This window comes from Pteronotus mesoamericanus, unplaced genomic scaffold (genome assembly GCF_021234165.1).
Source record: "Pteronotus mesoamericanus isolate MK-2021 breed Mesoamerican mustached bat unplaced genomic scaffold, CSHL_Meso_final contig_94, whole genome shotgun sequence".
Lineage (NCBI taxonomy): Eukaryota > Metazoa > Chordata > Mammalia > Chiroptera > Mormoopidae > Pteronotus > Pteronotus mesoamericanus.
The window spans coordinates 29,445,988-29,590,166 of NW_026555285.1; the positions used below are offsets into that span (position 1 = coordinate 29,445,988).

The window sequence follows — 144,179 nt, forward strand, 5'->3', positions numbered from 1 at the left end:
TTACTTGACATTCCTGTTCTAGGCAGCGGTAGTTGGAGGATTAAGTAACAATTCAGTTTCATTAGTTTAATTTAAATTTAAGACAGTTTAATCGTTGAGTGACAAAGTAATCTGATCACAAGAAAGAATCCTACTTCCTCTGGTTCTGTATGTCATCCTCCCCCTATGTTTTGAAAATAAGCACCTTTATATCTACGCTAAGCAAAAGCATTTCCCTGCTAAGTATAAAAGCACATTTTAAACAAAGGTGCTGCAGGTACTGGGATTCTGACCCATGAAACTGCTTCCCTTTGAGAAGGATAAATTCTCTCTTGTCACTGCAATGGTACAGACACCTGAAGATGTCCTCATGAGATGTGGTTTACCTGAATTGGAGGCCCTAATAAAGAGTTAGATTTCAAAATGAACATTTTGGATATTTACTTGTGGGGGTAAGAGAGGTAAGGCCGCAGCGTCACGGAAAGGAGGGGTGTCTGCAGAGAAAGCCGCTCCAGGGCGCGCACAGCCTTCCACAGCCCGCTGCCCAGGGTGCGCACTGGGCCGGCGGCTAACCAGGTTTACCTCCTGAATAAGGGATAGGTCTTAACACAAAGTTAATAAGTAAATTTAAGGTTTGGGGATAAAAGATATATATATATATATTCATTTTACAATTAAAATACATTAGAGCCTTGCTCTTTGAATAAAACATGGAAGAATTCAAAGTGAACCCATTATAAAACTGGATAATTAACTGAACATCTCTCTTTTTTGGCCTATTTCATTATTAGGGAAAGAATATCCAAAATCATTACAAAACCTGCATCAAACTCTAAGTAGAAGATGGTAATTTCATCTACTTATTACCCTGGCTAATACAAAGTATCAGTTAGATTTCTGATCTTGGTGCTATGTTTCTAAAGTACCAAAAAGGAGCACATTGTAGAATGTATTCATCTGTAGCATTTTTTTTTTTTTTTTGCTACTTAAAGCAACCTGTCATGAAATGTCTTTTTGAATTAAGCTACTGATGAATACCTGAGTGTGAGTTTGGGCCAGAATTTAAATATTATGACTAGAAAATACTGACAGAGAGCCTAAAAATAAATATTAAATAAAAATAAACAAAGTTGAAAAAATATCCCAAGCAGTTATAACACTTGATTGTTCCTGACCTTTGATTATTGGGTTTCCGATAAAAATTGTACACATCTATCATCTATATCAAACATCAATTATCTTTTTAAATTTTTTAAAATTACAGTTTATATACAATATTATTTTATATTAGTTTCAGGTATGTAACATAGTGGTTAGACAATCATATACTTCACGAAGTTTTCCCCCTGATATTTCTAGTACCCACCTGGAATTATATATAGTTATCACAATATTATTGACTATATTCCCTATGCTGTACTTTATATTCCCTTGACTATTCTGTAACTACCAAGGTGTACTTTTTAATCGCTCTACCTTTTTCACCGAGTCCCCTAATCCCTCTCCCTTCTAGCAATCATCAATCTGTCCTCTGTATCTATGAGTCTATTTCCGTTTTATTTGTTTATATTATTCTTTAAATTCCACATATAAGTGAAATCATGTGGTATTTATCTTTGACTGACTTATTTCACTTAGCCTAATACCTTCAAGGTCCACCCATTTTGTCACAAAGGCAAGATTTTATTCTCTGATGGTCGAGTAATATTCCATTGTATATATGTATATGTATCAAAGCTTTTCTTATCCACTCATCTGTTGATGGGCACTTGGGTTGCTTTCATATCTTGGCCACTGTAGATAATGCCGCAATGAACATAGGAGTGTTTATCTTCTTTCAAATGAGTGTTTTGTGTTTCTTGGGTATATACTCAGAAGTGGAATCACTGAGTCATAAGGCAGGTTTATTTTTTATTTTTTGAGGACCCTCCACACGGTTTTCCATAGTGGTTGTACCAGTTGGCATTCCCACCAATGGTGTATGAGGGTTCCCTTTTCTCCACATCTTATCCAACTCTTATTGTTTGTTGATTTATTGATGATAGCCATTCGGGGAGTTGTGAAGTTATATCTCATCGTGGTTTTAATTTGCATTTCTTTAATGATTTGTGGCATTTAGCCTCTTTTCATATGTCTATTGGCCATCTGTGTGTCCTCTTTGGGGAAGTGTTCATTCAGGCTCATATTTTAATTGGATGGTTTATTTTTATGATGTTGAGTTGTATGAGTTCTTTATAAATTTTAGATGTTAACCCTTTATCTAAACATCAACTGTATTTAAATACCACTAAATTTGGAATGAGTGAAATGTGAAGTTTTCAACATGCAGCTGAACTCATGAAATATTCTTGTAACACTTGCTGAATGACTCCATTAATTTGACTGAAGAACATTTAATACTCTGGAGAGAGTATACACCCCCAAATGGTACATTTCTAGAATTAAAAAAATGTTCTTCATTGCAAAACAAGCAGTTTCTTCTAGGAAGCAGTTTATTTCTGAACTAGAACACATTATTTATTGAACTCCATGTACTCTGTAACAAAAGGGATACTACACTTTAAAAAAAGACTTAAGTGTAATATAAACTCTTATTCCCTGTAAATCATAACTCAGAACAGTCTTTCCTTGAGGTGAATTTATGAAAAATAATAAAGGCTGAATTCCTTTAATGCCCATTAATTGCCATTAGCTTCAATAGGGAAAAATGTTTTTGCATCTCACCTCCCCCCCTAAAAAAAACACTTTTGCTAATTCAGCATTAGTTTTTATTCAGATGGAACACTTACTTCTATGGTTAACATGAGTTATCATAACACAACTTAATATGGCAGTCTCTCTTCATTAATGTGATTTAATCAATTAGTTTAACTTGATGGAACTACTCGCCTGCTCTACTTTAATCCTTTGGGAGCTACTAAGAAACTTATGCTTAGCCTATGCTTATAAACAAAACACATGTATGATACCCTGCCTTTGTGCAGTGACTCATATTGCAACATTTCTCAGATGAAATGGTAAAGACAACAATAAATCAATAAGCAATAGAAATGATGTCAGGTCCAGTGAAAAACTTGGCAGATAAAGAGGTCTGATACAATAATTCTTTGCGGCTCTAAATGAAAGCACTGGACACTGAGAAAACTTCCATCAACTCCACACTTGTGAAGATAGCCAAGTTCTAGTTTTGAGCTACTTTTATCTTTATGAGGTAAAGAAAATTCTAAAGGCTTCTCACCTAAATTCTTGTAGCCCAAAACATTGTACTGCATGACTATACTCAGCCAGGTGTGTTTATTTTTTTTTAAAGTTATGTTTTAGTTATACTGAGTGTTAATCTCCCTATTTTTCCAACTTAAGAAATCAGTTGTGTTTCTCTTTCACCTTAAAATCCTATGAAATACACCTTTGAATAATATTATTTAAAGAAAAAAACCTTAAGAAAACTAATGATTGGCAATTTGTGTTGTCTTTTCTAAATTATTATCATCATATATAATTTGGGGGAGAGGGGTGGGAAAACATCAGGCTCTAGATAGGCGTAAATTTCGATTCAAAATAATATCCACAACCCATTTCTTTTTCCAGTTACTGTGCTTTCTCCAATAAGCTTAAAAACCAAAATTTAAAAATAATTCTGTATTTATTGTTTTCAGCTTTCTTTTCATCCTCTACTCCAATGTGACTTTGTTCCTATCACACTATCAAAAATTACCATTAATATAACTAATGACTATTCACATCATTCTCTACTCCCAATTTCCTTCATTTCCAGCAGTTATCCCTACATTTCAGCTTTCCCTCCTCCTTGAAGTCCTCACGCTTTGCCTTCCAGAACACTATCCTCTTCTGATTTTCATCTTTCCATGCAGTCTGCTCCTTAATGGTCTCTTTAGCTGACACCTGCTTCTCCACCCAAATTTATAGGTACACAGCCTATACTTCTCTCCTGAAGATCTGACAATGTCCACTGTCTTTCTAATCTGCCACTTACCCCCCTCCCCATTTCTGTTCCATCAGTAAAAAGCTGATGTGCTCTCCTACCTGGACTATCCAGGCTTCCTTGTGGTCCCTCCACATCAGCTTTTACTTCCTTCCAATTCATTCTTCATATTGCTAGTACATCAGACTTTAAAATGTCAATCTGATTACACCACTCCTATTTTTAAAATCTTTCAGTGATGTTCCAGTGGACTTAAGAATTCCAAAATCCTGTCCCGGTCACGTGGCTTGGTTAGCTGAAATGTCATTTCATTCACTGAAGAGTTGCCAGTTCCGTTCCCAGTCAGAGCACATACCTATGTTTTGGGTTCCATCCCTGGTTGAGGCATGTATGGAAGACAACCAATCAACCAATGTTTCTCGTTCTCTCCCTTCCTCTCTCTAAAATCAATGGAAACATGTATTTGAGTGAGGATTAAAAAAAATCCAAAATCCTCAACATGACACACCAGATATTCCATGATATTGTGGCCTCTTCTTCCCCTTTTGATTTGTTATGTGCATCTTGTGCACTTGCTATTTTATATATGGTTTAAAACTCATAAAAATACAGTTCAGGAAATTATTATCTTTCAGGTAAAAAGAACATCATGTGTAAAATTTTTGTGGTAAGAGAACAATTTCATATAAGGAACTGACAATTAAGTGTCAGCTTTCAAGTTGTGAAGTACTTGATACTTGAGTGTAGACTCATTGTAAGGCTTGTGGATGAATGAAGCTTTCAGGTCACAAAGTATTGGAGTCACGGAAGATTATAGGCTGGGAGTATATGAAATATGCAGTATAATGGTTAAGTTTATGTGTCAATTTGCTTGGGCTATGGGGTACCCAGACATTTAGCCAAATATTATTCTGGGTGTGTCTGCAAGGGTATTTCTGGATGAGACTAACATTTAAATCAATAGACTGAATAAACTATTATTCACCCCAATGTGGATGGGCCTCATCCAGTCAATTGAAAGCCTAAATAGAAGAAAAAGGCTGAGTGAGACGGAATTCCTTCTGCTTCACTGCTTGAGCAAGGACATCAGTCTTTTTCTGTCCTTGGACTCAAACTAAAACATTGGTTTTTCTTGCATCTCGAGCCTGTCAGCTTTTAGATTGGAAATCACACCACAGATTCTCCTGCTTCTCAGGTCTTTGAACTTGGACTGTAGCAGCAGCATTGGCTGTTTGGGCTCCTTACCTTGTGAACTGCCAGTCTTGAAACTTCTCAACTTCAATAATCATGAGAGCCATTCCTTATAATCTCTTTCTTTCTCTCACTTTAGGTAATAAATGAATGAGGGAGGAGGGAAAGAGAGAGAGTGTCAGGCACCCCATAATGACATTTCAGTCAACAATAGACAACATATATAATGGTCCTATAAGATTGCAATGGAGCTAAAAAGTTCTTACTGCCTAGTGATCTTAGTCATCATAACTTCATAGCAAAATGTATCACATTATTGTAGTATTTAGTACAGTAATATGCAGTACTGGTGTATAGCCTGGGAGCAATAAGATATACCATATAGCTTAGGTGTATAATAAGCTATACTATCTACATTTGTGTAACTTTAGTATGTGATGTTCACACAAATCTCCTAATGACACATTTCTTAGAATATATCCCTGTCATTAATCAATGCATGACTGTATCTAGATATATCTTAAGCTTTACTGAAAATTATTCTTGCATCTTAAGATCTAATAAAATTTTCCTGCCTATGTTTTGGATTTGTTTGAGACCCATCACGTTTTCCTTCCTAATCTATCTAGATCTATCTATCTACCCACACTGTTCATTTTATATTCTGAAGAAGCCTGAATAATACAGATTTTGGTGTCAAGAAATGAGATGCTTCTGTCACAAATATCTAAACATGTGGAAACAACTTTGGAATGGGTAATGGTTAGAGACTCAAAGAGTTTTGAGGTTCATGCCAGTAACATAGATGTTAAGGGCTATTCTAGTTAAGTTCTCAGACAGGCATGAGGAACATGTTATTGGAAACTAACTATGGCAATCCTTGCTATAGAGTGGCAAAGAATTTAGCTTAACTGTATTCTAGTGATTTGTGGAAGGTAAAACTATCCGCTATGAAATTGGATATTTAGCTGAAGAGATTTCTAAGCATGGTGTTGAAGGAGCATCTTTGTTTCTCTTGATTGCTTATAATAAAATGCAAAAGTAAAGAGAGGAAATAAAGAAAAATGTTAAGCAAAAATAAAACATAATTTAAACATTTGAAAAATGCTTAGTCTGTCATTCTTACAAAAAAAATAAAAATAAGAAAGCTTGTTTTGAAGAGAACACTAAAGGTGTGGCTGAAAAGCCATTTGATAAAGAGATCATGGGTGTGACTCATGGACTTAAAAGCCATCCCAAGAGAAGCCAGAAATAGAGATGAGATTATGCCAACAAATACAATGCCAGCTTCTAAAGGGGACAAAGAAGGTGGGATGGAATGAAGGAAGGCTGTTGGACTCCTTGGATTTTATAGGACTGGACCACAGAGCTATTCAGCTGCAAGGGTATGTATTTTTCACGGAAAGGCCAGAGTGACCCTGAAGGCAATTCAGACTCCATTGGGGCTGGCACCCCCTCATAGGCCAAGGGGGCAAGGCTGTTTCCTCCCTGGTTCCAAGGGTGGGAGCTGAATGGGTGCAGTCACCCCTCAGAATAATGGGGGAAGGTTGCCGCACCCGCAGACCTGGAAAACGGAATATTAAACGAGAGAGGATTATTCTTGAGTCTTAAGATCTAATGGAATTTGCCTTTCTAGGTTTTGGACTTGCTTAGGACCCCTCACTCCTTCCTTCTGATTCCTCCCTTTTGGAATAGGAATGTCTGTCCTGGCCATGTCTCACCACTGTATTGGAAGCCCATGATTTGTCTGGTTTCATAGGTTCACATCTGGAGAGGAGTTTGCCTCCAGATGAATCATATCTCATCTGTATCTAATGTAGATGATATGTAGATAAGACTCAGAACTTTGGACTTTATTATAGTTTATGCTGGAATGAGTTAAGACTTTTGGGACTACTGGGATGAAGTGAATGCCTCTTCCATGCAGTAATGACAAGAATTTTAGGGGACCGGGGAGAAACGCCATAGACTGGAATTTGTCCTCCTAAAACCCATACCCAGAACTCTGAAGCCCCAATGGGACCGTATCTGGAGATAAGGCCTTTAGGAGGTAATTAAGTTTAAATGAGGTCCTGAGAATGGGGCCCTAATCCAATAGGACTGTGACCTTATATGAAGGTTTCTCCCTCTCTCTGCCATGTGAAGACACAATGGGAAGGCTGTCTGTAAACTAGAAAAATGTTCTTACCAGAACCCAGTCATGATGGCCCTCTGACCTCAGACTTCCAGCCTCTTGTACTGTCAGAAAATAAATTTCTGTTGGTTAAGCCATCCGTTCTGTGGCATTTTGTTATGACAGACAGAGCAGACTAAAACATGCAGGAAGTGGAGGCTGAACAGTACGGCGACAGTGCTCACACAGAGAAACCTGAGAGCTCTTGCTAGAAGAGCTTTGTTTTCTATTGGTTGTAAATAATAAACCAACAGTATTTTTTATTGTTTTATAATGCTTTCTTAATTTTTCCATAAATCCTTTTAGTGGTAGCAATGAACTCAAAAATGAGAGGGCATGTTTAACAAAAATTTAATACTGAATTTTTATTTCTCAAGATAGTAGATGATGAATGTGAAACTTGCAAGGACTGTTTGTTGACATTTACTGTTCGCTGTGATGGATGGCACAGAAGCAGCTACAGAAAGTGTGTTTACATATCAATCCGTGAAAAATGTCTTTTCATCTAAATCAAATTGCCTTTTATTCTAAATTAATAATGTTTCTTTTCATTCCACATTTTCTTGCACATATTTGAAACTTGAAGTGGTAGTGGTTAATGTATTGGCTTTATGATCAAAAGACCATCAGAGACAGTGAAATGATCCCAGGATAACACCAGGGTCATTAAATGCTTCAGACAGAAAATAAGTGAATTTCAATAATGGGTATTTTTTCATGCAATTTATGAAATCAAAGAAGGGCTTTTGGAAGTTCATTTTGCTGAAAGTGAAACATCTGCTATTATTGTAAATGTTGTTGTAAACTTGATTAAGTTCAAAATTGAACAGAAAATTATTTGTTTTGTGGCGATAATGTGAACACAGTACATGTGTGATAGAGCATAGCATTTTGGCAAAAACAATATTCTTACTAAATTAAGAAACTTATGGGGCAGAAATTTTCTTCTATCTGCCATGGTGTACGTATAAGTAATAATTACATTCAAACAAATAGAACCTATATATGTCACATTTTACAATATTGTTATATATACCCACAGAAAAACTGCAACGAAGCAGATGTTGCATTGATTAGAAAAAGCTTCAGTAGAGCTGTGCAAACTTTCTCGTTTTGCTGCGTAGTGTTGTTTGAATTTTAGAAACGCTTTTACCCCTGAAGAACTGCTTTGAAGTCAACCTGAGTGTCCTACAATGATAATAAACCTTTTGTAAATTAAATCAGCCTTCTAAATTTTGGCTGCATTTGTTCAAAATCAGTTGAATATGTAATTAAAGTGTTTAACCAAGGAGATGTCAAAAATTTTAGTTTTCAAACTTAGAAATTGCAGTTACTACAACTAATTACAGCCAGAAAAATACTGACATTTATCCTCATAGAAGCAATGATAATTGTTACAATAATTCTGTCAGTTGGTCCAAGTCAACTTGTAACTTTTTTTTTCTTCTAGGGTAGGATTGAGGATCAAGTGTAAAATCAAATATTGCATTAATTGCTGTATTATTACCTATTTCTGCATAACAACTTAAAAAGATTTATTTTTAAAAAATAGTGTTTCAAAAAACTATTTTATAGTTCCACCAATATAATAACATAAAATGAGCAATCAGATAAATTATTTTAATTGTTTTTTTGCCACTTTTTACCCTTAGGTGTCTCCCAGTTTTGACAATAACTTATATGATCACCTCAGTCTTAGCTTAAAAAGCTTTTCTTTCTAGAGTTCTTCCTTACCCCATCCCATAATCAATTAATTTCTCCCTTTACACTCTCCCCTTGTATCTTGAACTTTTCTTTACCTGACACTTACTTAACATTGCCTTCCCCTCTAAAATGTAATTTCCACAAAGGCAGGAATGTGTTTAAAATTAATAAATGGTTTAAAGGCTATACTAATTATAGCATTGTTTTAGTGTCTGATCATTTATTTAGCCATAACTATACTCCAGGAAACTGTAATAATAAAACATGAAAGTAAAGTTAGCCAATGAAAATGCTTGCTACAAACCCTTCAGTTAGTCATTTGTTCACTCAGCATGTGTTCGCCGAGCCCTTCTGCTGTGTGTCCGGGCCCTCCCGGAGGCTGGGGTTGCAGAGCCTTGGGGTGTGTGTACAGTTCTTTCTCAGGAAGCTTCCATTCAGGAGGAGGGCTAAAAATGAGGCAAACTAACAATTAGAAATAATAATTTCAGATTTTGATGAGTGGTACATACAATAAAAGATCTTAATGTGGTGTGTAGTTACTGGGAGTGTTGGTAAGAAAAGGCTTCTTTAGGCTGCTCTGAGCAGGTGGCATGTGAACCGAGACTGAGATGGCAAGGAGCCATCCTTTCCAAGAACACTGTGCGTAAAATAGAGAATAAAGAATCTGTTTTAGAAATGCCTGTATATTAGAATTACTAGAGATTAAGTCAGATTCAATCATGAGAAACATCCTCAATTTTCTCAAAGCGCATTTAATTTCCTTAAATGGAAAAATATTTCTCTAGATTATTGCTATTATTGTTATTATTACAGTACTATTACTTACCTTTATACAGTTACTATTGTCTGGTGAATACAAATGTAGTCAACTGATTTACTCACCATGCACTTTGTCAATTTAAGTCATCTGCGAGTGTTTAATGATATGTTAATGCATGCACCTAGTTGTGAATCAGCTCATAATAGAGCATGAATCATCACATTCTTGGTTCTGAGGGCTTGCAGATCTCCTTGCCTTTTCCCTTTAAGTCATTCTGATGTATTCAAACTGCTCAAGCAAATAAGATTCTGATATGAAAATACAGCCTTAACTCATTTAAGTCAGGTCATGTCCTTAAACTCATGCTTTTGACACATGTGTGCCTTACTAGTAGTGGACACATTACTTTATAAATCAACTCTGAGATGGACTTTTGCATCAGAATGAGCCAAAACTTGAATTTCAGAATGCTGAGTATGCACTTGGGTTTATAATTCTTGATTATGTCAATGTATTTGTCTATGAAGTCTGCACCATAAATAATCAAAATAAACTAAATATTTGGTTGCATTGGGTTGTGCATTAATTTTATTATTCCAAATTATCTGTTCTTTAATCTTTTCTAAATATTATATTTTCCCAAGTACATTTATATGTGGTTAATAGCACACATATTCCTGAAAAGTCTTGTGTAAATATACCTATTGTAAATAGAATTATTTTCTAAAAGCATAAAAAGAGCTTGAATTTTAAAGGAATCCTGAAAAAATCAATTTTCTAAGTTAAGAGGCTTTTTATCTAGTGACTTATCATTACTATTTCATCTATAGAAAGGTCAAATTTTCATGGACCAAGTTTTCTTGGAATACTTCTATAAACCTCCCATTCCTCATTCATAGATACCACTCTACTTTAAAAAACACTTTAATATCTACATATAATCTATAATCATGCAGACTATTTTAGAAATGATCAGAAATGATGACAAACAGATCCTATATCTACGTTATTCATGAAATGATGTCCACAATATTGCTTTTTGGTTTCTGGCCTTTCCTACCTGATTTTGTATCTGGATGGCCTCAGTGCTGTCTGCCAGGAAAGTATGTTATTCTTTCCTGGATTTTCACCAGCATTTTGTCACAATTTATACACTTCTTGAAGTTGAACTATAGTGTCTTAAGAGTATTATTTTGTTCACACTGTTTTTGGTCATAGAGCTTCCAACTGGACATAAAACAGATACTTCTTAACCGCACATAATAGCGCAAGGAGCATGGATTTTTAGATTCCAAAAGACCTATGTTTTAATAATGGCTCTGTTTCTTATAAACTGTGTGATCTTCAGCAGTTTATTTACATTCCCTGGACTCTGATCCCTCATCTGAAAGTCAGATAATGATAGCTCATAGCAATTTTGTGTTGATTAAAGGAATTAGGTAGTTACCATAATTGACATTAACAAGTGGTACTATTACTTGAGAGATTTTTAAACAACTCTTCATATATACGTGTGTGTATGTGCTTTTCTCCCAAAACATGGTTGCTCAACAAGATAAAAAATCAGATGAGGGAGCAATACACCAGAGTTTCAACCTTCAATTACCTATTACACATTTTTTCCTGACACTTAAAAAAAAGGTGCATTAAGATCAATATAATTTAAAAATGAGATAATCTTGGGGTGCATACTCCAAATCTTAAATACTTTAACATTCTCTCATCAATTACCAGGATTATTGAGACCCTTCATCTTTCTTGGACAATATCTTATAAGGGTAAAACAAGACATTTGTGGCTATCTTGCCTAAACATAACTTACTATAACCTCTTGCATTATGAGTTTATAAATGTCAAGATATTGCTGACAATTCCCTGTACAACATTTCACCACAAATATTTGTCTTACTTGTTGAGAGGCCAGTTAATATTTTCGTGTTGAAAGGAGTCCTTTAAGCATTTTAAAGTTATAAATCCTGCATAGTTTACTATTTTATAACTTATAAAATGAGGATAAAGGCAACTTTTTTGTTATCTGTCATTAATATCAAATAGAGAAGACTTTAAGACTAACATTACTAGAGATAAAGAGGGGTATTTTATAATGATAAAAGGATAAGTTCTTCACATTTGTAATAATCCCAAAATTTACATATAACTGTCAACATAGTCTCAAAATATATAAAACAAAAATAAATAACAAAAGAAAAATAAACAATCAAAATTATAGTGGAAAGTTTTAAGACCAGCTTCTTAGTAACTGAAAAACTTAAGGATATAGAAGATTTTAACTGCTCAATTAACAAGCTTTACCTAACTGGTGTAAATAGACTACTTCCCCCCAAATGGCAAAATACACATTTTTTAAATTATTAAAATGAATACATACCCCCTAAGTCTTAATAATTACAAAAGACTATAATATAACATTAGAAACCAGTAACAATAAGGAAATTTTTTAAATCCCAGTATTATGAAAAATTATAAATAAAATTTAAAGTCATAACAGGTGAATGTAGACATTAAAGTGAGAAATAGAAATAGTTTGTTGCTGAATGAAAATAAATTTAAAAATATAGATCAAAGAGGTATATTTCAAGAAAAGCACAACCAATGACAAATAATTCAAGAAAAAAACCCAAAATAACCTAAAACTATTAAAGAAAACTTTTTCTTTAGGAACTTTTGCAAAAAAAATTCTAAGTGAAAATTCTTTCACATTGAAATGTATTCTTTAAAATTGTTTGTTTTAAAGCCAAAGAGTTTGATATTTAATCCTTTAATTACAATCTGAAATATCAGATGTAAATAATCTTCTAGTTGTAATTGTCCAATAATTTATAAAAACACAAATGACTATAAAAGTTACAATTACATCTAGTACTAAATGATATTACTGACATAACATTTTATTTTCTTGATTTGTTCAGCTTTATAAAAATTTACTTAGTTATGGAACAATGATTTTATTAGTTAGAATATTAGTTAGTAGATCAGTGTGAAAGAAACCAATCAACCAAAGTTTAAATAGGTATATGTGAAAACTACTGAATAAATAGTTGTGGTGGGGTCTTTTTGTCCTAAAACTATTAGTTTTTTAGAGAAATTTATTTTAAAAATTTGTAAAGAATTTCAAGTGAGGTACTGGTATTGTACCATCATAAAACAATATTAGGTCAGTGGCATAATAATAGCAACAAGAAAATATCTGACTAAAACAGTATAATTAAAAATATTCATATGCCAACTTTTTTCTTTTGAATTATATTACTTTTACTATTTATTATACTTAATTTTTTTCACAACATAATAATATATCAAAGTTCAAAAGAGGAAAGTTTTCACTGTCTCATTACATTATTTCTTTGAATTCTTGATTCTTACTGAAAATAATTTAGTTTATAGAGGAAGGGATTGGTGTTCAAACTTATCCACTGTAGGTTTCAAATACTCTGAGTAAAAGACTGATAACTGGGAATAATCAGTAAGAACTTATTTTTCAAAACATATTGTTAAGACAGTAAAAATGTAAAGTATAGACTGGAAAAGACATTTACAACCCATATAATGGTGGGCAAAAGTGGGTTTACATTTGTGAGTAAGTGAAACAGTTTATTTTTGTATTATTATTTATTAATTATTGTATTATTTTCCTTATGATTAACTATAAATCCACTTTTGCCAACCCATGTATTACTGATGTTGGGCTTATATTCAGAATAATAGAAAATTCCAAAAATCAACAAGGAGAAATAAGTCACAAAGGAAACTGGCAGAAGACCTGAAGAGCCACTTAAAAAGGGTATCCAAATGGTCAATAACTATATAAAATTAATGTCAATTATATTCATAGTAAGAATCCCACCAGTATCACTAAATCAAAAAACTGACAATTCCAAGAGTTGATGAGGATGTACAGCTAAAAGTTATATACAAAGCTATTGGCAGAGTGAATTGACCAACCACTTAGGAAATTTGAAGACACGCATTTTCTCTGACCGAGCAATGTCCTCCTAGATAACCAGTATGTGGGTAACAGTAGTTTATAAGAATATCCAAAGCAGGTACAAAGATATTCACACCAAGATCATTCATAATACCCAAAAACCAGAATCAATCTAAATGTCCATCAATAACTGATTTAATAAATTGGGGTATAATGGAATACCATAAAGGAATAAAAATGAATATACTATAGCTACAAATGGAGTCATCTTGCAATGATAGTGATTGATTAGCAAAAGAAAGCAGAAACCAAAAACAGCTGTGATTCTTTTCATAAAAGTAAATTAAATTAAACTGTAGTTCTTACTTATTTAAGGGATGGGGCAGCATTTATCTTTGAGAGGAGGAGACTTGGATGGCGAAGGAGTTCGTGGGGACAATGGGGTGCTGGCAGTCTGCTGGCCTGGGTGTTTGCTTTATAATAATTCAATGAACTGTACATTTTTAGTGTGTGCACTTTATGGGTGTTTTATTTCATGATAAAATGTGGGCTTTTTTGTTTTAAAAGAAAGATCTGTTGCTAATATTGTTTTGGCTTTCATTTCTTGGTGTTTTTTTTTTGTAACACCAGCTTAAAGGTAGAGTGACTCTAGCAGCCGTGGCAGTGGAGGGTTTTTATGAAAACAACAATTAACTCATCAGCCAACAAAACACCAAAACCACAACATCTGGAAGGCATCAAAGAACGAATCAGCTCTAAAGCTCTCTCATTCTGGCAGAATGCACGAGACCTAGAACACCCAAATGTTTTAGCCTTCTTCCAGCCAATGTCTGAGGTATTGGTGCGTTTGAGGGAAGGATCTTACAGGGTCTTACAGTAACTCAGAGCACACTGCCACCCTAGCTAAACTGGTAGAAGGTCTCATGTGTCCCTTGGCTGGGTCTGAGGCACTGAACACATAATGACTGCAATCCAAACAGTGGGAGATGACACTCTTTGAAGTGTTAAACACTGCTTCTTGGTGGAATAGAATTTCTTTATAGGGCCTTTTTAGTGAACCTTGAAAAAGTTATTGGTTCCATCCCAATGTAATTTGTAAAGGTCCTTGTACCATTCTCTTGCTGCAAGAGAATATTGTCCAAGAAAACGGATTCTGGATTATTTGGTGATCTTCCTTATCTCCAATAACTTTTTCTTTACTAGTACATACTTTTCAATGATTAAAAACAACAACCTTAGAATCCTTAAACGATTTCCCTCTCTCCAATAAAACAGTCACAATAATAAAAATAATTTAAAAATTTGACCAAGCATGGCTATTCATGAAGAAACTTAAACTAAAAAACTTAGAAAGTAATTGTACTTTAAGTAACATTTAATTTATTAACACTAATAAACCAAAGAAAGTATAAACATAATTAGGGCGATACAATGAAAACAAAACATAAATGTTCTACAAATATCAAGAAGAAAAGAAGAATATTTTCCACAGATAAATGAAAAATACCCTACTTCCAGTTTTCTGTAACCCAATAGTTGACTTCAACACCTTTAGTTTGCCTTTGATTTATAACCAATAATGGGACAAAATTTCTGAAGGGAGAACATAGCAATATTTCAGTAAGAAATAGTTTTCCTGGTAAATGGAGAGGTTGAAAAAAATAAAAGCTTTTTGGAAATAATAAGCTAAATTAGTTTTAATGTAAAAAAAATACGTGGTGTTACTCTTGTGGGCTAAGAAACAGATTCAATAGCGGAGATGGTCAAAAGGATTCAAGCACATCTCCTACTTGATAAAAGTGGTTCAGTCTTTCCGCACTCAGGCTGGGATCTCCCTTGCACTGGATGCTCACTGCCTGCCCTTCCTCTCCCCTGCGCTCCCCGCGAGCACCACCTGTGTTCCTCTATCGCGTTTCTGTGCTGTCCAAATTCAAAAATGTTTTTCATGAAATGGGAAGATCCCCCTTATTTTTCTTAGCTTTGTTCAAAATAAATGGCACACTAAATCTGTACATTCTCTTCTTCATAAATGGTCTTGATCATAAAAATCAACATGGTCATATTATTCTTTCTGCCTATTAGGCCCCAACCAATATTTCTAGCTTGATAGTTTCTCCATTTTCACCTTTGGAAATCTACTATCACTCAACTTAAGTGGATTGCTAACCCAGTCATCTTCCAGTCTTGCATTTAAGTGACTATTAGTATGTACTTTATGAAGTTTCAAGTGACCCTCCATTTCTTGTTATATAAAATGTCTATAAGATATCAGTGACAGTCAGAGACTATTTCTAGGGAAAAGCTACTGTATTTTCTCCAAGGTCATAATTGTACTAAAGCATCCAAGGGCAATGTTCTCAGACTGAATTCTATTTTTTCCCTGAGACATATAAAACAGGATTGATAAGCCTATAATTCAGAACCCACTTACAGACTTACAGGAAAATTATATATTTCTAACATTTCTGATGAAAGAACATAGGTCAAAGGCAAAAAGGAAAGAGGGGCAAGACAAGTACAAAGTAGAAAAAAATCCCTGAATCTTCCTTGACTGCAGAATAAATTTCTTGGAATGCCAAAGTGCTCCTTTAAAAAATGCTGAGGGCGTGCCCTGCTAGGCTAGCAGACACTGTAGCTGATTTCACAGTGACCACTCCATGAGCACTAAATGGACTGGATTTTGAAAATAAAATAAATTGGTTAGCTGTACAAGTTAGATATCTTTTCAATGTCCAAGTTAAAGGTCTATCGAAGGCTTCCTATAGCTGATTGGGTTTTCAGACACATAGTTCTCTGTGAATGTCATTTTATCTCACATAACATACCATTGGAAGTAAAAGAACCTAAGTTTATTCCAACCATTTGGGGGAGGGAGGGTTTCTCCAGAGGTTTTTATCCTCTTTTTCCAGTTTACTCATTATCTTTAATATGAGTTAAATTAAGCCATCTAATGCTTAACCAACCTTTACCTACCTTTCATCCCTTGCCTTAGTCCCTACCAATCCCATACACTTCCTCTCTCATCCAAGTCCACTTCCTCCAAACTGGGGGACGGTGAGCCCTCTCCTTGCCAAAGCCAGTCCCTCCATCGTGGCCCTTGCTAACATCCATTCTCATCTCTTTGGGAATCTTACATTATTAGGTGTTCTCCCTTCTCTTGGTCCAGAATTTCCTTCCTTTCAACTCTGCATGCACTTTTCTTGGTGCTTTTAAAGTGCTCAAGTTTCTCTGATAAAAAGAAGTTTCCTTGCTGCCTGTATATTTTTCATCAATATACTCTACTGTCTTCCTCAGTTCCTTCTCATCAGAATTCTCAAAAAAGTGAAGAATCATAGTTTTCCCCTTTACCTTTTACTCTCAAATTGTACTGTCCAGATTCTTGCTCCTAAAACAATAAACAATTGTTTCCTATGTGCCCAATCTATCGGTTACTTTGTACTCCCTCTATATTAACTCAATAATGTACTTGAATGCCTTCTTAAAACATTCTACTCTTTGTTGTTGTTGTTTGTTTGACTCATCTCCTTCTATCATGTTTCAGTGAGAGTGCCTCTTTGGGCTTTTTAAAATTCTTGCTTTAGAAAGATAGGATTAGGTAAATTAGCTTCAAGCTAATTTGAAAATTGTCAGGTTTTGTATGAAAAACTGATCGATATTTTTTAAGATGTGGAAATGAGACCTTTGGAGGGGGAGGGAATTAGCAGATTGAATCAGGTGTTCCTGTCAAACAATTGTTCTTATTTCCCTGAGTAATGTCACCTGAGAGATGCTTATTTCAACACGTAGTTACTGTCACCTGGATGTGGAGTTTGGTGCTTTGAGCTATAGCAATTATTATATTATTTTTCATGTGATTTCATTTCGTCTCTTATTTTCTCAGTAGAGTTTGAAATGAGGCCTGTTTCCTAGGAAAGAATCTGAAAAATTATTTCAATAATTTTTCTGAATGCTAATGAGACCAGTGAGTAATATTCCCATGCTCACAGTCCAAAACCTCCATTTTCCTCAGCTGAGGTCATTCCATTAGATGTAATTGCTTTCCTGAGCTGTTGCCTTCTGCAAGGAGCCTAAGAGAACCTGACCAGAAGTTCCCTGTCTCTTAGATTTGTTCCTATTGCAAGGCTAAAAGTAGCACTTAAACTGCACACCACAAAGTTAGTCAATATTTTGCCCTACTCTGTAAATATATGCACAAAAACTGAAACTTGTCAGAAAGCCACAGAAGATGAAGCTTTACACCCCTGGCAGTGGTAACGGTATTGCTGGCTTCAGAGTTACCGCTGCTGTTTCCAGCTGGCGTGGCTGCAGGCCCAGGTCTCACTGGTTTCCATGAACTTTCGCTCCTGTTCATACACTAAGAATGGGACACTCTGAGTCGAAAACCACTAACACCAAGAAAAGTTCAAATTTATAGTTTCCAGTAGTTTTATACTTTGCAAACATTGGGATTTGCTGACGTGCTGACAATCTCATGTTTGCAAAAAAAATAGAGTTAAATATTCTAAGTTCATGTTAATCTTAGTAGTCAGTCATATCCAAACCATGACTAAACTAATGACAGATGCATTTTCATGTGATGGTGCTGGGTTAAAGGATTTCACTGAATAAGGAAATAGAAGAGTGATTACGTATAGACAAAATATTAAATGTAATATGAAGTGAAATATGCATTATAATGTACAGAAATACAAACTAGTGTTCAATTATGCATATGTGTATATACAAAATATACTTTAAATAGCTTAAAAGTATTATGGAAAAAAAAATTCCTGCCACATTGTTTCCTTAAAAAAGTACTTAGTTTCGATGAAATTTATGCTTCTGCAACCTTGTAAAAATAAATAAAAATCTGAGGGTTAGAATGTGATTCAGAGATACTCAGAGTCCACAATTTCTTCCCAAAGAGGAGTCAATATAGACTCTGTGTATTTAATTGTCTGCTGCCAGAAAACCTATTTAATTATGAAAAAGAAATGCTTAGATGCGTTGCCACGTTAGGGATACAGTCCTTATTTGGAACACAAGACCTTGTAGGACCTTTAAATGTTATCCATCCTAAGTGCAGCCAGCACCTCAATTCACCATTAGGGAACTGCACTGGAGTAACCCCAGGGCGCCTTCATATATTGGAAAGATGGCCATAAAAGCACATTGAGGTTTCCTCGCATTCTCAGAGGTCTTGGTGGCTGTTTTTAGTTATTTTAAAACCTGAGTTGGCTTGGTATAATTTCCATATTATGAATTAGATACAGCTGTTCAAATACTAACTTAGACTTACACTTGAAAGCTTCTTTACTGCAATGATATGTCCTCTAAATCCATTAGCCTACCATGATATGCCAAAGCAATGAAATGAAATTGAAACCACAGTTTAAGTAAAAAATAAAATATCATATCCCCTTCTGACCCAACTCTACAAGGTATAGTTCAGAAAAGCAAGAAGTTTCCAAAACTCTGCTCAGGTTTGAGTGATCACAGAGACATTACCTAATAGGTTGGTTAGTTGGCTTCCACAGCAAGAAATGTTTAGTATGAGTTTGAAGCTGCACTTAGCATGCATCACAATGAGGATGTATTCAGTCTCAGGTTACAGAATGTGTCTGAAACCAGAATTTCTCAACCAGTGTGCTACAGTGTGCCCTGAGTGGGTGGTTAGTGGCTGGCATGCTGATCTTAGGTACAGTTATGGTGGCCAGGAAGGGCTGCCTGTGGCAATCAAAATCCCTGAGTAACTTGTCTCTGCCTGTGAGGATTCTCACTTGTTCACTCCAGTGTACCAACAAGTATGATTTTATATGTAGTCATAACATGTAAAGATTGAAAAGTCCTGTCTCAACAATAGATATTTAATTTTCACTAATGCAAGACATGTGGAAGAAGCCTTTCCAGAATTGGTTCCAGAATTGGTTCCAGAATTGGTTCAATGGCTTAATAATATCATCAAGTACCCAATCTCATTTTTTCTATTTTACCTTTTCAGCATGTTGACATTTATCTTCAGGCTTGTCATCTCATGATTGCAAGATGGCTGGCAGAAGCTCAGGGCATGAAAGAGGAAAAGGGTCAAAAGCAATCTTTTTGTCCTATGGCCTTCTCTTCAATAAGTGCTCTACCATACTGCCTCTTGCATGGTTACTTTGTATTGACTAAGGGTTACTTTCATCTGGACGTTGGAATAGGATTACAATGAATGGCTTGGACAATCTTGATTTGTCAATGGTAACAGCTATGCTGCCACCTGAATAGAAGAAAATAGGAGCACAGTTAGCAAGAAATATAGAAAAATATCTACTAGGCAAGCACACTTTGTGGCTGGGAGATTACTCAAAAGAAAGGAAACAATATTGCTTGTAACTTTAGGAGTCATAACCAATTTCAAGTTAAAGGGAATAGGTAATTTCTTAAGTCTAGCTGGCCTTTTCGCAACCTTCAAATTTACATGCTTCAATTTTTTATACCAAATTTAGGACTTTTATTAATGTATAAATAACATTTTAATATATTGTTATAGCCACAGTAACATTTACAAAAAATTTGCAAGCCAGATATCTGATAAAAGGCTTATATATAAAATATACAAAACTCTGAAAAATCAACAACACTATAACAAACAACTCAATTGTTTTAAATGGGCAAAGGCTCTGAAGAGATGTTGTATGAAAAAAATATATGGATGACAAATAAACACATGAAAAGATGCTCACATTATTTGTCATCAGAGAAACTACAATAATGAGACAACACTACATACTTATTAAAATGGTGACAATCCAGGTTGCCAATATCAACAGTGATGACGTGATCTTGGTTTCTAATATCATTCTCCAACTAAAGAATTAAGGCTTCTTAGAGAAATGTATGATTCTATAGCTGGGGCGTGAGTCTGGGTCATCTGGAAGGGCCTCGAAGTCAGGAGGTGCTCAAAACACAAATAACCACAATGTTAAGGGGTATGTTAAAGGGATAAAGGAACCAACTAAAAGAATTTCCAATGGCCAAAGTCACAATAACTTGAGCTAAAAAAACAAACTAGTATTGGATTATAACTCAAAGTATAAGTATTCTGAATCCATTCAGATGAAAACAAATGGCTGAATCAATCAATAAATAGTGGAGAATAAACAAATCTCCAATGCAGGAAATTTCAAATAATTATGTAGGTTCCCCTCCCTCCAGGAGCTAGAGCCTAGCTCCCTAAGCGTGTGCTACAACAGCGACTTTCTTCCAAGGAAGAGAGTATGAGGATGAGAGAGGGTAACTTTATAGTGGAGATATCTGACAAACACTGTCTCAACCAGCATCTCAACCAGCATCTCAACCAGCATTCACAGTGTCAATTCATGGTGATGAGAGATACCATTGATAAGATGTGATGAGAGTGGTACTTTATCTCGGTGGTCTTCATCCCTAAATCCATAGCCCTAGTTTAATTATGAGGAAAACACCAGCCAAGTGTTAATTTAGGAATATTCTACAAAACACCTGGTTAGTACTCCACAAAACTCTCACAGTCCTCAAAGCAAAGGGCTATCTGGGCACTATCACAATCTAGAGGACCTAAAGGAGACATGATAACTAAATGTAACATGGTGTTCTGAATGAAACCCTAGAGGAGAAAAAGACATGAGGTATAAGCGAAGGAATTCAGAATGAAGTATAGACTTTAATTAATAGTAATATATCAATAGCAGATCCTTAATTGTGACAAAAGTATCATACTAATAGAAGATGTTGATAGGGAAACTGTATTATCCTCACATTCTTCTGTAAACCTAAAACTTTTCTAAAACATTTAAAGTTTATATATGTATTTTTAAATGGGAGAAATTAGTATTGCTACTTTGAGGTAAGGTTAGTTACTAAGTTAATTGAAAAGTGCCAAACCACATACAGAATTCAGAATAAAGGAAGACTGGCAGATAGCACAGTACAACGAACAAGACGATTGTCCCAGACTTGAGTTCCGGTTTCCCCCAGCTAACTGTAGGTGTGATGCTTAGACAAATCGTTTAACCCTTTAGGGACCTGGTGGTTTCTCCTATAAATTGTGGAAATTGGGTAAAATGATATTACAGAGCTCTTCCAAAATAATTCTGTAAATGAAACAAAGACACAATCAAAATCAGTAAGAATACCAATGCATTGATTCTATCATGTTGCGTGCAACTTGGGAAATATGTACTAGATTCTTCAACTGATAATTAAATACAATTAGCTTTAATTGTATTTAATAAAGCCATGTTTTTGAGATTTGAATAGTAAATTATACTGGAACATAAGGAGACAATGCTGCTTTCTTCTTGCAAACAGTAGTATCTCTGTTAAAATCATACTTTTGAAAGCATTCATGGTAGGGGTAAAAAGGAGAAGTCTTGCTACCTATTATTTGTTCATGTATTCTCAAGTACTATCACATTTTATATAGTATCCCTGTAAGCTCCATAAAATGTGTTGCATTGAGAAGCCATAACTAAGACAGAAGCTATAAGAGCTAAGTGTGGCATCAGATTTCAGGGCTAATAAAAGATTAGGTCTACCTATCTCTTTCTAAAAGGACCCTGATGGAATGGATTGGATGAGGGTCTTTTGGGGTTCACCCCTCTAAATTTGGTGGCCTCTAATCCCAGAGAAGTTTCAAGCCACTGAGGAGCCAAATGTAGAAGAAAGAAGAACCAGCAGCCCAGAACTGGAGTAGGATACCTGGATTCCAATCCTGCCCCTTCAGTTACTCAATTCGCAGTTTCACCTTGAGCAATATTTTTAATTTTGCTGAGTTTTTTTTTGCTTGAAAAACAGGGTGTTGGATCAGATACAATAACAAACAAAAGGAACTCAAAAACGCTGTAGAATTGCTCCCTTCCTTGGAACAGCAAGGGCTAGGGACGGGTCGTTGTCTGTTCAGGGCTGGCTGAGCAACCCCAGATTCCTGGGCTCAGCCTCCTGGTTAAAGCTCCAGACCTGGAGAGGCCACAGCCTACCTGGAGGGCAGAGGAAATGGTCCAGGAGCAATTGTTTCCATATGCATTTCCAGAGCTGAGAAACAGGGGTGCTTTGGAGCTGACAGGAAAGGGAAGCAATTTATCCTCTTTCACATTGTTCAGAAAGCTTCCTGGGGAGTTCATGACCTTGGTCTATCAAACACCTTTCTGGGTATTGATTCTTGAAAGGAAGTCAGAAGCAGCCTTAGGAGTTTACAAGCAACCAATCTCTTTGTACACAGATTTAACAAAAACTGTTTAAACGGAATTTGAAAGAGTAATTTTGCTAATGATAGTATTAGGCAATACATATTAATGTCATAAACAATGAAGTGTGTGTAGTTATTGCATTTTGCTTTGTCATAAGTAGTGATCACCCTGATAATAATATTTGAGCCTTTGCCTACTATATTAGTCCAATTGCTAATCAGCAGTGCCTTTGCTTCATCAATTAAGAAAGCATATAGAGTATAAAACAAATGTCATATCTATTATACATGGGGAATGTTCATTTTCTGACTTTTCTTTATATTCTTTTCCCACACAAGTTCATATCAACCCACACCCTACCAACCCAGAGAGGGAAAAAATCAAATTCCTACTAATAATATATATTTTTAAAATTCTCACATTATAACCATCTATATACACTAAAAAAATAAGGTACTTGTGGCCATGGGTGTCCACTGCCCTCTGATATTTTTCTGCATCCTTCAATTACACTGACTTTTGATCACCACTGGGAAATTTATTTTCAGTGGTGCCTGAAGCCAACAATTATGTTCTTTAAATGGTATGCTTTAAATACATAGCTTTTCTCCTCACACCTCTCCAGCTGCCACCAGAGGTTCTGGCCATTCCTGTCTCGAGCTCAGTTGCATGGGCATAACATAGGAGCAAAGGACTGGCACTGTCGCTTGCATTTGTGGACGGTACACAAATATACCACCTTGAAATATAACTAGAATGCCCTCCTTAGCAGAATACAAAGAACTGATACATAACAACAGTGTTGGAGGCAATAAAATATGTTTGATTAAAATTGTGGCTTGACTGTTTTTGAGACTAAATGGACATCAGCTGGGAACACATACACACAGAAATACATTCGCTATGTTTCTTCAATGACAGCTAGAGAGTAGACTATACCAGGGTCATATCCAATATAGGAAAGGACATTTCATATATATATACACACACACATAAATATAGATGTATATGTGTGCATCTATATATACACATGCACACATATACATCTATATATACATATTAATTAATTATGTTGGAAATTTAGGAGATACCATGTTGTGGCACTTTTTAATTTTAATAACTTTTATTTTTCAATTACAGTTGACATACTATATTATATTAGTTTTAGCTGTACAATCCAGTGATTAGACATTTATATAACTTATGGAGTGATCACTACAATAAATCTAGTACCCATCTGACATAATTATTACAATATTATTGACTATATTCTCTATGCTGTCCTTTATATCCCCATGACTATTCTGTAACTATTACTCTGTACTTCTTAAGCTATTCACCTTTGTCACCTATGCCCAAGCCACTCCCACTTGGCAACCATCAAAATGTTCTCGGTATCTATGAGTCTGTTTTTGGTCTGCTTGTTTGTTTATTTTGTTTTCTCGATTCCATATATAAGTGAAATCATATGGCATTTGTCTAGCTCTGTCTGATTTATTTCATTTAATACAATACTTTCAAGGTCCACCCATGTTGTTGCAGATGGATAATCTTATTTACTTTTTTATGGCTGAGTCATATTTTATTGAATATATACATCATTTCTTGTTTATCCATTTATCTATTGATGGACACTTAGGTTGCTTCCATATCTTGGCTATTGTAAATAATGCCACAATGAGAATATGGGTGCATATGTCTTTTCAATTTAGTGTTCTGGGTTTCTTCAAATAAATACCCATAAGTGAAATTGCTGGATCCTTCATTGTCTCTTGTTATAGCCCTTGTTTTTAAAGTGTATTTCATGTGGTAAAAGTACTGCTACCTCTGCCTTTTTTTGTTTCCATTTTCATGAAATATCTTTTTCCATCCTTTTACTTTCAGGTGTGTCTTTCAATCTGAATATAAGGACCTTGTTTTCTTATCCACTCAACCATCAGATGACTTTTGATTGGAGCACTCAACCATTTGCATTTAAAGTGATTGCTGATAGATATTATTTATTGCCATTTTATTATTTATATTTTATCTTGTCTTCTTCTTAAAGACCCTTTAGCATTTCTTGTAATGTTAGTTTTTTCTTGTCTGGGAAGTTCTTTATATGTCCTTTCATTCTAAATGATAGCTTTGTTGAATAGAGTAATCTTGGTTGTAGTTTCTTGCTTTTCATCACTTTTAATGTTTCTTGCCAATTCCTTCTGGCTTGCAAAGTTTCTGTTGAGAAATCAGCTGACATTCTTATGGGAGCTCCCGTGTAGATAACTAACTGCTTCTCTGTCTTTAATATTTGTCATTTTAAGTATGATGTTTTGGTGTGGGCCAATTTGGGTTCATATAATTTGGGACTCTCTGGCCTTTTTGGACTTGTATGTTTACTGCGTTCATTACCTTAGGAAACTTTTCCATCATTGTTTCAAACAGATTTTCAATTTCTTGCTCTCTCTTATCCTTCAGGCACCCCCATGATGTGAATGTTGGTATGCTTATAGTTGTCCCAGAGACTCCTTAAACTATCATTTTTTTTTGGATTCTTTTTTCTCTTTGCTATTCTGATTGGCTGTTTCCTGCTCTATCTTCCAAATTGCTCTGCTTCATCAATTCTACTGTTGATTCCCTATAAGGTAGTCTTCATTTTAGTTAGTGTATTCTTCATTTCTGACTGTTTGTTAATGTTTCCTATTTCCATTGTATGTTTCCTATCTCTTTGTTGAGGTTCTCACTATGTTCCTCTACTCTTCCCCTAAGTTGAGCATCTTATAATCAGTGTTTTGAACTCTGCATCTGGTAGGCCTCTTGTCTCCATTTTATTTAGTTCTTTTTCTGAAGTTTTGTTCTGTTCTTTCATTTGAGACATGTTTCTTTGTCTCCTCAGTTTACCAGCCACCCTGCATTGGTTCCTATCTATTTGGTAGAGCTGCTATGCCTCCCAAACTTAGTAGAGTGGCAGATATAGTAGATGTCCTGTAGGGCCCAGCAATGCAGCTTCCCCAGTTACCCAAACTGGGTGCTCCAAGTGTGACTCCTGTGTGGGCTGTGTACACCGTCCTGTTGTAGTTGAGCCTTGACTGCTGGTTGGCATGCCAATGGGCAGGTTGATTGGATGGGAGGGCTGGCTGCAAATATGGAGGAGAGGCTGTTGTGCAGGGACTGACCCTACAGAGAAAAATGCACTTCAAGAGGTTTCAGGTGCTTGATGATTCTGCCCCTTGAGTGTGTCACCCTTGGAGATAGTTGCATGATGCCCTGGCATGGTCTGAAGCTGACCACCAGGTGTGCTAGCTCTGGAGCCTCTTGGGAGGTGCAATCCAAGGTTAGTTGACACCTGTGCCCTGCCTGGGGCCAACCAGCATGAGCTACAGAGCAATCTGTAGATGGCTGCCACTTGTTATGGGCTTGGAGGTACCCAGGAGAGGCCAAGCTACAAATTAAGGCCAGCTGTTGCTAGTTCTGAGCTTGGGACCACTTAGCAAGATGATGGGGCATGCCGAGGCCAGGTGCTGCCTGTCCAGGGTTTGTGAACCTTTGAGAGATTTTAGGAAAGTCTGCAGCATGAATAAAGACAGACCATTTGTATGTAAAAGCCACTGAAAATGGCTTGGGTGGACTTGCAAGTTGGGGCGGGGTCTCAGGGAATCATCAAGGTAGGGGGTAACGGTGTTAGCCAGGTTGATGAAGATTCAAATATAGTTCCTACCTGCTGGCTGTGTGGGGTAGGGCTCAGCAAAGAAACAATGGCCTCTCTCAACACTTCTGTCTGGGAGAAAGATGCCCCTACAGCCCTCCACCCAAAGCAAGATAATTTAGTTCCTAGCCTCTTTCAAGCGGCTGCTCTAGTGATGGAGCTCAGAATGAGTGAGTCCATATAAATCAGTGTGAGGGCCCTTTAAGGGGAATGCCTGAGAATCCAGAAGCCCTCTGTCTCATTCAGCCACAATCTTTGCTGGTGTTCATAGCCAGAAGTTACAGGAACTTCTCTTCCTGCCACTAGAACCCTAGGAAGGAGGGCCTGGTGTGGGACTGAGACCTCTTGCTCCTCAGGGTGAACCTTTGTAGTTGAGATATCCCTCCCAATTTTGAACTGCCACACATGGGTGTGGGATCAGCCCATTCAGCGTCTCCATCCCTCCTAGCAGTCTCCATGGGGCTTCTTCTTTATACCTTTATTTACAGGACTCTGTTCAGCTTGACTTCAGGCAGTTCTGAATGATGGTTGTTTTGTGGTTTAGCTCTAATTTTGATATGGTTGTCAGAGGTTGCAAGTACTTAATTTACCTGCTCCACTGTCTTGACTGGAAGCTCCAAACAGCTTTCAGTAGATTACTGAATTAAAAAAAAAAAATGTTCTACAGGAATTGGAAAGTGCTGTAAGCTTGAGCTTTGAATTAAACAATAATACCTCATTAGGAAAAAGGGTATTATGAGAAAGAACAGTATAAAACTGAAATTATATTAAAAAGGAAAAAAAAACCACAGAGCTGTAATATTCTAATGAGTAGCACAGGTTATTCTAGTGTATTGTACAAGGTAAATGTCTGCTTTGGAATGGGTTACTGGAACAAATTCCAAAGAAGCACAGCATCACTGGGGAAGGTAAGAACCTGAGATGGTTTCTGGGGAATGATTCTTTCAGGAGGCTGCAGGTTTTCCATTGAGCTCCTCTAAACCCTTGGGGTTTAGGCAGCAGATGAAACCAGGTGTAGCATTTTATACTCCTTAATAAAGAAAAACCCAAGTCTTTTAATATAGTTTAAATAACATGTTACTTTCTTAGATTGAGCATGCCATGTACCATGAGAGGTATATTGTTCTTTCCTGAAAACAGCTCTATCTGCCGAGAAAAGAGGTAATAGCGACTGACAACTAGAGAATTGGATTGCCTTTAGTGACCATATGTCTAGATTTTTAAATATTTTTTTAGTGTGTCAGTCCTTAATAAGATCTGAATTGTGTCTAGAACTGAAGCATTGATATAAGAATAGCAAAAACCTGATTTTGTTGCAATCGTTCTCAAAAAGAATTGTTAGTTACAACTATCAGGGGCATGGGGTGGTTGTGTCCTAATAATGAAGGAAAAACTTAAAAGTAATGACATAAGATAAAATTAACTGAGAGCTGACTATAGGTTAAACATGTGATTTACTTCAGAGACACTCTTAACTACTTCATCAGCTTCCTACTGAATACCTGAATTCAGTTACTTAAATATTATTTCTTTAAGTCCTCAAACATTTTTAATCTCTCCTTCCCTCTCTCCCTCCCATAAATATGTCGTAATATGATGTTGAAGCTAGATAAAGGCAGTTTCTATTTTTCTAAAGAAATCCAGAAATACAGGTTCCTGTGAATTAAACTAAATGGTTACAATGCTACTAGAGATTTTCTACATGACTATAAGCATTGAATTTATCAAACTATACTATGTTTCATTTCTTAAAAAAGAAAAAAATTCCAGTACAGTCATTGAAATGTCAGCTTACTAAAACCTAAATGTAACCGTTACGTAAAATTGCTTCAATGACTGAAAGATACATTTGAAAAAAAAATAACCTTGCCTCTGAGTTTCATTTAAAATGAATTGTTGAGATTTAAACATAAATAACTAGGAGTAATTTTATTGATAAATTAAACTGCATAGAATTTGTCAAAAAGTAAAAATTCACAGAAAATAATTTCAAAAGCTTCTTTATATTTGTCCTGTGAGGAAAGTTTTCTTTTTTCCTGGACTGTTTAACAATGTCTTAGTCTTTATTTTATGTTTATCAGGGAATTTTCACTAACCAATCTCAAAGTTATGCAAGGAAAAAAAAACCCCCACAATTGTTTGAAACCCCTGAAAAATCAAGCAGGGCTGGGTTTATGTACCCAAATATAATGTCATCAAAGTCTCTGCAACACACACACACACACACACACACACCCACACACACCCACCCACCCCACACACCCCCCCCAGTCTTACTTATCTTTTTATGGATGCTATTCTTAGGAGAACACACACACACACACACACACACACACACACACACACACACACCCACCCCACACCCCCCCCCCCCAGTCTTACTTATCTTTTTATGGATGCTATTCTTAGGAGAACTTGCCCCAGGGTGGTCAGGCAAGGCTAGCAAAGTGTGTTTCCCAAAACAAATTCCAGATATTAACAGGGTGAAGGATGGTTACAAATAATCAAATTTGGGACATGCTGGTTCAATCACAGTTAACTGTCTCCTTCACTGTAGGCTTCTCTGAGCCTCTAATACAGTGTTATAGTCCTGACTCTCCAAGAGAGATACAAATCATACCTGCAGCAGTTGCCCAAATTAACTGCCCACAAAATCTTTTGCTTTTCTTTCTTCCTGGGGCCGATCTGGTGGCACGAGTACTATGAGGAAATAAGGAAGCACATGGTAAACTCTCTCAGCACAGTCCCTTTGGGTCTCAGTTCCATGCCCCCATTTTCTTGGTTGCTTGGCTTATTCTTTGGGGACAGTTATGAAGTTTGAGATGGACTCGTCACCTGAGTCCTGTAGGGGAACCCCTACACCACCACTTCTTCCATCAGAAGTGGAAGTGTGTCAGCAGACCTTCCAGGCTTATTTACTTTTGAGACCTTTTTGTAAGAGTTGGGGACTGGTGTCTGAAGTAGTGACACCTGTTTGATTTCACTGAGGGAGAGCAACAATTTGATATGAATTATTTCTCTGACCACATCCTGCTCACTAAGACAAATTTATCTCAGTAAAGTTTAAAATAAAATATAAGACATATTGTCATACAAATATTTACTATATCACCAGCATGAATGTTACAACTTGTATCTCTCTTTTCTCTAGGGGAAAACTTCATAATGATATTTTATAGGGAAAATCCCAGGATACAAGATGACATTACAACTTGCATCTTCACCCAAATTAGATAAACCCAGACAGAGCATTAAGAAATTTGTTGTATAGGAAGACCAAAGCTCATTCAAAATAAAACAGGAGTTGCAGAGCATTGACTTAACTTTCTTTTCCACAATAGCTTTCAATCACATCAATGACATTTTCCAGTGAATTCATAGAAATTCTATATTACAGATTGTGCCCTATTTGCATAACCTGTTTTGCGTCTCTTGGCAAACTGCATCAGTTTGATTTCTATATAACTGATCACAGGGACTGACCATGCGCTATGAGACAGAGCGTGTGGTGCAACATGTGAAGGTCGGGGGCGGGGGTTAGGCACAGAATCTACCATGAGGGTTGCCACTGAACCTAGAATGCCTTTCTACCCCATGCCTAACCAAAATCCTGGCACTTTGCAGAACTTCAACAAATATTTTTTGACTTAATTGAAAATAATGGAAAAAAGCAAAGGATCATATATCAATATTATACACCTGATTTTTGATTTAAGGAATGTTTCTTTAGTTGGCCTCATTGAGCTCAGATTCTAATTCATCACCTGACTCTTCTAACGGGCATTTGTTATTTTTGATTGTATATACCTTCACATAGACTGGTCTGCTGGCTGCTGACTTTCTAAAGTCTTTTTTATTTTCTCACCTTTATTCCAATAATTATTATTTTCAATGTATTTTCCTATTTTCAAGCCATAACCAAAAATTGTTCCTATTAGACATTATGTGTTATAATTTTAACCACTTTTAAAATTGAATATTGATTGAAGCAATTTTTTTAAACACACAGACTTGTCAGACATCTCTTTACACTCAAGGATGTAGTGAGAGATCTTCAAACCTGAGATTATCGCATTCAGGAAAATTCTAGAACTAACAAGCCCCCAACACCATGTAACATAAACCATGTGGTAACAATGTGATGAATATATCTCTAGTGATATTAGAATAGGAGGTAAGTAAAACAAAAACACAGGTCCCTGGAGAGTTAATGACAAATTCACAGAACTGAAAAGGACTCAATATACTTGATATGTTACATAGCGACTCAAGTTATATTTTATTTCATTCTTAATGAGATGTTAAATGCATACATACCAATTTAAACTGCATCTTATGTTTAGAGAAATTATGTAGTAAATGTTTTATCTATGCACTCACTCTTCCAATTGCTGTTCAGAAGAGGTGATTTTACTTGTGGTCTAAAAACCACATTCTAAGCCTATCTATCTATCCTTGTATTATCACATTTGTAACTTATATCACTGATATTTGTTCTCTTTAGTAGATTTATTTCAAATTCCATTTAATATTTTCTTTCTAGGAATTTTCCTTCCTATTATAAAGCTTACTTTTAATTTTACTGATTTTAATGTCTCTAAAGCATCCCTGAATTTTAGTTACTGAACTCTAGTCCTGTATACACTATTTAGCTTTGGTTTGTCACTAGAAAGGGCCCTATCAGAGGGCTCTTTTAGGAGCCTTGCCATGCCCATTGGTAATGCCACCCTCTTTGCTCCGGCCTTAGATGCTTGCCACTCGAAGTGTGGCCCTGGGACCTGCAGCATGGGCACACCATAGGGTTCGTTAGAATTGCCAATTGCCAGGCCTTGACCCCAATCTACTGAATCTGAACTCAGCATTTTAATGATACCCCTGGATGACTTGTATGTGCATTACAGTGTGAGAGGCAATGTCTTAGAACATTTTGAAAGGGTCATTAAAAATCACCAAATAAAAAGAATAAAACAGTCACTGACTACATGGTTTTCAGAAACACTTTTCAGGACATACTGAAATGCCCCTGCCATTCTGCTATGGAGCTCCCACAGGGGAAGGGCCCGAAAAGCCCAGACCAGCAAATTTATCCCTGGTTTCTGGTTCCCTAAAGCCACATCAAGGTGAATGATACTCAGATACTACCGTCTTTTGGGGCTTCTTTAAATGGCCAGTTATAATTCATTCAGGAAATAATCTCCAGGCTGTCGTTTTGCTTCCTGTTTGATTGAGCGTTACTCTGCTTTTTATGTTTAACCTGTATTCGCTCCAGCAGCATTTTGTTTATGGTGGAACTAAATTTCCAGTCTTAGGACTATTTCTTCGCCACTTTGTGGAATCTGCCAGTATGCAATATGCAAATAGAAGCTTTCAGAACTGGGAGGCGTGGGATCGGCATAGCATAAAGAAGCTGGTGTTGGTGCACTGACTTAGAACACAGCCTTCTTTAACGGTTGAATGGACCACACTGCCGTCGTCGTCACCTGTGGTTAAGTGCGTGCGTGCATTTGGTAACTATAATCTCGATGGGATCAAAGGATCTCACTTCTCAGTCCAGTGACAAACATGGCGCTTAGCTCAGAGTGAACACAAAAAATAATGAGGCAAATGATAGTATTCTCTTTTCATTCTAAAACACAAAGGAGCGAAGAAGAGACAAAATTATTTTTAAGTTTATAATACACATGACCATAATAAACTCAAAGATCTTTTGATGGCGCTATCCCTTTATAATGAAAAAAAGAAACAAAAAACAAACAACAACAAAAAAACCTTCTGCAGTAGAAAAATAAACCCGAAAGTAAGGAGAGGAGAAATAATTTTGCTAATTGCTTCTCCTTGACATTTAAACACTGACAAACATTACAGCCAGGTAGTGAGGTAAATCAAACTTGGGGAAATATCAAGTTTTACCTTTAAAATGATATTTCCTCTCATTCTGAAAGATCGCATTTGAGAATTGACACAATTCAAAACCCAAGTGAGTCCGCAGACGTCAAATAGAAACACCCACCAGCACCGGTGCAGATCTCCAAACCCCTGCCTAATTAACAAGGCTTAAAGGCCTTAATGGCCTCCAGCAGCTGGGAGAACATAAGGGGGCGGACGAAACGCCTCCCCTTTCCCATAACCCTGTTTTCCAAAAGTTTCCCATGGAGCCCACCCACTCAGTTAATTTACTAAAGCTTGCTGGTAGGGAGGACAGGAATAAGGACTCCCCAGTGCAACATGACTCTGACAATGATGAAATTAGAGGAATAAGCAGCAGCCTTTCCACCATAGGTAGGTGACATTTCACACTTCTGGGAAGTCTTCAGCCAGGTAAAGGCACCATACTGCCTCTTATATTAGCCTTGAGAGCAACCAGCTGGAGCTCAGGACATTCACACATCTCAAAGTGACAGCACTGCTCTGGGCTAACTCGGCTGAGCCTTTCGCAGCTGGAAAGAGTGTAAACCAAGTATAAAATGTAGGTAGGACTCCTAAGAAATCCTTTTTCATTCATTTTCTCTCCCAGACACGCCCTGCCCCCATAGCACATTATCCTAGTAGTGGCCTGTCTAGTCACCTCCAAGCATCCACACAAATCCTAAAGAACCAGTACGTGTTTTATCGCCCATATTCCTACTGAAATCCTGCGTAGGTCTCAGTAACTAAAAATACTCCAAAACCCTGTTTCTGAAGAGCGCTGTGCAGTAGAATTCCAGGATTGTTTTGCCTGTTCTGTTCATTGAGGTCGATTAACTTTATGTTTAACATCATTCACGTCGCCTGTGCTTCAGTGTTTGCGATTCACTCTGGAAAAGGTAGGAGAGAAAAGTAATAGCTTTTTTTCACATGGCATTTATTTTTCTCTATTCATATCAAAGAGATGAAACAAAATGATCTCATTCCATATTCTAACGTTCCTGTGAAAGAAACATTTTCCCTTTTTTAAAATATGGGGCAGATCCGCCCTTGCTGCCAATCGCGTCCAGAATGGGGTTTACCTGTGTGCCGTCTTCTCCCTTGTGGGCTTCCTTATTCCCCAGTGAAGCCAATTCCAGAGAGTGGATATTGTTTAAAAGGATTTTAAGGTCTTTTTTCTTGACTCCTTGCAATTGCTTAAGAGGATATTTTGCCTGTTAAGCACACCCGCTCCCATATTTCAGATTCTAGGTCTCTATTTACTATGAACTCCTGAGCACTTCCAGGCTTTAGCACCTTTGCCCTCTGGCTAAATACTGCTCACTATTCCACTAAGGTTCAGACCTTGAAATTCAACACCTGGAGCTAATGAGAAAAACCTGTCATGTAGAAAGGAGCAGTGCTTAAAGGAAATTTCCAGAGGAGTTTTGTAGACAGAGAGCTTGTTATTGCGGAATAAACCACACACACTGTTTAGCACACTTTTTTAAGCATTAGGGCTTTTGTGAGTTTCAGGAGGGTATTATTGCTGCTGTGGCAAAAAGAAGGTATAACAGTGCTTAAGGTCAAAGCTTTTCATTTTAACCAGAAATAAGAAAACCTAAACCTCAGGTTGTGCTGCTTTGTGTAGCATTAGGAAATACCATCTGCAGTGCAAAGAATGGCGTAGGTCTTGCATTCTCAGTTCTCTAAGTGTGTGGCCTATTAACTATGCTGATATGCCTCATGCAATAATTACATAAATTTTCATTTCAATTCCATTAAGAGCAAATGAGAATCTGCAAAGTGCAAAGCTCACACAGTGGAGTACCGGATCATCCCAGTCTTCAAGAAGTTTTTGGTCCAGTAAGAGGGGCGGAAGAACCAACTGGGAGGGTGGTGAAGGCCGGCAGAAGTTTCTGTCAGGAGTTTGGTTATACACTAACAGCTGTGTAATTATTTTTAAATGTATTAATGAAACAAACGGTTATTGGTTACCTGTTTTGCTGGTACTGGTAGTGGCGATGATTTGGAATGTTGGTGGGACAGGTAAAGAGGGCCATGGCAAGTTTTTAGGAAATGTCATGGGAAGGGCATGATGTTTCGGTTAGATCAGAAGAAAAGTTGGAGGCCACTGGTAACCCATTTTGACAGGCCTGGTGAGAGGTAACTTGAATCCATACTCACAGTAGTCATGGAAAGAGTGAAACGGAGGACATTCTTCTATGAAATTAGAATATGTTCTGCAGTTTTTGAGAATAGGTTGTCCAGTCATGCACCTAATACGGATGATTGAATAGCTAAAGAGTTTGCATTAGATCTGGCCTTGATTTCTGTTCTGCCCCATTACTATGTAATGTTGGACAAGATAACTTGCCTCTTTAAGCCTCAATTGCCTCATCTATAAATATAACTAGTTATACCCTGGCTGGTGTGGCTCAGTTGTTTGGAGTATTGTCTGTAACTGAAAGGTTGCAGGTTCAATTCCTGGTCAGAGCACATACCTATGTTTGACCCCCAGTCTTGGTGCCTAAGGGAGGCAACCAGTTGATGTCTCTCTCACACATCAATGTTTCTCTCTCTCCCTTCCTCTCTCTACAAAGCAGTGAAAAATGTCCCTGGGTGAGGATAAAAAATAAATAAATATAACTAGTTATATACGTATCATGAGATCTTTTTCAGATTAATAATTGTATAAAGGTATAGCAAAGAGCCTTTAGCAAGTTCTCAGAAATAGTGGCTATTACCAATATTATGCTATAGCTTCTGTTCTCATGTGCTGGCTTTATACGATGGAACAACTAGATTGGGATAAACCTGCCTTTACAGCTGGGTCTCACTTATCTGTTTTGATTATTAGCCATATGATTTGTCATATTAAAATCAATTATGTTAAAATCAATTGACACAACTGAAATGAATAGAGATTGAAGATCTGAATCCTAAAACTCAGTTGCTTATGGGGACCTAGCAGGTAAAATCTGAATGTAAACTGGACCAGATGAAATTAAGATCTGATGGGACCTAAAAATGTGTGCTGTTACTAGTGGAATTCAACTTTATTTTATTCTATTTTATTTTATTTCATTTTCTGGCCAAATAAAATGTCTGCAGTGCCTGAGCTTGCAGCTCTTTATAGAGCAGAATAGTTTAGTAGAACATTTTGATAGTACTCCACAATAAGAAATAGATTTTAAAATATCACAACAGCACATATGTAGACACCTAAAACAAAACTTCTCAAAAACAATACTTAAAACATGTGAATCTTATTCATATTCTGGTTTACTGATATTCTCTATTCTGGTTCATTCCAGTCCATTCCACTTCTTTAAATTCCTTCCTATTCTATCCTACCCCATTCAGGTAAAATCCTGAGCCAGATTTTCTAAATTTATTTTTCTAGCCACTAATAAGTCAAAACCCACAGTTTATGAAACTCTGATTTATGGTAATGAATTAAAAAATTTTTGAATCACCCCATCAATAAAAAATTTTGAAATTAAAAAGCACAGATAGATATAGATACACATTGACTGCAATTTATGTTTATTAAATGTTAAGAAAACTTTTTCTCTTTAGATATAAATACAAGTTGTAGAATTTTCCCTGAGCATCCCTTGGTGAGGTCTAAGCCAAGCTCCCAGTTGTATGACACTGAGCCTGTCAATTAAACTCTCCCAACTGAAAACTTATCTGTAAACTGGGAATGGGAGCATATATTTCATAGATTTGTTGGGATCACTTAATTAAACATCATGTTTAAAGCAAATAACACAGCACTTGATCACCCTACAAGTAAATAATGTTATTTTTAAGTTAATATTAATTGAAAAACTTCTATTGACTACCTACTATATGGCTATATGCCAGACACTGAGAGGACACAAAGATCAATAAAAGATAATATATGATGATGATGATGTTAATGATATTGATGAAGTAGAAAAAGATAGATGAAGAGAAGGGAAAACAAGCATGATAATCTAGTAAGAAAGCCATCTTATATAAATACTATAAAATGAGGCAGAATATAACATCTTAATATGCTTTAATTAAAGCACATTCTGTACTGTTCCTGACATTTGATATGAAACAAATATTTATGAGCACATGCATATTCATGGATGAATGAGTTCCAGCTTTGGCCATGGCCCTACCACCAAAAGAAGTGACATGTCAAAGGCCCCTTATTCATGCCACTTGGCCATCTAAGATAAAAAAAAATGTGATAATCAAATTTCTCATAGTAATTTTTATTTAATCAAATGTGTGAATTTCTAAAACAATGGAATCAACATTTTTTGTTTTAAATAGATTGTTTTATGGGCCTCATAATATTATAGAGAGGAAATAGCTGCTACTTCACTTCTTTTCTTTTTACTTAGTAATCAGAGAGCAAAGGCATCTAACTACATACCAGTTAAGGAAACTGAAGTTTGCATATTAATAACTTAGGAGTTTCTTCAAATGAATTGAAAATTAAATATTTTTATAGATACATCACTTTATAAATCAACAGACAAGGCTATTATAATTATATTACTAATTCTTTTCACATAAATATTAAAGGGCCATTTTCAAACATATGTTCATTTTTTTTATCTTCTCTCTTTCTCCACTTTTTTTCTATTTTAAAGCCAATAGGAAATCTCCTTAAATAGGTCTCATGTTATAGAGAATGTAAAAATGAGTTTCAGATTTATTTTTTGATGCAGTGAATTATGTTTTATCATTCAGAGGATGCAGCCTATAAGGTGACACATTGTAGCCAGAGAGAGAAGTGACATTTTTCAATTGCTATTGACTGTAGTTCTGTTTTTATTAACCCTCTTGTTGGTAAATCTAAATTCAGCTCTGTGGAATCAGATGTGAAATAATAACTTTCTTTAGTGCCATTCAGGCAATGGAGAATGATTTTCCATTTGTGGAAATATCATCTAGGAAATAACCTGCAATAGCAATTTGTCAAAAAAAGAAATCCATCACCAAATTTGATAACGCTACTTGAGAGTGAGGCATGTATGCAGTTCCACAGTTATCATTTGACCCTAGGTGTCCTCAAGATGATCAATCTTCCGGTTTCTTTTATTCCTTCTTCATTCCCTCAGCCTCCTCTCTCCCTTCACCAAAGACACTAGCAGCTGGGTTTCTCTGTTCAGCATGTGGAGAGCATACAATAGCTTTCGAAACACTGTCCCAAATACTTTCTCATTCAATACAATAACACTGTGAGGTTGACAAGGTAGGACTATTATCTCTCTTCTATAAAAGAGGAAACTGAAGCCACAGTTAAGTGACTTGTCTAAGGTCATGCATTTAGAGAGAGGCAAAGTGTGGATAACACCTCTTTTTGGATCATTGCTCTTTGGAATACTGAGCCATTGGGGAAAGAAATGAAAGAAGTCATAAAAACCAAGAAACCTTAAGCCTGGGAATACTGAGTGTTTTGCCACTTTCTTATTGCCTAAGGCATCATTTTCTTAATTATTTTTGAGTATCTAATCTACTTGAGAAAGTATATCAGTTATTTATTGCCACAATACTGCTGGGAAATAAACCTGCCCAAGCTCAATGCCTTAAAACAATAAGCCTCTATTATTGCTCTCAAGTTTGGGGACCAGCCGGCTGGTTCCTCTGGTCTCAGATGAGCCTGCTTGTGTATCCACAGAAAACTGCACACTAGACAGATGCCTGTGCTGATCGTGCCTGGATTCCCTTCCATGTTTGGATGGTGACTGGACATAGGCTGGTTTCAGATAGTATCCACCGTGACAACCGTGGCTTCTCGACATCCATCAGATTAACCAGTCTCATTGATAAAGTGGTGACAGGCTTCCCAGAGTGTAAGCATTAGGGCAGAAGACACCTTTTTAAACCCAGGCCTCGGAGCAGAACACCACCACTTTCATTACACTCTATTGGGTAAAGAAGATTGAAAGGGCAGCCTAGGTTCAGAAGGTGGAAAAACAGACTCCACCTCTTAATGGAAAGAGCTATGAACTTACATAGCAAGGAGTGTGACTACGGAGTGGGGAGTGTTGGGGTCACTGTGGCAATCAGTCTAATATACAGACACAGTCCCTCCTCATGTCAGTGAACAAGGCTTTGGAGAATACGAGATGACTAAACTACTCTCTTTAATATGTGGGAGTTTACAGTCTGGTTAAGAGAGAAAAACATTTCAAAAGACCATTACAATATAGAGCAATTCTATTAGGCATGAAAATGAAAACTTTGATCTACAAAGCCCAAGAGTGTAAGACATTTAACTTTCTTAACTTGTCTGCAACCAACTTTAATTTGTCTTGAGTCTTACTTTAATCTATAGCCAGATTTAATCAATTCTAGGTAACAAATCAATTCCAAGCTTCCTAAATTAATTCAGTGTCTTCTCCATGAGATCAGAATTATCCTCTCCTCCCCGTGTCATGGCATAAAGGGCTACAACTTCGTCCTCCATTGTCTGTCATTGACATCTGTGGAAATACAGTATTCCATAGGGTCCTCATTTGAACACACAGATCCTTCCTCGTTCCCTAATGAATTAGTGCCCAATCCCAGACAAATTTGTGTGACTAGGTCACAAATGCTAGAATACACAGTCTAGTGATGTGAAGATTAAAAAAAGATACATTTTTATTTTGCACTAATTTTTAATAACAGTGCAAATCATTTATTAAACACTAAACATAACAAATAATGTTTAATAAGTAAATATTCATGGATATGATGATTTTGATATAAGCACTTATCAGAATGAAAAGGGTTTTTTATATTTTAGAAACTTAAACAAAACTGAATATGGAAAGATCCCTGAACAGGGAATTGAGAAAACATGGCTCTAGCAAAATCATTTTGCTTCTCTGACCTCAGTGTCTTCATTTCTTTGTTGAACAAGTTGGGCTAGAGAAATATTTTAATCCCTACTGGCATACAAATTCCACAGTTCTTAGGAAATTGAAAAGAGTCATTTGTGGCATTAGGGAAAAAGATGGAGAGAGAGAGGGAGAGACTCAAAAGGAAACTCTAATAAAATCACAACTTACACATCTGAGGATGATTTATTAACCTAGCTGAGTTAATAGTCATGATTGAATGGTACATATTTTAATGTTACGTAAGGCATGTAATATTGGTATAAAAGAAAAGTTTTAATAGAGCACTGTATTCATTACAGTATGAGTATTCAATCGCAGAATAGGATACTTTATTGTAATTATATTAATTAATGATGTCTATGCTTTACTATCCAATGTTAACATTGTTGTCTACAGCTGAAATATAGGACAAGCGACTTTTAGATTCCCTAATAAGCAGAACTGCCAACACATTTCAATTTAAAATATGATTATTAATATATTTTATAATCCAGTTAGTCATGAATTATTCCTAATTGACTTACAATCATTGAAATGATCTATTTACTAACTATGGGTAATTTTTTTCAATACTGATAAGTGCTACTTATTGACCATACAATTGATTCCTCAATTTTAATGTTATACAAGTATTTCAAGAATATTTGGTAGCCATAATTAATGATGATCCTCATGAATTAGACTGTGATTAATTTTGATTTAATGTAATCATAAGTAAATTAAACTTCTAGCTAAAACTTTGCAGAAAAGGTTTTGGGCAAACGACACCGAATATTATTGAAACTGATGTGAGTTCTCTGCTTATCTCAAGCTGCACAACTATAATCTCATGTTGAAAAGCATTAACCCTGAGGTGTTTTTCTTCTTCTTCTTCTTCTTTTTTTTTCTGTAACCCTAACCTTGGAAAGAGGCTCTGATTGCTCATGCTCTGGTTCTCAATTACTGAATCACACCACCCCACGCCTTTGAGACTGGCCACTTTCAAACATCTATGGTACATTTTATTTAGCCTGCTATGAGCATCAACTAAGCTAAAATAAATAAATAGTTAAATAGATAAATAATTAAAGGCATAAAAAAGGTATAAAAGCTAATCATCATTGTTCTTACTGACCAGTTTCATAAAATATTAATTGTCTTGTCAAGGATGATGAAAGCCAGCTGCCTTTTACAATTTCTCCCGTCAAAAAAAAACCTAATAATCTAGGAAACTGATGCTGCAGATAGGAGAAACCATTTAAATGACATGCAGCATCGATTCTTCAAATACAAAAGATGTAAACATAAGCTCCCACTCTTTTCCTCTGCTCCCCACCCCCTGCCCTATAGTAACGGTTGGGAAAGGGACTAGGTATTGCCATGCCCATGGCAGACATTTAATAAATTTTGGATAACAATGAGTTAAGTATTGACAATTGCTGTTATAAAAAGTTACTTCCCTCCCCCACTAAAACAAAACATAACTCCTCAACCCTGAAAAAAGTTACTTTCCGCTGATTTCATGAACTTATGTAATAACCCTGCCATTTGTCTTCCTCTTTACTTTCTTTTTCTTTCCTTCTTATTCCTTGTGATGATTTTGCCAACTCTGTAATGGTCTTGGGTGTTTGAGTCCATCGAGGGCCGCAGCCACCCACGCCTGTTGCAGTGTAAACCTGAAAGGGGTCCTGAATACCCAGAGGACATACAGCCTTCTCTGAAGTCCCTGCTAAGAAGGGTCCCCACTCCCACTGATGGCTAACAGAGCTGAATGTTTTCTCGGAAAAAAAGGTGTAGTCACGCAAATTTACTGAAAAATAAAATGGGTGTAAATGGGTTGGTGGCCCAGGCTTCTCCATGCACCTGTTAGTATGGAACCTGCCCAGGCACAAATGTGTTTTTTCACAGGTACTGTCCTTGGTGGGGGGAGCATTGAAATTTCCTGGACTTCGAAGGAAAGCAGATTGCTCTGTCTCTCACATGTCTGCACAGACCTAAAGGCATATGATCTGGTAAAAGTTAGAATGTTCTTAAGCAGACATAGGTTAAGTAAACCATGGTAAATTTATATAATGGATTACGACACAACCATAGAGGCTCATGTGGTAGAAAAATATGTACTTGCATAGGAAATTCTTAGTGATAAATAGTTAAGGCTACAAAAACTCTAATGGACACTTGAGATCATATTTTCTCTTATCTAAGGTACATCATCATTTATTATTTGATTATAAGTTATTAAAATTTAAGAAACTATAAATAGAAGTGTATGTACTTTAGAATCAAGGTACAGTGTATTAGAATCAAGGTACAGAGGGTACAAAGTATGTTTTTATGTTGAATGCTGCATAGTACATTGTAATATATTTCATATGATGTGGCAAATTGTCTGTTATATATTAAATAATAGGTACTCTAATCGTATTATGCATTTTGTTTTATGTTATATAAACATATTTACATTTTCTATAAGGACTGGCATGAAGTCACATTTGAGGGCTTTTTTCTTTACCTTTTTCAATATTCTGAATTTTTTCTGCCCTTCACAAGTATTATTTTTTGTAATTACAAAAAAGTGTTTAAACTTTAAAAAAATGGTTAGGCCATTACATAAATCAAATGGCCAATGTGTTTGCCTTTTTTTCTCCACTCCTAATTTTCTATCCTCCTGACCCTAAAAACGAGACAAGGCTGTGGGAGTGCAGCCGAGGCCTCTCCCTTGGAAAACCCACCCCCTGGGGGTCTGCAGCGTCCGGTGTGCTCTGTGCATAGAGCCTTTGTGCGGAGCGGGGAGTCAAATGTGAAAGAGGCTTAGTGGTCAAACTGCCTGTCTTCCCGCAGATGGAGCCGGGAAACCTGCGGCGGTTGGGTTCGGGGCCCCAGGAGCTCTGTCTGTCAACCCCTCCAGGAGCGAGCAGTTCTCTGGCCGGCTGTCCCTTTGTTAGTGGCAACAATGGAGGCAGCTGCTCCCTGGCCCTGGCAGCACAGTCAGTCCCATCGCCCCTTCTTCTCGGAGCACAAGTGCAGGCCCACGTGGGAGAAGCCAACGTGGAGCCTGACCGTCGCCTCCTGTCCCTTTAGACTGAGGGAGCCAGTGCACTGCTCTTTCGATGGAGCGCCGGAGGCCCGCTGGCCCTCTCCCAACTGCATTCTCTTCACCTTCCCTTCCGTCCCCTGGAAAACCCCCATCTTCTTCCAAGAGGTGCCCTTCTTACTTGACATTGGGTTTTCATACCACTTCCAATGAATCAAGATAAGTTTTGCAGAAGGGAGAGAATAAAGGTGAATTTTGAGAAAAAAAAAAGTGGGGGTGGTGGTGAGGAATTCAGATATGCTGTTGAGCAAATATATAATTTCAGAATTTGGACTGTTGACCAAAAAGGCTGGTCTGGCTTCTATTGTACTTGCTTATTGAATATATTGGGAAAAAAATTATATGTCTATGAAAAGCTTAACTTAGCAGGACTGAGACCAGGACCAGGAATTTCACTGCCAGGATCAGATGGCCAAGAAGGAGCTGGCCAGGTAAGGCCAGGGAGGAGGGAGGATTTCACAGGTTCCGCACAAGCAGCTGAAGAAGGCGACTGTCCAAGCCCAAAGAAAGCCACGGGCAGATCTCCAAATGTCTGACACGTACACTGGCCCCCTGCCTTCATTCTGTCCAGGGCAGCAGTGTGGCAGTGAGGAGCTGCACCCCGTGACCACAGGGCAGGTTGTGGGGAGAGAAAAGGGAGAACGCCTGACCCCGAGCCAGGGGAAGACTCCCGGCAATTGGCACAGGCCCCGTGCACCGGAGGAAGGCCGAAGACTGAGAACCGGGCCGAAAAGACTGTAGGACAAGAGGAACGGAGTGGCTCTTAGGGCAGAGGATTGAAAACAATTATAAATGGAACAAGGACACTGGGTTTTTTTACTCCTTTTCTCCATTAGTAGGAATTTGAGGTATGAGGAAAAGGTTTAAAAATAAATCAGGGAGCAACTAGAAATGTATCACAGACATGAAACCTCTCCATCCCTAACAAAGTCTGAGGAAGAACCCACACCTGAGCTCTGGGAAAGGAGACCCAGTTCTCCCACCTGCCTACCTCTTAGCTACGTGGATAGAGGGACCCATGTGCACAGACTGAAATTTGAGGAGGACAAGGGGATACTGGCTTCCACATGAAATTACCGAGGATACTTGCCATATTTTCTTTCCGAAGTTTAAATATCTGTTCAGAAAATACTGCCAAAAGAACTGTTGTATATTTCAGGTCAGTATTACTGATCAGTAAGAGAGGGGTTGGAGTAGGACACCCATTTCTTCAATTTCTTTAATTTATGCACCTACTTCTGGTGGGAGTATTTAAACTGGTAAGTGATGGACAAGGGTACTACGCAAGTATTTCTTCATAGGAATAAAAAGGAACGAGCCTCCTTTAATTATGCCCAAGCAGTGTTAAAGAGCATTTAAGAATCATCATGTAGTAATGGTATATGAACATTTAGAATAAAGAGTAAGAACTAAATATTCAAGTTAAATTGCACGGAATTATTTATTGAACACTTGCTATATGGTAGAACTATGTTGGGTGCCAATCAGGCAATATTGAATAAAATCTATGGCATTCGGAGTTAGTAGAAAAGATAAACTTATAAAATGAAAAAAATATCATGCATTGTGACAGGTACTCTTTAAAGTTCAGAGTATAAAGTAGCACAAAGAAAGCAATTTTCAACTTTTACCTATTTACTATATATTTTTCACAGTACTAAAAAAATTTGAGTAAAATTTCAGGGAGGAAAATAAATTCAATAGCTATGATCATGTTGACATTGAGATGCTTCTGATTTTTGCATCCGTCTAATGAAGATGCCATTGGACATAAACTACTCAATCTAGTTATGGCTCCTGTGGCATAAAGTAAACATACGTTTGTAAACGATTTAATGGTGTTCTTTTAAAAAGATGTCTTAGAAGTTCTCCTGTAACCTATTGTCATCCCACCTGTAACCTCACATATAGGGACTTAAAGCAGATATTCCTTGACATGCTTTATTTTATACCTATTAAAAAAAACTGTCATTACTTATTCGTGATGCTTTGCCCTTTGTGCTGCTGAGTTGCCTGAAGCAAGATAAGGATAAATAAATGTTCTAAGCCCCGTTTCAGGTTGAATTTGAACTTCAGCGCCTATCTGACTTTCCATGTTTATGAGGGTACTTCCATAGTAATCATCACCTCTTGGCAGAGTTTTTCTATAAATGAGTGACTTTTTCTCCTATAATTAAGTCCCTTTGGTTACTTTGAATGATTCTCTAAAACTTTCTTCTTTCTTCAGCTTTTTTCTTCATAAGCATTGTAGAAGAAAGTGCCATGTAAACACATTACTTTTATCAAATAAATACTAATTAAAAACTTGAGAAAAATGGTTATTTCTCTGTACAAATTCATAATGATTAATAAATTCTTACAAGAGCTCTCTGTAAAAAGAAACTTAGTCTAGCCCATTAGTCTAAGAATCATCAGAATATTTTAAATGGCTATTATGTATCCCAGAATGTTAATAGAAGTCTAAGTATTATATCAACCTGTCTAGTATTATAATAAAGTAATATGAAAACTTATATAAAATATAAAACACAGATCCAAGTCTATAAAAAAGTAACACTGATTATTAAGCATTTGCAAAATGCCCAGGCAGAATGGTCCACTTATCCAATGTGCAATATCATGAGCTGTTAAGATTTGATAGAGATGGCATTATATGACCATTGAAATGAAAATTTTTTAATGACACCTGGAAACATTAGATGCATTAAAATATCGCAATGTCAAAATGGTCCCTTTAATGATTAGACTTTCTTCTACAACCCACAATTTTCTTGTGGGCTGAACCCAAAATATTTGTATGCACACACCAGGAAATAGAAGCAGCGATGATGAAATCTTTGAAAAGAGAAAAAGATTTTTCAAATGAAGGTGAGAAAAATGAAAAGTTTTATTATGTACTTTTCAAAGACATGCAGCAGGCAATAATTATCTCTGTTGGTATAATATTTTATCATTTTTAAAATATTAGGCATGTGTTTGGTGCCATGCCAAATACTAGGTCATTTCTTTCTTTAAGAAAGTAATAGCCAATATAAGTTTCATGACTTACTAGAAGTGTTCAGGTATCATTTATTACAAAGTTTCTAAAATTAATTCCTATAATAGTAGCTTGCTACATACAGTATAAATCTTCATTCATAACCTCAAGTGTGCATGAAATGTAATATTTTAATTTTATGATAATTTAATTTCTATTTTGAGCCACAATTTTACTAGATGATAGAAAATTAATTTCTTAAGATTTTACATAGTGTGAAGGTATTGGGGTTAAGAATACAACCAGAGGTGTGCTAATCAACTTACTTTCTGGGGAAAAAAAAAAAGAAAAAAAAAAAGAGCCCTGATTAGTATAGTGTTTGCCAATTTCCGTAGTGTAAATCCTCCTGCAAAGGCCAATTTCATAGTATCTTTCCCATCACTGAAGATACACAGATGGAAAGACATATACACATTTGGCTTTTCCATGCTAGTGTGAACTAGTTCCAACACAACATTCATGTGTGTGTTGTTAAGTGTCATCAGTTATCCTCTTTCCAGCTTGGACCCCGGCCCTAGGTCACTCCCACTTGAGTCCTCTCCAGCTCTCCCACCATTCTGCATTGTGTTAGGTCCACCGCACTTCCACTTATGCAAGAAACATTCTATTGGGTACTGGGAAATTTTGTGAGGCTGAGTCAGGCCTGGGCGCTTTGACTTACCTTCTCTTCTCCAGCACTAGGAAGGAGACTGATGCACGGGTGATTCTATGGCTATAGCTCTGTGCGTCCAGACCCTCAAACACATCTCAAAAAATTTTTGTCTTCTCAAAGCAGTGAGTCAGCAAAGGGATGCCAGCCCACATTTCAGCTCTCTCTCTCATTCCCAGGTGATGTGCTCTACCTTGCGCCTTGGCCCAAACATCTTTTCTTAGTACGCCTTCTACCTAGTTTCGGCAGAGGTCAGAACATATACTGCTGCATCATATAGTCTTCCAGATGTTTCCATTTTGCCCTGAACCTTAGGTTTCGGGTATTCTAAAGCCAGGAATTTCATTCCTTTATAATCTGCATTCTTCTATAACATGATGTGCTTTAGTTACCAGAGCCGGGGAAGGTCCATGGGACATGAGATACAGGAGAAAATTATCTGTTAATAATTGAAAATAAAATATTTCCCTCATCAATCTCTTCTATTAAATTTGGTTCTGGGCCTTCTAAGTAAATATAACACACACACAGAAAGGGGCCTAGAGCGAGAGAGAGAGAATATATACACATATATATGTATATATATACACTAAGTTAATTCTTTCATAGCTTTTATAATATAGTTATTTTTCCTTGGAGGTCATGCCTTACAACTCCTTCTGATATGGAGTCTTTCTTTCCATGTGCCATACAAATCGTTACCCTGCCTGAACTTATATTAAAACACTATATAAGAAGATTTAATTAGAAAATAATCTAAATATTATATGAAAAGAGTGCTGAATGCTGAGCCTTTCTATAATTCTTCTTTGATCCCAATCCTGGCTTTTGTTTACACATGGTAAATGTAACTTTCTGGTGTCCTCTTCTTTTAATCCTCCATGAAATAAATATTTTCTAACTTTTAACTGCTCCTTGTATATTATTATTTGGAGATTTGTCTTTTTTTTTCCTCCTAATCCCTTCTTTAGACACATTTCATTCAGTATGGAAGACAGAATGAATACCGGTGCTCAAAATGTGATACAGCCAGCACCAAGCAGCCTAAAAGCACAATGGGTATCTTTCCTCCTTTGATTTGGATTTTATCTTACTATTAATAAGCTTAAATTCATTTATATCATTAATTCCTACTCTTAAACTTTGTCTAATGCACTCCAAAGATCTTTTCTAAATGGTCTACAGCGCAGACCGCCTAGGATAGTGAAGAATGTGGACTCTGGGGTCAGGCCGACCTGGGCTCAAAGCCCAGGAATGTTGCTTGCAGTTCATAGAATTATCACTTCCTTAGCTTGTCCTAGCATCTCTGATTAATTGAGGCAATTCTAGTCAAAGTACTTGGTACAATGTGTGCATTCAGTAAATATTCCCTTCCCATCCATTTTCTCCAAGATTTTATTTATCACTGTTAAAAAAAATCACTAAATTTCATCTTGGGTTTGACTCAGATGTGTACACACTAGGAAGAGTTTGGCATATCCATCTAACTCTTTGTTCACAAGTTATTTACAACACTATTCGTTGTAAATTTCCTGCGTGCAAAGCAATGAACTGCTGCCAAAGGCAAGGAAAGGGGTAGAAGGTAGCTTTTAAATATAAATATCAATAAAGCATGGTCCTGATCATCGAACAATTTAGAAGCTACTAGAGGATTGCTCCAGGAAAGGAACAGACATGGTGGAAATAGAACAGAGGTATGTGCACAGCTGTGTGGGCACATGAAGGAGGAAGTCACTAAATCAATGTGAATAGAAAGGGTAGATGGAGGAGGCTGTTTTCAAACTGTTCCTTGAGTGTTGACCAAGAAGCAGGGAGAAGGTCCTGTACTGGAGGAAACAGAGTCTTAGAAACAGAGACTAAGATTAAAATCTCACCAAGGAGTGGTGATAAATTGGATATTTTTGCATCATAGGATGGGAAAGGAGGGGCATGTGCCATCTTTTAAGTTAAGGACCAGGCCTAAATTAGCTTTAGTCATTATGTTTAAAGAGATAAACTGAAGTCATAAATCTCTAGGGTTACAGAGTGGTTTTCCTATGATACTTAAAATTAACTTTTGGTTTCTAAAAATATCCAGCTGTATATAGTGCAAATAATTTCTAGCTGCTGTATGCAAACTTTGTTTTTTATTTTTTGTTTTCATATTCATAAATCTCTCAAGAAATTTGCTTAATTTCAAATGTTCTTTTTAAAAGTTGTTCTTTAATTGTTCAGTGAGATCTCTATTTAGCTGGCTCCTTTCTTCCTCTGAAGTAATTGCACCATTTCTAATACATTTCCTTACTTTCTACAAGACTTTTCTAGGCTCCTTTTTCCCCTTCCTGCGCCAGTCCTAAAATAAGCTATGGCTAGAGGGAAGTGGTATTCACAAACCAAGGTCTAGATGCTAAAAATGTTCATTTTTACTGGAATGTCCTTGCTTTTAGGTCTTTCCCACTGACCTAGTGAGGGAAACAGATTATATATACCTCACATATATAAAACAAATCATGAGTTCACATTGATAGTTGTAATTTTAATCTAATGCCACAGGGTTCTTTCTCAACTTTCCTCTTTGTATATATGCATCTTTCTCCTCCCACTGTGAGAACTCCAGCTTCCCCCAAACCAAGGAAACTACAACACTAAACTACAAAACTACAAGTTTTGTGAATATAGATGCAAAAATTCTTATCAAAATTTAGTAAACTGAATTCAATAGCATATTAAAAGAATCATACACCATGATCAGGTGGAATTTATCCCTGGGATGCACGGATAGTTCAACATATGCAAATTAATAAATATGATATATTATATTAATAGAATGAAAGATAAAAATGATATGATCATCTCAATAGATGCAGAAATTGTATTTGATAAAATAGAAAATCCTTTCATGATAAAAATGCTCAACAAACTGGAAATCAAAAGAACATACCTCAATACAATAAATGCCATATATGACAAACCCACAGCTAACACCGTGCTCAAAAGTGAAAAGCTGGAGCCTTTTCCTCTAAGGCAAGGAAGAAGAGCAGGGGGCCCACTCTCACCACTATTAGTCAACACAGTAGTGAAGTCCTAGCCAGAGCAATTAGGCAAGAAAAGCAAATAAAAGACATTCAAATTGGAAAGGAAGAAATAACTTTTTTATAGACGATATAATTTTATATAGAGAAAATCCTAAAGACTCCACCAAAAAAAAACTATTAGACTAAACAAAAAATTCAGTAAAGTTGCACAATACAAAATCAACATACAGAAATCAGTTGAGTTTCTATACAATAACAACACCTGAAAAGGAAATAAAGAAAACCATCGTATTTGCAATAGCACCAAAGCCAAGAGAATACTTCAGAATAAATTTGACCAAGGAGGTGAAAGATCTGTACATTGAAAACTACATGACTTTGAGAAAGAAACTGAAGACACAAACAAATGGAAAAGTATCTCTAAAACCTGGATTAACCATGGATGGTAGTACATGAGGTTTCCAAAGAAGAGAATGAAGAGTGGGAAAGCGGCTAGGACCAAATCTTGACAATAAAGTTAGTGGGGAAAAGGAGGTCAAGAAGGATTCTTTAGGATAATAGATGAACACATCAGAAGTGTGACACATCATGAAATCAAGTAGGGACAGAGGAAAGGGAAAGTGGCAAAAGCAGGCCAAGAAGCGGCAGTGCCCCTCCGACCCCCATATCCGCACTCGTTGTCACCTCTTTTTCTGCTGGGCTTCACCCCCAGGCCCATTGCTCCCACAGAGCCGATGGAGCACCGCCCCCACGCCCCCGCCCCGCCGTATGCTGTTTCCGGTTCCTCTGCCCGTGGATAGAAAAGAAAACCCCAAACTCTACATTTCTTCCCAGAAAAAAACAACCACCAGCATGTGAACTTTTTCCCAGAAGAGAAATTTTCATACTTAATCATAACTAGGTATTTGTTTACTCAGCTACTGGACACTTTAAGTTCTTGGAAAAACCTGTTTAATTGCAAAATATTTTTTTCTTAATAAAATGGGGCAAATGGACTATATTAGATAAAATTTCCCACTTCATCTCCTTATCTGATCATTGTTTCCCAATAACAATATCCGCTCAACCCCTATTTGGGGGTCAGTGTGAAACATTCAAGTGAAATTTGTTTCCTTTGTGGGTTTACAATTAGGGACTCTGTAGTGTTTGTAATCTGCCTTGATCTTTCTTTCCTAGGCACAGCCCTGAGGCTACTATACACCCAAGGAATAATAGAAAAATAGGAATCACAGCAACACAGGACCGCTTTGGTAAGGTATCCTGGAGCATGCGATTTTAACTTGAGTTCAAAAAGTGGCTAAGCTACCCATTTCCCCTCTCCATATAAATCCTAGCTCCAGCAATGTCAGGTGTGTCTGGAGGCTGAGAGGGGGAAGCGGTCTCTGCCGGGCACTTTTGGCCGTAGGAGATTGAAGGCAGAAGACCCAAGGTGAAGGCTGGGGAAGAAAAAGAGAGGTAACAAAGGACCAACTGGAGCTGCCTCAAGCAGGCAGATGGGACCAGGTGGGCTTTTACAGGAGCACTGGGACAACCAGGGAGGACAATGGGGTCTGGGTTTCTGCCTTTAGATGGAATAATCTACCCTCCTAGAAAAATCTGGCCCCATGAATATCATGGACTCCAGAGAGGCAGGAGAAGATGAGCAGCTCGCCCTGCCTTAGGAGAAAGCCGTAAGGGGGCGTGGGCCCCTTGCCTGCTGAAGCTGCATGCTTTTCCTGTGAAAATGTCTTTTTGTCAGCTCTTACAACAGGCTGGAGGAAATCAGAGGCAAAAATCTACCCAACTGCAAAGGTTTTGGTTTAGTCTCACATGGTGTGGGTATCTATACCAAAATAGAGGCGATACCATCATTTGTTAGATACATAACTAGTTTTAGGATCCTACCCTGCAAAATGTCTAGGACTAGATTAATGTCGAATTGGTGGGGAATCAAGAGAATGCTATTATACACGCTCAGTTCTGTGCTCAGCCTCCTTGGTGTTTTAACCAGACGCCGTCTGAGGGAGCACTAGCCGCTGAGCAACTTTGCAAAGAACGCTGCCCTTCGTGAGCACTACGAGCATGTCAGGAGGGAGACGTGGAACTAGAGTGACCTTGAAAACTGAAGAGTAGATAGGAGAGGTTCACATAGGATAACTGCTACATGAGGCACTTGCAAAAACAGACTTCGCACAAAGTGATAGGCAAAGGTTTGACAAAGTATGAGTGAGACAGGAAAGCAGAACATGGGAGGGGACTAGCTCACTTTGTACTACAGTGAAGCCCAGTCTATAGTGTAAAAAACAAGCAAGATGTTCCCTGTATAAAAAATAATAATAACAATAATCAGTCTAGCTATTGTCTTGGGGAAAAATCAGTCAGAACATTATTAGCATATGTTTCATAAACTAATGAAGGTATAGTGTATACAGAAAAAAAGCTGCAAAGATTCTTTAATTCAGTATCATACCTGAAACAAACATAAAAAAAAAACAACAATGTTCTCTTGGCAAAAAATAAAACTAAGAATAAATTTAATAGTCATCCAATAGAAAACAGGCAGTTAGACAACGGCAATCAGCAGTCCTTTTGCCCTGCAGTGGATTTAGAAAATCAAAGAAAATTGGCTTAAACCATAATAGCCTGAGAGAGATTTATTATTACCTCCCTTTTCAGCCAAACATGAAAAAGTCACTATCTATTTGTGAAGTGCAATTACCTCTTAGATTAATATGTATAATATATGTGTATGTGTGTGTATGTGTGTATATGTGCTAAATGCATGCCCTGATATTCAAGGTGATTGTATTCTTTTAAAGTCTAAGTCCTGTCAGAAAGTATTTAACACAACACGACTTACAATTAAGCCCTTAGTGTGGTCTTTAGATGTTGTAATAAACAATAGAGATGGTCCTGTCTTGTAGTTGGTGACCATTGGGAAGGGACTGAATCTCACTCCTTAAAGCAACCCACTCTGTTTTTAGCTGAAGAAACTTTAGGCCTCCTTGGATACTGATTTATGGAAAGAAGCCACATAGAAAATTAGGTCCCCTATGAATGTGTTTGCCTTCATGATAAAGTACTTTGGGTAAGGCATTACTGTCATTTTTAAAGTAGTTGTAGTCTATTATAGAAATTAACTTTTCAAAATCTAAACTATAGCAAAGTATAACAGTATAACATCCTTGTGTACTCTAAACATTAATTTTTATTTACAGTGTGCATATTATAACTCTAATGTAACTAATTTACAAAGTTATATATTTTGCCAATTTAAGTTTTTTAAAGATGTGTTTGCCTAAGGAGTCTGAAATAATTAATGAGCTATTCCAGGATGGTCTTCCAGGTGACCTAAAGAAGAAAATGGATTCTCATGGTCTGTAGTCAAGTTTTTTAAAAGGTAGTACTTTGGTAGGGAAATATGTAGAATATCTTTTTAGTTCTGTTTAGTCTGCTATTGTTAGTACAACTATATTAGGTGGTGATGACTGACGATACAATATAACTGAGAGATCATGGGATCATGGGTACATAGGTAGATAGAGATAGATAGAGATAGAAATATTTTGTACATCTTCCTCTCCCAATTCTTTATTGCACTGAAAAGTAAGGAAGAGAGAGTCCCAGAGGCTTCAAATTACAGGTTAGCACTTAACCCAGGCTAGACTTCAGCATTTTTTACTTGTATTTGCAATCATAGTGTTGTAAAAGACATTATCTTTTAATAATGCTAGAACATAAAGATGTACCAATTTCTTTTGTAACTCTGCATCTTTTTACCAGGGTAAAATAATTATTTTAAATTGATGAGGCAGTTGTAGTTTTAGGATTTGCTACTAAATTTTAACCTGAAGAAACAGATACCTTTGTAACTTTATAATGGAAATTCTAACAGAGTTTAAATTTACCACTGTGAGCCTCTGCTATAAAACCATCCACGCAAAGAACATGGTTCATTTATCTACAATGTTATCAACATTGGCCTTAAATAAATCTTCATACAATTTAACAAGATACAACAATACAACAACCATGATTTATTTGAGATATATTTGACATAATCTTAAAATCATCAGGTCACCAGATCCATCATTTTGCATCTTTATAATTCTTTAAATTATTTTTCATTTGTAATTTATAAAAAAGTGAAAATAATTTCACGTAACATCAATATGCATAGAGTGCAGTATATATAACAGTTAAAATCTTCTAAAATATTTCTTGTAACCAACTGTAATTTATTAAGTAATAAACCAGGAAGCTCATTAATGCAAAATCATTCATTTTCCTCTTCTAATATTATGAGAGAGATTCCATTTTAATTTCAACTGTGAATGGTTGATATGGGTGAAATTTTTATATCAGTAGTTACAGAATGATTACATTTTGTTATGTCAAATAATTTTTAAAGTTTAACAATTTTTGGACTGTTACTTAGCATTCTATTAATAATAGTAGCGCTCCAACAAATGACTGATCCTTACCATGTCTCCCATGTTTGCCAGGTGAGGTCTGAGGCTCTTGCAGTAGCCAAAGTGCAGACTTGGCCCTCCAGGTGCTTGTGTCTTAAATTGAGACATGGACACAAATAAGCACCCTGAAGTTTCACAATTGCAATGATTGAAGTAGAACATTTATCATCTAGGATATTTTGGGACATAAAAGTATCACTGTGTGTGGCCTCTTGGCACACTGGCCAGCTGGTCTTCACATTTTGACATGCAGATTTCCCTAAGAAATGTTTCCTGACTCTGCCCCACCCCAGTGCTTCCACCACATGCACGCGTGTTCTTATTATCTAGTCCAGTGATTTTCAACATTTTTCATCTCATGGCACACAAACTAATTACTAAAGTTCTGCTGATGCAATGAAAAAAATTAGGTATAATTTTGATTCATTCACACCAGACAGCTATTGTTGTATTTTTTATTTTTTATATTTGGCTGTCATGTTTTTAAAATTTGACTATCTAAGGGAAAAGAGGTCAGTGCCCCTGACTAAATAGTCAGGTATTGCATATTTTAAAAACTCCTGTAGATCATGTGAAAATCACTGATCTAGCCAGTGACTCGCAGATGTCTAAGATTTGGGAGGTACTCAGATGGGTCTAATGAGTTATCTTAATTTGCTTTGGCTCAAAAACAGGTTCTCAACTATTTACAATGTAAATTTGGTAGACTTTAGTTGAGGAGCGTGTTTCCTGCAGACTCATGCTCACCAGAAAATAAAACCTATAACCAAATGCTATGAACTATCTCTGAATGTATGACCTGTCAATGCATGAGGTTACCTGCTCGTCCCTACCACTCATATGTAGAGAAAATGCAGAGGAGGACAAATATATTTCTATTATTTAACTTCTAAAGTTCAATGAAGCACCTTTTCCAGGTAGCCAGACACTCTAATGCAGGTCCCCAGGAAGAGTGAGCAAATAAAGTAAAAGGTGTGAATTGTTCGAATCCACCACTCCCTCCATTCCTACTCCCCACTCCATGGCCTATATATATACATATCTGAGAAGTCTGAGGAAATGAGAGTCAGGAACAGAAGATAAAGGATGATGGGTATGGCCTCCTTCTGGAAACAGTGGATGAATTTTTTCCTGAGGTTGTGGGTGATTGTGAATATAGTGCTGCATCTTTCCTGGTATTTGCTATTTAGCAGAGCTGCAGATCCAGCAAGGTCTGTAGTTGGGCGATAGGGAAGGACAACAGAAAGAGGGCAGAGTGACAGAGCCAGGTGGAAGGCAGCAAAGACAATTCCGTGTGTGCGCAGTGGGCATTCCAAGCTTCCTGTGGACATAGAGTGAGGGCAGGTATTCGCTGGGACAATGAATATGCTTGTTGTCAACCAAAAAAGCTGCCCGGGGAGGCAAGGAGATCTAATTAATAGTGATCTGATTGGAAGAAAACCCATAGTGGGCCAGTAGAGAGAGTTGGGGTAATCAAACAAGCCCAATCCTATCAGGATTACTCTTTCCGATTAGTTACTAAGGAGTTTCAGATGAAGGTTTTAAGAGTGTCCAATGTGCCTCATGAGAGGGCCAGCAGTGGGCTCCAGCCACACTACAGGGGACAACCATCAAGACATTGAGTATTAACAGAGACCTAGGACACTGCTAGGTTTTGGCCTTTCCCTTCTTCCAAAATATCCTTTCTGTAGCTGTGTGCAGTTGGGTAAGAACACCACACGATCTAGAAGAAGCAGCTTTGCATTGAACAGTACACACAATAGTGCTTAGTTTAAACTAGAATGACTTTTGGATTGTACAGTTTACTAAACGGAGAGAGCATGACTAGTCTACTGTAAGCAGACAGGGGCCGAGAGTCAAGGGAAGCTCATCAGGTGCAAAATAAAGCAAACTCCTTGTTTATAAACATCTGCTTTGTGAAAGTGAAATTTATTCTTATTATATGCAAGAGAAATATTTATTGCTTCACTTTTGGAGCATGTGGGAATTAATTATTTGGAAGAGAAAGATTTGGGACAGATTTCCAGCTCCTCAATTCAAGAAGAGGAAAACCCAAGATAAAAATTAAGGTTAACCAGGGAAGGAACATGCAGCTGTGTGAAAATGGGGACTATTATTTTGAGTTGCAGTCTTTCCCACAAAAATCCTCTCCCCAGCCCACTGGGCTCTCTCAAATGAACCCCAAAGGTCTGGTCACCCACCTCACAGAGGCCCCTCCTCTTTGCAACCTATTCATGCTAGTAGTTGTGAATAACCCCTGTGGAAAAAGAAACAAAGAGGGCAAGCACCAGTCAGGATTTGAAGGGTATCTGTAGAGCCAGTGTTTCTGCGCAGAGAGGTCAAGGGGTTGGCTACAAGCCGCGGAAGAAAGGGAAGGCAATCCATGGAGGAGGGTAAAGAGACATCTTTATGGCCCAGGGAACGGAAAACTCTGGCCGAGCATTCCAGGAAAACGCATCTGGGGGCTGACTCAGTGCCAAGTGCATGGGGAGCCAGTGGATAGAGAAACATTCATATTTTCAGTCATTCTTTATGACACTGGTTCTGAAAATGTGATCCCTGGGCCAGCAGAAGCGCCTGGATACATGTTAGAAATGCACATTCCTGGGCCCAACACCAGGTCTGCTGAAGCAGAAACTCTGGATTGGAGTCCAGTGGTATGTGTTTAACAAACTGCAGGTCACTCTGACACACACTCAAGGTTGAGAATCACTGCTCTACAATGAATGGTATTGGTAGAGAAGTACATCCCAGACACTTCATTCTCATCTTTGGCATTTCTTCTAACCTGTCCATTCTTCCTACAAATGCTGATGGTGATGCTTTCATGAGCTGACTGAGAAATGCCAACTAAAGCTACTGGACAATGGTTAATCATCCCTTATTTTTGAATGGTCCTAACTAGCTTGCTGATAGAAAAATTCTAGGGATTGCAGCGGTCTAGTTATGACACCGGGGATAACAACCAGTGTGAATAAAGCTAACCATGTCACAAATGCCAGCTGGCCTGAAGACACATGTGAAAAGATAAAAGTGAGAAATGTTAAAAAAATTTTAAAGCATTAGAAATGATGAATTATGACAAAAGAAGAGCAATATATGCATTTAGAGTTATAATGAACATAAACTAGGCAATACCAGTAAGAAAGCAAAGCAAGCGCTCAGTGCACTAGGGAGAGGACCCAGTTCTAGAGTGGAAACTAGGACATACGTCTAGAACAACATCCACAATGTTGAAATGCTGAGTCCCTTGACTGCGAATCCCAAGGCCTTGGGAAAGGCACGTCTATGGGCAGGAGGTTTTTGTCGTCTTGTGGGAATTAGAAACATCCATTCAGAGCTGTGCACAACACTAAGGGAAGGACAAACCCCCCAGATACTGGAGTATCGGGAATGGGAGGCCACTGAGGACCAAAAGAATGGAGGAGGTCATCCGAGGCACCACGGAGTAAGATTACTTCCTTCATAGTTCTTCCTTCAGATTGCTTCATCTAGCGCCATCTGGGCCCAGATAAATCAAATCTATAAAGGTGACATATTTTTTATTCTGCCTGTGTGAAGACTCATAGACCCTAACTGGGATTATGGGCACAGTTGCATATATTGGGAGTAAAGACAGCGTCTTGGTCTGTTTGGATTGCTATAACAAAGTACCATGAGCTGGGTGGCTGATAGAAAACAGAAATTTATTTCTCAATTTTGGAGGCTGGAAGTCTGAGATTAGGGTGCCAGCATGGTTGGGTTCTGGTGAAAACTTTTTTCCTGGTTTGTGGGCTGCTGACTTCTCATTGTACCCCTACATAGTGAAAAGAGGGCTAGTTAGCTAGCTAGCACTCTGGCCTTTTCTAATAAGGGAATTTAATCCCATCCATGAGGGCTCTACCCTTGTCATCTAATGATCTCCTAAAGCTTGCCTCCAAATACTCCCACTCTGGGGTACTGGTTTCAACATGAATTTGGGGGAGGGGCCCAAATATTCAGTTCATTGCAGGCAGCAATGCATTGGAATATAGGTATTTTAACATTGAAAATAAGGGTCAAGAAAGTATCAACTAAAAATAAGTTTGACTCTCTAACCTAAGAACTGAAACTACCTTTCCTAAATGTATGACTTCAGTTAAGACATCAGTATCTGTCCCTTTATTCTCTCATGCGTCATACCACACTGGGCATGCAGTAGCTAATTTCCTACTTGGTCACATGTAGGAAGTTTTTGAGACAGATTTATTATAAGTTTATATCTCCTTTTCAGTGTTAGCTTCTGAGGAAGCCTAAATTTATTTTTTAAAAAAATTGATATCAGAGAGACAGAGAGGAAGGGGGAAGGAGGTAGGGAGAGAGAGAGAGAAACATTGATTTGTTGTTCCACTTATTTATGTATTCATTGGTTGATTCTTGTATGTGTCCTGATTGGGGACCAAACCCACAACCTTGGCACGTTAGAACAATGTGCCAAACAACTGTGCTACCCAGCCAGGGCAAGCCTAAAATTTTTTAATTTGAAAGTCATACTAAACTCCATGAAAAGTCCAATCTCCTATGTTCCAGATAATTGCATATTAAAATAGACACAATAATCTAATGAGGATTTTTAGGAGAATTTTAGGAGAATTTTATTAAATATTTTCATTAAATAAAATAATATATCAAATTATTTTAATTAAATAAACCAGTGAAAACTATGGTTAACATAAAAATAGGACTTGTATTTAGCATGCCTCTTATTTTCTTAAAGATTAATCCCATTCTGCCCTGGACAGTGTGATTCAGTTGGTTAAAGCATCATCCCATAAACCAAAAGGTCATGGCTTTAATTCCTAATAAGGGCACATGCCAGGGTTGCAGTGTTTGGTCTCTGGCCAGGGGGTTCAGGGGTGTAGGAGAGGCAATCAATCAATGTTTCTATCTCACATCAATATTTCTCTCCCCCTCTCTCTCCCTCCCTTCCTCTCTCTCTAAAATCAATGAGCATGTCCTCAGGCAAGGATAAAAAAAATTAATCCCATACTATGCTAAGAGTGAATTAAGGGCAACTGCCCTAATTAAGACAAAACTGGGCCCACATGAAACATATCAAAAGATTAAGCATATTACCCCAAATGAAAGTCTCTAATGACTAGCTATACTTGGCAGCAACATCTTTCTATAGAAGAAATAGTTGTGTTTCTCAGTTGGTTGGTTATGATTAACCAAATAATATTGCAGGGCAATTTTACCTTTCTAGCCCCGCATCCAGTGACCTTCTCTGTGAACTTTAGCCAGAGGGCATCTTGATGTGGGGTTAAGTTGGTGCATGCCAGATATGCCCTCCTTGCTTTCAGGAATGGCGTGGCCTTAGTGAGGTCTCCAAAGTCTGCCTGTGCTCCAGTCTCAACTCTCCCCCTCTCTTCTATTTGTTTTAGCTTATACGTATGTTCTCAGATCAATTTTTCATTTCAACCATTTTTAGTCGAAGTCTCCTTTTCTTAAAAGAGATGATAAAAATAGAGAAATCTGCTGAGTGAAAGTACTTTATCTTCAGCAGGAAGCCAACTTCACACACATATTGGCCATATTGGTAATACTGGCAGGAAGGTAGAATGGGAGAGGGGAAATAATATGAGTCCTGGACTTAGAGTGTCCAGAGTATTGATTCTACTACCCATGATCTAAGCACATTACAAGATTTATCTAAGTCTCGGTTCCTTCTTCTATACAATAGAGCTAATAATAGCTGCCTCTTAGGATATTATAAGAGGCATAATCTTTGTGTAATAAACCCACGAAATAGCGCCCATCCTACAATTTGGATATGTAGAGAAAATATAGTACTTTCATTTTATTTAATATTACTCTTCTTTTTCTCCTGAACCCCCACTCATGCTTAAGTGAAAAAAATAAATAACAAATACCTACCTTAAACAATGAAGTAATACTAACAGATAAACTCTCAAATGTCAGTGATGTCATCTAGAGAATAAAGTGTATTCCTCATTCGATAGACTGGTGTGGATGTGGTCTAATGACTCTCTTTCAAGTAGTAACTCAGGGACCCAGGCTTCCCCATCATTTATCTCTACCATCAGCAATACTCTCATACTCACCTGGATATTAACATCTACCAGGTGAATGGAGAAAAGGAGCCCAAGTGGCATATTATAATGACATTTGGCCATCTAGGCCAGGAAGAAATGCACATTGCTTATACTCATTGATTATAACAATGCAATTCCTGCATTTCATTGATAAGTATTTAGGCGGTCCACCTAGATAGACGTAAGAGGAGCTGGAAAGACATTTCCCAATTACATTTCTACAATATGGAAGGGTAGCACATATCTTTGCCATGAATGAACTCTTCCTCATTTTCAAATATGCATGCATACCTTTCATATAAAACATACTCACCACCTCAAGAGAAACAATTCAAAGTTGATCCAGTTACGGTAGCTAACTCAAAGTCCAAAGATTTCTGAATGAAATGCTCAACACTTCATCAAGACCAGATGTAGCTTCATTTGGTTTGACAACTTATAAACTAAAAAGCAAGTTATCTAACCCCATCCCCCTTCATACTCTAACCCCAACATATATGCTCGACCAGAGATGGAAGAGGAACAGAATAAGAGCCAGGTCAGGAGCCACTGAATGACAATGGGAGGCACACAGTGGATGCCTATCTGTAGCAATGGTAAAAGCTTGCTGGTCAGGCATTGGAAAGGCCTCCTAGTGTGGAGACGGGAAAGTTCTTAGACTAGATCCTGGTCTGCTGTCTTGGACGACCTCCCTCTCCCATCCATTGCTCTCTGTGGACCCCCCTCTGCTTTCTTGGAGATTATCCCACGTTCATTATTCTCTATGCCCGCGTTTGAAGTGGACACTGGGAGTTATGCCCTATTCGGTGACTCAGCACTCTCACACCTCTTGCTACTAATGCAACTGGGAGACCCGAAGTCTTTTTTAAGGCTTAAATAGTCAAAGGCATATATCTTTGGAAGTAGAATTACTTCAAAAATGTAGTAGATTTTTAAAGATCTATTTGCTTCCACATAGTAATCACACTCCAATGTATCACCTGTATGTAATTATAAAACAAGAGTGTGTTTGTTTCCTTGCCTGTATACTTCCTTCTCTCAGCTAAATATTATTTTGAGATCATTGATTTGGATGAAAAGGCAAGGAAATAATGTTTGTCCACTCTCTGTACCGGTCAAAGGCCTCCTGAGGTCTGAAGAAAGTGGAGGCACATAGAATGGGGGACACTAGCCTCCTCCAGTACTGAGGGCAAGTGCTGTGCTTCCGCCTCTCATTTAATACTGCAGGAGAGTAGGGACCCTCCCTGGGATTGCTGGTCCCGCTGGGCCATGACCTCTTGGAGAGCAAGGCTGACTTACTCAACTTTTCATCTCTAGCAACTAACATTGTTCTGGGTACACAGGAAATGTTTAATAATGTTTGTAGGATAAATAAATATAAAATGGCCTATTAAAGTAAGTTGTAATATGTCTTACCTTAATTCAGTCGCTTTCAAAGTGTGGTCCCCAGATCAGCAGCATCACCATTGTCTGTGAACTTATTAGAAACACAAATTCTTGGCCTGACTTCTGACCTACAGAATCAGGGTAGGACCCAGAACTCGGGTTTTCCTTTCAGATGATTCTGACACATACTAGAATTTGAGAACCATTGCAGTAGTTCATTAACATTTTCCCTAAGAATATCTAGGCTTAAAAACTTCTATCTACAAAAAAAGCTATGTCTGCTTAATTTTTTTTTAAGTAAAAGCCTATTGAATTTGATAAGTATGGCATTTCCTTAGATATTTTTGAAATACTTTTTTATTTGGTGGGCAGCATGCAAAGATTCCATGAGTTTATGAACAATGTGTTTTGAACCCTGACATTTTGCAACTTTTCCAGAGACATCCTGTCATTGTTTTATGTACAGAATTTCCACTGAGTTAGGTGAAGCTGAGAGGCTAGGTCAATAGGAGGATATGGGCTCAGATTACAGAGGCAGAGATTACGTTGCCCCTCCCAGTGTCCAGCTCTTTCAGGCATCGCGCTTCACCGTCTGCTGCTCTCTCTGGCGACTTCCTCATCACGGGTCACGAGGCTGCCTAAAATCCCGTGTTGTCCACTTATCATAAAGCTGAACTTTGGAGTCATTTTTTCACTATCCTTTGAAAAGACTGTTGCCATTTAGGAAGATGACTGCATCTTTTTTTTTTTTTCAATTTTATCAAATAGACAATATTTAATTTATCAAATTTTCCTAATGGACTAAGTCAAGCTATCTAAGCTATCTAATAGTCTATTTATCTAATAGACTAAATTTAAGATTAACTAATACAGTTTTATCTGAGACATATGGCTTCAAGTTAATTGGCACTGAATGTCATTCTGAGCTGACTTTATGACAGCTAATCAATACCTTTAATGAGATACTTCATGATGCCATCATTTTCTTGAAGTAAATGTCCTAGTGTCATAGAACTGTGTCTAATGTGACTAAAGCCAATACATGTAAACTAGGGATCATTCCAAATGTGTAAATATGTACTACTTTGCTTTTATTATTCTTATAAGTGTATTTCTCTAAGTGTTGTCTGTTCCTGCCAAAAACACCTAGAAAGGTTTTTAACTTTTCCTTCAAAACTCCCATGCAGGTTGAGATAGTCACTGATGGTTTGATTACTCAGCAACCCCTGGTAACTGTTACAATCAGTGTTGCCTGAAATAGAAAATAGGTGTAACGAACTATAGAACTTAAGTTTTCCTAAAGGTACCAGGAAAGTTTCTCTAATTTTACTGTGAGCTAATCACCTGCAGCTCTTGTCAAAAATGTGGTTCTAATTCAGTAGCTCTGGACTGGGGTTGCGTGTCTAATGAACTGATTCTCATGTTGCCAGGCCACAAACCACACTTTTTGGTGGAAAGTCACCACAAAGAATTATATTGCAAATGATAGAAAACCAAGTGAAAAATGATAGAGTACGTACTCTTACAAATTGTTGCAACTTCTGTATTTGTTGGTGTTCTTCAAATATGTATATATTAACTATACAATTTGTACGAATTTCTGGAATAGTGCACTGTACGGTAACGTAGTCTTGTATTTCTAGCCAATATACAAAAAAGAGCTCATACTTTCACTTCCATGAGAGCATGGAAACGAAGGGGCGTATAGGATGAGTGGGGGTGGCAGGTTCATTTTCAAGCTCGTAAGAGTAAACAGCATGTATATGCATATATGTGTGTATATATATATGTATGTGTGTATATATATATATTACTCTAGATTATTTACTGCCCCTGTAAGAACTAGCAGAGCAGCCACTTGTTCTGAAACGAAAGCTTTTTTTCTTTCATTAAAAACAGCATATGCTTTCTCTGGAGCAACCTGCACTTTAGTAATGATCACAAAGCTATGCTTTCATAGAAATTAATTCTAGCGCACATCTTGGCCAGTTTTCTTTGGGCTTCCAGGTATTCCCCACTTCCCCTCAGTTGCAGCAGAAGCCTCTTTATTTTCTTCCCTCCACACACTCCCCTCTTCACCCTGCCCCCCACCTTTGGGTTCCTCTAGATGAGCCTGACTGCACAAGGGGCAGTCCACTTTGAGTGATTCTCTTTCTTCTAATTACTGTTATTTTTAACTTGAGAAAACCACCTGGTTGGACTACTGCCTGTCCGCCAGGCAGAGACAGCTGCTCCCGGTGTCTGCCACAGCCACGTGGCAGCCTGCTGGGAACTGTGCCCCAGGCAGGAGTTTGGCGCAGGGTCAGCTGGACCTACAGCCTCACTGACAGCTCCTCTTCACTCTGGCTGCTGGCATCAGGAGCGAGGCTCTTCCCACCCAAAGAGAGCGCTGCTGCTCTTCTGCGCTGTGTCCGCAGCGCGCGCGCATGCACACACACCAGGCACACACACACAGCATGTGCACATCCACAGGCACACTGACATCCATTTTCCACATACTCTCCTTGGAATAAAAAGGAAAGCCCTGCACAGAAATGGGCTGTGTGCCACATGACCATGGGCTGTACGGTAGGTGCTTTGGATAAAGCTTGTGAAGAAACATATGGGCCTCATGAAAGAAACACCTGCTTGTTCAAGTAAAAATAAAAAAATGAAAGTTGCCCCACTGTTAATTTGGAACCTCCAGAAGGAAAGCTGACTCTGATTAAATGAAGGAGGCCACTGGAGGCTTTTTTCTGCCTAGGTCCTTCCAGCTGAGGCATCTCCACTCCCCTGTGTTTTAAATAGGTGTCATTTAAGGGTGTGTTCTGTACTTAGATGCTGAGCAGATTTAAGAAGTCCTCATACTAGGCAAGTTCAAACTTTGGCTCAGCCTTTTCTTTAAAGAAGTATTAAGAGGAAAAAAAAAAGGTCACAATTTAAATTTACACCAAACTGACAATTAGGTCAAGATTTCCAATAGAACCTCACCTTCTCCAAAATTTGGGAACATTTTAAAAGAGAATTAACAACTGAAAGCCACTGGTCATCACTTTCAAAAGTATAACTCTAGCACCCAGAAATGATTTGATAAAAGGAAAATATATAATATGATTTTTAAAGGTATACTTGTGCACTTGAAAATGATCTAAAATATACCATGAAGGCTATGAGTTACTTTCAATTAAAATTAGCACTTATGACCACAAAAAGGAATGTGAAGTAATCCTGATCAGTCTTTTCCTTATATTTGACAATATAGGAAAATTTGCTGTCACATGTTTGCTCAAGTAAGTGTCCTTAGAAGCTAATGAAACTTATTATGTAAATGGTTTACCACAAAATCACTCTCTCTCTCTCATTCTGTGTGTGTGTGCGTGTGTGTGTGTGTATACATTTATTGAAGACATTTATTGAAGAAGATACAAGACAAAAGAAATATTGTACATAGGACAATCATGCCTCAGTCCCCTTCAAAGTGAGTACCTTGGGATCTCACTTAGTCCTCCCAAGCACTATCAGCTGCCTATTATATTTTCTTGAATCTCATTGATGGTCTGAAATCTACTCCCATTCAAAGGTGATTTTAGTTTTGGGAAAAGCCAGAAGTTGCAGGGCGCCAAATCTGGACTTCAGTGGGGCTGAATCACCTGGGTGATTTGATGTTTTGCCAAAAAACTGCACAAGATGCAGTGCATGAGTGGGCGTGTTGTCAGGATGAAGCTGCCAATCACTAGCCCATAGCCTTGGCCTTCTGAATCATCCAAATAGTTTCTGTGGAGGAATGCTCAAGCTTAATGCAAAATTTGACGCAGATTTGTTGCTCTACTCACTCAGTCGTTTTGAATGCTCTGGCCACGCAGTACACATGCTCACTCAGTGGCGTCTACCACCCCCACTGAATAGTACAGTGAAGTTGTCATTGTCCATGTATGTGCATTCCAGTCTACTCTCTGTGGCTGCCAGGTTACATTGCTATAGTGCAAACCATTCTCATTATATTAACAATGGCTGGACGTTTTCCAGGTAGATATATATATATTACTGAGGGGACCCCCAAAAAAGGAATTTATTTATAAAAATCTGTGCATGTGTTCTTACATTTTTGAACTTCAGTTACCTTCAAAATACTCTCCATTTGATACAATACACCTATGGAGAAGTTTTTTCCACTGCTCAAACCAATTTCTGAACCTGTAGATTTTGATGCCTTTTAGTGCTTCTTCCATTTTTTGTTTCATCTCTTCCACATTGTCAAAACATTTCCCTTTGAGGACTTTTTTCATCTGGGGAAACAAGAAAGATGCCACTTGGGGCAAGATCAGGTGAATAGCAGGGAGAGGCACAGAGCTCATGCCTTTGGGATCAAAAACTGCTGAACACTCAGTGTGGTGTGGGCAGGTGTGCTCATAAATCACCCATAATGAAATGGGCAAATGCTTTGAAAGAGTTTTTAAAAAAATTTACTGAAGCTGAATGCAGCCTCTGACAACAACGCCCCTGGTATGCTGATACAGATCAGTTTCTAGAACCCTCACCTAGTGTAGGAAGCCCATGCTACAAGGGGCCTACCCTCCAGATGATAATTTGGGGATTTTTGAGGGGTCCTATCTTGTATATATATGTGTATACATACATACATGTATGCATGTGTACATGTATACATATATACATGTGTATACATACACATACATATTATAACTTAATTTTTATAATTTGAATCATGTATTTACAAATACATATTGTTTACCCACATAATAAATATATGAAATGTTATATAACAAAATATTTTCTCTGAGGCATGAGATTAAAAACATTCTATTTTCTTCTTTTTGTCCCAGTGTATTTTCTGATTTTTTTTTCATTCATCAAACATTTATTCCTTAACTGGTTGTTTTCCTTGAAAAAGAAACTTAGGTACATGAATTTTTTTAAATTATATTTTATTGATTATGCTATTACAGTTGTCCCAATTTCCCCTTTTGCACCCCTCTTCCCAGCACCCCCCCCACATCATTGTTCATGTCCATGGGTGATGTGTAGAAGTTCTTTGGCTACTCCATTTCCTATGCTGTTCTTTACATCCCCATGGCTATCCTGTAACTACCTGTTTGTACTTCATAATCTCTTCATTTCTTCCCCCATTCGCCCTTGTCCCCCCCTCTACCTGGCAGCATTTTTTTGTAAATAAGTCCCTTAACATGTTATATAATACTGGTTTGGTGATGATGAACTCCTTTAGTTTTTTCTTGTCTTGGAAGCTCTTTATCTGCCCTTCAAGTTTAAATGATAGCTTTGCTGGGTAGAGCAATCTTGGCTGTAGGTCCCTGCTTTTCATGATTTTGAGTATTTCTTGCCAATCCCTTCTAGCCTGCAAAGTTTCTTTTGCAAAATCAGCTGACAGTCTTATGGGAACGCCCCTGTAGCTAACTAACGGCTTTTCTCTTGCTGCTTTTAAGATTCTCTCTTTATCTTTAACCTTCAGTATTTTAATTATGATGTTTCTTAGAGTGGGCCTCTTTGCATCCATCTTGTTTGGAACTCTCTGTGCTTCTCGGACTTGCATGTCTATTTCCTTCATTGATTTATATACTGTCTAGGGCTGTTTTTGTGCTACGACAGCAGAAGTGAGTAGTCCCTAAAGAGACTACGTGGCTCACAACATCTAAAATTTTTACTATTTGGCCCTTTATGGAAAATTTACTGACTCTTAAGTTAGAACATGTCTCAGGGCAAAGAATTTCTAGAATGTTCTTGTATTCAATACAGAGCCCACCTGTTCCAATGTTTGAAAGCTGTGGTTTGTGATCATTTCAAAATCTGAAATATCATTAAACCCTTTAGCCTCATGATTTTCAATAACAGTATTTTAAGTAAACTCAGTTTATGTGTGTCTAATTCAGTCAAATGTAATTCAACAAAATATGCTTTTAAAAGATTTGTTTAATGTTCATAAGAGTGCCCATATCACTCCCAGATCCTGGAAGTTGTGCTCTTGCTGGAATGAGTGAACTTCATACCCTGAAAAAGAGCTGTAATTAAACTAATGATCAACAATGTCAAGAATGTGTAAGCACTTTATCTCTTTTTAAAGATGATCACTGAGTAAGAATTGGCCCTGAGAAAGTTGGTCTGAGATCCTATTTTAAAATTTAAGTGTTATAAATTTTTATTCTCAACACCAAGATAAGCCCCTCAATCAAGTTTCTTCCCTATATTTTATTTGCTTTGGGCATGGTTATTAATAAAATACTGTATGTCAGAGGTAATTACTTAAAATAAACCTGTTCTTCTCAAAAAGTACTGTTCATTCTTCAAATTCACTGTAGACAGAGGGAAGCAAGTACAAATTTACTGACCACAAACCCGAGCATCCCCATCAAAATGGACAAACATGTATTGCTCACCTACCAGTATTGGATCTCTTCGATACTCGAGTGAGAGACTAGCTCAAGAAGCTGTGAACAGGATTCATTCTAGGGTCTGATATAGCTCACTATTCCTTTATGGAAGGTATGAGACCACCCCGAAGGATCAGGACCTCTTACTTTCCATCACTCTTTTTTTTCATGGCTTTTTTTTTTTTTGTATCATAAGTATTTTCTTATCAAATCAGAGACGTTTTTTCCAAGCCTGCCGAGAAGAAGGCTGAAGATCTGTGCTTAGTCATCAATCTCCTGTAATCATCTCACTGCTGGTGATTGTATAACCCAGAAAAAAATTAGTCTCCAATTAATCTAGCACAGAAAATAAGAGTGTGACAGAAATTCTCTTCGTGTTACACCAGAGAAAAGATGGTGACAGGAATTAGACTAAATTTGGTGCCTTACAAATTGAGTGTTGTTTATTCCAGATGAAATATACCGGATTAGAGGGTAATGTACTTGTCCACTATCAAGGCTGTTTTGCCAGGGTCATGGGGTCAGGTCAGATCAAGCCCATAAATGTGGGAGGTGGGATTTCACCTGCATAGTTTTTCCCATTATAAATTGTCCTGGGAAAAGCTTGATGAAGTAGGCCTATCTTTGGGAAACAGTGATTTCTTTATAGCCCCCTCTGGGTCCAGGTGTTAAGTGGTTCTGGAAACTAAGGCAACCTCTTGCTGGCAGTGCTCATGGAAGTAGGGGTGAGCTTTTCCACACAGAAGCACTTCAGGAGTTGGCTAAGGAGATGGCCTTGTATGGAACTATAATATTGGTTTAAATCAGCCATTTTCAACCTTTTGTATCTCATGGCACATGTAAACTACTAAAATTCTGCAGCACACCTAAAATATATTTTTTGCCAATCTGACAAAAAGTATAATTTTGATTGATTTTGATAATAATAATAACCACCTACATTTTTTGCTACATTTTTTTTTTTGCTGACCAAAAAAAGCGTGTGGCTATACTTACATATAAGGATTTCTGGTACCAAGAATTAACCAATCAGATGCAATCTTATTATGCAACATGATCAATATGATGCAATTCTATTATATGGCCTGTGTATTTGTGATTCAAGACAGGGCATTCACACCAGGAAGCTATTGTTGTGTTGGCTGTTGTCATCTTTTATTTGACAATCTAAGGGAAAAGAGGTCAATGTCCCTGACTAAATCAGTCAGGTATTGCATGTTTTAAAAATTCTTGCAGCACTCCGGTTGAAAGTCGCTGGTTTAGACTCTAAAAGAATAGCCACATCTAATAGCAGTTTTAAGTGACCACGTACAACGTTTTCTTTGTCTTCAAGACTTTGGTAAAGCCAGTCGTTATTTGAGGACTTTGCAGAGGGACCACCTCAAAAATGCGATGTGGTCTCCCTCCGATTGGTGAGCGTGTGTGCGGGCTTGGGCGGGGGACAGTGGAAGGCATGAGATACAGGCTGGCTCAGCAAAGCAACAAAATCACAAAGGTTCAACCACAGCTGCGGGGGCAAGAGGACTAGGAGAGGAAAAACCAGAGAGACCTGCTCCCAAACATACATGGAGCCAAGGGGGTGTTACCTAGAAACAGCTTAGGGACATTTGGGCCTGGGGCAGGGGTGGGCAACCTCCAGCAATCAGGCTATTAAGGACTATATAGTTTTTAAATAAAAAGTCATTTGGTAATTATAGACTGTCGATACCTAGGATTTATGTGTTACAAGAGAAGGATAAAAACAGGTTCAGAAATAGCTCCATCCTTAACAGCCCCCTCCTGCCGTGGTAACTAGCCTAGGGCGCCGCCTGCCCCGACTTCTCTCAGGCCGAGTAACCGACCCGTCCACACAGGGGTTATCCATTCGGCGCTGTACAGGCAATCAAAACATACTTCCACATAAAGACCTGCCTTGTCCCCTATATCCCCATAGCGACCTGTCCACTGGCACCCTCTGTGGGATGATAAGCGCAGGGGGCCTCCTCCAGAGGAGCCAGTGTGCCAAGTGCAAAGCCGCCTCCTGCGTTCCGTGGCCGCTCCCGGCCTCCTCCTCCACTGCGCTCCGCAAGTTTGAGCGTTAGGAACTCTCATCTCCGTGTGAGATGTGGCTACAGATTCCTTGTGATGTATATCATTTGTTAATTTATTCAGAGCCCCTCTTTGTACGGGGTGCTATATTCGGAGATTAGAAGATCACAGTATTTGCTTTCATGTTGCTTATGGGTTCTTTCTGAAAGGATTTAAGAAGACACATATGAGTGACTATAGCATAAAAATGGCCATTTGGGATCACAGTATAATACAGATCATACATAGATTAAAGGAAAATTGATGGTACCAATTTCCTGAGGGAAACTGCTTTCTACTCAAACTTTGAATTTCTTTCTAAGAGTTCTGAGCATATAAAGGGGATTGGGAGAGCAAATATATGGCTGTGTTCTGTGAGTGTTTTCTTTTTAACCAAGGCTACCCTTAAATTAATTTGTTTCTATAAGTTTTTTGTGTAAGAGAACCTGAAAATCAAAGTGGATTTTATTTTCAAATATGGCTTTATGAAATATGAAATATTGAAGCAAGTAATTTTTCTGTTGCCTCTCTTTTTCTCTTATCACTTCATAAAAGGATACAGAGCTGTGCTATAAGAATCTCAATGTATACAAGGTCTGTCCAGAAGGTATCCAGCCATGTAATATGAAAAATAGAGACATTTATTGAAGAAGATACAAGAAACAATGTACATAGGACAATGACACCTCAGTCCCCTTCAAAATAGGCTCCTCTGGTCCCCACACAGTTCTCCCAATTGCCATCAGCTGCCCTGTCATATTTTCCTGAATCTCATCAATAGTCTGAAATCTCTTCCCAAAGCACGTTTACATTTGGGAAAAGCCAGAAGTTGCAGGGCGCCAAATCTGGGCTATAGGGGGCTGAGTCACCTGGGTGATTTGATATTTTGCCAAAAAACTATGCATGAGATGTGATGCATAAACAGGCACATTGTTTTGATGAAGCTGCCAATCACCAGTTGTCCATGAAGCTGCGGCCTTCTGAATCATCTGAATAGTTTCTGCAAAGGAATGTTCAAGCTTAATGTAAAATTTGATGCGGTTTCCTTGTTCCACTTGCTCAGTCATTTTGAATGCAATGGCCACACAGTACACACGCTCACTCCACAGGCATCTACCATCCCCACTGACTAGTACAGTGAAGTCATGTATGTACATTGTTCATACATGCACATTCCAATCCACTCTCTCTGGCCGCCAGGTTACATTGATGTCATGCAAACCATTCTCATTATCTTAACAATGGCTGGACTTTTTCCAAACAGACCTTGTATACTTCAGAGCAGTTGTGATCTCAGAGTAATTAAGTAGTCTTTTAGATAATCTCTCCCACACATGAGCTTTTTAAACTATACTTTGGTGGGCATCCTATCTATTTATCATTTATTTATCTATTTATCTATCTATCTATCATCTATCATCTGTGCTCCTGATGTATCCAGTATAAGGAAGGTAAAGTCATTAAAAGTAAAGATTTACAGACTGGACTTAATTACTCAGAATGGCTCCAGTTGTTCAACATGGTTCTTGCCCACTATAATAACATATATATATATATAATAAACCTATATTTGTCTCAGAAAAAGACCTTTAGATTCATGTTGCAAATAACAATTGCATAATTGTTATTTGGACCTCAAATTTATGTTATAAATATAACTGGAAAAATATGCCAGGCTCGTGATAATGGTTTATTGTTTCAGCTATTAAAAACAAACAAATATACATATGAAACCAGATCCTTAGTTTGGCCCCAGGAGAACATTAATTCCATAGAAAGATGAATTTGCCTTCTTTTTGGTTGTGCCATTATGAATAAATTTAAAAACACCTCTCTCACCCTGCCCAAGGAACTAAAAAATTTTACCCACTGGTGAGATTTAGTACATTTATGACTGCCTACAAAAATAATAATTCTGTGGTAGTTGATTCAGAGAAATGTCCTTAGAAGGTAAGCAGCCCAGGGTTCTACCTCATTATCATAACTGTTCCTTTGCCAGAAAAAAGAACCAATATTTAAAATTTTTCTATTTTCCAGGCCCTGTGATAGGTATTGGACATGTGGTGGTTAGAAGATTCACATCCTTCCCTCAAGGAATTCAAAATCACTACGAGCACCTTCCAGTTTGGTATAGTCAGAAGTGCTGCTTGAATTTCTCCTAAAATTGAAAAGGTAAGCCCCATGTAGCCAGACTTCCAACCCTTAGTGATCATGAGTAGATCTTTTTAGGGTTATGGCAGCAAAATAAAGCTGCCAACACAATCATAGAGTCAATTACATTATAGCTTATTAGCTATGTCTAGGTCCTTTTCAAAAACATATAGTGATTGTCCCCAAAGACAAGCCCTCTCTCTCTTCGAGCCCTGGTCTTCAAAGACTCGGGGGGCTGTTTGATGGAGTCTGGAGCTTATCTCCCTTCTTGAACAAACTGCTCTTCTGGGCGGTTCTTTGGGTCAGTGCAATGTCCTTTTTGGTTCAAGACCCTCCACAATCAGGGCTCCACTAGCCTGGTTTGATTTTTCAGTCTGATTCCCTCTAGCTCCTGTCTTTTTAAACTCAATCTGTTTTTGTATTCATTAAGCTCTTGCAAACCCCTCCTCATCCTTTTACACACACACACATACTCCCCACTGCTCTGGTAAAACTTCTGTGCCCCGCAATAAATTTGTGTGTGTGTGCATGTGTGTGTGTGTGTGTGTATAAAATATGTATGTGTATATATATATATATATATATATACACACACACTTGATATATGATGATATATGAGAGATTAATAATGATGCATGCAGCTCACTTAAAAATATTCCTGTCTAGAAGTATGCATTCATTTTGTCTGGGAAGAAATTTTAAGAAAGATTTTAGAGTTTGGTAAAGCCTCGAAGGGGAAATAGTTTCTGCTGCAAAATAGAAGAATGGGAAATGAAATGGAAATGATTTAAAAACACATGATTTTATTTTCCATGAGCTTTAGAGATAAAAACTATTACATCTCTTTATTTTAGAGTCAGAAAATGATACATTTCACCACAGAAAAAGGCAAAAAGAGAACATTTTGTTAAAGGTAAAAGGATTACAGAAGAAATCAATGGAATAAGTGGGTTTTTTGTTTGTTTTGGTTTTGTTCAAGAAAGAAGTAGAACACAAAGATAAATTTTGGCTATGACAGAATCAACCAATAAAATATGACTTGGAAAAGAGATCTGTGATATAGGAAAAGTCTTATAATAATTTCTTTTTATAATCTGACCTGACCACTTACCTCAAAGCACATTCCATCTTCAGTGCAGTCAGCAGGGGCTCCATCAAAGTCTGCCTTGTGTAAATATTCTCATCTTCAAAGAAGCATTCAAGTACTAAATTCAAATCTATTTTGCTTTTCTAGGCAGGTGATAGATTATAACTATCTGCTTGGTTCTCTGTCGCTGCCTCCTGTGACCTTCAGAACTGAGATCACTGAAACACTAGAGATTCGGCCTTAATCACTTTCTCAGTCTAGACTGGTCTCCAGGGACTTGGAAGGAGCCCAAAAAGAAAAACATTCTGCCTCTGCCACTGTTCAGAATTGCTACAGATCTGGTTCTGACCAATAGAGTCCAATAAATAATTTGGGCTCATAATTTATTTCCTTGCCCCTCGCATTTCCCTAAATGATCCCCAACTTTTCCCCTTCTCCATATTATCCCACTGTTAGAATTCTGCCCATGAGCTCCAGCCTCTATGTACATACCTGTTACCAGTTGTCTGAACTTCCTACCAGCATGAGGCATATCCTGCCAGATCCCGCCCATTGCCTACTGTTGAATCCTGCCCCTTCCCCAATGCTAACTTCTTCCATGCCTGCTTTTCGAGTTTACCTCTATCACTTGTTCTGCCTCCCAATTTCAGCCTGGTCTCTGTGGAGACCCCACGCAGGCCTTCTATGTCACTGACTGAGCAACATAAGCACTCCTTCAAGAACCATCTAATCATCCAGGCTGTGCTTTGTATTGTCTCCAAAGAGTTGTTGTCCAGGACTTCTTGTGATTAGACACATTCGCAGGTATAGAAGGACTCAGAGATCATGTACTGCAGCTCTCAGGTATCACAGATAAATAGTCTAAGATCACATATCTTGCTTATACTTTTTATACAAGGAGATGCTCAAGGGATACATAGGTAACTAGGTATTTCTGACCTACATATCTCCCAAGACTAGCTCCCAGTCTAGTGTGTAGTTTTGGGATTAAAATACACAGGTCATGCTATCTCTCATTAAGGGCTGCAGGGCAATTTAATCAATTGATTTTTATTTCCTCTAGACTGTGGGAAATCCAAAGGACATAAGATACAATTTCCAAACAAGTTGAGAATAAAAGGGGTTAAGTACCAGAGAACAATATGGACTAATTGTTAGGGTGCACACTATCAGAACGATAAGGGTCATCTGGAACTCAAGCTGGGTTTTAAAGAATACAAATGGGTCCTTCAAAATGAACAAAAGAGAGAGAAAGAACCCAGGAGCAAAGATTCAGAGCCTGGGATCCTTCAGAGTGAACCAAACCCGTCACTGGACCAGCGCGGATAACCCTAGGTCCACTGTTTATTTAGCTCTTATGGTTGAATATGTGCCTTGGATTTTGGCTGAGCTCAAGTGAGCTATGGAAAACTTGAGCCTGGTCTTGAATCCTGAGTTTCATCCATTGGACAGTGACCCCCACCTCTCCTTTGCCAACTCCTTGATCCTGGAAATAGGACACGGTCATCTATGACCCAGACTCAGACTAATGCCTTGAAAACTTGTGCTGGGAGACTTACAAAGCTTTTTCTTCTCACCATAAATTTTCTAGTTCCTAATAAAAGGTTATTTCCGTCAACCCACAGAAGGCTACTTTGGCTCCTCCCTTTCTCCTAGCCCCAGCGGAAGCCCCTGAAAGGCTTTGCAGCCATGCTTACCTTCTGGGCGAGACATGCTCACCTCGTACACACAGATCATGACCCCAGTACCAATCTCCATCCTGTTGAAACCCTAAGGGCCTAGTCACACCTTGAATTCTTTTCCTATTGGGAAGTCTCCAACCAAGCTCCATGTCTATTGCTCCTTTCACTTGCTAAAACTACATGCTTTCACACCCTTCTCCTTAATTTGCCTGAGGAGGATCCCCATTTCAGTGCAGCACCGTATCCCATTGGACTTACATCTGAATCCTTAGGACTTGCACAAAGTAATATTTAGATAACCTGAGGTGCTCACAGCCCTGTGGGACAGTTCCAGCTCTGTGATACATTCAGACATTACGCTGTTACACATGAAAAATTTTAGCATTTCTTTATATCAGTGATAGATTTCACACACAAAGCCAAATGATTCAGATTGAATTCAGGCACCCTAGCTTTTCATGAATGGTGCCTGAAAATTAAATTACTTTGCCTTGACCTAAAGAAGAGGCCAATGCACGGCATTTCCCTTATAGAGCCATAGTTTGCATTAGGAGAGATTCTAATTTTCCCTTTAGAGATGTTGCCTGTTGTTCGCAACTGCGGTTCCGGAAGCAGGAGATTTGATGTGATGCCAGACAGGGTCAGGCTTCTACAGAGCAGCTGGTAAAGTACATGCTGATTGTGGGAAAGCAACACCCAGAGTGATTTTTCAAAGCCTGATCTTGTGATTTCGTCAGATCATTGTGAGGATTTTCAATCCTTAATGAGCGAAATGTTTAGAAAATTTCTGATTATTTTTATATTTTCCTATCTCTGGAAATAGCTCCTTTACAGGCCCCTAGTAAATATAGCTTCAAGGAGGATTGGGAATATATTTTTAGAAAACCTCACATGATTGATTGGTATAGTTTTTATGTGTCTAAACTTTTACAAGTGTGAATTTCTAGTTTAGTTAATTTTTCAATCTGTTTTATTTGCCTTAGATATAGACAAAAGGAAACCACTTACAGAATAAGAACAAATATTAACAGCTGTCTTGCTGGACTATTTCACATAAGTACATATATTTTTTAAAACGAGTATTTCAAAGTATGACAAAATTATTAGATTGATCATGATGTATTTTGGTTATACTGAATTAGATTTCAGTTTCACATAGCTAACATTTTTACTAAAGATATTACTGCTTGAATTTGAATAAACCATTCATCTTAACTATAACACCAAAACTATCTTGTAAGCTCCGTATATTATGTTAGCCTTGGAGCATTAACCAGAGGAAGGGAATTAGTTTGATTTAGATGGCTTAAGCCAAATTCAATTTTTGGATTTGTCTGTAAACATGGGATCATGACTGTTTTTTGAAGACTTTCTGGGTTTCTACAGTTATGATTATACCCCAATGAAATGACATAAGATAACAAGACGGGGGAAAATAAATCTCACATAGGAAATTTATCTTAGTATTTATTATAGGTTTGAAACTTCACAATCCTTTTGTCAACTTTAAAACCTATTTCCAGTTTGATTTTACTTTGCTACCATAGACCTCAAAGCGGGGCGTGACATTGTAGAAAGAGTGCAGAGGCAGTAGCTCTGTTCTTGTCCTCTCGTCACTAGAACAGACGGTCCCTCCCTTCGGGTCACAGGGTCACCCCTCAGAGAAGGGACACGGTGATTTCTGAGAATATGTTAGCATAACATTTTATGATATTCCCTAAAATTATTACACTATTTATGATAATGCCATCTATATCTCTCACTGTTAATATTTAAATATGAAATAATGATTTAGCATCATAGTAAAGGCACGGTACCTCGACCATGGCAGTGTGGCAAGATGGGGGAAGTTTCTCAGCATCTCTGGCCCGGAGGCCTCGTTGTGAGCAGATCACGAAGAGGTTGTTCTGGGGACTTCGAAGGAAAACATGGTTTATCAAGGGTCTAAATAATAAGGTCCCTGCACAAAAGAGTAACATAATGATACGTAAAGCACTCTTGTAAATTTGAATATGGAGATGTTAGAGTTCCGTTTTCCTGGAAGAAGCACGCCAAGATATTTCCATGATTCTGTCCACAAATTTGAATGTTTTTTACAGCCTCAGGCAATCAAATCCCCAAAGTAGAGGAAAATCTAAAATTTATTCAATTCTGTTGTATAAAAATTAAAACTCAACAAAAGGTAGTTTCAGACCCCTCTGCCAGTGTTCTTCCTGGCCGTTATTTGCCAGGGTCAGAGAACCCAAGGCAGAGCTAGGTGGACAGATTTTATAAAATGTCTAATCATTTACCAATGTGACTGTTCTTAAGGACAGTAACACAGGAAAGGAAGTTTTAGCTAACTGAAAGTGAAAGCAGTAAAAAAGGGAGAAGAGGAGGAAATCCCACCAGGAGATTAGTCAGGAATTGCTCTACAAGACTCTTTGGGGAATTCAGGAATCCAGAGGCTGATTTTAAAGTGTTAAGATTATAGAAGATGGGAGAGAAAGATGAATCCCTACCTTTGCATATCTATAAATCCAAGTTAAACCTACAAGATGGCCTACCATTACAAAGAGTACCTAACCACAGGTGGGAATAGAGACACAGAGGTAACACTTGTTAAATGGGTTTTATCTCATTTATTCCTTACACTGAGCTTGTGAAGAAAATACTCTGTTTACAGTTGAAAAAACAAGGTTTAGAAATATACGTAACCATTAAGTAGCAGAATCAGAATTTTCCTGACATATAATGTCCATTTTATTTTTCTCTTATACCTTGCCATTTCCTGAAGCGTTTGGATTAAAGTAAGTTCAGGATTTGGCAGAATCAGCGCAGTTAATGGGCAAAGGTCCCAGAGATGTAGCAGATCCAGAAGAGGTATGTCCAATGATATTTTGCTGGATAAAAAACACTTTGCTTCAGCAATGCACATTTTTAAAAATACAATTGTATGGTCCTTTTTCTCTTCAAAAAATAAAAAAGATTTTGGAGCACTTTCTTTTACAGAGACCAAAGGCGAACTATCTACAGAGAAGGTAAGAGAAATGAGCCATTGTCTATACCGAGGATTCAATGCAGCATCCACCACAAACAGAAAGAAATCTGTTTTTTTTTTGCAGGGGGATTTAATGCCTCAACAGGCATAAAGAGATTCCCCTTTCACTCCTATTTACAGTAACAGAGTAAGAGCTGAAGACAGCCCCTCACCACCCTGGGACTAGAATCCCCTTATTTGGGCTTCTATAATGTCACAGTTAGCTGCCCTGCGGCACTCCATGAACTAGTCACATCGCAGACTGTGTGAAGGGTGGTCCCAGGTGCCGGGCACTGTGCAGACTGCACAGCCAAAGTGGTGATTTGGCAGGACTCAAGGCTGAGACCTGCTCCTGTGTTTAAGGGCTAGGCCATTTGTCTAACAGGGAACACCCTCGAATGTTCGCTATACCAGGCTGGCAGTGGAAAAAAATACTCAAATAAAAAAATAGAAACTACCTGAAAGCTATAGCTTACAGTCACTGTTGGGAATATTACTTGTGCCTTGTCTTGTATCATTCCTACCCCTCAAAAAGAGCCACTCAAACTTTGTCACTGTCCTAAGAGTCTGCATGTCACTATAGATTGACTTCATCTTTTCCGTAGAGAAAATACAGGAGAGCAGTATATACTATCATAGCTTCCAACTCCCCCATTTTCAGTCATTTACAGAAGGCTTTAAATCTGAGGGAGAGCTCATCATCTCCGAAGTTGAATTCTACACCTGTGCTCCGAACCCAATCCTATTTCGCTCACTCTCACAGCTCATTCTTCAATATTCTATTTCTCCCCTTATTCAGGCCCTGATCAATGACTATATAAATATGTCGTAGCCCCCAAACTGATTTCTCAACTGCCAGGTTCTTCCTCTTCCTGTTTATTTCCTTTCCCTGCACGAGAATTATCTTTCTAAAATAATGTTTTTATCATATCAATGCTTCGGTGCCTAGCATTTCATGCAAGTCCCTCCATCATTTTAGCCTTACCTCCCACCATGTTTTATCATCTTCTTGACATTTTGGCCATACCTTTGACTGAGGCATGTAGGTTGATATTCTAAGGGCAGATGTGGCTTGTTAGAATCTAAAAATTTTTTAATTTTGATAATCTAAAAGAATATTCTCTATATGAGTACAGAAAACAAAGGTCCAGGTGTATTTAGAATAATAAATATCCTGGTAAACAGGCATGGGAGAAATTACTATAAATTAAAACTAAGAGAGAAGAACAGGGCCAATGGTTGTCACGTGAAACATTGTCACTCCCAAGTGTTACACTGTTATGAATATTATTATGCCTGGAAGTGTTTCCCAATGGTGTTACCCTTCAGTGTTTTGTTTATCAATAATAATGTTATTACTTGAATTTAGAAAACCCAGGACAGTTGTGGAAAGTAGGCAGTTTTCCCACCAGTTGCAGATTTGTGTGAAATGGTGACTGGGAGATACTAATCATCTTGGATTAGAACTACTTTCATCAAAGCCTCACGCTCTAGGACTCTGCCTATAGCTCAGATACTGTATCCTAGCTATTCGAGGTCTGAGGCTTATCAAAAGCAATGAAATTAATCATGCTGGGTTGTGTGATATGTTTTGGAGAATGGACATGACTCCGCTAAAGTGAAAAAGGCAAAATAATCTTCTGTGGGCTTTGAGTCCTAAGGTCACCCTTCTTTTTCCCCTTCCGTCCACCTCCAGATTAAAGCTTGGAACAATCGCCCGATTTTAGAGTGAGTGGGGAGGAGGGCTGAGGCCGTCTGCACCTGGAAACCATTTTCTTGATTTGTGCTGGCTGGGGTCCTGGAGATTTAATGGCAAGTATGCCTCTCTGGGATTTCTTTGAAATCTGGGCAGAATGATTTGTCTGAAGGGAGGGATTGGGGGATAAAGGGTGGGGAAAAATTCATTCCTGGTTGCCACATTGTTGTTCAGCAATGGAGGAACTTGGCCTGACTTGGGTCTGAGTTGAAAGGAAGTCAATAAGGCGGCCTCAAGTATGCAGGAATTTGCTGCCCAGAACTTGCCAAATTTTCAAATGTAACTGGTATTGTATTCTCTGTAGGGGGTTGCTAACATCAAGGCTCACGCAATTCTATGTGGAAGATCTTTCCAAGAGCTGTGCAAATTACAATGTGTTTTCTTCTGCTTTAGTGCATGCCAAGGATGACAAATAATTATCTCTTGCTTACATACCTAGAAATGCACAGTAATAAGTTTGTTTGTGAAGCTCCCTGGTGGTGCCCTCAAGCATTCGCATACTGGGAATTTTTTTTTCTATTTGTGCAAACTAAATAGTGAGCCCCCAAATGTGAACTGTACCTTGCGCAAAAAGGAGGAGAAAAATAAAACAGGATGAAAGTGATATTCTCAATTTACATGAACACTTTTCATACAATTTTACACAATATTCATCAACTGTGTCCCTGTCTTCATAGAGGTCAGAGCTGTGCAGCTAACTTTTGAAAGGCATTAGCTATTGTAAGAATAATAACATTTGGGGTGTGCTTACTATGTGCTAGAAGCTTTTTAGACATATCTGCTGCTCACAATAAGGCTGCTTAGGACAGGTACTGACATCCCTAATTTAAGGAGGAGAAAGTTGTGCTAGGAGAAGTTAACAGCCTTCCTCAGGGCTACATAGCTAGTGAACGCCGGCTCCCAGATTCGTACTATGGGCACAGAGACATCGGAGCTCAGGTTCTCCAGAGCAAGCTTTCTAAATATGCATTGTTTTATAAATCTCTTCTTCTCTGTAACAGAGCAAGTTTTGGACCTAAGTATCTTTTTGTTGTTGTTGTTGTTATTCTTATACAAAAGAGGCCACATGGCCTGATGTTCAGACCCAGAAAACCTGAATTTTGTCTCCATCACTATGACTTTGTGACCTTGGGCAAGACCTTCAACTTACATGACACCAAATTTCTCTCTCTCCAATAAGCATGTCTGTGCAATAAAGTCATTGCTTGAATTAAAATACAGCCATAAAAATTCAGCTTCTCTATGAATGTTAATTAGTACTTCTATAAACTTAGGAAAATTATACCCAAAGTAACATAATAAATAGTAAATATAAGTCATGAATTTTGACCATGTCTTCTCATATGTTCCAACATGTACAGGCCTCTACATACTTTATTTTTACTCCCTTTTCCCTCAATCTTCTAATTAAATATTTGCTAATTGGCAAAATACAAATTAATTATTTTGTTGATGTAATCACTTGCATGTCTATTTTCCTTTCCTCCTCCTTCTTTTGCTTTTATTCTTCCTTTTTTTTTTTAATTTACAGGGTTTGGGGGCTAAAGTAGGTTTACAGCTGTGGGTATGCATAACAGAGTATATTCTTGTATTATTATTTACTAATTATTGTATTACTTATTTGTATCACAACTATAAACCTATTTTGGCCACCCTGTATAATAATCATTGAGCAGCCCTATGTGCTAAACTTTGTACCAGCCAAAGTTTATATAGGAATATAGGTATAAAAAGCCCAGTTTCTGTCCCCAAGAAGTTCACTTCCTGGTGGGGACAACGAAAAGGCAGCTGTTTGGGTCACACAGTGTCAAATATGCTGTGACGGGGTCTGCAAGTGCACTGTGTCAGTTCTAAACAGAGTGGCTGGCTCTAAAGAGCTGATACCTAAAATGAGATGCAATGGATGAGTGGAAGTGAATCAGGCAAAGAAGGTGAAGGAGAGGCAGAGGGCATTGCAGGGGGAAGAGCGGTGAGTGCAAAAGCGCAGCACCATTAAAATTCAGGACACTCCCCATTAACTGCAAGCCGTTTGGCCTGGTGCAGACACACAGCGTGAAGGCGAGTAGCAGGAGGTCTGAAGGGGTAAGTGCAAGCTCCAGGGTCCCAAATGATCACCCGGAGTTCAGTTGGTAGTCGAAGTCCAACAGCCTCAAAGAGAACATGCTCTGAAGAGGGAAGGGTAAATTCAGGATGGATGGGGTTTCCCAGGGTTCCACTCAGGGAGGCATCCTAATGTGGCGAGCGGAACTGTAGTACGCCCCTGACCAGGTCGTCGGTTGGAGAGCAGTGAATGTGAGCACAGTTCCAAAACAACGCCTGTGGAGTTCAGCAAAATGAAAATGAACGGTGAAAACCATTGGACATAGTATGTTTCATACATGTGGATTTAAAATGTGAGAGTAAATTTTTCTTACTGAATGGTCAGTGTTGTAGATTAGGCTAGCTACCAGGAAGGAGCTTTGCTAAACATTCATGCGATTTTTATGAGATCAGCTCTACTAAGTTGAAGGAAGTTGCGATGGCTTACCTATGGTGTGAAATAAGCACTACAGAAGGTGGGCAAGGGACAGCAGTGACAAGAAAGTGCCTTTCTCAAAACATATATATTCTACTGTACCTGTGTAGTTGAAACACATGATTCTTCAAAGCGTGAGTACATAGAACTTCCAGCCGAAGGTACATGAGACCTTGTTCTACCTCAAAGAAATATTCACTGGGAAAAATCTGTCCTGTAAATGTTTTGCAAAAAAAAAGGATTATGCTTCTGAAACTTACCCTGTGGAGCCAGGTTCCCAGACTAAGCCTAAGCTTTCTCACGTGGAATTTAGATGGCAGGGAATATATCTACTGCATTCCCTGCCACAAAGACTATTTGTGTGGAGGAATGGGTAGGCTCTGAGAAAGAATGGATCCAAAGACTCCATGGAAATTTTGCTGAATACCAGTCACTTTCTGCAGGGGTTAGAGCAAAGCAGAAGGATACTTGTCACTCAGACGTTATTCCAATCCAGACCCCGTGGATTCCTGCGAAAACAGGGTTGAGGTGAGGATGGGGTCGCTAAAAGTAAAAATTGAAAGAACTGTTTGTGTAAACATCAGCTGGAGACTTCAGGAACACAAGGTGGCACTTTAACAGCCAAGTAAGTTGACATTTACAGTTTTCACCTTGTGTCACAGCTAAGTATTCCAAGCATATTTAAATTACTGAATCCTTTCAACGGCCTTATGAGATAGGCATTGTTTTTATTTACAAGATTTAAAGGAAATTGATTGCAACATAGATAGCTTGAGAAACACGTCCAAGTTCACACAGCAAGCAAGCAAGCAGGAAAACTGGAGTTTGAGTCTAGTCACTCAGCCTCTAAAGCCCACGCTGTTAACCATGGTGCAAAGATAGTGGGAAAAGGGAGCTCCTTTGATGTGACCTCCTTCAAGGGTCCCAGTAGTCATCACCAGCATTTGCACTTTTGCACGTCATGTACACTTCGGCACAGTGAGGGGGTTTATACTGAAGGACCCAAAGCAGCATAATTTCAATAGCCATCAACGTAAGCCCATGGGGGCAACATCGGAGTGGGAGGGCGGAGGGACTTGCAGGAGTCAGAGGGTCCATCACAAACAATAGCAGTGAGTGCTAGAGGAGCAAAGAGGGAAAGTCTAGCAAACCATGTGGTCGCTGAGAGTGGTACTCATGAGCACACACGAGAAGACCCCCCCCCCCGGCACCCTCAAGGTATGGAGAGACAGTGAGGGGAGTGGGTGGTGTCCCCAAGGAGAAGGGACGAGAGTCAGAGGAACACTGTTCGTGAATGTTGTAGGACCCAGTTTTGGGTGTGGCCTGAGAAAAATAAAACACATTTTTAATTATTAGCTGTAACTAATATTAATATTTGAAAAGTTCCAAACGATCTCCTGTAGGTGATTTTAACTGTAAAATAATGGCAAGAAGAGCGGTGCAGTTATGAGACAATCCAATAGTCTTACCAGTAGACGTGTCAAAGGATTTTAAGAAATTTAATTCACCCACTGCCCATGTAGTGAGAAGCTCTCGCAGGTACCAAACTTCTGTATATCCCAGTTTCCTTGTTGATAAATAGCAATAGAGCAGTTATTCTCTAACTTGTAAAGATTAATGTGAAGACAAGAACCTTAGGAATAGCAGAACAATAACATCCCAGACAATGACTTAGACCTATATATAAAATTCTACTTTTAGCCATGGGCGTAGCATATCTTCCTTTCAGCATTACTTTGCAATTCTGCTGTGACCAAGAAAGCCATAAGCCAAACTCAAATTTCCATTGCAGGTAGTGATTTGTGTTCTATACAAATGAGGTAGATAATTCCATTTCAACTAAATGGAATAATGGTGCACGATGCTGTAGATCTGGCCAAATAAAGCAAATCAGGCTTGGAAAACCATCCCAGAAATAATAGTAGAATTTTAAAATAAAACTCTAATTTTTAAAAAAATGAAAATAATTCAACCCATCCTAAGTGATATTTTTCGTAAGACAAAATATTGTGGAAAAAAAATGGTAATGTGAAAACATGCATGGTAATGTGAAATCATCAATTTGTGAAGCCATTTTTCCAGAAGAAAAAAATAACTGTAAAAGCTTTAAGAATTCTGTTCATTCAGGATTCTAAGACAGCTACCCCACAGAGTCCTACTTGGCCATGCTTCTGGGTGTCAGAGACTTTATGTCGTGTATAAATCAGTTTCAGGAAACATTCTAACACCACGTTCTTACTTGCATTTTTCTACAGGCTTAAGAACTTCCTAGTTTGGTATTGCTAACTTTTTCTATGTAGTGGCTATATTATTACAATAATAACTAAACCTCCTTTTCTTTTTATAAAATCCTCCATCATGAAACTTGTATTGTAACTTAACATTGTGACGTGCTATGCAGGGATGTAAAATATATCTCTATGAGTCAAGAGTAGCATCATAAATACTCTATTATGGGACAGTAATGAAAGGGACTGTGCCAAGGTACCTACTGCACTAGCTGAGCAGAGGGTGCATAAAAGAGTAATAAATCAGTGGCTGTTAACAGCTGATTTGCAGCACTTAACATATAAAATATGCTCTGTGTCAGATATACAGTTGCAGATTCTCCTAATCCACTGGTAAACGGATACACATACCAAAAAATAACCAGTATATTAACATCAGACTGTGCCCACTTGCCTCTGTGTTTCCTGACATGCCTACGTGCAGCTAATCGCTGACACCAGCAAGCCATGTCTGTCGGCTGGGTAGCGCGCTGCCCCATCTGGCCACTGGAAGGTACACTGCAAGTGAACCTCTAACAGATTCCTGGTGGAGATGGCTGCGAAGTATCCAAATAATGTTGGCTCTGGCTATTTCCCTAAACACACATTTGTCATTCTAACAACAGACTCTTTATTTAGGAAACCAGTTCAACGATCAGTTAGATAATGCTGAGTCCTGTGGATCAATAGATACATGGTTAGAGCTATGTTGGTTCCCTCTGGACCCCTTATTGAATATTTATTCAGCATTCAGCCCCCAACTCATACAGATGACAGCCAAAACAGTCTTTTATAGCCTGGCATTTCATGGAAAGAGAGTCTCTTTGGGAATCTAAAGAATATGATTCAGTGGGAAATCCTAGCCTCTGGCTGCTTTATAAAATAAATACTTCAACCAAACTGTTTGCATAATGAAACTATATCATCCATAAGAGATTTAGGAAATTGTATCAAATGAAGCTGAACTACAGTTAAGGATGTGTATTAGGGGGCAGATAAGTGAATCTTCTTAATCCACATCATTTTATGTCTTGTTTTTTCACGGAGGGATCTCTTCACATGATTTTAGAATGGACAGCGCTCATTGGAAAATAGTTGTTTGCTCTTCTGTGCACAGCAATTTTCATGATTTATCTGAGGAAGCTTTTAAAATTCCTGGTGCCTGTTCCATTCTTTAATCTTGCAGTTCACATATTTGGTTAATAAGTCAGTAGATGATTGGAACTTGGGGATATCCATTAATACGATACAAAGGAGCATCAGGAATTACCCTGAACTTTTCCCCTTGAAACTGAGCTGTTTACTTACTGTAAGCATTCACATCATCACACCCTCCACTGTGCGCTGCCAGGAAAAGGCAGCCCTGCCCTCATAAATTCTGCTATGCGTTTTCTTGTAGTTGTGCTAAACTCCAAAATCATTGCTTGTTCCTTTATGGAGTCTGTCAAGTGGAATTGTTTCAAAGAATTTAAGAAAGGCAATCAGAAGTGTTTACTCTGAGTTCTCTGTAAATCATAGTGTAATGTCTTCTGGGCTCCTTGGATCCTATTCTTAGTTGGGTTGTGGTTTTTTTTGGGGGGGGGTAGATTTTTTTTTAACATGATCTCTTGATAAACAGGAAATTTCTTGTGAGGTTGGAAAACCTAGATTAAAATAAAAGAATAAAAGAGCTTTAAACCATAACAAATAGGATAATGAATGTTCTTCTGTCCAATAAACATTTTAATTAATTGCCTTTATTTTGACTCTCTAAGAAGCCCTGGTATTTCCAGACTCCTAAGTGGTTTTGGACCATGCTCCCCAAACTTCATAGCTGTCACCCACACCCATTGTTGGACACTATCGTGTATAAGGCACTGTAATTACTTGAGTTCTGGAACTAATCAAGGGACACTTTATGGAATGGAGTAACCGTATCTAATTTGTGCTAAGATCTCCTCTCCCTTCTCCCAAGCTGAACCACCTGCTCTAGCTGCTAAAAGGTCTTAGAGAGTCTTTGCTTAGAGAATCCTTAATTTCTTGGTACAGGGATGATTACAGGCAATTGGCTCAAAAACAAATCATTGATGCTGCCTTATCAACTGCATTTGACACCGCAGCTAGCAATTTTAGTGAGCCATGCCTGGGAAGAGTAATGGGCCCATGTATAATGTGAAGAACAAAGAAAGGAAATTGAATTTTTCCTGATCTTTTTGATAGCCTTATGACTATAATTCATTTAAAGGTACCCCTTACTACTCTGAGCTCCCAATACACATATATAGGTGGGTTTTAGATCTGGAACCTTAGTCATGATTGCACAGTCAGAACAGGGTAGTTTCTACTGACCTAAAAAAGTAAACCAAGGGTTTCAGTGACTTTGTGCAACAAGGTGTATTTCTTGCCCAGAGGAATTGTAATGCGGATCAGGTGACTTTCCAAGGAAGCCACCCTCCACGTGGTGGCTCAGGGATCCAGGCGGCTTTGATCTGCACAGCTGCCTTAATAACATGCAATTTCCAGGTCACCTCGGTGGGAGAAGAGAGAGATCAAGAGCGTCTCTCTCCCTCTGATTTGGCCCACATGTGACAAGATCTTGCAACCCATTGGTCAGAAATAGCCACATTGTCTAACTGCAAAGAGTCTGTGAAATACAGGGGAACACATGGATAGTTGGTGAACAGTGAATATATTTGCCATGGTGATCTAAAGCATAGGCTACCGGTATTTAATATTGGTAAGAGGCCATTGTTAACATTAATCTCACTTTAGAAATGATTTTTTAAAAATCAGAAAGGTAAGTAACTTTTCCAAAATCACAAAGTGGTTCAGGCAGGGATCGAACCCAGGTAATCAGGCTCTGCAGCCCACACTCCTAACCACAAAAGTGTGCCATTTGCAGTGTCACTGTGGGTTCTCCGTGTCTTTTTTGCCAAGCATTTGATTTTTCTTAGTTTTCCCATTTGCAAACTAGAAAAAAAGGATCTGTATCTGCTTGAACTTATCGCAAATAAGATACATTGTATGCAGGCAGATTTTTTTTAAACCATTTTGGAAGTACCACTCTATGCTGAGGGCGTTATATTTTTTAATCTACTAAATATAATTGTAAAACCTGAACAGTGATGAGGATGATGATGACGACAATTAGGATGATATCTGATGTTTATTGAAATGTAATATCATGCTCTGTTCTAAGCACGTAACATGAACTATTCCACTTGATCCTCAATATACTACTGTGCTTAACATGATGTTCAGAAGATTTTAAATAAAGCCAAGTAAGTGACAAGACTGGGATTCAAAAAGATGCCCTTATTTCTACTCCACTGCTCTGTCCCCATCAAATGAGTTTTAAAAGATTTAAAAATAAAAACTCTATGTCAACTCAAATTATTTTTACTTTCTAAACATTTTAAAATCTATAGTAGAAGTCCAATTTTCTCTTTATCACTCCACCATTTTTTTCCCTCTTACTTTAAAGTGCATTGCCTTTAACTCTGGTCTTTTGATAAATAAATGATGAGTAGAAGTTTCTTGAACCTTATGACTGGATCTTTGGCTTAGTCTGTAGTTTCCACAGCATGCCACATAGTTGCAGGAGTTTGATAAACATTATCAGATTTAAATTTAAATCTTGAGTGGAAATACAGAGTTTGCGTAGGAGTATGATGCCATTGCACACAGTTCCAAGTGTAAGCCTTTTTTTCCTCCCTTCTCGTTTTAAGACAAGGTGGTTGTTTTGCTCGTCATTATTTCCTTCTATAAAAATTCCAATTAGTATTTATATCTCTAGTACGGTTTCTTGAAAAACATGGTCTCTTACAAACCTCATATTGCTTTCAATGAATACATGCTCTTTATATACTTAAAGGATAGCTCTTGTTTTGTCATTTTCTATTCCCCTGTGTCTATAAAAATAATAGTGCTTATTAATAGGTGACAATTCCACTTGCCACCAAGTAATGGCTGGTTTTATAGTTCAGATTAGCAGAAGCAGGAAGAGTAACAAAACACGTATTTTAAGGGTCACTCCTGTGAATGACAATGATGTCTGCGAGCGTAGCTTTTCATTTCATTTTATTTTAAGACATTGAGTATACTATGAGCTATACAAATTCTTCTAAGTCCTCTGGCCTTAACTTCTGAGATGTAATTGTTTTGTTTGTTTGTTTTTAATTGAAACAAATTCCACAACTAGGACTCACCCGAACTCTCACGGGCAGGGACTGTGTCTCATCCATGTCTCAATCCCTGTGCTATCACAGGAGCTTGTGAGCCTAAAACATGCTTGTTAAATCTTTGTTTAATTCTCCAAGTTCTTAGAATAAAAGACTCCTGGGCCATTCTTTGCACTCTTGCAAATGTTCACTTTTTCTGTCCCCTTGGTTACCTCTCCTCTTTAGAATTCTCTAACTTCAGCTCTTTCTACTACTACTGTACCAGGACTCTGGGACAGACCCTCATCCAAGTATGGACTCAAATATTTTAACTTTTTGGTTTAACTTCCTTGACTTTCAGAGTTTGGATCCCAAGCCCTTTACACTCTGCTCCCGGATCTATGTAATTAAAACACAAAACAAAACAAAACAAAACAAAACAAAACAAAACAAAAAAATCCCCTTTGCTTCCATTTTTAAGGATGATGCTGTATCTGCTCCCTCCTGCGCAGGATGAGTAGATCTACCCTCTCTTCCTCCAGCCCCAAGTTTGCTCTGTCTTTGGGAATGGAAACATTGCTCTACAAATACATCTTGGTATTTTCTCACCTTGAACCTAGACATGCATCATCTGAGAGTCTTTGTTTCTGCTTCGTTTTGCACAAAAATGATAAACTGTGTAGAAAATTGAGACTTCTGTGAGAAAAATTCAAAGAAACTTAACAGAGCGAAAAGAATAAGGAAAATCAGATTGTGAAAAATATTATTCTTGAAAATTCCAGGTTCCAAAATGATCATAAACACATGCTGGTAGAAATAAGACTGTGCTTTTTTATTCCAGCATTTGTGTAATTCTATCCTAGCTACAAGCCAGTCTCCGTTAATCAATTGCTTTGGTTTTAACTGTCTCCCTTCATTTTACGCCTGCATAGACTTTGCATCTTTGGGATCCTTGATTGTGTCCCTTATATTCTTGGCATTTATTTACACAAAAGCTATTGCATCACAGTGTGATCAAAATAGAGTTGCATGTTCATTAACTTCTGTAACTTCAACTAACCTTTATGAAAGAATATTTTGTCCTACATGTACTATATCCTAAACTTTACTTGACAACATACAAAATTATGAGAGTTCATCTATTTTCCTTACTTCTGAAATAAAAATAATTCAACTTCTTATTCTTCTCTTTTTAATTAAATTATTGTTTATCTAGGTTTTCTTCTGCATATATTTGTTTTTTTCCTTGCCAGTCCCATTCATGCCTAGTATTGTATTTGGGGACAAGGAATGTCTCTATTTTACAACCCTTTCTTAAGCTTCTGTTAAAAATACTGAGCATGCATCCATTTTAATTATTTGTTGATTCATTCATCCAACAAATATGTGTTGACCATCTACTACCTGCCAGGCTCTACCGTAGACAATGTGAAAAAGTTTCTGTCTTCTATGAACTTAGGGGAGACAGACAGTGAACACTCAAATGTATATACATGAGTTATGTAAGAAAAGAATGTGGGAGAAGCAGATCAGGAATGCCAGGATGACAAAATATATATCTTTATAGGGTCATCACGGAGGGTCAATTAGGAAACCAGTGAATGACTAATGCAATATTCCTGCCAACTTTTAAAATTCATATTGAAGTTAAAACCTCAAGGGAAAGATAGTAAAAGCCACTTTATTTTTATTTTGTGTATATATGGTAAGTATGATATTATTTAATTTTCCGGTTTTCCAAAAAGGTTTATAACCTTATCAACACTTTAAAATATCCCATGTCTATGTCTTTCAATTTATCCATCCATCCACCTACCCACCTTCCTGTTCTAGGAAGGCGATATGGGCCAGGAGACTCACAGCCAGGACTGAGCTCAGAGTCCGAGTAGCGTAGAAGAAATATATTGTGTGGATATTATCAGAAGACCGTTAATTAATTAATTATTCAATTTTTCCCTTTTCTTTCCTAGGCTGAGGTCAAACCGTGGGTGGGGATGGAGGAGTGTGGTGGAGGTGGTTGGCTGCCTTTGGGTGGGGAATAAAGGAGAGAACCAATGAAATCATCACCCGTGACAGGACCAGTTTTGAGAACATTTGAATGCCAGAGAGAGGACTTTTTAACTTTATTATGTGGATAAGGAGAGCATATTAAAGTTTTCTGGGCAAATACATGCCAATGATAAATTTTAAACCGGTAGCACGGAGCACTTGGGTGTGAGTGGAGGCTACCCAGCGCTGCCCCCCGGCCCCTGGGGTCTCTGCCTGTGTCAGTGCTTCCCTCCACACCCAGAATGAGAGGAAGCAAAGTCCATGAGGCATAGACAATACCTTTAATATAGCCCACAAGATAACCCCAGAGAAAGGCCTATGATGACTGGGAAGAGCGCGAGGAATAGCGGTAGTCTGACATTTTCAGACTGGAGGACTCGAAGCTCACTAAATATGATTTTTTAACAATATACTCACTGGAGAAGTTTCCATTGCTTTTAGAGAGAGAGGAAGGAAGAGAGAGAGAAATATCGATGTGAGGGAAACATTAATCGGTTGCCTCCCGCACACATCCAACTGGGGATGGAACCGGCAGCTTAGGCATGTGCCCTGATCAGGGATCCAACTGACAATGATGCGCCAACCAACCAAGTCATGTGGCCAGGGCTAAGCTCACTAAAATTAAAGGTTATAAAAAGCATTTCGCACATAAAAATGAAATAGGTAAAAGAGATTCAAAATGATTATTTTTCTATTTTAAAAATGATACCACAAAGGAAGATAAATGGGTTAATGAAAAAGTTGAAGCTCTGGAATTTGGGTGAAAGTAATATTTCAAATTAGTATTATAAAGATAAAAATAAGCCCTGGATGATGTGGCTCAGTGGATTGAGCGCCGGCTTGCCAACCAAAACGTCGCCAGTTCAATTCCCAGTCAGGGCACATGCCTGGGTTGCTGGGCCAGGTCCCCAGTAGGGGGCATGTGAGAGGCAACCACACATTGATGTTTCTCTCTCTTTCTCCTTCCCTCCCCCTCTCCCTAAAAATAAAATAAATAAAATCTTTTAAAAAAGCACATATGAATGAAATATAGCTAAATAAATATCTTTAAAAAAAGATAAAAATAGTGAAATTACATAAAATCCTTAAATTCATATTTCAGTTTTAAACTGAGTGGCTCTTCATTCTCAAGAACAACACACAAGAGGGAAAGTCTGAAGGCATAGCCAGTGCATATCTCTGTGGCTTTGCCCTCTCTGTCTTCAGGTAGAAAAAAATAAAGCCTAATTATTCTATAATAATTACAGTTTTCTCAGTCCTATTGCTCTTTGACCTTATAGCAAATTCTCCATGGATAGCTTAATATTCTCTACCATTTAAAATCAAATTTCCTACATTGCTTTTATTCAAAAAGGTCACATAGCCATAGATATAACCACCTGATTAAAAAACCTTCAGCTGCAGTGTTAAAAGTATACTCCTTTTATCTTCTAATGGGATGAGTTCAGATGGTGCCAAGCAATATTTTTAAACTGTCACTTAATCCTTTACAGCTAATAAGCTGTTCTACAAGATCATGGTGATTATCCACAAGGTTGTGTAATTTATCATAGCAAATTTTTTTTCTTCAGTATAATTGATGTCAACAAAATGCAGGAATCTTTAATATGAGGATAAATTAACATCAGTCTTTAAAACAGTAGTTTATTATAGAATGCAAAACAAAGTTTAAATGATACATTTCCAGTTTGCCTTTATATAAAGAAAAACATTTCTGAAGATTCAGTGTCCATGTATCCTATTTGTTTTAAGTGGTCAGATTTTATTGCTTTTGATCAAAGGTTACCACCTGGTATTTGGTATAAGGAGCTGAGTATAATGTCATATTTAGAAGAATCAGCAGAACAGTGATTTTTCTAAGCATGAAGATATGTAACATGTTACAGATAACCTAATAGGAATCACCATAGCATTGTACTAAGTTTAATAAATTAAATTTAGCTCCAATTTTTAAACTACAGATAAAAAGTAGTAAATGTTAAATGTTGCATGCATACCTGTCCTAAATAGTGAGCAGCTTCTTTTTCAGAATGCAATTTAAATTTGCTAGGTGTTACCCCAACTGTGGATGGATCCAGGAACAGTGAGGTAAAACTGAAATGAAGAACATGTGGCTCAAATATTTGTAAAAAGCTTAGCTGGTCAGGGAGAGCCTGCCCTGAATCATAGCTAATGCATGGCCTAACAAAGCTCTAAAGAAGTATTTGAGCTTGAGAAGCTAGAATTTCCAAGACTGGTTCCTCTGATCACTTTGAAAGATTTCCTACAAACTAAAAAAAAAAGCTTTTTTTCACCCAACTTATTGTGTAGAACATTTTGGTTCACTTGCCAAGATTCATGTCTATATATCATAACAAACAAACAAAAGATCCATTTGACTTCAGGGGTCAAAGGTAGTGGACTTGACCCAGCTGTGGTCATATTGTCCCCATTTGTTCATCTCTTCTTTTGTTTCAGATATGCAGAGTAAGGAAGAGGCTTGGCAGAGCCGAAGCAGTCTCTCAACCTTTGTTCCCAATGCTGTGACTGAGTTATTTAGCTTTAGGTTCGCCCAGGATAACTTCATGCCAGAGAAGGTCAGCGATGCTGCCCCTTGGCGCTCTCATCGCTGCAGGCCCCAGAATCCAATTCTAAACCTGGGGTCCCTTTTGCCTCGGCTTCCTTTATCCTTCCCCAGTCTATAAGGCAAATGGTTTAATCCGGCTCTATCATCCCACATATTTTTCTTCCCAAACTGTAATTATTACCAACAGGAATAATAAACTCAGTCTATATAGTTTTATAGTTGAACCAGGCAAAGTTTGATGAACAAGTTTTAAAGGAGTCCCAGCTTTCGCCTAGACTTCATGAAATACAGTTTTCTGACTAAGGAGAATTTTACTTTTTCCTGCTCTGGAATAAAAACACCAGAAAGTTGTTGGGAAATGACTCTGTAAGATTTCCTGTGCTACAGTGTGTTTATGTCATCCCAACTCCAACTGTTTTAGGGAGCATGCAATTTGGGGATTGCACATTTAGCTGACACACACTACAATTAGCAATGTATGATTATTGAGTGTGAGACCCCTTACGTCCATCCCTCTCTGTTTGCATGCAAGTAATTGGGGTCCCTGAGAGTTATAGCTATTTGACAGAGGGCAAAACTCATAATAAATGGGAGGACTCAGCCTTAGGTTTTTTGACCCTCAATGCACTAAATTTTTCTCAATAGCCCCTCGTCCCTTATTGCACCACTGTCATATGAATTAACAGTTAATAAAATAGATTTACATTTTGTTTGACTTGAGTGAGACAGTTATGACTATTTTTATGCAGCTTCATCACCACCTCTCTCAGTTGCAGTTAATTAGGGTCTGCGTAGACATTGGAACTCTGACAATGTGGCAGGAAATATGAGATAACAGTGAGGAGAGCACCACCACGGAAGACAGCAAGGCAGGGGGCACAGTAGACCCGCACCCCAGTTTGCCCTCCTTCCCATCATTCTCATCTTCTTTACAGGGGAAAGAGAATGCTAGAAAGCTAACAGTACCTTCCATATTTTGGATCACTGTTGGAGGGAAAAAAAAAATCCGAAGTTCATGCCTACAGGATTTGAATTGAATAAGGAGTTATAGAAAGCACCTTGAAGAACCTAGAATGTCTCAGTTATTAAACAAACTATCTTGTAGTAGAATGCATAACTGAAATAGAGGATGTACTAACCTCCTGCTCAAATTTCCTTGATATACTCAGCCACACGCAATTCCTACGTGTGCTGCTCTTTTGATCTTAGAGGATAGAGGATATACAGCACAAAACTTTCTAGGTATTTAATAGTTTCCTTTTGTTGCAAGCAACAAAACCAAGACAAACCCTCATGCCTAAAGAGGAGAGGATTTTGTGCACACCACCGCCAGGGAAGGTGTTGGAATTTGGCCTCAGGACGACTGAATGCAGGGACTCAACCCTTGTCCAGATACCGTTTTTTCCTTATTTCTTGCCTCCACTTTTTTCCTGAATATTGGTTTCATTCTCTGCCACTACCTATAATATGACCTTCCTCCACACAGCAAGGGTATATATACCAGCAACTCTGAGTTTACATTCTTTGGGCCTCGTAAAAGGGAGAAAAGAAACCCCTCTACCAATTTAACACAGTGAGACAAATCATCAGGAAAGGTTTTGTTTGCCTTGGTTTGGATAGCGTGGCTCATGTGGCTCATTTGAACCAGCCGCTGCAGACAAAGGGCTTGAGTATTCTGCTGGTCCTAACTCTGGCCACATGTTCATGCCTGCTGCCAGGGGGTGGGGTTTTTACCAGAATAAATTAAAGTAGCACGGACATGACCACTTTAGGAATCCCAAGCATGGGAACAACCTGTTTGTACCTAGTCATAACTAATGGCCAACACTTACTAGGTGCTTATCATAATACTACCAACAGTCTAAGTGCTTTACGCGTATTAACTATTGTGATTCTCATTGCCCTATGAGGTGGGCTCTATTATTACTTCCACTTTAGGAGAAGCTGAAGCCCACTGGTGTTAAATAATCTGTCCAGGCCACACAGTTAAATGGCAGAGCCACGGCAGGTTGGTCCAGTACATACACTATTAATTTGGACAGTGTGTTTTTACATCTTGGATGCCTACTGGCAAACTTTTGCCCTCATCTACAGAGATCCTTCCTTCACTCCCTTTGGTTACTTAGCAATATTTTCTTATTTAAAGCCAACTCATTCACTTTAATTCTATTCCATCACCTTTTGCTTCTTTAGGAATTTGTCCCGCAGTCTTTCCCTCTTTACCAATATCTTTAAACCTTTCCCATTTTCTAGATCATCTCCCCCAGTTTTACCAACTCCCATAATCTCTCTGCTTTTATTACTCAAGTGTTTTCAAGCGGTTTTTTTGTGTGTGTGTTTTTTTATTTTTTTTTTGTTTTATTTTTGTTTTTTACTCAGGGTCTCTACTTCGTTACCTCTTTCCCATTCCTATTGCTGTCTGTCGTCTGCCCTGTCCTCAGACCTCTCACACACACTATTTCAGTGAAGTGGTTTGGTCAGTGATTTCACAACCACTGAGTTCCCAAAGGCTAACTCCAATGGCCTAGCCTGGATTTTACCTCTGTACCCCCAGGCATTCTTGCCCCTTCATTTTGTAAAGCTCCAATTTCCTTCCACCCCAAAGAATATTCCCTCTCATTATCTTTTTAAAAATTCTTCTTTGGCCACTCCTTAAATGATGCAGTTTCCCAAGGGTCTGTTGTTTGCTCCTCCATTTTCTTGCTCTGTGATAGCCCCTTAGAAATTGTCTTACACACATCTATGAATCTAACTTCCACTTCTGTGCTGGTGACTCCCACTGACGGGTCCAGTTCTGAGCTCTTACCCCTGAATTCTAGACCCATATATCGGATTTCTCCAATTCTCTTCCCTTGGACCTTATCTTACAAGTCATATGGATCCAACGAATAGCTTTAAGCAGGATAGAAGTATGATCAGATTTTTATTTTATAAAAAGAAAGTATTTAAGAAGCAACATGAAGCTTGAGTTGGAATTCTTGGCAAGATTACTTAAGAAGATATTAAATAGTGCTGAGATAAAGAAATATTGAATTAGAACACATTAGATAGTGAAAAAGGATGTGTGAACTATTTCAGGCAAAGTGGACTAAATTTGCTAATTGATTAAATGTAGGTATAAGAGAGGAGTGCTGAGGAGTGACTACTGGATTTCTGACATAAATGATAAAACAGTGATGCCATCAAATAAGATTAGAATACAAGAACATGAGCAAGCTCTATAAGGGAAAATAATACATGTAGCACTATTATTACGTAGTTCTTCCTCTGTTCTCTTTTCTGTTCATCATTCTAGACATACTTATATTTATTTTAGCTTCTACTGGCTCTGGGTTCATCCTTATGGTGGCTGGATAGAGACCACAAAGCCCCTTTAACAAAGCTGGAATGGAGTCATTTCGAGGAAGGTAAAATGAGAAAAAAGTAGCTACTCAGCCAGAAAGAATTCTCTAGATCAGCCATTTTCAACCGATGTGCCACAAGAATTTTTAAAACATGCAATATCTGACTAATTTAGTCAGGGGCACTGACATTTTTTCCCTTAGATTGTAGAATTAGAGAATGACAATAGCCAACACAACAATAGCCTGTCTTAAACCATAAATACATAGGTCATATAAGAGAGTTGTATCTTATTGGTCATATCACATAATAAGGTTGCATCTGGCTGGTTAATTCTTGGTACCAGAATCCTTATATACAAGTATAGGCCCCTGATTGATTAAAAAGTCACTTTGGAGCAAAAAGGGTAGGTAATTTCTATTATTATTTTTATCAATCAAAATTATACCTATTTTTGTCCTATCAGCAAAAAATATATATGTTTTGGTGTGCTGCAGAAGTTTAGTAATTAGTGTATGTGTGCCATGAGATGAAAAACGTTGAAAATCATTCTTCTAGATGAAAGCAAACTGCCTGGTCCCAGAGTATATGAATTTTAGCTACTTGCTCAGTTGTATCTCTCTGCTACAAAGTCTCCTCTTCACTGTTTGCCAACACCCTGGGCCTCCGCACAGACTTTCATCATTAACCTTTGTTCCCTCTTGCTCACCAAACTACCTTTTTAGTATTTTCTTATTTTTCAAAAAGCAATTCTTGGTACTACCAATCTCTTGTGGGTACCATTAATCACTTGAGTGCTTTACATTGAAGGGTATAATCTTTCCTTTCCATCTACTCTCTACAGTATTCCTTCCCATAGCTGATGTTAGATCTGCTCCCAACCGCAAATTGGGACTTTAAGTTCTGTTTTGCCCAGGCACCAAGAAATTAGGGCCAAATGTTTCTTGCTTTAGGTTAGTAATCCCTTTATAAATCACACATGTGCAGTGCAACAATGTTCTAAACCCAGCTGATGTTAACATTGTTATCACAACGCCAATGCCCTAGAAAACCAGGCATAGCTGGTACTTCATATGTATGAAACAGACATTACATATTGAAGTGTTGAACAAACTCCCGCTGGCTTTACAGAGTATATGATGACGTATTCTTTGGCTTTTAATTGTGCCTCAGGTATGGAACAAAGAAACAGATTTGGAAACAAGAATAAATCTTAACTCTACACAAAAGCATAGTCCACTAGAATTCCACCAAAGAGAACTGCACTCCATGCAATTTCCCTGTGCCATAGCCCATTGCTTTGTGTGAGGAAATTATTCTGCTGTTCTCAAACACACACACCTGAGAGCAGGACACAGTGGGGAAGTAACATGCATTGACCCGAGTTTACTCATTATAAACACAGATTCATCCTTAGGGTTTGGCCGATGATGATGTTGAAATTATGTGGTGAGATGGAGGTGAAGTGGTGGAATTTAATAATGCAAGACTCTAGCAAATAGGGAAGAAGAATACAATAGAAAAATACCACTGATAATGATACAAAAACCCTACAGATGTATGAGAATGTGTATTAAATTTCATATTTATCTATCCGTACATTTGATTGATAACCCCCTGCCATACCATCTACTAAGTCTGAATTTCATTCTCTGGTTTCTCCCCTTTAAGGACATTTGAATTTGATATTAGCTTGACAGAAATATTTGAGAGCTGGAGGGTTATACAATTGATCTTTGCAGGCTCTCAAACCTTCTGATGAAAAGGAAACATAATTTAATGTTTTTCAAAGGAATGAATTACCAAATTATCATTATAGAATTTTGGGTGGGATCTTCAGAAAACAACAAAAAATACTTTCCTGAGTAGAATATTTTTTAAGTTCCTTGTTTTAAAAATTTATGTTTGACTTTGGGTGGTGAGCATACAATGCAATATACAGATGATATATTATAGAATTTTACACTTGAAACCTGTATTAATTTTATTATAATTATATTTATATAATATAAAATTATATAAATATAATTTTATTAACCTATGTCACCCCAATAAATGTAATTAAAAGGTAAAAAGTGTTTAATGAATAAATTCTATTTAATACTTATTTTAAAATAAGAGCAAATGATTACTAGTTTCTCAATTTTGAAGTGAAAGCAGTTCAGATCTACACTGTGTAAATAGGGGCCCAAATACATTGCCTCCATCATTTTCCTGTTGCTTTTAGCGCACGTGAAAAAGCACTTCGCTTGGTTCAAAATCACACCTTCTTTACTAAAAATCTCCATTGAAACCACACCCACAGAAGATGTTAGCTGGAATCGCATAGCTCCTGAGCATGCCTCCAAGACTGTTTTAACGATCTATAATGCCCTGAGAGAGGGAGGTCTATACAGGAAATCTTAATTCCTGTCCTGAGCCTTAGAGACTTTGTCTAAGAACTAATAGTGTGAGTGTAAACATATCCTAAAGGGTCAGACTTGCTAATGCACATTTAATTCTTCCCATGGATACCATCTCCCTTGAGAAAACTATCCAACCATAAAAGTAACAAAGATGTGCAGCAAGTGTCCGACATTGAATATAGAATGATTGGAGGATGAGATAGCTATAGGTTTTGATCAAAGTCCTTAACAAAACCCCTTTTATGCTGGGGTTTTGGTTAACTAAAGCTCATCACTTCGAATCTGAAGAAATGCGGGAAGGCCCTGAGGGTCCAATAAGAGAAAACTGCGTGGCCGACGGGGTGAGTGCATCTCTAAAGGGGGAAATGTCATTACTTAGAAGGTGAGCTCTCTGAGAACTTCATGCTCACCAAAGTTCTGATGTCTTAGAAAGAAGCCAGCACTCTTGTTTCTATTTTCTGAAGGTACCCTCTTGTTACCACTGGGCTTGATACAGAAGAAAATATAGGAGGGGGAACCCAAGAAAAACTGGAATTGATTTATAAAAAAGTGTGTATTCATTCTTACATGTTTACACTTTACTCACCTTCAAAGTACTCTCCATTAATGCAATATACCTTTCAAGATGTTTTTTCCACTGCTCAAAACAATTTTTCAACTCATCGATTTTGAAGCCTTTTGGTGTTTCTGCCATTTTTGTTTCACCTCTTGCACATCAGCAAAACATTTCCCTTTGAGGACTTTTTTCATCAAGGGAAACAAAGGAAAAGTCACTTGGGGTTAAATCGGGTAAATAGGGAAGGTGGGGCACACGGGTCATGCCATTTTTTGTCAAAAACAGCTGAACACTCAGCGCAGTGTGGGCAGGCGCACTCATAAATCACCCGTCATGACATGGACAATCACGTTAAGAGTTTTTTTAAAAATCCACTGAAACCAAATGCAGCCTCTCACAACACCACCAGCTGGGACACTGGTACAGATGGGTCCCTAGAACACTCACCTAGTGGAGAAAGTCTGTACTACAAGGGGCCCACCCTACAGAATATAATTCTGGTTTTTTTGGGGGGGATCCCTCTTTCATAAACTCTTTTAGCAGCATAATTCAACAGTTCTACACTCTATGTTTTTATTGTAGGAAAATGACAATCCTCGGGAGTTTTGTAAAATGGTCTCTAATGGCACTCACTCATTTATAAATCTCATTATGGCTTCAAACCTTATTGGAAATTATGACAAGTGAGCAATGCTGATTTGTTGTTGGTAAGTAAAGTAGTTTAGAGGTTTTGCCGTAAGACTGGGTTTAAGTTAACCCCATCAGCACTTTTCAACGTTCAGTTTTATGTGTTTTGTTTTGTTTTTTTCCTATCTGCAGATGCTGGTGAAGCACAGAAACTGTTTCCCTTAATGAAACTAGTTAGCTTTTAGAAAGACATCATTGCCATAATAATCGCAAGCTTGGATCGACATGGATGAGGGATTCTCTGCCCAAAGTTTCACAAATGAAGTCAAACTTTCATAAATGAAATCCCCTGGGTGTTTCTTTTATTCATGACACCCACCCCCCATTTTCCGAAAGGACTGCATTGCTATAAAGTTCCTTCCTGGACATTCAGTTCACATGAGGGAGGAGGCTCATAGAATGTGTGCCAGTTACCCTCGTGTTTACTCCTTCTGAGCTCTGAGTTAACGTACAATTCAGGTATATCCACTGCACACATAACCACCTGCCTGATAACCAACTGTATCATAGGACACTTCACAATAACAGTATAGAGCAAAGTACAAACTACTTCACTTGAATAGATTTATTTTCTTAAGTCACACTATTGGTACGTCAGGACTTTGTTCTTGTTTAGGTTATAGGTGAGTTCTTTTGTTCTTCGTCACACTCTAAACATGCGTTTACTGTTCACTTTTTTAACATTTACCTCTCCAAAGTCAAATTAGTTAATTACTTTGTTAAGCAATTAATCCATCAAAGTAGTTAATCACCCTAAGCAACGATAACAATTACTTGTAACTGAAAACTTACATGGACACATTTAGAATCCTGTCTAACTAGAAATAAAATTACCCTCTGTGAGGATTAAATTTAGGTTAACTTTCCTGGATTTCAGGATGCCCAAATCACTGGATAAACATTTTTTTGGGGTGTGCCTGTGAAGGTGTCTCTGGAAGAGGTTAGCATCTGGGTCCATGGGCTGAGCAGAGCAGATAGTCCTCCCCATGTGGGTGGGCTTCATCCAGTCAGCGGAGGGCTGAACTGAGCACAAAGGCGGAGGAAGGGTGAATTTGAGGATCTCTGCCCGATTGCTGGAGAGGAAGCTCCTGGCTCTCAGGCCTTCTGACTCAGACCAGAATCTGTACCATCGACTCTCGGTTCTCAGGTCTTCAAGATACCCACTGGCAGGCTGTCTGGCGTCCCCGCTTGCAGACGGGAGACAGCGGGGCTTCTCAGCCTCCATAATCACGTGAGCCAATACAATAGTCCCCCCTTTCCAACACTTTCGCTTTCCACAGTTTCCGTTACTCACTGTCAACTGTGGTTCAAAAATATTAAATGGGAAATTCCAGAAATAAATGACACGCACGTTTTAAACGTCGTGCCATTCTGAGTAGTGTGACAGCTCTGGTACCGTCGCACTGTGGTCCCGCCTGGGACATGAGTCAGCCTTCCGTCCCGTGTCTCCACATCGAAGTGCAGTGCTTCTGTTCAAGTAACCTCCATTTTACGTAACGATGGCACATTCACATAACCTGTATTGCAGTATATTTTTGTAACTGTTCTATGTTGTTATTTCTAGTCATCTTTTACTGTGCCTAATTTATAAATAAAACTTTATCATAGGTGTGTACATGAAGAAAAAGCCCGGCACATACAGGGGTCACTATGGTTTTCAGTGTTAGACAATCGCAGGGAGTCTTAGCACATATGCCCTGCAGATAAGAGGACAGTGCTGCACCCTATAAGAAATCTTTATTCGTGCTGTGTCACTGGAGAACCCTGACTAATATGCCCTCTATTTGGAAACCTGTTTTCCCTCCAAATCTGTAAAGGTTATCAGTGGGACCACGGACGTGTGCACCACTGAAACGCAGAACATTCACATCCCTCTGCCAAGTGCCCTGCCAGACCAAAGGACAAACTCATGGGCAATTACCCTGTTCTTCTGCACCCTGCTCTTTGGGCTATTGGGTTCTCAGACTCACTAGTTTACAGTCAGTGGACTTTCTTCTGCTTTAAATTAGTTTATTCTAATATCTTCTGCATTTTACCAGCTCTTATTTTTGTGTAGTAAAATACTAACTTTCAGTCCCCAGAAAAGCCAGCCAATCGTCTAACGACCAAGGTAATCTTTGGTTCTCTGAGATGCAAAGCGAATTTCAAATCACAAATTCTATTTGGCTTAAGAGAACTGAAGCGGACTGGTGTGTTCATTCCCCAGAGTTCTCTTTGTTTCTGTCAAAGGGAACACATTTTTAATATACAATTAAATATTATGATAAAAGTATATAAGCATATATTTCTGAACTTGCCTACTGCTAAGTGAATCCTAAGTTTATTTTCAACAACTTTTTCATGGAATATAACATTAAAAAAGATCCTATTGAAAATTACCAAATGATCTGCTCTCTGTGATATTAGTCACCCTAAAGTGCATATTTTCACTTTAATTATTTATATAACTAACATTAAAAATTAAAATCCATTGAAAATAATAACTAACCTAAGTTTTAAGCAAAAGAGAAAAAACAAAATTGAGGCTCCTCGATGTGCCTATGGATTTGGGCAATTCCTCAACTAAGTCAATTCTCTGCTTGACTCATGGGAATGAGGAGGTGAATACTGCCTGTGAATTTACCCACCAACTGGGGAGGTGCAAGTGTCTCATCTCTGCTGAAATAAGAGTTCTTCAGAGATGTATACTCGTATGCGTTCGTGCAGGACACCCCCTTTTGGGTCAACGATTGGTTCTTGCTCTTTGGTGGTACTACTCTCACCTCCTGTAAAAGAGTGTCAGAGGGTCAAATCCAGAGCCAGGAAACAAGGTTTCTCCTACAAAAAAGGAGGAAACGCTCTTCTGCAAATGCAGAGGCTTCTTAGTTTGTTTCCAAAGATGAAAAAAATGCTGAGTGAAGGAAAAATAGTGGTTATGAAAGAATAATTTGGGGGCCTAAATGAGAATTAAAAATGTGCATGGTATTAAAAATGCTGTCATTGTTAAAACACCTAATTTGTCCAAAACAAACTTTCAGGAGCACAGCCAAATACCGTGACTGAAAATGAAAATCAAGACAAAGTTGGACTAAAAAGAAATGCTGACAGATACATTAATCGTGTAAAATAAGGGAGTTTTCAGTTGGAGATGTGCAGAACAGACAAGAATGTAAGTAATTGTGTGTCTGTCATTTAAGTACAAATTCCATCTGCCAGGAAGGCACCCTTGGTTGTTGTTCCAAACTTATATATCCTTGCCTTCTTTTCAGAGGACTCTTTGTTTAACATCTCTGAAATTTTTGTTTTATTTTTTAAGTCTCCTACTACGGTTGCTAATGGACAAAGTTTCTCTCTTTGTCGTTAGCTAGGTGTTTCTTTCTTAATGACAAAAAATGGGGTCTCTTTTTATTTCTGCTGGGGACAGTTTGGGGCTCGTTATTTGAAATCCATGCCTGTGACCAAGCAGAGAGAGGCAATGTGGTTTCTGCAAAGAGATTAACAAAAATATGTCAAAGGATAATGTAAAAAAAAATATTTTAAGCTATTGGACACACACAGAAATAAAGAGCAAATAGAGAGCACAAACAGTGAAATTGCTTAGTAATTATCCATTCAGTCCTTTATTATGTTATCTTCAAACATATGGTGCCTGTTAATATACAAAATTATTGAGAGTGTTTAATGGAAAAAGTCACCAAACATGATTATATTTGTATATGTGTGTACAAACACATATATATATATAGTATATGAAAGAGAAAGGCAGATTATTAGTAGAAAAGGAAGTTGCAGGCAAAGTTAAAAGTTAAACTTTAATGATGTAAATAGTTTTCAGGAATTAGAACAATATTAAATGATCATAAATTTTTATTAATTTAAAACATTTAAATGGCTTCAGGAATTAAAAATATAAATTATTTATTTTTCAATTTTTTATAATTTTAAAGTTATATTTATCATACTATTACAGTCGTCCCAATTTTCCCCCCTTTGCCCCTACCGCCCAGCCCCGCCCACGCCATCAGGCAGTCCCCATGGCACTGTTCATGTCCAGCGGTCATGCATACAAGTTCCTTGGCTACTCTATTTCCTGCACTGTACTTTATATCTCCACAGCGGTTCTGTAACTACCTATTTGTACTTCTTCATCCCTTCACCTCATCACCCAGGCCCCTCTAGCCCCCCTCCACCTGGCAACCATCAAAACACTCTTCATATCCGTGAGTCTGTCTCTGTTCTTCTTGTTTGCTTAGTTTGTTTTTGGTTTCAATTGTTGATAGATATGTATTTATTGCCATTTTATAGTTCATAGTTTTGATCTTCTTTTTCTTAAATAAGTCCCTTTAGTATTTCATATAATGGTTTGGTGATGATGAACTCCTTTAGTTCTTCTTTGTCTGGGGAGCACTTTATCTGCCCTTCAATTCTTTTTTTTTTTTTACATTTGTCTCTGCCTACCCCCCACCACTTTCCTTGCCCCCTCCCTCAGCTCTTCCCCTTTGGTTTTGTCCATGAGTCCTTGCTATATGTTCCTTGACTTTCCCCTTCCCTTCCTTTTCCCGCCCCCACTCCCTCCTTCCCTCTTGTCTCTGTTGGTTTCTTTTCCTTTCAGTGTTGCTGGTCATATTTTCCTTGCATCTTTGTATTGTTGGTTAGGTTCCACTTATAGGTGAGATCGTATGGTATTTGTCTTTCACCTCCTGGCTTATTTCACTTAGCATAATGCTCTCCAGTTCCATCCATGCTGTCGCAAAGTTTAGTAGTTCTTTTTTTTTCTCTCTGCTCCATAGTATTCCATTGTGTAAATATACCATTACTTTTTGATCCAATCATCTACTGATGGGCATTTAGGTTGCTTCCAACACTTGGCTATTGTAAATTGTGCTGCTATGAACATTGGGCTGCATAGGTTCTTTTGTATTTGCGTTTTGGTGTTCTTAGGGTATAGTCCCAGCAGGGGAATCACTGGATCAAAAGGCATTTCCATTTTCAGCTTTTTGAGGAAATTCCACACTGCTTTCCACAGTGGCTACACCAGTCTGCATTCCCACCAACGGTGCACTAGTGTTCCCTTTTCTCCACAGCCTCGCCAGCACCTGTTGTTTGTGGATCTGTTTATGATGGCCATTCTGACCGGTGTGAGGTCGTACCTCATGGTGGTTTTGATCTGCATTTCTCTGATGGCTAGTAATGCTGAGCATCCTTTCAAATGCCTCTGGGCCCTCTGTATCTCCTCCTTGGAAAAGTGTCTGCCCAGGTCCTTTGCCCATTTTTTGATTGGATCGTTTGTCTTCTTGGAGTGGAGTCGAGTGAGTTCTTTATATATCTTGGAGATCAAACCCCTATCTGATGTATCATTAGCGAATATATTTTCCCATAGGGTTGGCTCCCTTTTCATTTTGCTGATGTTTTCTTTAGCCGCGCAGAAACTTCTTATTTTGATGAGGTCCCACTTGTTTATTCTTTCCTTTATGTCCCTTGCTTTAGGAGACATATCAGTGAAAAAATTGCTGCGTGGGATATCTGAGAGTCTCCTGCCAATGTTCTCCTCTAGGGCTTTGATGGTGTTGCAACTTATATTTAAGTCTTTTCTCCATCTTGAGTTTATTTTTGTGTATGGTGTCAGCTGATGATCCAATTTCAATTTTTTGCATGTAGCCGTCCAGCTCTCCCAACTCCATTTGTTGAAGAGGCTATTATTGCTCCATTTTATGCTTCTGCTCCCTTTGTCAAATATTAGATGTCCATAGAGACCTGGGCTTATTTCTGGGCTTTCTATTCTGTTCCACTGGTCTATGGGTCTGTTCTTGTGCCAGTACCAGATTGTTTTGAGTATAGTGGCTTTGTAGTAGAGTTTGATGTCCGGTATTGTGATCCCTCCTACTTTGTGTTTCTTTCTCAAAATTGCTAAGGCTATTCGGGGTCGTTTATGGTTCCGTATAAAGTTTTGAAATGTCTGTTCTATTTCTGTGAAATACGTCATTGGTCTCTTAATAGGGATTGCGTTGAATCTATAAATTGCTTTGGGTAGTATGGACATTTTGGTGATATTAATTCTTCCAATCCATGAGCACGGTATATGCTTCCATTTATTTGTGTCTTCCGTAGTTTCTTTCTTCAATGTTGTATAGTTTTCTGCGTACAGGTGTTTTACCTCTTTGGTTAAATTTATTCCTAGGTACTTCATTTTTCTTGTTGCTATATCAAATGGTATTTTTTTTCCTGATTTCTTCTTCTTCTATTGCATTGCTGGTGTACAAAAATGCCTTTGATTTCTGAATGTTGACTTTGTATCCTGCTGTTTTGCCAAATTCACTTATTAGGTTGAGGAGTTTTTGGTAGAGTCTACAGGGTTCTCTATCTACACTATCATGTCATCTGCAAACAATGATAGCTTTACTTCCTCCTTTCCTATTTGGATGCCTTTTGTCTCTTTCTCTTGCCTGACCACTGTGGCTAGGACTTCCAATATGATGTTGAAAAGAAGCGGTGAGAGCGGACATCCTTGATGTGTTCCCGATCTTAGTGGGAAAGCTTTCAGTTTTTGCCCGTTGAGTATGATGTTGGCTGTAGGTTTTTCATATATGGCCTTTATTACATTGAGGAATGCCCCATTTATTCCCATTTTGCTGAGTGTTTTGATCATAAATAGGTGCTATACCTTATCAAATGCTTTTTCTGTGTCTATCAAGATGATCATGTGGTTTTTGTCTTTTATTTATGTGATGTATCACGTTTACTGATTTGCGTATATTGAACCATCCCTGCATCCCTGGGATGAATCCCACTTGATCATGGTGGATAATCTTTAATGTATTGCTGGATGCGTTTTGCCAATAGTTTGTTGAGGATTTTAGCATCTATGATCATCAGCGAAATTGGCCTGTAGTTTTCTTTCTTTGTAGGGTCTTTATCTGATTTGGGGATCAGGGTGATGCTGGCATCATAGAAAGTTTCTGGGAGTCTTCCCTCCTCTTGGATTTTTTAGAATAGTCTGAGAAGGACAGGGGTTAGCTCTTCCTTAAATGTTTTGTAAAATTCTCCTGTGAAACCATCCGGCCCGGAGCTTCTGAGTATCGGGAGTTTCTTGATTACTGCTTCAATTTCCCCAGCTGTTATTGTTCTGTTCAAGCTTTCTGTTTCTTCCTCCTTCAGTGTTGGAAGATTATACTTTTCTAAAAATTTGTCCATTTCATTAAGGTTTTCAAATTTCTTTGCATATAATTGTTCATAGTAGTTTCTGACAATCCTTTGTATTTCTGTGGTATCAGTTGTTATTTCTCCTCTTTCGTCCTGATATTATTATTTTGGGTCCTCTCCCTTTTTGTCTTGATGAGTCTGCTTAAAGGCTTGTAAATTTTATTTATCTTTTCAAAGAACCAGCTTCTGGATTGGTTGATCCTTTGAATTGTTCTTTTTGTCTCTATGTCATTCAGTTCTACTCTAACCTTGACTATTTCCTTCCTTCTACTTGCTCTGGGATTTATTTGTTGTTGTTTCTCCAATTCCTGAAGTTGTAGTGTTAGGTCTTTTATTTGAAATGTTTCTATCTTTTTTAGGTAAGCCTGTATTGCTATGAACTTCCCTCTCAGGACTGCCTTTGCTGTGTCCCATAGGTTTTGGACTGTTGTCTGTTCATTTTCATTTGTTTCCAGGAATTTTTTGATTTCTTCTCTTATCTCATTATTGACCCATTCATTGTTTAATAGTCTACTGTTCAGTCCCCATGAGTTTTCAAGTTTTTGAAGTTTCTCTCTGAGGTTGATTTCCAGTTTCAAGCCCTTGTGGTCCGAGAAAAAGTTTGGTATTATTTCAGTTCTCCTGAATTTGCTGAGGTTTGCTTTGTGTCCTATCATGTGGTCTATCTTTGAAAAACTGCCACGAGCATTTGAAAGAATGTGTATTTTTCTTCTTTGGGACGTAAGGTTCTATATATGTCAGTTAAGTCTCTTTGATTCAGTGTGTCATTCAGTGCCACAATATGTTTATTAATGTTTTGTTTGGAAGATCTGTCCATTTTTGATAGTGGGGTGTTGAAATCCCCTACTATCAGTGTGTTGCTGTCTATATCTTTTTTGAAGTCGTCCAACAATTTCCTTATGTACTTGGGGGCTCCTATATTGGGAGCATATAAGTTTACAATGCTGATGTCTTCTTGATAGATTCTTCCTTTAAGTATTATAAAGTGCCCCTTTGGGTCTCTTTTTATGGCCTTTGTTTTGAAATCTACTTTGTCTGATACAAGTATGGCAACCCCGGCCTTTTTCTCATGCCCATTTGCTTGGAATATTTTTTTTCCATCCCATTACTTTCAATCTGTATAGGTCTCTTGCTCTGAGGTGGGTCTCTTGTAGGCAGCATATGTGTGGGTCATGTTTTCTTATCCATTGAGCTATACTGTGTCTTTTGATTGGGGCATTTAGTACATTCACATTGAGAGATATTGCTGATAGAAACTTACTCATCTTTTCTCTTTGTACCTGTCTTCCTCTCTCTCTCATTCTTTTCCTTCATCTTCTTAAACCAGTCCCCTTAGCATATCTTGGAGTGCTGGTTTGGTAGAGATGTATTGTTTTAGCCTTCTCTTGTTTGGGAAACTCCGTATTTCCCCTTCTATTTTAATTGAGAGCCCTGCTGGGTAGAGCAGCCTTGGCTGTAGGCCCTTGCTTTTCATGACTTGGAATAATTGTTGCCATTCCCTTCTGGTTGTAGTGTTTCTGTTGAGAAGTCAGCTCCTAGGTGTATCGGGGCCCCCTTGTATGTTACTTTCTCCTTCTCCCTTGCTGCCTTGAGGATTCTCTCTTTGTCTTTGATAGTTGCCATTTTAATGATGATGTGCCTTAGAATGAACCTCCTTGAGTCCCTCTTGAGTGGGGTCCTCTGTGCCTCCTGGATCCATGAGACCCTTTCTCTCCTCAAATTAGGGGAATTTTCCATCATTACTTTTTCGAGGATGTTCTCTATTCCTTACTACTCTTCTTCTCCTTCTGGGATCCCTATTATACAGATGTTATTGCGTTTCAGGTCATCCTGCATTTCCCTAAATGCCTCTTCATTCTTTTTGAGTCTTTTTTCCATTTCTTGTTCTTTCTGGGAGCTTTTTTCCACCTTATCCTTCATCTCACTGATTCAGTCCTCGGCTTCATACAGCCTGCTTTGGATTCCTTCTACTGTGTTCTTCAATTCAGAAATGGTTTCTTCATATCCTCTTGTGTCTTCTTGATAGTTTCTATGTCCTTTTCCAGGTTGATATAGTTTGTTGTAAGGTCCTGATCATTTCTCTGCAGTTTCTCATAGTTATCTTTGAGCAGGCTGAGCTCATTGAGCTTCCTTAGAACCATTGTTTTGAATTCAATATCTGATAGTTCCCTTGCCTCTATTTCATTTAGCTCTCTCCGTGAGGAGTCCCCTTTTCCACTCATTTGGGCAGAACTTCTTTTTCTTCCCATTTTTGTGAGTCTGTTAAGTAACTTACTGATTTATTTATTTATTTTTGCTTCTGCTTCAATTGGGCTGTCTAGGTTTCCTGACTTTGTGGATTAAACTGCTATGGTAGTAGGCGGGTCTTTTTATTTATTTTTATTTATTTATTTTTCCTTTACTTTTCTTTCTGGGCCTGCCTCTGATGAAGTCAGTTGTTGACCCTATATGACCTTGGGTTGTTTGTTTGAGCCTTCCAGGAATCTACTGTCTGTGTCTGACTCCTGTTTGGGGCAGCTCTGTGACCCCTTCGGTCAGGGATGGACTATTTTTTGGGATCGCTCTGCACTCTCACAGCGGCTTCTTGAACGCGCTGCCGACGCGGCAGGATCCCCCACCTGCCTGGGCTTTGGTGTGCTTGCCCCAGCCCAGGGGGTTTATTCACGACCACATGTACTCATCTGACCCCCGCCGCCGGCGGGCTCCCTGGTACTGGTCAGTTTAGGGTCTTCTATTGTGTTTTTTCCCCGCTTTTGGCTCTTTGGGTGCGTTGCTTGCCCTCGCCCAATGGAGACTACGGAAATGGGAGGAAGTCAGCTCCAGGACTCTCTGGTTAATCCTGTCTCCGGTCTTTCCTCCAGGGACTCTGGGCAGCTCTGTGACCGCTTCCACCGGTATCTACTCATTCTGTGAGCCGCTCTGCAATCGCGGGCCGGGCGGGTCAATTTATGCCTGCCCTTGCCACTCTGCACACTCCCTCACAGGCCATATCGGTGCCAACCTGTGGGAGGCCCTGCCGGCTGGTACGAGTCCTCGCCAGCCCGCGCGGGTCACACACACGCTCGCCAACCCTTGGCGGCCACTTGGCGCAAGTGTGCGCACCTGCACTGGGTGGTTTTGGGGTGTCTATGTGTGCTTTTCGGCTTTTGGCTCTTTGGGGGTGTGGCTTCTTCCTGCACAATGGAGACTAAGGCAAGGAGAAGGTGTAGGGAATCCCAGTTCCTCCTCCCATTCTTTCCCCAACGCCTCCGTTTCCAGTCTCTCCTCAGGGGTCTCTGGGCAGTTCTGTGGCCCCTTTGGCCCAGGATCCACCACCTGTGTGGACTGCATTTCAATCGCGGGCAATCTGGTTCGCGGGCGCCCCACTTCTGCCTCTTTGGGGGCACGCCTTGCCTGCCCAGAATGGAGACTACGGACCGGGGAGGGAGTCGGGACTCCCTGGTTCCTCCTCCCGTTCTTTCCCCAACGCCTCCATCTCCAGTCTCTCCTCAAGGCTCTCCCAGCCAGTCTGCACTCAGCCCCCCAGCTCACACGCACAAGCTGTGTGCGGAGCGCACAAAAGGCAGGTTAACTGATTCCCTTATGCCTGAGCGAGATGGTAGCTGCAGAGTAGGAGGTGCATTATCACCGGGGCTCCACCGGCTGCCGTCTCAGTTCTGTTCACAAAGTTTTCCTCACCAGTCTTTTCCCAGGCACCAGCCCACCCCGCTGCCGCCTCTACCCAGAGATCAAGGAGGGTGGCTGCCGCTGCAATTTTTGCGTTGGCCCTTTAAATGTCTCTTTACATCCCCAGCCACCTACCTCTGGCAGAGAGCTCCCCTAAGCTTTTTGGGGTTGTGTTTTGTCTGTATTTTCCTGGTTTTAGCTGCTGTAGTTTAGAGGTCCCTGTTTATGATTCAGACCCCATTCTTCTCGGGGGGAGCTAACTGGCCGTTTCAATGTTCCTCTGATGCTAGTGCCTGTGGGCACCCAGCCCACCCTCTCGAGCCTCCACCGCACTTCTCACCCGGTTGGATGTGTGAGAGTCGAATCCACTGTCCGCGGCTCCAAGGCTCCTCTCCCAGTATCGTTCCATTGTTTTCCAGGTGATTACTCCACTATTTAGTCGCAATTCCAGTTTGGTCTTGGAGGAGGTCAGCATGACTCCCATTCACTCCTCTGCCATCTTAATCTCTGCCCTTCAATTCTAAATGATAGCTTTGCGGCGTAGATGTAACAATCTTGGCTGTAGGTCCCTGCTTTTCATGAATATTTCTTGTCATTATCTTCTTGCCTACAAAGTTTCTTTTGAGAAATCAGGTAACAGTCTTATAGGAACTACCCTGTATGTAACTAACTGCTTTTCTCTTGCTGCTTTTAAGATTCTCTGTTTATCTTTAACATTTGATATTTTAATTATGATGTGTCTTGGAGTGGATCTCTTTGCATCAATCTTGTTTGGGACTCTCTATACTTCCTGAATTTGCATGTCTATTTCCTTCACCAAATTAGGAAAGCATTCTTTAATTATTTCTTTAATAGATTTCCAATTTCCTCCTCTTTCTCTTCTCTTTCTGACACCCATAAGATATGACTATTGGAACTCTTAAAGTTGTCCCAGAGGATCCTTATAGTATCCTCATTATTTTTTTTGAATTCTTTTTGTCCTTTTTGTTCTGATTAGTTGTTTTTTGCTTCGTTATGTTCCAAATCATTGATTTGATTCTCGGCTTCATCCACTCTACTTTTGTTTCCTGTAAATTATTCTTTATTTCAATTAGTGTATCCTTCGCTTCTGACTGGATCTTTTCAATGCTCACTAAGTTCCTTGAGCATCCTTATAACCAGTGTCTTGAACTCTGTACTGATAGTTTGCTTATCTCCATTTTGTTTAGTTCTTTTTCCGGAATTTTGACCTGTTCTTTCATTTGTGCCATGCTTCTTTGTCTCCTTATTTTGGCAGGCTCCCTGCGTGTTGTTTCTATGTATTAGGTAGAGCTGCTATGACTCCCTGGCTTTGTAGTGTGGCCTAATGTGGCAGGTATCCTGTGGGGTCTACTGGCACAGACTCCCTTATTACCCAAGCTGCATACTTGAGGTGTGCCCTTCATGTGGACTGAGTACACCCTCCTCTTGTATTTGAGACTTGGTTGCTGTTGACAGGACAATTGGAGGGATTCACCTAGGCCAGTCAGTTGCAAGGACTGGCTGTGACCACTGACCACCAACCTCCACACCCTGTGGAGGATCAGCTGTGTGGGGTACAGTGGTGGTGCTCCGACATGGTCTGTAGCTGTCCACTGGGTGCACTGACCCTGAGGTTTCCTGGGTGGTGCAGGCCAAGGTCAGGCCCCACCTGTGTTTTGCCTGGGGCCACGCTGCCCGAGCTATAAAGCAACCTGAGATGCCTATTACTTGTGCTACGATTGGAGATTTCCAGGCAAAGCCAAGCTGTGAATCTAGGCTGGCTGCTGCTAGTGCCACGCTTGGGCCACTTAGCAAGGGACGGGGGTAGCTCGGCGCTCACTGAGGCCGGCTGTTGCTTATTTGGAAGGATTTAGGAAGTTGTGAAGCATGAGCCAAGAACAGCCATGCATATGGAAAAATCACTGTTCACAGCTGTAAGTCGGATGGGACAGAGCCTCAGGGCATCTCCAGGGTGGGGCAAACAGTGCTAGCCAGGTTGATGGAGTCTCAGATATGGCACCTGCCTGATGGCTCTGTGGGTCCATTGGGGGAGGGCTCAGAATAGGGATAATGACCTATTCCCATCTTTCTGTCTGGGAGAATGCTGTCCCCAGCTCTCACCTTGATGCCAGACACTTCAGTTCTTCCCTGTATGCTACTGGTGCCTTTCAAGCTGCTACCGTGTTGCTGAAGCTCAGAGGGAGTGAGTCTGAGTAAGTCTTGTGTGGGTTCTTTAAGAGGAACTGTTTGGGACTCCAGAATTTTCTTCTGCTGACTCAAGGCCCATTGGTTCTTGCAGCCAAAAGTTATGGGGACGTATCTTCCTGGCACCGGAGCACTGGAATCCTGGGCTGGGGGACCTGGTGTGGGGCTGGGACTCCTCGCTCTGGAGATATCCCTCCCAAATTTTTATCCACCACATGTGTGTAAGGGACCAGCGTGTTCTATGTCCTCCTACCAGACTGGATGGATGTCGTTTCTTTAATTCCATAGTTGTCAAACTTCCATTCAACTGAATTTCTGACAGTTCTGAGTGATGGGTATTCTGTAACTTAGTTGTAATTATGATGTGGTTGTGTGAGGAGGTGAGCCATGTTTATCTATTCTGCCATTTTGACCAAAGTCCCAATATAATTTTTTTTAACATCAGAGTTTAAGTTTATAGAAATTATACTGAACAGATTTGATAGTATTATAAGATTAGCAAATAAAAGTACAGGGCACCAGTTTAATTCAAATTTCAGATAAACCACAAATAATTTTTAGTCTAAGCATATTCCAAATATTGCATGGAACGCAGTGAACAGACTGGAAGGCAAGGATGTGTTTGCTTGAAATCAGAATTAAGACTGACTCTTGGCAGCTGAAATTTGTGCTTCCAGGGCAGACACATAACTATTTATTTTCCTGTCTGCTATCTCTAAATTGATAATTTCCTTCTTTTGTATGAGTATTTTCATCATGGGACATACTTACATCTTTACAATTATTTGTTTTTCATTGGAAAATTCAGATTTTATCTGACAACACTAGAAAATGCTAGAATTATTTTTAATAACAGTGACATACAACATTAAAAAAGTTGATCCAAATTTTAAATAATTTAGAGTATTTATCACTAAAAAGTTGTTTTAGAAAAGGAAAGGTTTCTGAAATGTACCTATGATCAATACTTAGTAGATGCATTTTTCTCCAACCCAAAATACCTAATCTCGAGTTTGTAGAGTTGGAGCTTTGATTTTGCTCTTTTTGAAATTTGAAGATATATAGAGGACCAAATGTAGTAATATCCTTGTAGTATCTGTGTTTCCCTCATCACATTGTTCCATACTTTCCCCATTATATTCTTGCCTAAAACAGTCAATCTGATCTGTCTTCTCTTACTTCCTCTTTGCCCCATTGTACATGCTTCCTGGGCTGTTTCAGGCTGGGTCCAGAGTCTTCAGACCAACACTCAACTCTGTTTTTCATGAACCATGGATTCTTCAGGTCAGCGGTGAGCAGAAAGCTGACAGAAATGTTTAGTCAGGTCGTCTTCCCTGAAGTATTGATTTGTTTGTGTCTCCAATTATTTAATATAACTTTTATGGTTAGTAAATATTTCATTATCCATAAAAGGCCATACAAACACTCCACTGCGCCTTTGCCTAGTAAAAACCATTATCATGCCATTTGATACAAACTGTAACTTCATGGGGATCCCACAGATAAATTCTAGGAACTTTCACTCTAGACATCAACAACATGAGCTATTGCAACTCAGGGAAAGAAATTCATTGGCAGCAGAACTATTCTCATCTCAGCTTAGAGTCATTCTAAGAGGCCGCCTGAAATTATATCTGTGTCAGAGATTCATCGGTTGGGTGAGATAGAAGTTTAATGATTCAAAGATCTGTACACAACAGAGTGACCTTGTAGGCCACTGTGAATAGGACAAAAGGAAAAGTAAACTTTAAGTCATCTCAATAGTGAATTTAGTGCTTTTAATAATAAGCTCTTAAACCAAGCATACCTATGTGAAATTATCTCATTTGAATTTGTAAGAGTTATTTCTGTATTCTTGAGACAAATATTTTGTCAGCTATATGTAGTACCAATATTTTCTCCCAGACTGTAGCTTCTCTTTTAATTGATTAAGTACAATTTGTAAATTTTAATTCTTAAGAGTCCTAAGAAATCTTTGTCTATCCCCAAGGTCATGAGTGTAATCTACATTTTCTTCTAGAAGCTTTTCAGTTTCTGTATTAGGGCTGTAATTCATCTTGTGTTAATTTTGTGTATCGTGTGAGTTAGGTATTAAGTGGATCTTGTTCAGTATGGTTTGCTTTTATTTTTCCAAAAGTTATATAATCTCCAGTTTCTGCTTGTTTTGATTACATTCCAGTGGCCTTCAAGTAGTAGTTGTTGTAGGTAATGTCTTTAAATTTTGTCTAAAGTGTATAATGATTACCATTAGGAGGATATTTTAGTCCATTCAAGCTGCTATACAAAAATACTATAGACTGAGTGGTTTAAACCATATTATTTCTCATAGTTCTCAAGGCTGGGAAATTGAAGATCAAGGTGCCAGCAGACTGTGTATCTGGTGAGGGCCTGCTTCCTGGTTCATGCAGAGCCATCTTCTGTGTTCTCACATGACAGAGGCTATTTCGATGCAAGCTACTCCTTCATTACCATGACCCCTTTCAAACACAAGTAACCTCTTCATGTCAAGAGAGTTTGGTGATAGTGCCTCACTCACTCCTCTGGTAACATGCCAGACAACCTTGTACCAGCCAATTGTGCCAAACTACCAAGCCTCCAGTTGGTCAGGCCTTTGAGAAATATGAAATATTTTAGGTTAGATGATACCAAAAAAATGTGCTTTAAATAGAAGCTGAGCAATCCTGCCTTAGAGTTTAGAGAGAGTAGTCTAATGCTTCATGAAAGTAATTTTGCCATTTATCACACAGTGTATATCTGTAACAATTTATTTATTTTATTGCTTGGTACTAATTTTTTTCAGTTTTCAATAAACCCTTTCAACAGCAGTGAGATAAAAAGTACATGTTTAATGAAAAAGTAAGTAGTCAATTTCCATTTTTCAAGACAGTCGATATTAAGCACGTAATTTATTTGTCTGCATTTAATGTTCAATACAAGGGCAATTATAACAGTAGAAATTGTGAAAATCAGAAAACACAAATCTGCTAAAGAACTACCAGCATCTGGAGGTGGGTTCAGGGTAGTGACATAGGAGGTACTGGGCTCACCCCCTCCCGAGACCACCTGTGTGTAGAGCATTTCCTCCCAAGAGACAGCAGAGAGCCCCCTGAACCAGCCTGCACAACAAGCGAGAGAGCTCGCAGGAGGAAGGTTGGGGAACTGTGAGAGTTCTCTGGGAGATGAAAAAATGATCCAAGGCTGGTGGAACCAGTAAGTGCAATTGTTTATATTCCCCTGCACTGGAATAGTGGGCTTTTCAAAATCCAGGTTCTTTGCCTCACCTGCAAGGCTGCTAAAGTGTGTCTCCAGCCACCCTCCAGGAGCTCGATCCAGCCAGAATAGAACAGCTCAGTAGTGTGCATACAAGGGACTCCTCCACCTGGAGATTGATCCAACTGGTACAGCAGGGCGCTGATGTGTGTCCTCACAGGCACACACATACACACAAGGCTCCCCTGCCTGTGGAAAGTGCAGAGCTAGCAAAACTCTGAGGTACCCACAGGCGGGAATGCCATACCCAGAGAAAGTGAAGAGAGAGTGAAGCACTGCTTCCTGCATGTGGGGCTGTCCTGCCTGGAAAGGATTAGAACTAGAAAAACATGGCGGTGTGTGCACACAGAGCTGGCCCATCTGGAGAAAGCACAGAGCTGGTAGGGCATTGCAAGACAGGCAGTCGGGGGTCCCCACCCAGACCCAGCTCTGGCAACAACAGACATAGACCGCGTGCGCATGGCACAGCATTACCTGAGTCAGGAGGGAAAGGAAGCAAGTGCATACCAGGCTGCCCTGCCCAGAACCTCTCCTTCTGGCCAGGCAACACACCAGGCACCACATGCGTCCATCCTGACTACAGCTGGCCTGTGAAAACCATCCAGCACGCAGTCTACACAGAGGCCATTCTTTCAAGATTGTGAGAGAGAGCTATTTCATCCGACTCGCAGGAACAAACACAGAAAGTCAAACAAAAGGGGAGATAGAAGAATATGCCCTAAATGAAGGGACAATAAAAAACCAAGGAGAAAAACTGAATGAAACAGAGATGAGGAATTTGCCTAATAAAGAATTCAAAGAAATGGTCATAAGAATGACCAACAAACTTAAGAGTAGAATAAAGGAACTAGAATAGAGAGCACTTCAACAAAGAGTTAGAAAATATAATAAAGAACCAATCAGTGAGGAAGAATGCAATAGCTGAAATGAAGACTACATTAGAAGGAATTGATAGCAGGTTAGTTAATATAAAAGAATGGATTGGAGACCTGGAAGACAGAATAGCGGGTATCACCCAATCAAAACAACAAAATTAAAAAAAGAATTTAAAAAAATGAAGAATGTATAGGAGACCTCTGTGATAACATCAAGTGCTAACATTCACACATAGGTATTCCAGAAGGAGAAGAAAGAGAGACAGAGGCCAAAGGTACATTTGAAAAAATAATAGGGGGGGAGGAGTTAAAGGGGAATATAGTAAATAATATTGTGAAAAGTTTGCATGGTGAAAATTGGTTACTAGAATTAGTGTGGTGATCACAAAAAATAAAAAGAAAATGAAGCCTAGAAAAGGGGGCTGAAGAAAAACAGAAACAAATTCTTAAAGATTTGCCAAATACATATCCTTAGAGGAATTAAGGAGAATGATTTATTTGTCTTTAAAAGATGGTAATATTTTATTGTTCTATATAATGCAGTCTTTTAAAATACTGAATTTAGATTATGATATATCTGCCATCTCACCCAGAACCTTAGCATTTTATCCTCTAATGGGAAATGCATTATCCATGTTTTGATAGTTTATTGTGGATTTTAGTAGGTTAATTTGTTGCTCCAATTTTTTACTCTGCATCTATGCCTTTTGCAATGTGATTTTGTGGCTCCCCTTCTCAAAAGAGGATGGAAATTCTCCCACCTCTTAAACACAGATTGGCCTTATGACGTGCTTTGGCCAATACAATATGGTGTCAGTGACTGAGGACCAATCCAAGTATAAGCCTTGAGCACTTCCTCCCTCTATTGAAACCCTCCCGCAGCTGTTAGCGTGGTCTGTTAAAGGCTCAGATGCCATGTGGAAAAGTTGGGTTGTTTTAGCTAAGGCCATTTGGAAACAGAAGAACACCAAAACCTGACCCCTAGCTGTCCACAAATGCCTCAGTGAGCCCGCTTGACTCACTGACTCATGTGCAATGATAAATGTTTATTATTATAAGACTGAGTTTCGGATGCTTTGTTATGCTGCAATAGCTAACTGATACAGAAACCAAGACTATATGTCATATTTATTTTTATTCCCTTATACTCATTAATCAAGACTATTTTTAGAGCTTTAAACTAATGAAACAACAGGATAGAATGAATTAGGGTTCACTGGCCCACTTACAGTTGAATCACCTGAGTGGCAAGAAATGAAGATAGAGATGTAATCTGAGCCAGATCCTTCAAAATTTTATTATTTGTGATGGTGCTGCTGGATTTTTCTAATTGTGATCCTTTGAATGTTTTTGAAATACTGTTTATTTTTAAATAATTATAGAAAGTTGCAAATATAGTACAAAGACCCCTGAGCACTTGGCTTTCTCCAATAGACTCATAACTGCAGCACAACATGAAAATAAGAAACAGACACTGATATAATCGACTACAATTCTTACCAGTTTTTTTGTTTGTTTGTTTGTTTTTGTAAATTACTAGCATTTATTTTTACCACATAAAGTGACTTCAAACTTTTCGTTAAGGGGCTACAGACACTTGGAGGAATGAACAATATCTAAGTTTAGCTTAATAACAGAGTTGTTAGCTACCATTTTTATCAATGTCTGCTCCTTTACATATGTTGTTTCAAAGTGATAGTAATAAATAAACCTTCTTGTGGGGGTTGGCTCTTCAAGCAGGAATGAATATTTCAAACAAATGAGTATGAGGACAGCACATCTTCTGGCATCATCCCTACTATCAATGCAAGTTTAAAACTAAAGCTGCTATCAGCAAAGAATCTTTACCGTGTTGGTAGAGGTTCAATTGTACAGTATTTTCACTTGCTTAGAGGGCCAGAAAAACACAGTTATGAAAATGTGCTATAGGAACCATTCAATAAAGCAAATTTCTATTGCAATGGTTCTTAACAAGGAGTGTTATATAATCACCTATGGAACTTTTCAACCCATGTGCCAGGACCCCCCAGACTCACTAATGCAGATCTCGGGCACCTGTATTTGACGGGAGCCCCAGGTGACTCGGGGTCTTACCAGTTTTTATCAGCTTTTATAGGCAGTCGTGGTGTGTGTGTGTAGTTTTATGCAGTTTGCTGCCCTGTATAGATTCATGGAATCACTACCACAATCAAGGTATAGAACTTTCATCACCATAAGGAAAATTTCTCATGCTCTCCTCTATAGTTGCATCCACAGACCCCCTTCATCTCTGTCCTCAGGCAACAACTAGTTTTTATCATTCTCTTCAGTTTTGTAATTTTGGGAAAGATACAGGAATGGCATCATATAGCAGGTAAGCATGGGGGGGTTGCCGTGGAAGACGTTAAGCCGCAGAGTGATACAGCTGAGTTCCATTTTGGTAAGAGCTCGCTGAGGGGCACGAAAGATGGTCTCAGGGAGATTGGACACTGAAGGGAGAGGAGCAGGTAAGAGGCCATTTCAGGAATCCAGGTGGAGCTAGTGATGGCTTGAGACAGCGCTGTGGAAGTGTGGACAGAACGCAGTGCGTGAAAGATATTTTTCAGGAGATTGAATTGATAGAATTTGTGTCAATTAGAGAGGAAGGAAAAAGGAAGGAGACGAGTTGAGGATTCGTCCATTCATTTGTTCATTTGTTCAAAAATATTTATGTGCCTGTTGTGTGTCAGGCACTATATGAGGTACTTGGAAATAGAGCTGTTAACACAAGAGACCAGCCCGTGCACTCATAGAAATTGACATTTTAGTTAAGGGAGCAACTTATTAATTACACATACACAATGATACCTGTTGGAAAGCAGAGATAAACTGGGTGATGAGATTAAGAATGAACAGATTTTATTGGCATTAACTATATAGGAAACCTCAAAGTAGAAGGTTAAGGATGGAGGGAAAGCAGGGATGCTTTAATTAAGGACGTGCTAGTTTAAGTGTCTGTGCAGAACATCCTGAATATAGCTGTTTAACTGTCTCAGCTAATTCTTAAAATTCTCTCCAATTTCAAATCAAGTATCTTTGGTATTTGACCCATCATTCTCTATATGAATACACATTCCAGTTGTATCTGCTAAGAAAAGCTGGAAGAATGAAAGAATAACACATTAGTTAGCATTCACTGAATGTTCACAAAGTGCCTGGCACTGTTCTAAGCTCTTTACATGTATTAATAGCTCACTTAATGGTCACAACAACCCTATGAAATGGTATTATTATGTCTACCATCCAGATAAAGAAATTGAGTCATAAAGAGAATACATTGTTTCCTATGGCCACTTAGCTAGTAAGGGTGGAACACTGGAGGCTATTGCCCTAACTACTACCCTGTAACATTCCTGCTTAACACGGGGACCATTACCAGTACTATATAAGCACAATCTTTTATTCTAACTTTTGTTATTCCTGCATTTATGCTGGTTGTACTTCATCTATCTAGACTGAGTTTGCTTTGGCTCTCAAGCACCCCCTTTAATAGAAGGGAGTCTGCCCAGCTCCTATAAAGTAACTACTTTCCTATTAGAGAAGACACTGGTCTCTAAAGCCCTACCACCCTTTCTGGGACACTTCGGCAAATGGTTCAGTGTATATAAGCAGTGTAAGTTTTCCATCTGGGTCAAGACTAGAGTGCAACCCCCAGGAAACAAAATTTAAGGAGGCAATCACTATCCGGTCCTGATCCTACACTTGCACAACTTCAAGAGAGTGAGTGCCTCCTTAAGTTTTGTGGTCTAAGCAACCAGCCTTCCTCACCCTAGTCCCAGCTGTGTTTCAACCCTTTCTTCCTGGAGACTAGGTATCTTCCCATGTGCTTTACATCACCTGAAATTGCACTACAATAGCATTGTGCCCTTCCGGTCTGTGTTCCCAGCTGCTTCAGGGTGGGGACAAAGTCTGTCACCCTCACAATTATATCTCCGGCACTGAGTGCAGAGTAAGCGTTCAATAAATATTTTCAAAATGAATTAAGAGCTCATTCAGAAACGTACTCTAAGAAACTGGGTACATTAAGACAGCAGGACATTTTCTCTACCCTTGGAGCTTAAACCTCAAGAGAGAAAGACATGAATCAGATAGTCACACAAGAGTGAGCTAAGTTCCCCATCAGAGGCATGTGCAGAAGCCCCCAAGAATGCAAAGCAGGAGCAAGAACATCTGGGAGTGGACCCACGGCTTCAGCCTTTTCTACCCATCCCATCAGCTCCTTCCCAGGATTTGAGCCTGCAGGACGGCCTTGTAGATTCCCTGACAGCAAACGGGCAGGGGACGGGTCATTTCTGAACATCAATCACCTAATGGAGTAGCTGGGGAAGGAGGAGGAGGATATTTTCTGACAAATTAAATTTGGCATGCTGTCAGGACACCCCAATGGAGTGCTCTCTGCATAGCTTAAAGTCATGGGTTTGGGTCCAAAAGAAAAAACAATCAACAATAAAGCTGTAAATTTGGAAGCCCTAGCATAAAAGCAATAGTTGAAACTTTGGTGAAAAGGTTGCCTATGTAGAAAAAAAGATAGGGTAAGAGGAGAAATAAGCAAAGGGATAGAAATGTGTGGTATCTATTTATAACTACTGCACCCCTCCCCCACAAAGTAATATCCAGCCTCTCTGTGGAAGAACAGTTTGTCTACAGAAATGCCAAAGCCCCTTTTCGATCAGCTTGTCGCAAAGCATGAAAGATGACGTCTTCACAGGAACACATATGGGGCTGGACCATAAAAACAAGGGGGATAAACCTGGAGTATATTGCTGTCCGAGGTCACAGAGCTCTTTTACTTTTTAATGAAGAAAAATTGTTCTATGGTTTTTCAGAAGCTAGATTTGTTATCTAGCATCTGTCTATTCTTAGGGGACAATGGTCTTATTCATGAAAATATTTGTAAAATTTTATATGAACAAGACTTCTGTTTCTTGCATTTTAATTACCTCTCTCTCAAACCCTTATGATACCAAAATGCTGTTTTTTATGAGGTTTTTTCTGCACAGCACTAAATCTTGATACAATCAATACTATCTATGTTAACTATCTTCAGGCTGTCTGTAGTAAGTTTGAATTATTAGATTCCTCTGAGGTCTAGACGATTTTTCTTTCAGCTATCACTTACCATTTATCTATCCATCTACAGCATAGAGATGTTTTACAGGAATATTTTTAGGTACATAAATAAATTATGTGGCTGGTAGCAAAGACTGGTTGCCATAGCAAGGCCCTAGGTGGGGATGTCCAGCCTTTTGGCATCTCTGGGCCACACTGGAAGGAGAGTTGAATTGGGCCACACATTAAATGTATCACGACACATAATCACAAGAAAACTCATAATGTTTTAAGTAAATTTATGATTTTGTGTTGGGCCGCATTCACATCCATCCTGAGCTGCATGCTGCCCGCGGACCTCAGGTTCCATGGACGCCCCTGAGTCTAGTGTGTTATATTTAATAAGCCAAACTGTGATAAGAGAGAGAAAGAAAAGGAGAAAAACTATGTCCTTCGCAGTCCTCACTGGTACCTTCCAGAAAGTGCCAAAAAAGGCTCCCCACCATGGACGGCGTTACCAGTGACACACTCCTATCATGGGCACAGCATCTTGGGAAAGTAAAGGTGCTTACAGACATAATGTGCTCTCCGGTGGTCACCTGCGGACAGGGGCTCCCCGGAGCCATGGGCAGGCAGGTGAATCATGCTATACTTTTCCCCATGCGTCTTGAGCCATATATGGGGGAAAGGTTAGGTTCATTCTCCCCAGCCCTCCTCCTTCCTCTTCCTCTCTACTTCCACTGCTTTGCTCCAGGAAGAGATGGGAACAGCTGGGGTGAGAGCCCATGTTAAAAAGGTAATTAAGAAAAAATGAGATCCAGGAAAATCTAAATAAAGGTAGAAATTCAACTGTAGCAGAAGAAAGGATACAAATTTGCAGGCTGTAAGGGTCAACCTAGTTGTTACTGCAGGGCTTCAAAATGGGCTCTGGATTTTCTGGAGGGTGAAGCAAAATGGAAGACATAAATGGCTGCATAATTCTTATTTAAAAAAAGGAAATAGAGTAGTTTCTCAGGGGAAGCCATGTTATCCTAGCAGTGATATTTTCAGGTCTCTTATGGGAATACTAAGCATTTAAAATTTTCATTTAATTTTCACAATAAGGCAAGTATCATTTTTAATAGCTCACAGTTGAGGAAACTGGGCACAAGCACATAAAAGTTTGTTCAGTCATACTTGTGCTAAAGGTCAGTAGCAGGTGCAAATGCAGGTCATCAGATTATTTTTCTGTTTTCACTGTTGTTTTCCTAGCCCGTCCTCTCCTGAGAAACTCTAGCCCACTCCGCTTCCTTTAATAGATTAATTCCTGAAATTTTTTTGTGAATTTAATTAATCTATCTAGCAAACATATGTGTATACATTTATATCTCTCCCCTACATGTATATTTATCATACATATACAATATATACATATATTTATCATACATATACCTGTATGTACATATATTCACATATATAGATATACATTGCAAATCAAATCACATTTTTAATTGACAAGATTTATGATCCAGGGATATTTTACCTCATATCTGGTATTCATTTGTCAGTAGCTCCCAGCTTTTCACCTTATGGTTAACATGCGGGTTGAAACCAGTAGCTATCAACACTTTCATTAGCAACAGCATCCCCTTTTCTATGGAAATTCTCCTCAGACCCCCATAGACAAGAACAGAGTGAAGTGGGGCTATTTTTAAGGATCCCGCTGGATAGGAAAGAGGGACCACCTTGTTCTTGGAGAGTCCATGGGGGACACTTGGGCCAACACCGTTTTATACAAATGCATTTACCATTAACAAGTAGCTGTCATATTCACTGCCTTGTTTAACTGTTGAATTTATGGTTAAAAAAAAATTCTGTTGGGTAGATTGGTTTGGAACTTCCTTCATTTTAAAGGTGAAGAAAGAGAGGCTCAAGTTAATGACATGGTGTGTGATCACTGGTAATCTACTGGCATTTGTGTTCTCTTAAAAATTTTTATTTTTAAAGAAAGGGAGGGAGAGAGGGAGAGAAACATCAATTTGTTGTTACATTTACTTATGAATCCCTAGATTGATTCTTGCATGTGCCCTGACCAAGGGTCAAACCCACAAACTTGGCATATCAGGATGATGCTCTAACCAACCGGGTGCCCGGCCATGGTTTGTGTTTGTGTTCTTAATTGCCTGGGTTGACTGGGTCTAGCAGACAGGGAAGAGTATGGGCAGTGTGAGAAGCTGAGAGCAGAGAACAATGTACCTATCAGTATATCTTGAAAGTCCTGTCTCATTTGTCAGCCCTAAAGCAGAGGGTGTGGGGGGCCCATGCACTGGTGGTAATATAACGCTATGCTTCACCAAGAGTTAATGTTGTACCATTTGGAAATTATTGTTCATTACCTCCTTTAATGAATAAAAAATCATGGATGGGGATCTTTTGAGATGAAGAAGGGAACCAAAGAGACATGGTGGTCATGTAGACCAGTGGTCCCCACCTTTTGGGGTGCCTGGGACTGGTTTTGTGGAAGGCAATTTTTCCACAGATGGGGGGGCGGGTGAACAGGAGGCAAAGCTGAGGCTGTAATTGGAGTGAAGATTCCCTCACCCTCTGCTCACCTCCTGCTGTGCGGCCCAGGTCCTAACAGGCCAGGGACCGGTGCCTGTCTGTGGCCTGGCGGTCAGGGGCCCCGGTGAAGACAACGATAAAGTAGGACTTAGAAAATCCCTTCATTCCGGTGATTGAAAAGAAGGTTATATATTTCTGTTTCACTATTTTACCTGGATTTGCCTTTCCCTTTGAAATAAACAATGAAGTTTCTCTCTCTTTTTAAATTTTCTATTACAAAAAGTCAAACATGTGCACCAGTAGAGAAAATAGTGTAAAAAACTCATCATTCAACTTCAGTAATTATATACTCATGACCAATTTTGTTTCATCTACATGTGCCTCCACCTTGAATTATTTTGAAGCAAATCTCTGACATAATTTTATCTGTATATATAACCAGAAAGCCCCTTAATAGAAGCAGTTTCATACTCAAAATGGTCACTGCTGCAAATGCATTCAGTTCTCCCTCCTCAATGGAGAAAAGGGTATGGCCTAAGGGACTGTTCTGTTGCTGTAATCGCAATTCTGTAACTCATCTTGAGAGCCACACTTAGCCAGTTTGCGTCTGTTCTTTCAGATGTAAGAAGAAAAACTGGAGACTTGTCTGTCCCACAGTAAACGTCTGAACATTCATCAATCAGGAAGTCAGAACTCGGTGACTGTGCCTTCAGGGCGCTTTGCCTGCTCCCATATGCTCTCCTGATGCCTCCGATTCTATTAGCTGAATGCCACAGGATGAAAGCAATTGTTTCCATAATCTAGAGCAGGATCCTCAAAACTAGCATTCATAGACTCTTAGATAGCCATGGGTGGGCTTTGGAATGTCTACAGACCTCCTGATATTATGTACAAAATTTTGTGTGAATGTGTGATGTATATTTTTAAAGGGTCTATAGGTTTCATCAGCTTCTCAAAGAGCCTGTGAATCCCCCCAAATATTTAAATTGTGGCACAAATCTTTGAACCTCTGCACAGAGAAGCTCTTCGGGGATTGTAGTACATCACAGTGAATGGATCCGTCAATGTAGATACGACCCAGGCAGAAAAGCATGAAGCCCAAATCCTGTGGAAGTTAGAGAAGTGGCAGGATTTTGGTTTCTGTTTAGACGGAGGATGCCTTGTTGATATCAGGGAGGAAAAGCATTTGGCTAGCACTTGAGGAGTGCTCCATAAACTGCCACGTTGACATTAATTAAAAAGTAACAACCATGAGTGAAAAACATTAATTCATGTAGCAAAATATTACCCTAGTATGTCTCATGATTAATAGTAAAACTCTGATTAAAGTGCTAGGAAGACAGTTAGTAAAACAGATATCTTAAGCTCTTCATGCTAATAGATAGTAGTATTTCTTTTAATTAGGCATTGAGCCTATAGCTTTTGTGTCCTACTCAGTTACCTGAGACTCCAAAAGAGACTAAGAAGCACTGATTTAGTAGAAATTTTCCTCACAACTTATTACTAGGTGTTGGAATAAAATTATCTTTTCCTGGTTGACATAGCTATAGCTTTTGTCTCTGTATATAAAAATAATGTGGCTGTTTCTTGCTGCTTGTTAAATAATCAAGAAGCCACCTAGAATCCCCCCCACATACTCCAACATAGGCGGTGCCAGTTCTCTGAATACAAGCAAGATGAAGAGAGATTGTGAATATTGGTCCTGCAGTTTCAAAGAGTCAGGAAAATACACAACGGGGGGAATTAAGCTAGAAAGAGAGTTCCAATGGCAGCCATGATGGAAACGCACTGAGAGGAGAAGCCTGGGATGCGTTCCAGCAGGTGGAAGACGCTGTCACTCCTCTCTGTGCCTAATCTCAGGTAAGGGCGGGAAGTGCTCAGCAGGTCTCGTGATATCTTGTGCAAGTTTTTTCTTACTTAGACCCCAGTCTGATTCAACGCTTAATATCCCATTGAGGAGCCAAAAACATCATTTTGTATTTTCATACTCCTATGCCTTTAGGAAGAAACCACTGAGATAAACTTGCAAGTCCAGACTTATCTGAGATATTGTAGGTTCTGTTCCAGACCACCACAGCACAGTGAGTATAGCAATGAAGAGAGGCCTAGTCTTTTTTGCTGGAGGAGGGGCTTGCCTTCAATTTGTAAAAAAAAAAGCAACATCTGTGAAGCACAATGAAGCAAAGTGCAATAAAAGAAGGTATGCGTGTACAGAGGGAATGAGTAACACCTGTGAAAGGTGAGGGGCGAGAGATTCCGGATTGAGCAGTGAGAGCCTTCAGGCAGCGCTGCTGATCAGACTCCTGGGAACGGGAACGCAGAAGGAACCAGGCTCGGAAAGGAGAGCCTCGCACCACGAAACAGATCAGAAGGTCCCGGCCAGTTCCGAGAAAGCTCTAGAGAAAAAATCCTCATGAGGGGACCCTAAATTAGGCTGTCCCCGCCCCCCTCCCCATTCACAAGAATGGTGAGTCCTGAGCCAGCTTTCAAAAGTCTGAAAGGACCTAAATTAACAAAGAAATTACTTACTTTCCCCAAGCGTTATTTAAAAATGACAGAGAGTGTTTTCTCGTATTTTTTTAAACTCTGTAGTAGGGAGGCTAGAAAAAGGGAACTTTTAAAGGACAGAACACGGCGCAGGGAAAAAACAGGGTTAAACATAGTTTCAGGTCCGGAGTCCTTCAGGCTCTCATCGTCCTGTCGGCACCCAAGTGTGAAGACCTGCTGTACCCCGAGAACTCACGTTAATGGAGATGCAGCTGCGAGACACAATTCCTACAATGACACCTCACAGTCTGATGGTGGTGACTTAAAAATTAGGAGTTACAGAACAGGGTTAGATACTCGGGTCTGCATGTAACCTAGTCTCCTTGTCACTATCATTGTCAACAGCGCCCTCAGCACCCCGTGTTCGTCATGTGCCTTTTTCCCTACTAAGCCCTTTAAATGCATCATCTTACTTAAACCTTAAATAAAAATCCTATCGGTTAGGGAGCCAAACACACCTGTGGAAAAAAATGGGTGAGAGGAATGGAGGTGAGGGAGGAGATGCCTTCCAGGTACAGGGAATGACAGGCGGATCCCACAGGAAGCCACTGGACCCTGAGAACTAGGGCACTGTCAGAATCCACCGACCCATAAGTCCTTGCAGCTGAAGCCCGCGTGCCGTATTGATCAGGAGCGTAGAAGAAAAACAAACTTGTAAAATTGGGGTGACTGACATAGATCGTGAAGAATTTTGTGATCTAAGTTATGCCATTTGCCTTTTGTGTTGAAACGATGACCTACTAGAGGAATTAAAGCCTTAGCTTCCTGCCTCTCCTCCCAAGAAGCCTTACCTTCTCCTAGCTCAGGACCCGTATGCTGGGGTATAATGGCTGCCCTCAGTGAGGGTGTTAAACAATAGGAGCAGGCAGCACCTCAAGCCTCCTCTAGCGCTGCTACTCTCATCTGGGCAGCACCTGTGAGTGTCTCTGGACTTGCTAATTACCCACCGCTAGCCTAGATTTACTGAATCTGACTCTGAGCCCAGGGATCAGGGATTTGCATTTAACAGGCCTCCAGGTGATTCTAACCCTCAGAAAGTTTAAGAAGCTCAGCTAGAACCCGTGCTCTAAACCAGAGGTATTTTCAAGTGTGGTGGCCTGTGCGCGCATGCTGTCCTGAGCACTGTTCCTGGCTCCTGGGCAGGTCTGGACAGAAATTGTGGGTAAGTGTTTAGAAACATTTAGGCAAGTTGATCAGAAAGATGTTATGTTGTTGGACTATTATCTAAATATTTGGTTTTGCATTTTGTGATGTCTGTTTTTATTTCACTTTTCTAAATTATGATATTTCACAGACAGAACAATCTGTGAATGAATTGGACACACACACAAATTGGCCTCTCTTCATCCCAGACGTCGGAGAAGTTTTCTACACTAAGCTGTTGTGGCCTTTTCAACTTCTTTTCAGTTTGGGCATCCTGTTTATAGAGGACATTGAATATTCCACTTTGGAAAGGTAAATGTTAACTTATGTTTTGCACCTTGCATATGCTATTATCATTCCCTAGGGCCCTCTGATTTCCTGCTTTGGGGTCACTTGACAAATGAGCCTATTTTCCCCCCAAGTGCTGTTGCTAGGAAGCAAGATACCAGCTTCTCACACTTCCCACTGACTTCGCTGTTTTCCAGATGTATTCAGACCCAAAGATTAAACAATACACTAAAGAGACCAGAAGGAAAGCATTTTACTGCAATATGTTTGGGTGGTGTTATCATAAACAATTTTTGAATTGGCCTATTGAAACAGAAAAATATATGGATAATTCTCACATTGTAAAATCACCAGAAGTATTTAATTTTCATGGAAACAAAATACCCTTTAAACATACCATTAAAAGTCTGTGAAAGTGCAATATAATACAGCCAAGTTTTCTTTGGGGAGCCCTTGTGCTTTATAGTTTCGAGGGGGGAGTTTATAGTACTCTTCTGCTTTTGTTTAATGAATAAACAATAAGCTGTTTTCAAAAAGAGAAGGATTTCCTCAATAGAAAATAATTAAGTGAAATAAATTAATTCCTTACTTGTTACACAAATCCAAAATTGTAGTCAAAAGATGATTTAATGATGGAAGCTGACTCAAGTTGTTATGGCAACTAGAACATAAAAGTACCTGATTGTGACTGTGTGGGTTTCTCTCTCTCTCTCTCTCTCTCACTCTCTCTCTCTAAGAAAGAAAAAAGAGTTGTTTTTCCATCTGGTTTAATCAGTGTTAAAACACCAACGTCAAAGAAAAGTATCTAATATGGATAATTTCACATCTGTTTCAGGATGACTGATATTTCACCTTAACAAGAAATAAATACAATTGTAGGCAAAAGTCCTTTAGGAGAAGAGAATATGATTGTACATGATCAAATTGCTAAAGAGCTTAATTAAGTATGTCCTGAGCGTGGTCGTCTTGAACTTGAATTACGGTGGCTAGATTCATCTTTTTTTCTCTTTCCGCCTGAAGAGACCATAATGGTGGTTGTAGAGGGAATGGGAGGGGGCGGTCAGTTTTTCGATGCTTCCACTTCAGTAGCCTCTGACAAATATCTATGTAAGAACTTTTTGTGCTCTAAGGCTAAAGAAATAAGGCAACTTTCATTGGAATGGAAACCTTATATACCTTTAAACAGCAAAAATATATATTGTATGAAAGAGTTTATTTTGCCCTACTTGCTTCAGTCAGTAGCTATTTAATATCACAATATTCTCCTTATTATGTATTTGAAGGTGAAGTTACTGTGGAAATATATTGGCAACAAAGCAATGAGGAGGGTTCCAACCAGAGTAGCTCCATTGGAATCCAAGCTGGTAGAAACAATTAGTAAGTAGGGGGGAAGCATTGTTTTTACTTTCTTTTGTAAGCAAGTTATGCGTTCTTAGGAACGTTCTGTCCTGGTGAGCCTGCTAAGATGGTTCCTGCTACTTTGTTGTTCCAAACAAATCAAATGAGGTGTTTTAGTATGTCTTTTTCATTCTTCGTAAAAGAGGTATTGATCCATCCTAAGCTTCTAATAGAGTCATACCATATGCATTCTATTCTGAGAAATTGTTTATCTGTAAAGAGGTTAACCTATAGAAAAAAAAAAAATCTTTGTGGCTATTTGTAGTTAGCTAGGAGTTTAATACAACCAGTTTAATATAATAAAATCAGAGATTGCCTGTGTGTTCCTGTGATCTCTATAAGTTACTCTATAAATGACAAAGTAGCATGGTCTATTGTTTGAGAGAATGATGCTGCTGGTTGTGATCAATGTGCCCTATCATTTTGAGTGACTTTTCTGATACTCCAATAAAAAGAGGTATATTAAACAGAAAGCTGAATGTACAGAAACAAGATAGTGAACTGATCATGAGGGTTTCCTTTAAATCTAGTACCAATATAAGTTAATATTAACACTAAGAATTTACATATTATATCAAAGAATAGGTGTCTGTGCAGGAGGTATAAATCAGTTGGAGTAGGAATGGGAATTCCCTACCCCTGTATTAGAATTTGGAGGCTCAGCTTCCTTGAGAACAGAAAGCACTAAAAAAAGAAAAACTTCATTTATAAAGCAGTAGTTAATATATGCAGTGAAGTAGTAAGTATGTAGTAAACCATATAATTCAAAACCTTCAGATTTCTCAAATACCAGAAAACCACAAGTTACTTCTCCCTAACTACTGGAATTATTCAAGTTTAACTAGGCACAATTGCCAGGTAGGGAATATTTTCCAAAAGAAGCAGGGAATTTGTCAACTCACTATGGCAGTCTCTCTTTATCAGGAGAAAGATTCTAAATCCTCAAAGGTGTCTTTGACCAAAATTAGATTAAAAATTACTGCACAAAAGAGATTCTGTAAGACTGACTTAGGTTTACTCTGCTAACAGTGGCAAATACAGAAATCCAAAGAAACATGTCATATAAACGAACTCTTAAGAAACCTAGGCTTCTTTGAAATTCCTTATTAAATGAATTTATCTTCATTTGAAGTCCTGTTTATATGGAAGATAATTATTTCTGAATTTTTTAAGGCAATAGGTAAGTTATTATCCTAACAATGACAAACGTGTCTCTCTCTCTAATTGCACAGCCCCAACAGAGGCATCTTTCTTGTCTACATCTCCACTTAGGAATAAATTTCCAGACCCAGAGTGCTTGCTGAGAGAACACTCTTGGGTTGTTTTTTTATTCCTGGGTGCCTGAAACAGTCCATCTCTGAGAAAGCTTAGGACGAAACTCCCCTAAGTAGAAGCGGTTTTGCTGCATTACACACTTACGTAAATCTTCCTGCCTGAAAACACTGCTTACTTATTACCTTATGCTATTTGGAGGTTGGGAATTCAGGGGTAGCTTAACTGGCTTGGAGCTGCAGTCAAGATGGCAACGAACCTGTGTAACGTGAGACCTGATGGGGCCTGAGGCATCCATTTCAGAGGCTCGAGCCTGGCTGGCAAGGCAAGGCTTCTGCTCCTCACTGGCTATTGGCAGGTGGCTTTCAGTTCTCACATGGGCCTCCCCATGGGGCCGCTTGAGTGATGGGGTGACTGGCTTCCTTCCCTCAAAGCAAATGATCCAAGAAAAGGACAACAAGGAGAAAGCCGCAGTGCCTTTTAAGACCGGGTCTCAGAAGCGCACATTATCACATTTGCCGTATTCCGTTTGTTAGGTGCACGTTGCTACTTAAAGCCACATTCTAGAGAGAGGAATCAGTCTCCGCCTGCCTGAGAGAAGTAGCAGTACCTTTTAGATGATAATTTAGAATCACCACAAATGATAATCAGCTGGGACTATCTGATTCCTGCTCTCAAGAAATTATCTTGAGATTTGGGAAGCACACAGATGACGACATTAAGATATCAGAGACACAGAAGCCAAGAGTCCACAAAACCCTTGAGACAGAGAAAATACATATAGCGTGGTGAAGTGGGGAGTTGATTGGACACAGAACACCTACGTCAACACCTAGGACTTTGACAGGCTTTTACTTTTGGTCCTGGGTTCCGGACCTGCACATGAGGTTCAGCTGCATGGTCATTCTGGAACTTGTGACATCTGCTGTCTTTTTGACCATGCTACCATTACTCTATTACTTTAACTAGCTCTTGACAGCTAAAAAAGGGGCAAATATATATATGTATGTGTTTTTCTTTGAATGAAAGAGCCACATATCTACCAGGAAAATGTGGAAATTGCTGAAAGTGCCCAAATAAAAGCACCAATAACTCTAACACTAAGAGGAAAATGTAGTTGATATTTTATGATTTATCACTTTCAGTGCATCTTATATAGCTGCTAATATCATGCTTTCTTTTCTTACCATTGCATATTTTTCCCATGCCATTAAAACATGTTCTATACCCTCATTATTTTTAAAGATTCTCTTTACTGAGAATAATTTACATATAAAAATTAATCAATTAATGGCACAGGTTGTTTTAACAAGTGTATACTGTCATGTAACTGCTGTCAAAAATCATTTTATAGAACATTTTCATCGAACCAAAGGTTCTCCTGTGTCCTTTTGCTATCTGTCTCCTCTCTACTCCTGATTCCTAGCAACCACTGATCTGCTTTCCGTCACAACAGTTTTGCATTTCCTAGAATTTCCTATAAATGGAAAAATACAGTGTATATAGTCTTGGCCTGACATCTTTCACTTAGGATGATGGTTTGGGGATTCATTCATAACACTGTATGTATTAGGAATGTTTTCTTTTTTTTAATGGCTGGTTAGTAATTCATTATATAGACGAACTACAATTTATCCATATCCGTGGAACATTTTTATTTTAATTTGGGTTTTATTGTCAATCTGTGAATAGTTGAATACAACTCTTTCAGTGAATATGTTTTCATTTCTCTTATATAAATATCTGAGAGTTGAATGCTTGATTTTATGGTGAGTGTATATTTAACTTTATAACAAATTGCCAAACTGTTTTCCAAAGTGGCTGTACCATTTTCCATTCCCAGCAGCAATGTACAAAAATTCTAGCTGCTCCACATCCTTGCCAGCATTTGATGTTGATGATCTTTTTAATTTTGACCATTATAGTATGTTTTAATTGCATTTATATTATAATTTATGATATTGAACATATTCATGTGTATATTTATTTGCCATAACGAAGTAACCACAAACCAGGTGGCTTAAACAGCGTACATTTAACTTCTCACAAATCTGATGGTTTAGAATCCAAGAGCAAGACATTGACAGGGTTAGCTTCCTCTGAGGCCTCTCTCGTTGGCTTGTAGATGGACTTTTCCTCTCTGTGTCTTCACATGGTCTCCCCGCTATGTATACCTGTGTCTTAATTTCCTGTTCTTACATGGGCAGCAGTCAGATTGGTGAGGGCCCACCCAAGTGACCCCATTTTAACTGAACTAACTCTTTACATTCACCTTCTGAGGCAGTGAAGAGGAGGTCTGCAATATATGGATGGATGGGGGGTGCAGTTCAACCCACAGCAATGGGTGCATTTGCTGTTAATAGATATATTTTATGAAACGTCTATTCAAATTTTCTGGTATTTATTAAACTTTAAAAAATTCAATTGTAAGAATTCCCCACATTCTGAATATAAGACCTTTATTATGTGTAAACATTAGGAATGTTTTTCCTGAGTTTGTAGCTTGACTCTTCATTTTCATAGTCATACATTTAAAGAACGAAAGCTTTCAATTTTGAGGAAACTATTCTGTGTGTGTGTGTGTGTGTGTGTGTGTGTGTGTGTGTGTGTGTGTATGTGTGTGTATATGTTTTAATAATCTTACCTAGGAAAGTTTTTCCTATTCTAGGTGGCAAATATTTTCTCCTGGAAGTTTTATTTTTTTAGCTTTTATAATTACGACTTGGATCCAATTTTTTTCACCTTATTGAGTATCATTCACAAATGGTAATGTATTTAAAATGTATATCATGGTGATTTGATATATATTACATTGTGAAAGGATTTCCCTCATCTAGTTAATTAACACTTCTATCACCTCATAATACCCGTTTTTAGTGTGAGGTGGTATTAGGGTTTTCTTGTTGTTGGTTTTGTTTTTTTTTTCATAGTATATATTTATTTATTCCAGTATCACTTGCTGAAAACTCTTTCCTCCATTAAACCTCATTGTGACCTTTGTTGAAAATCCATTAATGTATGTTTGTGTATCAATGCAACATTGCCATGGTTGGTGTAACTTTGTTGGAAGTCTTAAAAATAGATGCTATGGGTCTTCAAACTTTATTCATTTCAAAAAATTGATATTCTAGGTTCTTACAATTACTAAGCTTATTCTAAAATTTATTTGTAATTTTTACAAAAACACCTTTTGGAATTTCAGGTGGTATTTTGTTGAATCTGTATATCAATTTGGGAAGTCTTGACACCTGAACATTGTAGAGCCTTGCAATCCATTACCATGATATAGCTTGCCATTTATATAGGTCTTCCCTAATTTTACTTGTCAACATAATATTCTGTATACAGGTTAATATTCTGTATACAGGTTTTGTTCATATTTTATCATAACCATATGTTATAGCTTTGATATTATAAATGAAAAAATTAAAATGTTTAATTTTCAATTGTTGCTAGTATATAAAATATAGTTTATTTGTATATTAATCTTATATCTTGCAAACTTCTTTCATTTATTAGAGCTAATATCTTTTTTGTGGAGATCTTAGGAATTTCTATATGAAACTCTGTCTTTGAATAAAGCCAGTTTGTTGCTTTTATTTTTTTCTTGGCTCTGTTGCCCATGCAAAGATCTTCAGTGTAATGTTGAGTACAAAGAATGAGTTTAGATATACTTGCCTTGCCCTTGACTTTTAGAAAGAACAATTCTTACACCATTAAGTATGCTATTGGCTCTAGACTTTTGTAGTTGACCTTTGTCAGCATGGACAAGTTCCTTTCTACTCCTAGTATGATGAGAGTTTGTCTTGAATGGGAAATGAATTTTGTTAAACATTATTTCTGCATCTACTAATATAATCATATAGTTTTTCTTATTTAATTTATTAATATGCTTAACTACATTGTCAGATTTTTTGAGTTAAACCAATCTTGAACTTTCTACATAAATCCTACTTAACAATATACAATCTTTTTAAAATATTTAATATTTCACTTTTATTTTCTTAAGGAAGTTTTATACTTAATCCTTTTAGTGATATTACACTTAAATTTTCTCATGTCTTTGTTTGAAAGGTCTTACATTCTTTTAATTTCAATATGTGTCTTTACCTTTAAAGTGATCTCTCAAATACTACATATAGTTGGGTCTTACTTTATCTCCAGTCTGATATTCAAATGAAGTGTTTAGACCATTTACATTTAATGCAATTATCAATACCGTTAGGTTGAATCCTATTACTACTAATTGTTTTCTATTTATCCCATTTGCTCTTCATTCTTTTTTTTCTTTCACTGCATGTTTTTAATAGATTGCATACTTTACATATCTAATTTACCTCTGCCATTGATGCATTAGCTCCACCTCTTTGTCTTATTCATTTACTTATTTTCAGTGGCTCTAGAACAACAGTTCTCAAAGTTTTTGGCCTCAGAAACCTTATACACTCTTAAAAAGCTTTTGTTAAGGAGTTATAACAATATTTCTATACTAGAAATTAAAACATTCACTTTAATAATTTTTAAATTTTAAATACCAGTGGTCAGTTATATGACAGTGTTGTTGCCACAAGTTCACTGACGCTCTGTCAATTTTCTGTTTATTTTTTAAGTTTCCCTCACTGTATCCTCAAGTGACTGATCATCTCTTTTTCATGATCTGTGCTGTAATCCCATTTTGTAACTTTTTTTATGTCAGTTATTGTATTTCTCACCTCTAAAAGCTATATTTGGGTCATTGTTACGTTTTACGTTTCTCATTATGCTTCTGATTTAGTCTTTATCTTTAACATATGAGGCATATGTACAGCAGGTATTTTAATTTTCTTGTCCCATAATCTTTTTCATGTCTGCCTATCTGTATTTCTATAGACTGATGTTTATCCCAGTTAGATATCATTTTCCTCCCTATTTGAATCCCAATTTTTGATTAGCTACCAGATACTTAAATTTTTATGTTTTGGGGTGCTAAATTTGCTTGTATTACTTTATACATTGTGAGATTTTTGTTATGGTATGCAGTTAACTTATTTGGAATTAGTTAAATCATTTTGAAGTCTTTATGCTTTGTTAGGGAAGGTACTGAGATGTCTTTAATCTAGTGGTAATTTACTTCCACTAAAGGCAATACATTTTGACACTCTACCCAATGTCTCATGCATTCTGATGTCTTTCCATTCCGCTGTGACCTTCAGAAAATACTCTATTTCTTCCCCTAGCCTTGAGAGGTTTCCTCTTACACGTGCAGATCAGGACTAAACCAAAGATTTCAGTGGGGTCCTTTGCAAATCTCTAGAGCTCTCCCTGTGTGCACTTTCTTCTTTTCTGATACTTGGCCTTCACTCAGCTAAATGGTAACTTTCTTTTGATTTCCTTCTCACTGCACTATGGCCTGGAAATTGCTTCTAGGTAACCTGGGGCAACTGCATGGTTTAATTTCATTTGTTTTCATCTTCTCATGATTCTCAATCCTGATTTGCCTATTGTACAATATCTGAACAGTATTTTTCCACATATTTTATCTAGTTTCATAGTGATTTAAGGCAGGAAGGTTAATTAGGTATTTATTTTTCTTTCTTGGCCTGTAATAGATACTCAATTCTAAATTATTTTAATTGTATTAGAAAAAGTCCATTATAAAAGTCACAATTTTATTGATTTTGTTCCAAGTATTAGAGATTCAAGTTCTTTCAAGTTATCAAAACTCTTGCTTTAATACAAAATTATTGTACATAAATATTTGAGTCAGTGTCTATTTTGTTGGGATGGTTTCCCTAGGAGAAGAATGACCAGATGAAAAATGTTAGTACTTTTTATGTCCTAGATACATATGGAACAAATTGGTTCTTAAGAAAGCATGTGCCAACTTATATAAATTATTTTGCCAATAGCTAACATTTATGGTGCCATTAATATGTTCCAGGCACTGTTAAAAACATATTCAGAAATACTAATTGGTTCCATCCTCACAATAGTGAAGTAGACACAGTTAAACCCATGTTAAAGATGAGGAAACCAAAGAAAAAGATTGAAAGCCTTAAAACCAAGATTGTAAGTGACAACTGGTAAATGATGGGTATATAATTCAAACACAGGGTAATGAGGCTACACAACTGTCACTTGATTCTACATTATTCTACCTCTTTGCAATTAATGCTATCATTTAAAATCTTTGCAAGTTAAATAATCACAGAATGGTGTCTCATTCTTTCAAGCTGATTACTGGTAGAACTGAATTTTTATTTTGTAGTCCTTTACTTATTTTAAAACTAGATACCTGTGTCTTTTGTCTGATTTATTACTTTGCCTAGCTGCCCTGAAACAGGACCTGAGGACGACATTACGGGGCCATGAATTTGTAGAAGTTCACCACGCAAGCACAGGAAAAATGACCGAAGATCCCCAACTCTTGTTTTACTCTTCAGATAGCAGGTGAAATGCCAGCTTTGATCATTAGGGTCATTTCTATAGTGACAAAGGCCTAAGAGTTTCCACTCTAGGCGGTCGTAATAAGTATGTGTAGGGACAGCAAAGAAGAAGAAATTGAAGGGTTTTCAAATGCCCTAAGAATCAGTGGCTTCAAAGAGAACCTGAAACAGTGCCAAGGGCAGCCAAAATCACTCTTCTCAAAACAGGAGAACATTTAACTTGAGTATCATTTGGTCAGTTGGTAACCAATAACATTCTAAAGTTATTTTTAAGGCTATATTTATAGTAAATTTTGGCACTTAAATTATAAGCAATTCGTTTTAGCTTAAAGATAGTCTTGAAGACAGCATTAAAGTACTTCAAATTTCTTTCAGAGTCTTTTCTCAGTATAAATAACACAGGGAAAGAAAATATAATATTTACATTGTATGGGACTGGTTATAATTTTAAAGCATTTTTATTCTAAAATAGCAAATTCTTATTTTAGTAACAAAATAAACTTAGTTTTTAATAAATATAAATATTAAGCCTGTAATTTTATGCATAATATAAATTTAGATGTACTATACATTTATTTATAAATCAATAAAGTCACTACTGAGCAGAATAGAATAGCTTCCCCAAATGTGAAGGACACATCAACACAATGTGCAGATGGATGTGACGTGTTCAGCAGCGATGTGAGCGTGAGTCCTGGAACCACACCACTAGGCCTCAAATTCTAACTTTGCCGCTGTTGGCTATGTGGCCCAGGTCTCTGTGCTCCAGTTTCTGTTGGTAAAATAACGGTGACTAAAACTGAAGACCCCCCACCCCAACAGCCCTGGATAATTTTAAACCTATATATTCTTTAATGCATTATCAAACTTACATGAAATAAGGGACATTTCCAATTAGAAAAGGCATTACAGTTATACCAGTTCCATAAAAATGAATAGAGGAATGCCCCCTCATTTTCTCCTTCCTGAAGTGAAGCGCTATTGATTGGCTCTGCATATTCTTTGAGTTTGGTTGAAACTTTTCTGTAAAATCTTAAACTGTGATGCTTGCTTTGGAGAAGAATTTTCAGTTACTGATTCAATGTCTGCCAAAAAACACACTACAGCTGTGTCCTAACAATCCCTTTCTTTGATCACTCTTTGAAAAACATTACTTTCTAAAATTATTGGGTTGGCCAAAAAGTTTTTTCCCCCAGAAGATGGCTCTAGTAGCATTTAGTTATCTTTAACATCATTCGAAACAATTTTGTTAGACGGTATTGTGACAACTGTCATATCAACATGTATTTTAAAAAAATCAAAATTGGTGAATTTTTGTGTAGACACTTCAATATTGAAGATGAAAGAAAATACGCAGCATTTTTAGCATATTATTCTTATTTCAAGAAAGGTAAAAATGCAACTGGAATGCAAAAAAAAAAAAAGTGCAGTGTATGGCAAAGGGGCTGTGACTGATCAAATGTGTCCAAAGTGGTTTGCAAATTTTCATGCTGGAGGTTTCTCACTGGGGCATGCTCCATGTTTGGGTAGACAAGTTGAAGTTGATAGCAATCAAATGAAGACATTGAGAACAATCAACATTATACCATGAGGGAGATAGCCGACATACTCAAAATATTCAAATCAAAGTTATTGGTAAAAATAAAAATGTCTTTTATTTTGCAGAAAAAAATGTAACAGACTTTTTGGTCAACCTAATGTAACAGTAACTTTGCTGTTTGAACTTATACCATAAAAATTAAACTTAGCCCCAGTAAATGTGGATAGTCAGTTTCCTCCTGATTTCAAGATTTTCTGTCTTTAGTTTTCAACATTTTGATTATTAGTCTACTGGTTCTCTTGTGTATCGTATTGGACTGAGTTGATCTTAGATGTGTATATTAATGTTTATCTTGTTTCAATCAAAAGAGCTTTCAGCACTTTTTCTTTGAATTTTTGTCTTTTTTCTCCTGTTACTCTCATTTATACAGATGCTGCTGCTGTTAATGATGCCTCACATTTTTCTGAGTCTGTGTTCATTTTTTGTCTTTTTCCTTGCTGTTTCCACAATGGATAATCTCTTTTAATTTTACTTTAAGTTCTCTGATTCTTTCCTCTGCCAGGTCAAATCTACTGCTGAGTCCACTCCCTTGAATTTTTACTTCATATATCCTCACTAATATTCTGTGTTTGAATCTTACTTTCCTTTAACTTAAGGCATGATTTTCTTTAGTTCTTGGTACATATTTATAAAAGCTTCTTTGAAAAGCTTCTTGTCTGCTAAGTCCAACATATGGAACCTCTCAAAAGTAGTACCTATTGCCTGATTGTCTTTTCTTATGCATGGATAACACTTTCCTGTTTCTTTGCATGTCTCATTTTTCCATAAGAATTAGATATTTTATATAGTGTATTGCCTCTAGTTTCTGATTTTCAGCCTGGGATTTGTTATTGTTTGATTCTTGGCTTAGTGGATTTCTTGGATTAGTTCCACGAAGTCTATTTCTCCTGAAGTATGCAATATCTGATGCCAATGCTTAGAATTATCTTCTCTCCTTAAAAATGTTTACACTTGGAATCCTAGACATTGCTCCTGGGTCAACCTAGGGAAGTCTTCAGGCAATGACTGATTGTGCTTAAGCCTCCTGACCCAGTAAGACTTTCATCCATATCAGAAAGATTTCAGACCCGCAGAGCTTTTGGACAGGGATTAACAACTCTCCAATTGCTCTAGGATGAAGGAAACTAATGTATCTGCATAGCCTTCCAGATGACTGGGGATGAGCGTGATCTCATCAGGGCCTTTCTGTCTCTCTTGTTGCCTCATATTCTTCCTTGTTGAATTTCTGGCGGGGCAGTTGTGTGCTACTATCATCCAAACACTTCTCTAGCTGTTTGCTGGTATGATCGCTATTGGTGGGACAGTGCCTTTAGGAAGGAGTCCCTACATTCCCTGTTCCAAATTTTCACTCCTCTTCAAGAAGTGCTATAGAGCTCCCCTTCAGGAGAAGCTCTATTAGCTGTTGTGGAGCTGAAGTGAGAGGAAGAGATAGTTTGTTTCTCCCAGAGGGATTTCTTTGCCCTAAATAGCAGATTAGGGGAATAGCGGTCTCTGTTCTTCTTGAGTCAAGCTAACTGGCATGGAACTTCTGTCCTATGAGCAGATGCTGGAGAGTGAGGGGAACTGATTGGGGGAATTGTTGGGGGGGAATTGTTCGACCTGTAGCTCATGGCTTGCCATGGCTGACAAGGATGGAGTGGGAGATGTACCCTTCTGGAATAAATGTTCTAAAACATAGATCTCGGGCAGGTGATAAGGGAGTCCTCTCAGAGTAACACCATTGCCTGCAACTGAGAAGTGGAGAGAGGAGGTGAAGAGTGGGGAGAAGAGAGCCAACCTGTTCTTGGCTCGCGCAGCCCAAGTAAACCTGCAACCTTGAGAAGACACAGAGAGCGGTTTCTGGATCAAGGGTCACAGATTACCATTGTTCTTACTGAAACTGTAGTGATGTTTGTTTGTTTTTGTAAATGCTTCTCAATTTATTGCCTGCCCTCAGGTCAATGTCCAAAGACTTTAAATAGTTGTTTGGTAATTTTCACCAGTTTTATGATTCGTTTGCTAGAGGGAATCTATAACTCACACAGCGAAAGCCCCATCTTCTTTGTGTAGATGTCTACAGTTGTTGGATCCCAAGGCTGGGAACTGGCACATTTATTTCAGAACTCCTTTTCTTCAACCTACTTGTTTCATTCTTGGCTCCTCCCATAGCCTACAGGGCTTACTGCAGCCTCTTCTTTTCCTGTGAGAGCTCCTTATGACAAAGGCATAAAGAGAAGCTTTTAGGATTAAAAACAAAACCTACTTTTCTTTTTTTTTTTTTCAGTAAAGTTGTTTTTCAAGAAGACTGTTATCCTTGAACTAAAAAGAGAGTCCAATTTGACACTATCTGAGCAGTGATGTTGTTGCTGTAGTCCAGTATGTAAATTTCTTATAAAGCTGAAATGCTTTTATTCAACAAATGGAGAATCACAGGGCATCATAATTTAAGGAGAATTCAAATCTAAATATTACTCTGGCATAACAATGATGTAAGCTTAGGTAAAATAATAGGCAGATTAATATTAGCTAAGAGGAGGTGGAAGATAATTTTGAAAGAAACTGTGCCAGAAGTGAGCAGATGACTCACTTTTGATGACCTAGAGCTATAAATAACCCAACTCCTGACTCAGCTGGCCAGGTGTCAACAGATGGGTGACTCAGGAGTAATCATTAGAGAAAGAATCACTAGTCGGCAGATTGACTAATAAAAGTAAGGGTGACACATGTCATGAAATGACAGGTCATCTGCTTTTAATGCCACTGTTTTTATTAGTGATACTAGCATCTCCCCAGCCACCCAAAATTAAAAAGCAAATGAATTGTCATAAACATTCCAACAGCCACCATACTTAATAACAAAAGTATTACCATTAGATTTACATATACCTTTGGGCTATCCCCACAACTGAGGAGATTGCTAAATTTTATTTATTATTATTTGCCTTTTAGATAGTCTTATGTTTTTTGTTTTTTGTTTTTACAAAAAAGGAAAGTTATGTATAGTTTTCTGGGACTTTCAGTGTTTAACTCAACATTATTTTTACAATGTTCACCCATATTGGGGGTAGCTATAGTTCATTTACTTTTTTCAAAATTATTTTTTGAAATATTCACACACCACAAAATTTACCTGTTTAGAGTTTATAGTTCCCTTGCTGGTTTCACCACCTTATGAATTTACTATCACTACTACCTAATTCGAGAACATTATCATCACCACAAAAATAAACTCATGGCCTTTAACAATCACTTCCAATTTCCTTCATCCCCCAGCCCTTGGCAACCACTTTCTGTCTGTGCATTTTCCTACTTGAATGTTTCATATTGTGTCTGGCTTATTTTATTTACCACAAAATTTTCACTGTTTACCCATATTGTAGCATGGGCCAGTACTTCATTTCTTCTTATGGCTGAATAATTTTCCATTGTATGATGCTCCACACTTTTTATCCATTCACATTTTGGCTACTGTGAATGATATTTCTATGAACATTCATAAACAAGTTTTCTTTTGTATGTATGGGCATATGCTTTTAATTCTCTTGGGCTATACCTAGGAGTAGACTCCCTGGGTCATGTGGCAATTCTCTTTGACTTTTCGGCAAACCATCTTAGGAGGTGACTCTTTCTATCCCACCAGCAACTCATGAAGATCTAATTCCTTGACATCCTTGCCAATGCTAGTTTTCCTTTAAAAAAAAATATGGCTAACTTAGAGCATGTGAAATAGTGTCTCATTGTGGTTTTTATTTGTATTTCATTAATGATAGTGATCATCTGTGTCCACTTGCTTGTTATTGGTACTTTTTTTTGGGGGGGGCACCTATTCAAATGCTTTGCCCATTTAAAAATTGGGTAATTTTGTCTTTTTAACAGTGGATTGTATACGCTCATATATTGAGGCAGAGCTGGACTCTGGTCCCTCAGAGGGCCTCTCCAGGTTGGGGAAAGAAAATAAGGCATCCCAGACACTTTTCTCAGTCTGCCAGGTAAAGGGGTAGCAATTCCCACTAGTGGAGAATGCCCTGAACCCTTCTCTTGAAGTGGCTTTTATTGAGAACCGTCTGCGCAGGGATATACAGCGGGGATGCAAAGCTCATCAATCAATGTCAAAAGGCAGTGTTTGTAAAAAAGAAATAGAGATCATAGATAACAATTGAAGGAATACAAGAAATTTGCCTCAGGTCAGGGTCTGGGAGACAGGGTGGCTCCCATTCAGCCCTGAAACTAGAAAACTGATCACATCCTATGCTCAACCCCAAATATCAGTACTCATTAACTCCAGGGCATTCTTAGCAATGTAAGTTTCATAGGATTTAATGCATTCCTTTTCCAGGTCTAATTGTCCCCAGTAACCACCTGATCCAATTTAGGGCTGTACCTGCCTTTAGTGTTGTTTCACTGATCCGGTCAGGCTGCGGGCAGAGCAGCCAAGAGATAAGGAGACTTCTTTCAGATAGAATGAGGGCTCCAGCCATGACAAAGCCAAGGGGTTGAGGGTCTTTTGTCCCTTTTCCATGTCCTGCAAGTCCTTCCCTGATGGCCGCTATGCGACCATGCCTGTCTTAGGTTGCCTCTGTCATCAAGGGGACTTACTGGTCATTGACTAACCAGCCATCCTCCAAGGCCAAGCAGGGTGATGTGAGGGAGGCAGGGGCTGCACCCCTGCCAGGGGGACAGGTTTTGTCTCCTCAGTGGCCTATATTTCCAAGGCCTCCTTGCTTGGCTCCAGCCTTGGGGCCCTCTCACCTGTTGGCGAGGCTGCAGTCCTTGAAACCAGGCGGGACAGTTCCCAACAATATATGAATACAAGTCCCTTATCAGATACATAATCTACAACTAAAACCCTCTGTGGATTTTGTCTATTCACTTTCTTGCTAGTGTCCTTAAGTACACAAATGTTTTCAGCTTTGAAGAAGTCTAACTTCTATGTTTTTTCCTTTGGTTGCTTCTGCTTTTGATGTCATAGCTAAGAAATTATTGACTGATCCAATGTCACAAAGATCTGTGGCTGTATTTTATTCTGAGTTTTATATTTTTAG

The 144,179-nt window shown here is 38.4% G+C and overlaps 1 long non-coding RNA gene across 1 annotated transcript; it reads right to left on the reverse strand.

Annotated features, from left to right (window-relative positions):
- Positions 1-9,303: 9,303 nt before the first annotated feature.
- On the reverse strand, positions 9,304-61,196 carry LOC129080915 (uncharacterized). Its single transcript, XR_008530242.1, has 3 exons — positions 61,045-61,196; positions 53,567-53,647; positions 9,304-9,436 (listed from the first exon to the last, which is right to left on the reverse strand). It is a non-coding gene; the product is annotated as an uncharacterized LOC129080915 (long non-coding RNA).
- Between the last annotated feature and the right edge of the window lie 82,983 nt (positions 61,197-144,179).